Source organism: Caretta caretta, chromosome 8 (genome assembly GCF_965140235.1).
Source record: "Caretta caretta isolate rCarCar2 chromosome 8, rCarCar1.hap1, whole genome shotgun sequence".
In the NCBI taxonomy this organism is placed as follows: domain Eukaryota; kingdom Metazoa; phylum Chordata; order Testudines; family Cheloniidae; genus Caretta; species Caretta caretta.
Window position 1 is genome coordinate 7037857 of NC_134213.1, and position 124113 is coordinate 7161969.

General features: G+C 50.0%; 2 protein-coding genes across 4 annotated transcripts; both read left to right on the forward strand.

Annotated features, from left to right (window-relative positions):
• The first annotated feature begins 23100 nt into the window (after window positions 1–23100).
• On the forward strand, window positions 23101–33055 carry ARSI (arylsulfatase family member I). The gene is made up of 3 exons (XM_075131249.1): window positions 23101–24396; window positions 26719–28157; window positions 29850–33055. The coding sequence occupies exons 1-2, from the start codon at window positions 24077–24079 to the stop codon at window positions 28118–28120; spliced, it is 1722 nt and encodes a 573-aa protein (XP_074987350.1). The 5' UTR covers window positions 23101–24076; the 3' UTR covers window positions 28121–28157; window positions 29850–33055.
• A 10644-nt stretch (window positions 33056–43699) lies between these two features.
• On the forward strand, window positions 43700–118835 carry CAMK2A (calcium/calmodulin dependent protein kinase II alpha). Of its 3 annotated transcripts, XM_048860358.2 has the most exons (19): window positions 43700–43934; window positions 58713–58807; window positions 75237–75296; window positions 83176–83230; window positions 84142–84207; window positions 85900–85972; window positions 87922–88024; window positions 89731–89814; window positions 90857–90951; window positions 91770–91892; window positions 93975–94058; window positions 95917–95959; window positions 99902–99942; window positions 105487–105519; window positions 106601–106649; window positions 108669–108744; window positions 110269–110363; window positions 110819–111047; window positions 112342–118835. In XM_048860358.2, exons 1-19 carry the CDS (start codon window positions 43873–43875, stop codon window positions 112343–112345), a joined length of 1470 nt encoding a protein of 489 aa, XP_048716315.1. In that variant the 5' UTR covers window positions 43700–43872; the 3' UTR covers window positions 112346–118835. The 3 variants fall into 3 exon arrangements, with proteins under 3 accessions (XP_048716315.1, XP_048716317.1, XP_048716316.1); XM_048860359.2 differs by lacking the exon at window positions 105487–105519 and having other exon boundaries at window positions 43703–43934; XM_048860360.2 differs by lacking the exons at window positions 105487–105519; window positions 112342–118835 and having other exon boundaries at window positions 43702–43934; window positions 110819–111051.
• Window positions 118836–124113: the final 5278 nt, after the last annotated feature.

The window sequence follows — 124113 nt, forward strand, 5'->3', positions numbered from 1 at the left end:
AGGTGCTGGTGGATACCAACACAGGGGCAGATTCTGCAGCATTTCTTTAGAGAAAAGGACAGCTGACAGGCAAAACCAACTGGAAAAGAGCAATCAGGATGCACAGTGCCCATCAGCTCAGCAGGGAGCTGGGCGCAGGCTGCCATGGCTTTTAGGAGAACGACAATGGCTACACTGCAGCTTAAGTTGACATACATGTTATCACTCAGGAGTGTGAATTAGCCACCCTTCTGAGCGACATAACTTAGGCCGACTTAAGCGCCGGTGTGGACTGTGCTATGTCAGTGGGAGAGCGTCTGCCACTGATGTAACTACTGTCGCTTGTTGAGGGTGGATTCATTAAATCTGCAGGAGAGCTCTCTCCCACCGGCTTCGAGTGGCTCACTAGAGAGCTTACAGAGGCACAGCGGCATTGCTGTAAGCTCTCTAGCGTAGCCCTGGCCTGAGATCTGGAGGGTTAGCATGAAGCAATGCAGGTAGAATTTGGGATTTCTGTGCTTAGCCCTTGATGGAGGAGATAGTCCTGCCCTGTGTGTTGCGATTTCTCACTCCCCTGGTCTGTTCTTAATTCCTGCTGGCATGGAAGCAGGATCGGCTTGCTCCCTTGCTGCAGCGTTTGGCTCAGGTTGGGAGCTTTGATACCTGTCACCATCCAGACTGGGCTTTGTTTTATGATTTTGCTGAAGTTTTTTTTTTTAAACAGAAAAAGCTAATTTATTGCAGCTGTCAGTTTTCTCAAAACCTGATGCAACTGGTTTTGCGTCGCAAGCTGGGCTCTAGAAGAAAGAGGTATCTGGGGGATTATGGATCCCTGTAAATGCGCCTAACAGGAGAGAAGAAGAGAGAGGAAGGGTGGAAAAGAACCAGAAAGCAAGGGAGGAGAAGTCAAAGGGAAGCCAGGCAGCTGAGGGGTGGAATGAAGGTGTGGCCATTTATTCTTTTACGTAGAGACTGTCCGGTTTGGCCAATGTACATGGCAGAGAGGCATTGCTGGCACATGATGGCATATATCACATTGGTAGATGTGCAGGTGAACGAGCCTCTGATAGTGTGGCTGATGTGATTAGGTCCTATGATGGTCCCCCTTGGGAGGACACCAGCATAGGACCTAATCACATCAGCCACACTATCAGAGGCTCGTTCACCTGCAGATCTACCAATGTGATATATGCCATCATGTGCTAGCAATGCCCCTCTGCCATGTACATTGGCCAAACCAGACAGTCTCTACATAAAAGAATAAATGGACACAAATAAGACGTCAAAAATTATAACATTCAAAAACCAGTTGGAGAAAACTTCAATCTCCCTGGTCACTCGATTACAGACCTAAAAGTCGCAATATTACAACAAAAAAACTTCAAAAATAGACTCCAACGAGAGACTGCTGAATTGGAATTAATTTGCAAACTGGACACCATTAAATTAGCTTGAATAAAGACTGGGAGTGGATGTGTCATTACACAAAGTAAAACTATTTCCCCATGTTTATTCCCCCCCCCCCCCCACTGTTCATCACATGTTTTTGTCAACTGCTGGAAATGGCCCATCTTGATTATCACTACAAAAGGGTTTTTTTTTGTTTTATTTTTTTGTTTTTTGTTGTTGTTTTCCCCCCATCTCCTGCTGGTAATAGCTCACCTTAACTGATCACTCTTGTTATAGTGTGTATGATAACATCCATTGTTTCATGTTCTCTGTGTATATATATATCTTCTTACTGTATTTTCTACAGCATGCATCCGATGAAGTGGGTTTTAGCTCACGAAAGCTTATGCTCAAATAAATTTGTTAGTCTCGAAGGTGCCACAAGTCCTCCTGTTCTTTTTGCGGATACAGACTAACACGGCTGCTACTCTGAAACCAGCCAGACCTAGTGGTCAGAGCCAGGGTCCACAGTCATGGGACAGAGTCAAGAGTCAGCCGGGTCAGGATACCGGGAGACTAGAAGTGGGGGACAAACATGAGAGCACAACCACGAATTGGTAACCAGAGTCAGGCCAGGCTGGGATACCAGGGGGTCAGACACAGGCGTCAAAGAGAAGATCAGAACCTCAAGTCGAACAGCAGGAAGTCAAGTCACGGGAGCTACCAGGCACACAGCCCAATGCAGGGTGAATCCCAGCTGCACAGACAACTTCTTGTACCTGTTCTGGGTTTATATAGTAGCTGTGGACCAATCAGGACCCCCAGCAGCCTGCCAATCGGGTCCCAGAACTGGAGTCCTCTGTTAGGGTTCAGCTTCTGGATGGCAGGTTGGAGCGTACTAGCTTCCAAGAGTCCTGTGGCCCAGCATTCAGGACCTGAAGTCCCTGATATCCCCGCTTCCCAAGAGGTCCCCTCAGGGCGATGCAGGACTAGGCTTTTTGGGTGGATTCTTATGGAATGCCTGCACAAGTGTGGGAGTGTGTACATTTTCCGCAGGCTCCCAGGTGGGTTCCTCCCAGTCGACAAGACACCAGAGCCTGCCCCATTTATGTTTGGAGTCCAGGAGCTCGTGAACTGCATATTCCTCACTGCTGTCAAATCCAGCCTGGGTCTTTCTTTGGGGAACACAAAGATCTGTGGTGTGTCTGTCTCTTGCTGCTTTTCCATTGTGCTTCCCAGGCTGGAGTATCACCACACACACTGCGGACACTCGCGGGGAATGAAAGACTGTTGCCAACTGATGTTTTTTATTTTGTTTCATAGGGGACAACACAGCGATTCTAAACAACAGCCAGAGGCGCCATCCGAAGATTAAAGAGCTTGGGAAGTTTCCAGGACTAAGTTTCACTCCTCCTCCTCCTTTCCCAGGGGCCAGGCCGGTGGGTGTGGGCTCTGACGGGATCTCCTGCAACAGCTCCAGCCAGCTCTGTTATAACTTCATGTGTCACTTGGATGAAAACAGAAGTAATGCCCCCAATGTCAAAGCCATCATCTTAGCATCTGACCAAAAGCTGTAGGGTTGGGTCTGGCTTTGTTGTTTGGATGGGAATGGCACAGTGTGTGAATCAGGGTGGATACTGAGACTTTACTGTGAAACCTTGGAGTGTCCTGTTTTAATGATCGCTCCTGTGTGTGCGAGTGAGTGTGAGTGTGTCTGATGTATAGTGATATGGGTATTCAGGAATGTAGATTTGCAGATTTCCATCCACCTGCCCCTTTCCCATACCGTTGGCTGATTAAAGGATGAACACTTGAGAAAATGTAGCAGCATAACATTACTTGTAGGGGAGGGTTCGTACCATCATTTGGGTTGTACCATCACATCCGCCCCCAGGTAGAACACTGCTTGGTAAGTATGTCGTAACATCGCTCGGTATGTGCGTCCACTATCATGTGCGTGAGGGGTTGTGTGCAGTGGCTGTGTTTATTGCTGGGCGCGTGTGTAGTGTACTGAGGGCATACCTGGTGTGTGTGCACATGTAGAACGGTGCACGTATTGTTTGGTGAGCGTGGTGAGGTATGTTTGCTGTTGTAGCGGTATCCGCGAGTGTCGTACTGTGTGAATTTAGAGGGTGTATGTGGAATGTGTATTGGCTAGTGTGTGTGTGTGCGTTGTGTTGGTAGGTGTGCTGGTATTCAGTGTGATCTGTATGTGTGTGCAGAGAGGCGGGTGTGGGGTGAGTGCCTGTGGAATACTATGTGAGGCGTTTGCCAGCGAGGGGAACCTTTTCCTCAGGGGAGGCTCAAGAGGTCACTTACTCTTTAAATATAAGCAGCGATTAGATGCTGCACTTGGCGTTTTCTAAGACAACGGCTGCTGTTTAATTTAACTTTAAAATGGTCCAAAGTGAAATGTCTCCAGATCTGTTACAAGCACTCCACTCCAAGCCTGTCATGGTGCCCTATGGGGAGGGAGGGTGGGGACAGTTTTAAGCCGCTCACTCCTGGGAAGATTCAGACTCCCCGCTCATGCCCTGGGCTGGGGCTGCTGCAGAGATTTCCCTTGGGATGGAGAGAGCACTTCAAGGGATTCAGCCCTCAGCCATGAACCCTGTGGTACAGTCTCCTCAGCCCAATGGCCTGTCAAGGCACAGGGCCTTGAGGAAGCAGAGATGGTCATCCTCCTCTGGGCAGGACGAGGAGGCTGGGTAAGGCTTATGGATCAATGGGGAATGGCTTCATTTGTATTTACAACACACTACAAAATCAATGTGTGAATGAAAATACACGCCAAATTCCTGAGCCAAACCCTGGGAAGTCTGAAAGCTTAGCGATTGAGCAGTGAACCCCTGAATTTTACAATGGTTAGTGAAAACAGTGCCAGTAAAACTTGCTTTGGGTTCAGCAGTAAGTTGTCCTAATGCTGCAAAAACATCTCAGCAAATTTCTTGTTGACTCTGGCAGTTGAAACGCTTCACTCTGCTACACCCCACAGAGTTAATGGCCAGGAGATTTTCAAGTCCTTCGCCATGGAGTGGCTGGTTTGGATGAGCATCTGGCAGGGAAAGCGTGGCGGGAACAGATTCCATTTGGTGTAGTCAGCAGATTTTATCGGCGTAAGCAGTACGTCGGCAGATGAAACACTGAACATCGGAGATGAGGGATATTTCCTGCCTGGGTAAGAAGATTCTGGTGGGGGGAAGCGATGGGAGGAAATAATGCTGGAAGTTTGGAAAGCCCAGGCAGAACAGCCTGGGCCAGACTCATGTGTCTGAAGCTTGAAAGAGGCCAGTGAGTAGGGCTTGATTTTATGAAAGACACTCTGCCTCCCTTGTGTTATTGTTGGGATTGCCAAAGAAGAAGCAAATGTACCAGAAAGGGCGGAAGCCTTCCATTTCAAATGGGTGGAAAGTGAAATCTTGTCTCTCTTCGAGTGTGGGCTTGGCACCGGGTCAGATCCGAGGCAGATGACTTTACAAGGGATGTTTACAGGAGTTGCCTCTGAATTCGCTTCCTGGTTCCTTCATCTCGCTCAGGGCTGGGCCTGAGGACTTTGTGTTACTGTTAAACCCTGCTCATGCTAGGAGCAGTGCCCTGCTAGCTGCAACCATGTTTAATCCCGAGTGTTGTTCACACAGATCATGGATGTTTTCCCTGAGCACTGTGTCGGAGTGCTGTGTCAGAGCCATGCTCTAAGACCATACTCTAGCCTCCCATGCTCTTACCTGGAGCAGTCTCACTGGTACCTAGCATGGGCCTCACAAACCCCCCTGTCTGCAGTGGTCAGGGAAACACAGTGGCAGCCAGCACAGTTCCTCTCAAAGGGAGGGATTGTGCCCCAAGATCCATGCATAGGGGAAACACTCCACACCTGGATCTCTTCCCATATGCTCAGAAAGGGCATGGGGCCAGCTATCTCCAGGGCACCTTTCCCCTTTTTTTCAGACCTAGGTATTCTCTCCACTTGTCTGAGACCAGTGCATAGGAAGGGCTTGAGGACTGGATTGGCTGGGGAGAGAGGAGGTGGGCGAGATGTGTGCAGGGGAGTGCAGACTGTCCCCTCATCCAGTGGAAATTACACAGTACATACAGTCTGGGGCTTATTAAACAGAACAGAATGCTGGAGGGCATGCAGTGACCAGAGGCTGTTCAGATACCAGGGTGATGGGTGTGCCATGAACGGATATAGGGATAGAAACAAACCGTATCTAACTCCTTTAAATCTCTCTCTGTCTCTCTGTTTCTCTCTCTCTCTCACACACACAGACACAGACACACAGTCTTTATACTCAACACCTGAACAAAATAGTTCAGTTAGACCATTAGTCTATTGAGAAAAGTACCCCATGTTCTTGGCAATGAATCAGTGTCACACTTTGCTAGAGAGGGCTCAGTTTTACCAATATCCTGAATATGGTTGGATCCATGGTGAATATTAGCAACCACGTCTTATTGCATGAGATGATTAAACAAACTGTACCTAATAGGGCAAATAATCACAAACCCAACACCCCAGAGAGTGAATCCAGGATTTGACTGTTCTGCAATTATCAGTCTTTGGGCATTCATGGGTAACCGGAATAGCTTAACTACCAGGTATGGAGACAAGTACCACAAAACCCATGTCCAAATGCACATCCCCACTCCTGGATCCCTTTATCCCCCCACAGTACAGGAGATAAGTGTGTTATATGGGAAGTTAGTGTTCTTGCAGCCATGTCGGTCCCAGGATATTAGAGAGACAAGGTGGGTGAGGAAATATCTTTTATTGGACCAGCCTCTGTTGGTGAGAGAGACAGAGCTCTATTCTGTGTAAGCTCCAAAGCTTGTCTCTCTCACCAACAGAAGTTGGTCCAATAAAAGATATTACCTTATCCACCTTGTCTCTCTAATTTGGGAATTTATACATCCATTTTTGCTTTCTGGAAGAGAGAAATCAATTTAACACTTAACCAAAGGTTCCCCCCCCCACCCCTGCACTCCCTTCACTATTTTCTAACTAACGATATGGTTTCCATTTTTCCACGGGTCCCTGTGTGGGATAAACCAGAACTCATGCCTTCATTTATATAACAGTATTTATGAGATATGAACATGGGTTATATCCTTCCATTTATAATTGTCAGAAGCGTGATTGGATTTTGTTCCGCTAATTTTTTATCTCGAATAAAATGTCGGATTTGAGGACCTATTATTAGCAAATTTATATCACCCCTGTAAAGCTGCAGATGATAATGAATCACCTTCTGCACTATTGATACAGGGACTTTAAACCTGCTAACAACCAAACTTTAAACTGTGCTTTGGACTTAGGTGGAGAAAACCTCAGATGGAATTAAAATGGGTTTATAGTGCGCCTACAGTTTGCCCTTTTGTAAAATGGGAAAAATTAAACTGACCTTTGCAAAGCACTTTGAGATATCTGGATGAAAGAATCATAGAATCATTGAATATCAGGGTTGGAAGGGACCTCAGGAGGTCATCTAGTCCAACTCCCTGGTTGGTGCTATATAAGTGCTAGGAATTGTTATTATTATATACCTGGAAAACAGATCCCACATCTGGAAAGTATGTTTCACTGCTGTGCTTAGCTCAAGCCTGTTCCAGAGACACATATTGACAGCAGATAAATGGGAAATCCCAAACAGGAGTCCCCAGTGCATACACACTGACTCAACTTCAGATCTTCTCAGCAATACACTTGATAGTGCTTGAATCCATGTCTTAATGAGCAAGACAAATCTGAGTCCTGTAACTCACCCCAGTGCATCTGGAGGAGTACTTATTGACCATTCTAAAAGCTCTCTCCAGCATTGTTGCAGGCAGGTGTTGAAAAAGGTAAGAAGTCTTGTGTTATTTCCATCTATAAGAAGTCAGTTCTTCTCCCTCCATCCAAGAAACTGGCAGCTTGAGACCACGAAGTGACATCATTCCCAACACCTTCCAAAACCTCAAGGTAATTATTCTTCTATAAATCAAACAGTAGGAGTAACCTTTAATCCTAAATAAAAGCTCTTTTGTAGTGACTTAAAAAGGCAAACCTGGATGGAGAACAAAACTAAGTGCCCCCCACAGCTCTCTCATATACGTCCTGATATTTCCACATGAGCTTCAAGACATGTGAAAGAAAGGGAACTGAAATTTCCAGGGACACTAAATATAGCACATTGTCTTCTTGGTAGAGAGAGCTCTCTTGTTGACAGGCAACCACTGCATGGCTTTGAATCAAATTAGACTGGCTTGTAGCTTAGCCAAGGAGTTCATCTATGCAGCGGATATTGAACACACCTGCAGTGAAATGTAGAGGGAGTTTTGCCATTTACCTCAATGGAGCCAGGATTTCACCCCAGGAAAACAGAGGAGACACAATTTGCCACTAGCCTTAGCTTTCCGGTTTGCATGTAAAGCCCTAATCCAAGGCAGATATATTTCTCCAAAGCCAACCTCTAAAGCACCATAAGCCAATACGCCCACTCAGTGCAGACAGAGACTTTTCTAGGTGTTTTAAGTTTCAAGTTCAAAACCAGAGGCCATTTTTGAAAATTTTGGCCCAGGTGTCTGATTTGCCGCAATCTCCCCAGAGTAATCCAGTCTGATCAGTCATAATTGTTCTGCCGTTTGTACCGACGGGTGAAGAATCTTTTAACAGCAATGGACGTTTCAGTTCTGGTGGAAGGAGGACTAGTATTCTGAACATCACTATAAGCATGTCTCAAGTGGAGACATTTATGCTCTGTGAAAGCATTCTGTAGAACACCCAAGGGGGCCAGAGGCTTTTCCCCACCTACAGGCTTCGTGCTGCCTGCACCACTTAGTGAAGGAGGATGTAGAGCTAGCCTCCGAAATTGATGGGAGCTTTGCAACTGACTTCAAGTTCAGTTCGTAAGTCCTTTAAGAATGCATCCATTTTATTCCCTATACCCATTACCTGCAAGTTGAAAAAAAACCCCAACAGCTAATACTTGGCTTAAGTACAGTGGTCACATGGTCTATGAGTATGATTCCAATTTAAAGCACAAGGAGTCCTGGTTTCAGGGCTTGGACAAACACTCCAAGAGAGTGAAATCTCATTACCTTTAGAGTTTGGTACCCAGGTAAATGGCAGCAAGGACTTTAGAAAGGTATCTAAAAAGATTTTTTCTAAGGGACCATTTTGATTTTTAATTTCCAAAATTTCTCTCTTATTTGGTTTTGCTCTGGTGGGTACTTTTCTCACTTTGGCTCCTCTAACTCCACACTTTTCTTGTGGAGAGCCATATTTCTTTTCTAGACCAGCAGTTTCTATCTTTGCCAGACAGCCTCTGGCTGCCTGCAGTTTACTAAATAAAGTTTACCCTGATTTGCCTGTCCAGTTATGATGCTGTTCCAGACTCTTAGTTGCTCCGCATAAAACATTTCCCTGGTTATCTCTCATACTGGAGGGTTTAGCTGCAAATGAAATATATTGCCCCTGAAGAATTATTATTAGAGTTTTCCATTTAAGCAAAGTATTCTAACGTGTTCTGCTAAATTCATCTGATGGAAACTGATTTTTTGGGAGGGAGGTGTTGGTCCATTTCCCACTCAGGAGTGAAGAATCCAATCTCCATACATTAATCCAGATTTAGTTGCTGGAAGGGTTCACTGCACAGATACCAAGTGATGCTCCAACAGTATGGGGGGGGAGGTGTCATTATGAATTGGCAGTAGTAGTGGAATTATACTCCATGACTCCACACCCATGGCTCTGGCCTCCACTAAGGATCTGGTGTGAGAGAGGCAGGGGCTGGCCCTTCGATTTGTTCCATAATGGGGCTGGATCCTCCTCCCACCCCTCCCAACTGGGGAGAATTCCCCCAATTGGGAACCTCATAGAGGCTTCCACCTCTTTAGGCCCCACGTGTGGTTTCTGCTGTGGGACGGAGAGTTGGGCCGTACGTGAGGACCTCAGGATTTGACCCACAGTGAGGATGTAACTGAAGCAGCAAGGCCAGTTCCTTATAAAATCAGGACAGCAGGGAGTACAAGCATAACCAGTGAAAACTCCATCTCTCTCTCTCCTTCTCTCCCTCCAGTACAATGGCCCTGGGCATTCTGGGGCTCAGAAGAGACTTCAAAGAATCCTGTGTGCTGCTGTCACCACTCCTCTCCTTTTAGAAATGTAGAAGGATGAATAATACACCAGACCCGCCCACTCACCCTTTAATCTGTCATGCTCCACGGAAATTAAGCTGTTCTCTTACAAGAAGGCAATTTGTGCTCCTGGTATTCTCAGTGGGGAAAGAGCTCATCGCTGTAGTTGGGTTATTAATACCTTGCACATTAAGCAATACAACTTTTGAATTGGCTATTTGTGTATTCTAAAATACTTCCCTACCAGTGATCCGTGGACCAGTGACCCTTCAAGAAGATGTCAGTGGCTTAGCCCCTTTCTCGTTTCCTCAGATGCACTCCACTCCATCCAAGTCGAGGACCCTGAGATTGAAACTCTTATTGAAAAGAATGAAAACCCTACAGCACAGCTAGCCTACACGTTGTAGATACAATCCCGCTAATTAAAGTGCAGGACCTGATGGTGGGCGGGGGGGTGTCACATGGACTAGTTACTAGTCAAACCTTCAACTCATTCTGATCAGCATGAAGTAGCTTTTGACGGGCAGAACGCCGAGGGAAGGGAGGGGCGGGGATGTTAACCTGCCGGGAGTCATCACACACAAGCCTTTTTCTTCCTCAAGTCCAAGCCCTCTGCTCTCCTGCCTCAGAATACTGGTGTTATTGGGATTTCCTTGTAACTGCCGTGGGGAAATAGAGCCTGGGGCCTTTCAGTTGGACCAGCTGGTTTTGGCCCATCTTCAGGTCGTTTTTCATGTCTAATCACAATCAGACTTGGAAGTTAGAAGATGCATGAATGGGTCTCATTCCTCCCAGTCTGACCCTCCTCCATAACCTCCCCCACTCTGTCTATCTATCTATCTGTCTATCTATCTATCTGTCTATCTATCTATCCCCATACACCCCTCTCATCTATCTGTCTATCTATCTGTCTGTCTGTCTATCACCAGAGTATCTTAGCACCCACCACAAAGTCTCTAGCAGACTTCATGGAGTCTGTGGCACTTTTCCCTTTTCTGGGCCAGAACTCTGCTTGGGGGTAGGGTTTTGTTTGACTTTTTTGGGGGGACTAGAAAGGGGTGTTTGTATTGTGAACATTACTAATGGTGGAAAGGCTTTCTCCAAGAGGAGGATTTTGCATCATTTACTATGTCCTCTCATTGCAGCTGGATAAAGAAGTGGTGCAGATGGTCCAGTGTTTCCACCACTAGTCAGGGGGTTCAGAATGGGGTGTCTCCATGCCAGCAGGGAGTCTGTACCCCATCCTCCAATCTCTCTGTCCTAGATACCGACTTTCTAAGATCAAGTTAAAAAGGGCATGCTGGGGCCTTCCCATCCTGCTCCACCAAAGGGAAACAATGCCCACTCCTATCTCTGGAAATGACCTCCCACCCCCAGCAAAAGCTACCAGGGACACAAGGGAAACATGTTGTGGAGAAACAGGCTCCTGTTAATACATTACAGGTGCTAGCATGGGCCCAATGCAGACAGGTGTGTTTTCCTTTCTGGGAACTGGACTTGGCTTATAAATAAACAGAGAGATCAGGTGATTCTGTTGCCTCTGCCATACTCAGTCGAGTGGTCCCCAAGCGAGAAAGCCCTCCTTGTTTCAGGCAGGGGTGCGAGCCAAGCTGAGGGGGGTTGTTTTTTTAACGCTTTGTGCCTTGACTGCGCCTACAGGGAGCTGCAGACCTCACTGCAAGGCAGAGCTCCTGGGATCCACACGTGCGCTGGGCTCTTCAGGTCTCCTGTCAGGCAAAACCCAAAGACTGCTTTTGGAGTAGTCCCATCTGAAAGGGGAGATGGAAACTGGCAAAGGAGAGAGCTCTAAGGAGCCTGCAGGCTGCTGAGCCAGAAGAAATGGGTGGGCTGGCCCCCTTGCTTCACCAGGCGTAGGAAGAGAATTTGGTGCCCAGCCTGGATGTAAATAGCATAAGATTGATGGTAGCCAGAGTGAACTATAGAGTGTTTGTGCTCAGTCCTGAAACAGCACTAAACATAAAGTGAGCCCTTTCTTTTTCCAGCCTGGAGAGAGAAAAATCTAATACACTGGGCAAGTTAAGTGCCAAAGTACTCAAGGTGGCATGCGTCCCTTATGCATCAATAATGTGTACATACTATTTAAGCCCTGGCTCTGTGGCTGGGCTGCCTGCTAGCATCAGTGTTACTTAAGAATAAAATTGCAGGAGAAGGGAAAAACGACTTAGCATCAAGTCTTTATCCCAGAGCACAGCTATTGAGGGTGCCTGAGCAATAGAGGGTCCGGATGGTGCAACGGGTGAATCGGCAGAGCATGTCTTGTCTGGTAATATGGGCCAGAAGTCCACAAAGAGGGTGTGAGCAGGCAACTGAGAGAAGAACGTTAGCACATATTGGGGCTTATCCAAAGCCCATCTGAAGTCAATGACAGGCGGCTCTTAGCCCCTCTACCTGTAGCAGGGGGAAATTTGCCAGGCTGGTGCTGGGAAGAATTGTTCTTTTGTGCTCAGCCAAGACGAGGCTGGAGGTCACACCAACATCTTACATACTCTGAGCAGTGAGATGTTACTGTTTGTCCCATGAATAATCATGTCAGGAATGGAGTTAGAATAGTCCAAAATCAATAAGCCCTTGCAGCCAAGTGTCAGGGTCATCATGGGCTATGGAAAGCACTGCCAGGAACCAACCAGGCTAAAGGCTTAAATTCCTTCCTTCTGCCAGCTTTGGACCTACTCCTCCAGTTCAAAGAGGGGCCTGCAGGCAACAGTAGCCACTTACTCTTTACTGAAAGGGTCAGCCCCTTTGTCTATAGAGCCTGACCAGTGAGGGACACATGCACAAAAACAGCTTTGACGGTTAGAAAACCCCGTGAGACAACGTGAAAAACTTCTCTAAGGTGAACGAATTTAAGCGTCAGTCTAATATATTCAAAAGTTACCCTGCGTAGGAAAGGTTAAGATTCCTCCCTGAACCGCCTAACAGTCCATAGCATTTCAGCCTGGCCAGAATTCAGGTCTTCCTCACCTAATCCTCTCCACAGGATTCTTCTGGGCACTGTTGTCTAACCACTTCCACCAAATTGCATATGGCTAGAAACCTTAGGAAGAATACAAGCCGTCCTGCTGCCCTCCAGTCTCTCCATGGGAGCAGCAGTCCCCAGCATGCTGCCTCAAGCATGGATGCATTTCAGGTCCAATGCTGGAAACTTGGGTCCAAGTTAGAGTGAGAATGGAGTGTGCCGAAGCCATGTGGAAAGCATCAGACGTGAAGAAAGGAGCAGAGCCAAACCCACAGGCTCTTCTCCAGCTTGTCAGCTCTTCAAAGAAAATACACTGGTCATTAAGGAGAGAAGCTGAGCTGTAGTTTACCAGGGGATCGGGTGGACCGAAATATTAAATAGAGGAACTGTAGATGATGGAATGAAATCAGTCAAAGTGAAAGGAGGAAGAAAGAAAACAAACCAGTGAAGGAATATTTATAAGTCATATAATGAAAGCAATTTGCAGAGTAATTGAGATGTATCATCAGTGACCAAACATGGAAGAAAAATTCCTCAGCGTAGGAAAGGAAATATCTTTGATTTAGGTATTTTATTTTTTATTTTTCTAATGGTGGGGAAAGGAGAACTGCGGTGCTTTGATTCCGAGCGTGTCCAAGCCAAGTCCAACATGTGTTAGCAGGCGCTGTGGTTTACGTTAGAAAAGTGCTATAATATTGCTCTACAACTTGTAAGTGCATATTGATTATGATGATGATTATTTTCAACTGCACAAATGAGATGCATGTGGCACAGGGCTTCAGAAAGGTCCAGTGAGTTCCAGAAAGTCATCCAATGGCTGGAATGCTCAACAGAGTTGATCTCTCATATAGGGCAGATAGAAACCATGCAGTGGGGACACAGCCTGTGCTGTGACTCCACTCTGCGTAGAAAATGCATCACCTCTTATTGCTTCAGGGTCTGACATCATAGGGTGTGGCAATGATCATGATTGCGAAAGAGGAAGATCATGCGAACTTGCTCATTATTCTTCCCCTGGCCACAGCTCAGTGAGAATGAGTCACTGTGGCCTGGAAACCTCTGACTCTTCCACAGACATACAAATTGGTCCTGAGCTGTATAATTTTGTCAGGCTTTAGATCAACCGTTTTATGGTGGTTGCCATCAAAAAGTAAGCGTTTACCCACAGCTACCATCCCCAGGCACCTGAGAAACAACCACACTTCCCTCCCATGCTTTTACTTGGAGTATAAAACCACATGGTCTAGGGCACTGCTGGTTATTAACGTGAGGTCAATGGTGATTTTTTTTATGTCATCTAGCAGTTGTCCAGTGAGGGAACAGAGAAAATACCATGTGACTTAGGTGACCAACTGCAAGATAAATAAGGAATAATCAACGTGAACAGGTCACAAACAACCCATAAGCTAAGACCAAGGGCTCATCTACAAGGTGAGCTACTGCGTGTTAAACCAGGGTGTGAATCTACAGAGCACAATAAGCACAGTAACTTGTGTGGACAAGCCCTGATTCATTAAAGGTCTGCTCCAAAGCTCACTGAAGTCAAAGGAACTTGAACTCCTGCTGGGTTCAGTGGGTAATGGATCCTGACCCAACTCTGTTAAATGAGGACTCCATTTGGAAAAACTGGAGTTGGTTCACAAAGGATGGACTAAGCAGGAAAGGGGCTACATTTGGAATGATGATTACTTAAAACGAACACCTGGTTCATTTCTAGGACAACTTGAGATTTGGCCCATTATTTACATCATTTTTAAAAGTCAAAGCTTTTTTTTTTTTATCGCAAAATTGCTAACAAGAAATTTCTCTCATTGAGTAAGAGCTTGTTGCCAAGTTTCCACCTGGAGGGAGTTTTTACAGCCAAGTTCTAAATCCTGTAAACCAGGGCTGATATCATGGAAATGCTGAGATGCCTTTATCTACAGCAGCAAGCACACGCCATCACAGGGAAAGTTCCGCACAATCATCACAGTGACAAACTGAAGCCAACGTCATTGCCATGTAGCTCTGAGATTCTCTGCTTGGGTTTTGCTCCCGTCGACAAGCTCCCACCAACCTCTGTACTGTTTTTTTCTTTTCCAGACTAGGCTCTTTCATCAAAAGCCCAATAAAGAAAAATAAAAATCAAACAGTGGCTAGGGAGAACGGAAGCCCTTAAACATCTAAGGCAAGGAGAGCAACACGTTCTACATTTCAGGCCTGGTCTAGACCCCGATGCCCTTTTAGGTCAAAAGTCTTGCTATGAAGAAGGAGAAATGGGACTTATTAAACTCCTTTCATATTTTCATTTGGGGGATGGAAGATTAGGTGTGTGTGTGGGGAGGGCACAGGGGTGGAGGAGGAAAGGGAACCAGAAGCCCATGCAAACAGATTGTGCAATATTTTGCCCTTCACAGAGCTCCCATTGAAAAGCCAGGGAGTTCTGCTTTCAATAATCCTGCTGTTAATAATGCCCCATTGAGTGCTGAGAGAAAGGCAGCATTGAAAGGCTGAGGGGCTAGGTCCCCAAGAAGGGTTTGAAAAAAAAAGGGGGGGGGGCGGGTTGATGCTTGGTTTTAAATTTCACTCTGTGGCCCTTACGGTAAAGCATGGCTGCAAAAAATATGCAAAGCCTGTGTGTGTAACCCATCAAAACACTAGTGTGCAGAGATTGGGACTAGGGGGTAGTGGCAGCCAGTGCAGGAAGAACCTTGATTATTTTCATTCTTGCTCTAGGCCACGTAACAATTCTTTTTTTAAAAAAAAAGAAAGCTAATTTTCAAATTAGAGAAACAGCTGAGCGAATGGGAGGCAGTGTGCCAAGTGCGGCCCTGCGGAGAGAACTCACCTAGAGCTAGGCCAAGGTTCATCTCTGCACAATTAGTACAGCAGCAGGAGGGCACCAAGCACGTGGCTTCTGTCTAGCTCACTAAGCTAAAAAATGTCACTTGGCTTTGTCTGAAATGTTGCTCCTCACCCGCCAGCCGGCTTCTCCCAGTGTAAGATTTGCCTGCCCCCGCAATTAAAGTACTTGACCCTGACTTGAAGGAGAGTCCAGCTGAGCTCTTCAGGTTCCCAGTCTCAGCTGGGGATTTTAATAACATTACACCTGTACAACTGGCATAATGCAGGGGCCAATCAGCTGCACTGGGCACAAGTGATGGCAGTTATAAATGTCAAGGAGACAGAGGACTGCTGTGGATAGTGATGGGAGGTATAACCAGAAGCAATAGGAACACATGTTGGAGAAAGTCAAGGAAAAAGCCAACACAGTTTTGCCTAAGGACTGCAGGATTTGACCAGCAGTTCTTTTAGCCTCTCCTCATTCCTGCCAGCCTCTAAGGACCTTTCATGACCTCTGAATTCCCTCCAGTTTGCCTCAGTCTTTCTGGTATTGAAGTCTCCAATACTGGACACATTATTCCACCCACAGTCTCACTAGTGCCCCAGAGTCAGGGTCTATCATCGCTCTGCCCTGTGAGTAACTTCAGTGGGAGCTTGGAATGAGTAAGGATTGCAGGAGCTCATCCTAAATATGGACAGCTGAATTGGCTAAGCAGTCTCTAAAGCCTTAATCCAAAGCTCACTGAAGTCCCATAATCCCCTGATCTGAATAGACTCTTTCTAGTCTATTCAGATCAGGCCCTAAGGGAGGCCATAAGAAAAAGTGCCCACAAGTGAGGCACTGGGGAGATGAGAAGGTGGTTTTGGGGTGGTATTGGAGGGCACAACTAGAAGGGATGGGAAGAAATTAAAGAAAGGATCACTAAAGATGATTATCGGGGGGAACTTCCTAAGAATGCAGTGCCTGGTCTCTCCAGGGAAGCTGTGAAACTCCCCTCTCTTGAGACATTTAAAATCAAATTGGACAAAGCACTACAAAACATACTGACACGCAACGTTCTCGCATTAGCAGGCAGGATGCACTAGAAAGCCAAAAACAGAGTGTTTTTTTGTTTTCTTTTTAACCTCTAAACTCTATGAGGCATAAATCATCCACTGAGTGGCACTCACAGTTGGCAGAAACTCTCCTGATCCCGAAACGCCAACGTATCATTTGTGACTTCACCAGCTCCAGGGACGAGTGTTGCAATTACCCAAGGCCTGCATCTCCTGTGTGGCTGCATCGCCACCTGACACTGCCCCAGTGAGCCGGATCCTGGCTTTAGCAGCAGCTATGTACAGAACTCGCAACAGCTGCATATAACAACTGCTTCCAGGGCTGCTGCGTAGCTCCAATCCCTCCCTCACACCAAGGACTGGGTCTGTGACTCTGTCCTGCTCTACTGCCGCTTGGGACAGCTGTACACGAGCGTAATGCGAGGGATGGCAATGCCTGCCCAGTGCCCTGGAGATAGGGCCAGCTTCCTCTCCAGCTGAATGAGAATCAGGGAGAGTGAATGGGCCACAGAGTCCAAGACAGTGACCCTGGCTGTTTCTGAGAGATAAGGCAGACAGAAGAAATGAGATAACTGAGCTAAAATGCCCCACCCAAAGAGATTGTGGGGAGAGCAGAGGGATCCCCCAGTGAGCCACTCTGTTCTCATGGCAACCTGGAACCCAGCTCCCCCACTCACCTCCCACACCTCCCACTGGAGCTGTGCAGCAGGATTGAGGGAGATAAAAGTAAGGCCTGGAGCCATTTTATCCCCTTCCCCCGGGGACGCCAAGCATGAGCTGGCACGGCTCAGCGTCAAGCCCCTTCTTATAATAACTGTCATTAATTATGTCTCCTTTCCCCCCACATTTTGCTGCTTCAACCCGCTTCCCCCACCAGCTCCTACTTCCTCTTCAACCTGCACGTGCCTCCCTCCTGTACTCTTTCAAATAGGCCGTTTAGGGGCCCGCTTTTTACACTGGTTTCTCCACTGGTTACTAAGTTCAGCTTATCGATTCTTCCTCTTACCTCCCATTTCCCCGCCTTCTTACTCTTGCTCAGGGGAGAACCCATTTCACGCCCTTCCCTCTCCAGGTGGACGTCTACCCTGCGCGCCAGCTGCCGTCTAGAACCTTCAAAACCGACTCACTCCTGGTGTATTAATATTTATCTGTGATGAAACACACACTAGAAATTAGATCTGGCCTGTGCTGTTCCACCCGGGCAGAGGGCTGGATTCCATTACATCAGTCATAACAAGTGTCACATCATCACAACACAGCCTCGCTGGCTGAGCGTAGAGGGAAGGCAGGTCGCTTGTTACCTAGCAACAACTGCCAGAGACGCAACATGAGGTCGGAGCCGATCCGACCCACAAACCAGCTCAAGGAGGTCAGGCCATTTTACTGACTGGCAGAAAGATAATGAATTATGACCTGCATGGACAGGACCCTCGGTGTTCCCCACATTGCTCCATTGCTTCCCGTTGAAGTGATCGCGGTCCAGTGTGTCTGGACCTCAAACCTCAAACCTTGACCTTTACAGTGATTATGTCTCAGCCTAAAACTGGTGAGTGTCTGGAGGAGTCCACGTGCATTACTGAGAAAGCGCCTCTAATTGTACACACGGCCGCTCTGGACGAGTAGGGGCCCTGGGAATCTGTCCCAGAGGTCAGCTCAGGCAATGATGACTCATGGGCCTAGCACAGCTGTTATGGCCCAAGGCCATGGCAATAGTCTTTGCTCCCCTCAGAGAAGGGGCTTGAAAGCTCTGCAGCTACAACTTCGAGTGGTGACTGTCTGGGGGCCCAGCTGCCTCACGGCTTGGCTTACTATGTGTGCTGCTCTGCTGCTGTTTGCTGTCTCTGGTGCTCGAACTGTGCACACGGCATTGTGGGGTTTCTCCGAGCATGCCCTATTATGCATAATATGGTAGCATGCTAAATTAAAGCACAAGGGGCAACAGAGGGCAGTCAGAGCCAGCCCATACCCCCGCCCACATACCCTCCTGGTTTTTCTGGACCCAATCTTTTCTAGTGGTGGGGGCCCCCTCCCAAATAGATCAGTAGATTGAAGTTCTCTTGGCTCCTTGATCTCCGGGCAGCCAGGACTTGGATGTACAGCTCCATGCTTTCTGTGCTAAACCTGTCACTGCATGGAGGAGTCTTGGCTCTTGGAAAACCTACATGTCCCTGGATCTCTCTAAGTCCCATCTGAGGCCCGTCCAAACCTGCCACTGACACAGGTATAACTAAGAGCAGAACTTTGCCTTATGTTTACAATCTGTGCCAACGTCTCTGCCATGTTAGGCCAGCTGCTTAGATTGAACACTTTGGAACAGATTCTGCATTCACTGACATAGGTGTAAATCCAGAATAACTCCATTGGCTTCAGTTTACACCAGGGTAACTGAGAGCAAGATCTGGGCCTCAGTGTTCTGTACTTTGACATGGCACAGTTAGGAGTTCCTCGCTGCTCTGCAGTGAGTCACCGTTTGCTGACGGTGGCGCATCAACCTCCTACATTTGGTCCCTGTGCCTGAGCTCCTGGAACACAACCCATCCCAAAGATGTTTCCGTTCTTCCTGCCTCCGGCTATGATTTCTTCCTCCTTTCTCTTTAGGGCCTGCAGCAGACATGGATGCTCTGTCCAGCGGTGGCTTTCCTTCCCCAAGACCATGACGCCCTCTCTCATCTCTCTGCCTCTAGCTCTGGAGTCTCTGGCCCTCTCGCTCCAGTTGTTGCCTCCCCACCCTGTATTCCCAATCACACTCACTATCTTATACCACTGCGTTTCCTTCCCAGCATGTTCCGCTCTTCAGCCCCCGCAGCCCTTCACTGCCTTCCCTCTCTGGTACCATGTGTACTGAGCTCACTCAGCACCCAGGGGCAGAGGTAGCTCATTATTTTGCCTGTGCTGGGGTTAAAAGCATGTTCCATGCTGCTTACAGTTGTGCAACTCTTCTTGTTTACACCCTCAGTATCCAGCAGGATGTTATGCACAGACTTGCATCACTCCCTTCTAGTCCATTCCTGGCCCCCCCGCAGCTCTGCCAACCCACCTCAGTCCTGAGCTTGCTATTCCAGTACTTCCCTTCCCCACCCCCAAAGCCTTGTCAATGTGCCTCAGTCCTGACATCCTCCAGACTGCTCCAGCCTAATCTCTCTGCTCCTCCTCCCGGGCCCTCTCCTCTTTCCCTTCCAACTTGGTCTGGCACTGCTGCTCAGACAGCACAGAGAAATCAAACTTTGCCAAGTCTGCTGCCTGCTGATATTTTTGCTCTCCTGTTGAGGATGATAATCTGGTTTAGGGGGTTGCTGGTAAGTAGTTTAGTCCCAAAATGTGCTGCATCTTAAAATTGTTCCAATCATTGTTTACAACCCATGTCTAACGGATTCTGAATATGACAGCCTTCTAAAACCCAAACTGCCCCTCTGCTACAAAGAAAATAAGCAAGAAGAAAAAATATACACAATGTATATAGGACCTATAAAATTATGTGGTGTCTGTGCAGCAGCAGGTAACTTAAACAATACTATTCCCAGAGCAATTTTGATGTGATCGGTGGTACCAGGGCACAGACAAAGAAGAACATTAAGAAAAATCTCCTGTTAACGTCAAGTTCTGTTATAAACAAAGGGAATAAAATAGCATTGTTTTTACATGTAAAAAACAAAATCAGAAAGGGAAAGGCCATTATGTTCGTGTTTCTAGGAGACATTTACCAAAACCAACTGCTATTTATTATTTAGAAAGTGCCAGGATTAGACTTGGAAATAACTCACTGCCTCTGGCCTGAGGATCTCAAGAATGTTTTACTAACATTAACATGCTTCCTGGAAGGTCCGGCAGGAATCCCTGTTTTTATGGACGGATCAAATGAGGCACAGATAGGTTAAGTGACATGCCTGTTATTAAGCAACAAGTTGTGACAGAATAAGAAACAGAGCCCAAGAGTCCTGGCTTCAACCCCCTTTTCCACCCACTACATCACACCACTGTACTTCCCTACGCGTGCATGAATGTTTGCCAATGTGAAAAAACACAAGGCTGCTGTCCAGAAGATAGATCTAGCTTTCTAATCTGTGTATCTATTTTTGGTTTTTCTATAGCACCCCATCACCTTAGTCTCTACTAAATTACTAAACAGATGATAACAGCTAATGTGCACCAACATATGTAGATATAACCATATAGTGTCTTGGGTAATGTGCAGCGCTGCTGGGGCAGGGACTGAGTTAATTTCCACCCCTTCCTTTAAACGTTTTGTACTTGGGAAGACAGGTGGAAAACTCCCTGGGGTACCGGTGACTCTCTAATTCTTTCTGCCATCACAATCCCAGTGAGTTTCCAGGGACACAACCTCTTCCTCTTCCACTCTCAGTCTGTCGGTGCCGTCTCCCATCCAGAAACTGCTGTGTGAAAAGCACCCAGACCAGACAGAACCGTTGCATTTTCTTCCAAGACTCCAACCTCCTTTAAGTGAGAAGCATTCCGTAGCCTGCTGAATCTTTCTTCTGGGGCTGCGCCTGGGGTCTTCATGGGGAAGAGTTACAAGCTGTGGCTTGGGGACTGTAGGGGAAATGGACAAAGCTTTAACTTGTCTTGGGAGCCACAGTTCCAGTCATGGCTTCCCACAACTGGAGGAGGGAGTGAGACAGCAAGAGAGAAGAGTAGTGCTGAATAAACTCACCCAGCTGCTTGACTGAGTCAACAGAACTACAAGAGCCTCACAGGGGGACTTGTCCAAGAAGCTGAACTGAAGCACCTGCCTCTGCGGTCCTAAAGACCGACGGCTCCCTCGAAAGTGCAGCTGCCCCATTTTGCTTGTAAACCTAGCCCAGTGGCACTTAGCCTTTCCAGGTGACAGTCCCCCTTTCAGGAGTTTGATTTGTCTTGCATAGCCCCAAGGTTCACCTCGCTTAAAAACTACTTGCTTATGAAAATCCGCCATAAAAATACAAAAGTATCGCAGCACACGATTACTGGAAAATGGCTGCCTTTCTCATCATTTCTCATCATTACCATATCATTATAAAATAAATCAATTGGAACATAAAGATTGTACTTACATTTCAGTGTATAGTATAAAGAGCAGTATAAACAAGTAAGTGTTTGTCTGTATGAAATTTTAGTTTGTACTGCTTTCACTAGTGCTTTTAGTGTAGCCTGTTGTAAAACCAGGCAAATATCTAGAGGAGTTGATGTAGCCCCCAGAAGACCTCTGCACACCTCCAGGGCATGCGTAGTTGAGAACCACAGGCCTAGGGGATGAAACTGGTGAATGGGATCTCGGAGGCAGGAGATGAGCCCCATTGCCCAGCCCATGTTGTCACATGTATTTTTTAGTTCTAGTGAGGGGAGAAGAGGGTTAGAGTACCCTCCCGAATCCCCCTTTAAAGATCGGGACAGCAGAGAGGGAAATGTCTGGGGCCTGATTCTGATCTACCTTGCCCCAGGTGAAATCAGGAGTCGTTCCACTCAAGTCGCTGGTGTAAACCGGAGAAAGTGAAATCAGAATACCTCATCATTATGCATGTACATACATATAGATAATTGATGCTGTCGTGTCAGAGAATTTGAGACAATTACCACCTCCTTAGAGCCTGAGAAATCTGCAGTGCAACCTCCTCTCTGCTGAGTGAATAACAACCCAGGTGCCTTGAACAAACGTTTGACTTTCCCAGGGCCCCTGGGCTCTCACTAGGCTGTAGCAAACGTGCAACCGTTTGTTATTAGAACAACAAAGTTTTCTGAATTTGAGGTTTTCCCATTACAAGCCAAATCCTGCTCATTAAAGTCAAGAGGAGAAGACTCTTGTGAGTAAGGTGAGCACGACTGGGCATCCGCCTGGACTTGGTGATAGGATGTAGCAAGAAAATGGCCCTTTTCATTGACATACACCAGCACCACTGCCACTTAAGTAGCTATTGAAACAATGACAGGTATTCCTAAAACTGCTTTGAACTATTCTATATTCAGATCTATAGGGGAGCCACATCTATATACCTACACCTACATGGGAGTAACACCTATATATCTACATTGACATCTACCTGAAGGGTTGTATAGGTCACTAAACTAATTCTTGGGGACTGCTATAATGCAGACCATTTAAGTACCTATGCTGGAAGAGACATTGATTCTATTGCTCCTCACTTGCCATGCGACCTTGGACAAGACATTTAACCGCTCCCTGCCTCAGTTTCCCCATCTGTAAAATGAGAATAATAATGCTAACTCAACTTTGGAAAGTGCTTTGAGATCTACAGTTGAAGAGTCCTGAGCACCATTAGATAGTCCTGTGTTATTAATTTTCCAAGATCTATAACTAATCATTGCCATTTCCCCTGAACAGGGAATCTTTCAACTGTTATTTATTTATTTATATTACTGTAGCACTGAGGGTGGGCTCCACTGTTTATCCACCACCATTCCAGGCCTACCTCTGGCACCAGCTCTTTATATCATCTGGACACATCTCTGCAAGGGCGAGAAAGGGATAGCGGTGGGGGAAGGTTTTTCTGCAGTCTCAGGAATTTGCCCTGCAGTGACTCCAAAAGAACATATTTGTCTGGCTGGGGGTCATGGTGAGGAATGCCAGACAGGCCTACCAGGAGCCTTGATGCATCTGGAGGGTGAAGCATCCTGTTTAAAACCTTCAGGTTCAGAAAAATGAAAATGCCTCCAGGAATGTGGGCAAGAAACCTCTGTGTGCTGCTCCTGGAATTAGTTCCCTGCACACATCAGAGAAGGAGACATCCACGCTGCAGCTATAAAGCGGGGGAACAGAACCAGTGTTAGGACCCTGCAGGGCTCTGGGCTTCCCAGCTTTTTTCCTTGAAGTCAGTGAAAGAACTGGGAGGGGCTGAAGCTCAGACTCCCCTTAAACCTGGCTGCTTCGCCTGTCTCCTGGGCAGATGTTACAACTTTCTGCCTTCCTCGCTAGTCTTTTCAGGAGGGAACTTTCAGGAGGGAACACCCTCTGGCTCTGCTCTCATCACTCGGGTTGCAGTCTGAGCAAAGCTAAGCAGGGAGCTTCCAGAGCTCTTTGTCCAGTTTTGAAAAACTTCAGGGATTCTTGAGGGAGCTCATTTGGAAGAAGGGGAAGGGGGAAAGGAAAAACAAAACAAAACAAGGGAAGGAAGAAAGGAGAATAATGGTGATCTGGTCTTGCCAAGAAATCTTTTCGGTGCAAACTGTGAAGAAGGGAGAGCCTGGTTCATCACCGTGGCGTGAGGAAGAGGACTCAGCTGCTGTGGGCTTGAACTTTGGCTCCATCTTGCACTGGGGTTTACATAAAAAGAATATATTCTGCTGAGACAGGGCTCAACGAGCCATTTGGCTAGCCCGGCGTTCCAACAGCTGAACGGGACAAGAATCCAGCGTGGTCTCTAGCTGGGTTTTGGATAGTTGTATTAAAAACGAGACATTGCAGCACTTTTGGAAACTAAATAACATCCCAGAGGAAATTAACTTTATGGTGCATGTGTCTTTGACTGTATCAGCTTGAAGATTATTTTCTTTTTACTGGAAACAGCTCTACAGCACTGGTGGATTTAATTACTTCTTCTTCTTCTTCTTTTTAAAGAGAGAGAGAGTTGTTTCTATAAAACTTGCCAAAGGAATTTGAAAGAACAGACCCTAGGGTGGGAGGGTAGATTGTGATTTTTTTTGGAGGAGGAAGAGGTCTCCTATTCCTCTTTCTCAGTGGAAGATGCTTGGACAATAACCACCCTTAGAAGTCTGAATGCTTGGTCCAGCATGGCTGTTTATGCTCTCACAGGTTTCTCACTAGTCAGCCTGCTTAGTTTTGGCTACTTGTCCTGGGACTGGATGAAACCCAGTTTGGTAAGGGACTTTTCCATGGACCCAATGGAGAAATCGCTCCCTCCTGCCTTCTCCAGACCGCCTCACATCATCTTCATTCTGACTGATGACCAGGGGTACCATGATATTGGGTACCATGACTCAGACATACAGACACCAATGCTAGACCGGCTAGCAGCCGAAGGAGTTAAACTGGAGAATTATTACATCCAGCCCATCTGTACCCCATCCAGGAGCCAACTTATAACGGGCAGGTAAGACAACAACTTCACCTGTCACTGTCCTGGGAAACTTAACAGTTTCTTCCCTTCTCTTCTGACCAGTTAATCCCAGCTTACTGTGGGCAGGTGTTTATGAGATAGCCCTATGGAAAATACCCAAGTAGTAAAACCATGAGGCTCTCTTAGGAAGAATCCCTTGGAAAAGAATTGTTTTGTGTATTGTGTAATAAATTGCTTGAAACTTTACACTGTAGACTCCATGGGGAAGGGATCTTGAACCAAACTGAGCTCTGTGTAAGCAGGCACAACTCCCATTGAAGTCAAATTATATTATGCCAGGGCTAAATGTGGTCCGTTAGCCCTGGTGGTTCAGTGGTTAGGGTGCTAGCCTAGAACTTGGGAGAGAGGGATCCATGCCCTTGCTCCACCATGGACTTGTGTGACCTCAGGCACTTGTGTGACCATTTAATCTCTCTGTGTCTCCATTTCCCACCTGTACAATGGGGATAAAAGCCCTGCCCTGCCCCACGTGGATGCGTGAGGATAAATAATAAAGATTGTGAGTGTTCAGACACTGTGGGAATGCGGGTCCAGATAAGTACTTAAAGAGATATAGCATGATCTAGGTCAGGGGTTCTCGACTTTTTTGTTTCTGAGTCCTGTTTCCCCCCAACATGCTACAAAAACTCCACGGCCCACCTGTGCCACAACAACTGGTTTTCTGCATATAAAAGCCTGGGTTGGCGTTAGGGGGTAGCAAGCAGGGCAATTGCCCGGGGCCCCATGCCACAGGGGCCCCCGCAAAGCTAAGTTGCTCAGGCTTCGGCTTCAGCCCCGGGTGGCAGGGCTCAGGGATCCAGGCTTCAGTCCCATGAGGTCGGGCTTCAGCTTTCTGCCCTGAGCCTCAACGAGTCTACCACTGGCCCTGCTTGGCAGACCCCCTGAAACCTGCTTGTGGCCCCCCAGGGGGCCCTGGACCCCTAGTTGAAAACCACTGATCTAGGCGACCAGGCATCAGGTTGGGAGTCCGGAAACATGAGGATCTATTCCTGACTTGCTGTGTGAGTGCTGGGCAAGTCACTTAGGCCAAAAGTTTTAAAGGTGCCTTCAGGTAGGCCACCAAAATCACTGGCTGTATTTGAGAGTCGTAGCCTGTACCTGTACCTCAGGCTTCCCATCTGTAAAGCAGCTCAAATGGTGCGTGCCCATGTCTGCAGAGCCTTTGGAAACTGATGGCTATAACACAAATTAATAACCACCTGAAAAGGGAGAACCTCCGGCTCCTCCATTGACCCCCAAAATGGAGGGAGATGGCTGCAACCTTTGCGAACAACTGGGAAAGAAAGAGCTGGTATCTGCATGGCCATGGTGTTAATGTGATAGTCTCTGTGGCTGTGCATTATATGATCCTTTCTTCCCTTTACACTGACTCATGGGGTCATAGAGTGGCATCGTCCATGTGGTGTTTGCTTGGACCATGAGGCCATAGGAGGCTTTCCTCTCATAGTAGTAATAACAATACTTGACATGTTTTTAGTGCTTTTCCTACTTGCTTGGCCGTTATTCACAATGGCACTGTGAGGGAGGTATGTGCAACCACCTCTAAGTCCATAGTCTTCTCCTGTAGAGGGTGCAGGCTGACTCTCTATTGAGCCATATAGTGCTTTCACTGTAGATGCATCTTGTGGTGGCAGCCCATGGCTGCATGTCTCTAGGGTATGCTGCATGTCTACAGGAAAACTATGACAGCACTTGGAGATCAGTGTTCATTGTATGAAGCCTGTCTCATCTCAGTCTCTTGGTGCTAAGGGTCTGGATAGAACAGATGCCACCTGAGTGCTACTAGAAGAGAGAAACTACCTGAATTTGGGAATGGGAGGAAGGAAGCTAATATTCCCAGGACAGACTTAGTCGCCCTATGGACACACAGCAAACTGCTAGATTGTGCAAGCCTTACTCATCTTGTTGAGCCCTTGCTCACACAAGTAGCCCCACTGACCTCAACAGGATGACTCATGCAACACAAGTAATCTAGCTTTTTACAGGAGAGCAGCCCAATGACTATCCTGCACTGCTGGCTGGAGGGGCATTTACTGAACTGATTTTGCACAGTTTGTTCCTGTAGGATACATAACCGGCTTTCCAAATGATAGTGGATGCAATGGATTTAGATAGAGCAACTTGGACAGGAGTGTGGGTTGGGACAGCTGTTAAATAGGGGTCTGCCATGTCAAAACTAGTGCAATGTGTTTCCTCTCCCAGGCACACAGGCAGGCTCCACTAAGGAATGGAGGCTCAGAGCTTTTCTGGATCAGAACTAATTTCTCTTTTTGTTTTTCTTCATTCCCCTTGCAGGTACCAGATCCACACGGGCCTTCAGCACTCCATCATCCGGCCCCGGCAGCCCAACTGTCTGCCCCTGGATCAGGTCACGCTGCCCCAAAAGCTGCAGGAAGCCGGCTACTCGACGCACATGGTGGGCAAGTGGCACCTTGGCTTCTACAAAAAGGAATGCCTGCCCACCCGGCGAGGCTTCGACACCTTTCTGGGCTCCCTGACAGGCAACGTGGATTACTACACCTACGACAACTGCGACGGACCCGGCGTCTGTGGCTATGACCTGCACGAAGGGGAGAACGTAGCGTGGGACCAGAGTGGGAAGTACTCAACCTTCCTCTATGCCCAGCGAGTGAACAAGATCCTGGCCACCCATAACCCCAAGGAGCCCATCTTTATCTATGTGGCGTTCCAAGCCGTGCACACGCCCCTGCAGTCCCCCAAAGAGTACATCTACCGCTACCGCTCCATGGGCAACGTGGCTCGGCGCAAATACGCCGCGATGGTGACGTGCATGGATGAGGCCGTGAGGAACATCACCTGGGCACTCAAGAAGTACGGTTACTATGACAACAGTGTGATTGTGTTCTCCACGGACAACGGCGGGCAGACGTTTTCCGGGGGAAGCAACTGGCCTCTGCGAGGCCGCAAAGGGACCTACTGGGAAGGCGGGGTCCGCGGCATCGGCTTTGTCCACAGCCCCCTGATCAAACGCAAGCGTAGGACCAGCTGGGCGCTGGTCCACATCACAGACTGGTACCCTACGCTGGTGACCCTGGCTGGGGGCAACGTGTCTGAAGCCAAGGGCCTGGATGGGTACAATGTATGGCCGGCCATCAGCGAGGGCAAGGAGTCCCCGCGCACTGAAATCCTACACAACATCGACCCCCTCTACAACCACGCCAAGCACGGCTCACTGGAGGGTGGCTTTGGCATATGGAACACAGCTGTGCAGGCCTCCATACGGGTGAGGGAATGGAAGCTTCTGACTGGTGACCCTGGCTACAGCGACTGGATCCCTCCGCAGATGCTGACCAACTTCCCAGGGAGTTGGTGGAACCTGGAGCGGCTGACGGATAGTGTGCGCAAATCCGTCTGGCTCTTCAACATCTCGGCTGACCCCTACGAGCGCGACGACCTGTCGGACCAGCGCCCAGACGTGGTCAGGGCTCTCTTGAAGAGGCTCGTCCACTACAACCGGACTGCGATCCCGGTTAGGTACCCGGCCGAGAACCCCCGGGCCCACCCGGACTTCAACGGCGGTGCCTGGGGGCCGTGGGCCAGCGAGGAGGAAGCGGAGGATTGGGAGGGAGGTGGTGGGCCGCTGAGAAATAAAAACAAGAAGAAGACGTGCAAGATCTGCAAACTGCGCTCCTTTTTCCGGAAGCTGAACACCAGGCTGATGTCAAACCGCATCTGATGGGGCTTCCGCAGAGCTCCAGACGCAGCCGCTCAAGGTGGGTGTTCCAAATGGCCAGGACAATGGGAGGGAGAGAGGCAGATGGCCACAGAGACAGCAGCGCACTCTCACTTTCCCTTGCACCAGTGGACCCGCGCACAAGGCCAGCCAGTCACAAAAGCCCCCCGATGTCTTTCCCTCCGGACTCCCCCAAATTGAGCAACCTGTAGGGATAGCCATCCGGTCTGCAAGGAGCAGGTGTCCAGGTTAGGGTGGGCGAGGGAGAGTGACGGGGGTCCTGCAATCTGTTCAGTGCACGTTACATCGGTTGCTGGTTGTCGAGCTGTCTAGCCCGTTCCAGTGCAAAAGAATGAAACTTGCCATAAGCGATCAACCCAGGGACCAGTTCAAACGCACCATCCTGGGAGCAAAGCTTTAGACGCAGATCAAACCCACGGTACTTGAAGCTGCATGAGGATGTTCTCAAGTGGTTCATACGAGGGAGGCTGGCCTGCTGAAGGCTGCTCTCAGGGCAGGTTTCCCTGATTGTCTGGCTCTATAAAATGTGCTGTCACCTTATGGAACCCTAGTGAGTATGTCGCCCCATGTGCCCCTGCTCCGGGAACTCTGCCTGTCCTTTCTCACTCAGCCCCGACGACAGCTTTTCCCTCCTGAAGGCTTTACGGCAGATGGCAGCACAGTGAAGGCGAGGCACACTTAGTTTTATGTTGATGGTCCCTGGCTCAGAGACCAGGCAGAGCCTGGGGGCGGCAAGAGAATACTATCCCTAATGGACACAAAGGCAAACAGACTGTATATGGGCCTGGATCAGCGTGGCCCTGTGGTGTATTGGAGACACGTTTGCACTGAGAACTTATGGGGCGTCAGCTGTTTCAGTATAGAACAACCCCAGTTTACATTCATCTATTGTACAGACTCATGCATGTACACCCACGTGGACAGATATGTGTGGATTCACTTACCCCCCCTCCACCATCACCACCACCACCACAATGGGTTTGAAAGAAGGCAGCTCCCTGATTCTCAACTCCCAGGGGTGTCCTCTGCCAGACAGCCCCCCCACACACACACACCTTTGCAGTGACAGCAGAGCAGCTTGCCTCATGGCCTTGCTGCCATGTTGATGCCGGCTCTGGAACAGAGGACTAGGTCTCTCGGACACTTTCTCTGTTCGGTCTATTTTCCAGGGTGTGCGTGGATTCCCAGAGGATCCACAAGGAGCTGGTGGCAAATGTAGTGGAGCTTGACGATGGGGATGTAGGGAGGAATGCAGGTGTGGGATCAGTGTGTAGTAACACCTTGCTGGGCTGCAAACTGCAGGCATCTCTTTTGTTTGTTCCCAGAGCTGTTCCTTACTCAAAACACTCTGATGATGTGTTTGCACCAAACAGGCACCCACTGCTTCCCTGGCTGCCGAGTGAATCTCCATGCTTGCTCAGTCCTGCCAGCAAAGGGGGGATACCATACCGCCCTCCTTCCTTGGGAATTTAACTGAGGAGATCATCTGAGGCCAGTCCTCTCTTAGCGCGACAGAATGCAAATTGCTGGTCCTCCACTTCTGCGTCCTTTTACTGTTGACCTTTCTGTGGCATGCGTGAGAGAGAGTGTGCACCCGCGTGTGCCACGGAAGGGGGCTGGCCAGGAAGAAAGGGAGTAAACGGCTTTAAAAGCATTTTTAACGTGTGGTGCATTTACATTTACACAACGCGTTTTACATTTCTCCCCACAGGTTTCTCTTGGTGCAGCGTGTGTAGGCGACAGCCCTGCTGTGAATTTTGAAAATAGTTATTTTTGTCTCTGGAAAATGAGGCCTGTTAGGGCTTGTCAGCTTTTGGATGAGCAGGGCAGGCCTTTTTTTTTGCAAAATAACATTCATTTTACATCTGTCCCTGAAGGACGTGACAACTGACAGCATTTTCACTGGGTACCTTGCGGAGTGCTTTCCCGTTGGCTCCGGATGTGTGTGCGAGGAAAGAGACAGAGACAAGGCTGGGGACGGGAGAGGAATACAATGACATCTGTGTTTTTCTATTATTATTTAGATTATTTGGAGGATTGTGATTTTATATAGAAAGAGGGGAAAAAAAACCCCAACAACAAGAGGAAGAGAAATGGGAGGCCGTGTTACCCTAGAGATGGGCAAAAATAGGAGCTTTCGCATTACCCACCAGCAGGACATGGATCGGTCTACCTGTCTATACAGTACCCATCACTGCACTATGGCCCTGATCCTGCAAGTTGTTCCGTGTGGACACCCTCCCCCCCGACCCCGGAGTTCAGTGGGGCTCAGCGTGGGCTCCAGGGCCTGGCCAGTTGGAACAGTTTGCAGGATTAGAATACATCTGAGCACTGTGCAGAGTCTCCTATCAAACTCACAGATAGGGATGGTTGTTTCTCTCTCCTCATCCCCTGGTTGAAATCTGGGTCCTGTTGAGCTGCACTCTGCTCCATTTGGGAGGGAAGTATTCTGACCCTGGGAATGGTTCCGGTTTTGGGTCATCTCTGTGTCAAATGGTGGTGGGCAAAACTGGCATCAGAATTGGTTTTCCAACACCAAAGGCCGCAGGGGCAGTGGTGGCTGAGATTGAAGTTCAGTTTATTCGGCTCTGCCATCACCCCACCCAGTGGAGGGCCAGGGGCAGATCAATTGTTCTAGCTTGGACCCATCTCCCTGGTACATTGGCAGGGTTATGACCAGTTACAAAGCAGCCACAGAGAGGCACTTACCATAACAGACCTAAAATCGCCTACCAGCTCAGATGACCCAGGGGAGAGACTATGTGTTCTAACAAGTCACTTATAACTAGCATCACAGCAATAGAGTGGAGCATTCCATCCCCTTATGCATTATGCTTCGTTTAATGAATAAGTGAGATTTCACTTATGGGCCCCATTTAGCAGAGCACTTCAGCAGGTACTTAACTTTAAGCATGTGCTTAAGTGTGTCCGTATCCAGCCAAACACATAATCACACATGTAAATGCGTTGCTGAATAAGGACAGATTTAAGTACATGCTTAAAGTTCAATATATTTTAAACCCTTTGCTGAATCAGGGCCTTTGGGAAGAATCCATACAGAGCAAGAGAAAAGGTGAAAAAGAGCTAAAATAAAGATCAGACTTGGAATCAAAGCAAAGGGGGATGCTATGCAAAAACAAATCATTATTGATCATTTGAGAAAACAGCTTTAATGGGAAGTTGGACGTGGGCAATTGTTATAACCAAATTCATGATTGGGGGTGTGTGGTGTGACAAGAGTTGGTCATAAAATCTCTGAAAATTTTTAACCAAATTTCGCCATTTTTTCAAAAATGGAAATTTCCATGAAAACATTTTTGATTTTTTTCAATTTTTTCCATGTTTTGATGATTTTCTTTGTTTTGTTTCTTTGTTTTAAATTTTTTCCCTTTCTTTTCTGTTGCCATTTGGAGCGATCAGTCTAATGCAAAGCTTTTGGAAATGATTCTGAAACAGAAAACTCATTTTAGACAATTTTCAATTTTTGAAAGGAAAAAAAAAGGTCGAACCAAAAAGTCTCTGGAAAAATTTGAAAAACAAAAAATGAGTTTGTTTCACAACCCAATGAAATGAATGAAACTTTACTGGAAAATTTTTAAAGCATTGTAACGTTTTTTGTAATGTTGGTTAACTCTAGTGGTGACTTCACAATGATAGCATGTGCCATCTTTGAGCATGCTTAATTCCATGAGACCAAATCTGAGTGGCATGAGAGAAAGGGACAACTGATTCTGGGAATGGGTACATTGGTTCCTGGTGACAGCAGCTGGTGCAAGCTACATCTTATTTTCTAAGTGTTTCTCAATTTTGAGCCAGTAACCACTTTGTCCTGCCTTCTCAGCTAATCCTCTGTCACTCCCAGAGATGCACTGTTGTCCCATCCCTGTACTGAGACACGCTGGCTCAGTTTCCTTGCTCCATGCTCTGCTTCCAGGTGTGATGAGAAAGGCCAGTGCAAACTGCTGGAGGACAGCTCAGCGGAAACAAAACAACCTGCAAAAAACACTGGAAGAAAGGAGGGGTCTCAACCTGCAAAGATAGGCCCCAAGGAGTGCTTGTCACACTCCATCTCCTCCTCTGTCTGGCTCTAGCTCTAAGAAAGTCCGTGGGTGAGATTTAGCTAAGCCCACGGCCATTCTACTTCTGCCTTGGCAATAGTGGCCATGAGGAGCTGCCCACACACCGAGGAGATCTATTTGCACAGATATGCTAAGATCACTCTCTTGTAAAGTTGCAGAAGCCAAAGTATATTTAAAACATCAAGCCCTAGGAGCCGAGTGACAGCCAGGTTCCCATGGAGGAAGCCGGTCAGTGAGCAGCGTCTCGGCAGGCACAAGCTTTGGCACAGGAGGACTGGAGTGCTGGGAAGGGAGAGCCCAGCATTACGGCATCTGCCTCTCCTTGGCCAAGTCTCCCTCTCTCTCTCGCTGACGTTCCTGCTGAGACCCAGGCCAGCAGCCCTCCTTTTTGGCCTGCCTGTTCTCTCCGTCGCTGAAGCGGGGATCTGGAAGCCTGCAAAGATGAGACTCGGGAGACAGCTGTCTCTAAGCGCTGCTCCTTTCTCCCCCTCTTCTGCCACCGTGCTGTTACTCCATAAAGGCTGCTTGGTTGGGAAATTGCTAGGAGGTTAGAGAGGAGTTTGCAAAATACAGGGTTTCAAAGCAAAATGGGCCTGTTTGTTCCACATGACAATTACCCCCAGCATTGCCCAGGATGCACTGCAGCAGCCAAGTCACCTATTTGTCCTTAGCATTAGTGTTGGTGATGCTGTCGCCGTTGTTTGCCACGTCTGGAATTGCCAGTGTTGCTAGCACCCTTTGTCTCCAGCTGGGCCCAGCCCCCTACTCGGCCTGTCTCTTACTCGTTCTCCATTTTGTTCTATGATGCCATCAGTTGATTAATAAACTATTAATTTTATGCACTTTGTGGTTATGTTCTGGGATGGCGAGGATGAGGCGGACTGTGTGAGAAACCTTGCACACTCAGACACACTCGTCACTCCTTCATTAATTCCCCTCTCTTGGTTTCCTCTCCAATGGGAGCGGTGCAAGGGGACAGACGAATGGCCCTGGGGTGGCCTCTCTTCATCCACGGGGCCCGGGGAGCAGCAGTGTGAGTGACAGCACCTTGCTGCACGTGTCTGCTCCGCTCAGCCCTACCTTGGAGGGGCTGACCTCCAGTGGGGAGAGGACAAGCCAACCTCCATTTCAGATCGGCGCTCAGCCTGTGCAGAGACTACCGACACAGGGGCCAGGGCAAGCGGGAATGGGGCCCATTGTGCCTTCCCATACAGATGAAATATCATGAGAGTTATAAGCATCTACAGGGCAGCATCCCAGGCACTGTCAGAGCACGGGCTTTGCATTTCATCATACACACGTAACAGCCACACACATATTTATCAATGCTCTTTTCCGCCTGTTTTGTTTAGTGAGGGTTGAAGTGCCCCCTAGTGGCTCCTGGTATAAAATATACCTTTCAGCATGTCACCGACATGCGGTGGTTTCACATTTGACTTTTTGTCCAGAGGCCTAGGAGGCATTTATAGAGGGATGCATCCTTGGCCTGGGCTTACAGACAAATAGCAGCTGGTGGCCTTGTCCTGTCAGCAAAACACCAGACAAACCAGTTTAACTTGCACCAGATTGTACTGAATGACTGTGTAGGGCAGGGGTGTGTGAGGACAGTTCGCTGGAGAAGGTTGGAATAGGTCGAGGTGGGGAGGAATTCCCTGCTATGTGACCTCTGCTTAACTGAGGCAGAAGGCAGTACTCTGGTATTGTCTAGCCAAAGGGATCCTGGCCCAATCCACCTAGAATGAATGGATACATGAGGATTTTCTGCTCTGTGAGGAATTGGCATGGATAGATAGAGAGAGGTGACATATACTGGAATGGCCACAACTCTTCATGCAGACACATTCTCTCTGTTTTGCCATTTGACTTGGTTATAAGGTTTTTTTTTCACCTTCTTCCCTAAATTGTTGCTGGGTGCACTACAAACGGCTGCTGTATCCCACCCCAGAGGCAGCTGCATTTCAGTAGCAGGAGAGCTGGCCTCTCTCTCATACTTGCCAACTGCCCCACGTGGGACAGGAAAGTCATGAGTTTTCCTGCCTTGCTGCCCCAAGCGGCTAGGTCTAAGCGGCAAATAGCTTTGGGTGCAGTTTTCAGCTGTGAAGGCTAGAGGCTGCTGGTCTCACTGCTGCTGAGCAGTCAGAGGCACTGGGTAAAAGCAGGGTGTGCAGGGAAGGGGAAGAGGCAACTGTATCCCCTAACCCCTACCAGACCTCAGCAATGGGAGCACATTCTCTCCCCGTCCCGCACCCCCAGAGGGGTACCAGGGTGGGATGGGAGGGGGGAGAGATCTTCCCCCAGAGGAGAGGCAAGCAAAGAAAGACATCTCTGCCAAGGTGCCTCACCAGGGCGGGAGGGAAGCAAGGAACCAGCAGACACCCTGGGAGGAGGGCCAGGCATGTAGTGAGCGAAGGCCAGCAGGGCCGCAGCTCCTGCAGCTTTGGGACTGGCCAGAGACTGATGATTTGATGGAGAGATGAGGCCTTCCTCCTCAGCTGGTCAGATCACTGCCGGGGGTAGCGCTAGAGGCGGGAGGCATGCAGGGAAGCCGGAGGTGGTGGCGCTCTGGTCCTGAGGGGAGCTCCTGGAGCCTGGCCTCTTGCCTAGGGGAGGGGGGTGGCCCAGGGTGTGTTTGCCCCAGAGGCATCTGGGGGCTGTGGGGTTTCAGGTGAGGCTCCTGCGATCTCACTCTGCACTGCAGCCTGTACTGACTGTGCTCAGGCTAGTCCAGCCAGGAGAGCCCGCTGAGCGGTAGGCACCCCCCGGCTCTGACAGGTGGGGCTTCAGCAGCACCTGCATCCAGGGGCAGTGGGGCGGTTGCCATGGGTGCTGACACTCACTCACTTCCGTGCACCACTGTGTGCGTGGCTCCGGCCTGGCTGGGACGAGCAGGGCGTAGCTACCTGAAGTGGGGGCGCCCCAGGGGGAGAAGAACAGGGCCATCAGCAGGAGGCAGTGGAAGGCGGTGTGAAGAGGACGTGCCTTACATGAGAGAAGAGCACCTTGTCCCAGGTGGCTGGCCCATTTAAAGGCATCAGGGCCCATCTTGGCTCACCAGTAAGTAATTAACTCCCTAGGTGGCTGGTTAGCAGCTAATTGACTAACGAGCCCTGGGCCTGATAAAGGCTACCAGAGCACAGTTGGAGGACAGTGCTTCTAGAGAGAGACGGCACCTAGAGAAGCCACCAGGAGGTGGCTGTTTGCCTGTGACTCTCCCCAGGGATGAAGTGGTTGAGTGGGAAAAGGAGGGCTGGGGGCTCCTGGGTGAGGGAGAAGAAGCCCATCTGAACCCTCACACAGACCTTGGATGGGCTTGGACTCGAGGGGCTAAAGAAGAGGCGAGTGCCCTCTGTAAAAGAGCTAACAAATCAACCCCCACCCCTCCACACCCACACACACACAAAAGGGGGTGTCGGTTTGAAGTATTTGGGTCTGAGCAGGGCTGTCCCTAGGGGGGTGTGGGGCCTGGGAGGAATCAGCCTGTAGGGGCCCCCCCATAACCGTTTTTTATACAGGTGAAATCTGGTGTGGGGAGGGGACACCAGTGCTGTGGGATGATGGAGAGTCAAAGGGTGGCAGCCCTGTGCTAAGGGCGAGGGGGCCAGATGGGCTGGCGGGTCCCGGAAAAGGGAGTGGTCCGGGGCAGAAGGGCAACGGATGGGGTCAGCCTGGCGCTGGCGTGTTCTGGTGGCTCTAGGATGCTGGCGGCTGGTGTGGCAGCGGGCAAACAAGAAAAAGAAATACAACGTACGCTTCCTGCCGGTGAGTGCAGGCCCAACCCCCGGAGCCAGGCCCCCCTCTAACTCCCTGGGCTGGCCTGGCCCCCCAGGCACCCCTAACCCCACACCCCCCTGAGCTGGCCTGGCGCCCCCCGCACAACAAATGCACACTGAAGCGTGGGGCCCCCCAAAGTGCAGGGCCCGGAGTGGTTGCCCTGATTCACCATACCCAAGGGATGGCTCTGGTAAACGATTGACAGAATTCAGAGGGAGCTAAGGGCAATGCACTCACAAGGGGGAGTGCTTGAGGGTGGTGCCCCTAATACACACCAAGGAGCTTGTAGGCTAGCTGGTTTCTCTCAGGAAGATCGCTCCAAAGTAGAGGAGATCCAGAGCCTATTGGGCAGAGAGGTGCTTGTGTGGTGGAGGGCCACAGGCCCTGGCAGGGGCTTCCACATGTTACGATAAGCATCCTGCCTTTGAGAGACGTCCCTGAACCAGGCCTGGATTGTGACCCTGGGTTTTTATATGCCCCCATGCAATGTGGACAGTGGAGTTTGAGGAACTCCTTGTACATCTCTTCAGGGTTGTATTGTGACAAAGGGTCCTCATGACTGACTGCAGAGTCACTGTGTGCTAGGTGATGTAGAGAAGGTGGTGTGTGAGTGGAGTTGGCATCTGGAGGGAGAGAACTTTAAGAACATCGTGAGGTCAGTTTTATGATCATGATCATTCTGATCATCCGATGAAAATAATCTACAAATCATAACGGACATGCAGGCCTCTGTGGGACAGGGACTGAGCATCTCATAGGCCCCAGCTTATTGTGGAAACTTCCCCTATAATTATTTTCTATGGGTTGGCAACGCATGGAATCTATAACTTGCATTTAAGCTATGCGTCTTATAGATAGCTCTTATTCTATGGGGTCTGTATCTGTTGCTGACATCTGTGGGAGTGTGATGGACCTGCCCTGGAGGAATCGTGTTTTCTTCTGGCCAAGTAAATGATGCTATTCCTAGGCTCACTGTGTCCCTCTGAACCTAGCTAAAGGTGAAGCTGAAGCTGAAGCTGTTAGGTTTGGAACCTGTTCTTGAGGATCATGATGCTGCTACCCCTGCTTGCTGTCCCACCCTGGCGGTGTGGTGTTTTTGTGATCCAGACCTGGCATTACTACGGTCAACTTCCCTTGCCTTGGTCTCTCACCATCTGCCTTGACCCTACTGCTCCTAAGGCCTTGGGCCACGTATCTCCAGGTTCTTATCACTCAGGCCATCTGCCCTGGCCTTGTAGTTACTATGTGCTAATTATATACACTGCAAAGCTCGCTGGGTTTAACTAGGTAAGAAACACCAATGCGCTCTGCAGTCTCACCTCCCTCTAATGCTAGCCACTAGATGGCAGCGTGTCCCTATCATCTGCATCAGTAACTGTGACCATCAGGCTGGGAGGACACTGGGCTGGACAGAAATCCCCCTCTGACCCTGCTGGTGCCTTCCAGGCAGAGGGGAGATGAGGCTTGTCCTCAGTGCTGAGACCCTTCCATGAATCCTCCTGCTGCTGCTGCTTTCACACATATCTCTAATGCTTCTGCCGCCAGAATAGGAAGCTCTGGATTCAAGGAGTGAGACCAGACAGCATTGGTTGAGTTTAGGGAAGATGGGCCATATACAAACTATATTATCCAGGCCATGATTGTCACATGTGCCCATGTCCCCACTCCATATCCGGCTCTGCTCCCCAGCGACACCCACTACCTCGTCCTCCCAAGCATCACACCCACTTTGGGATCATTCCTTGAGACAAACTGAGATGAGATAAAACTCAGGGGGAGCTGGTGTCTGCCTCTCTCCCAAATTCCAAGGGGCAGAGATACCAGCAAAGGGGGCACGGGTGCAGGATGGGGAGCCATGATACTGTAGCACTGGTGGTATTTACAGGGCTGTTGTGTGTGGACTCAACTGAACAAAGGAGCTGGGCCATCTGTGCACGAAACACTATAGCCTTTATGCAGAAAACTAGGGAGGCCTGCAAGAGAGCAGCCGGGAAAAGGCAAAATGGCTTTTGGGAGATACAACCATGGTGCTGAAGAGCGCTACAGGCTGAAAGCCTCCGTCAGGGGGCCAGATGACGGCACAGCAGCAAAACAGGAGAAGTGACTGGATTTGCCTTGCAACTGCTCTTCTAAAGCTCCAGCAGAAACATTTCACGGTGAGCAAGGAGCGTGAGCTGAACTCTCATCTGGCCTCCATTTTGAGAAAAGCTCTTGGAAAGCATGCCAGTGCCTGGGGACTCGTCCCAGTGTCTCGGGACGTGCTGGGAGCTTGACTTTTTCTGCCATTCTACTAGGCTCTGAGAAGGCCCTTTGAGAACCGGGGACCTGCTGGGCAGTGGAGCTGCAGCAGTGTGGTATGGTGCGGACCTGGGGGAAAACTGCCCCTCACTTTGTTTTGGACCGCTGTACAGCAAGCTCTGGCTCTTACACCAGGATTACCCCCATTGGGTCAGTTCCCAGCGGGTCAGCTGTCTTGTGCAGAGAAGGGCTAGTGAGGATTAAGGGACACTGCTGTGAGGAATCTGAGTGGAAGTGCTGGGTTTATCATGCCAGCAAGTCTATCCTGACTGCAGCCATAGATTACTGCAGAACAGAGCGAGCTGGAAACTTTCCATTAAAGTCTCTTTGACAGAAAATGGCTGAGTTTTGTTGAAGAAATTCCTGCAGGAAACATTCGGGTGGGTTTTTTTTTTTTTACTTTCATTGAAAATCCAAAATTTTTTCAGTTGCTGAAAACCAAAGCCATTCCGGGGGGAAATGTTAACAATGAGCATTCTTTTTGGGGGAGGGGGTGGGGGGGTCAATATTTTTCATGGGGAAGGGCAGCACCTCCTTTTCCCACCAGCTTCATTGCTGACCCCTCGTAGGAAATCAGAAGAAACCTGTGAGTAATTGGCATAGGCTCAGCTGTGTAATCCTGTATGGAGGGGGTGGGGGTGTCAGGTAGGACTCTGCCCTGCCTGAGACAGCTGGCTGATCGATTACCCCTATTTTAGCTTGTAGAGCCATGTACAAACGTGTCGCTATGGCTCCTAGCTTTATCCAGCTCCTGCTTGGAGCCAGGTGTTGTCCAGTGACTCACGGCCTTCCTGAGGTCAGTGACCGCTAAAGCTCAGCTGTGGTAGATGCTTCGCTCTCCCCTTGCCGTTACCTGCTTGCTGTGGGATGAGTTGTGCTCTTCCTCCCTGACAGCAGCGTCCTGCTAGCACAGTGCTCTGACACATCACACAGCAGCAAGGGAGATCCAGATGGTGCAGGGACTATGTAGGCAAACACAGAAGCCATTATGTGCTCAGCAGTAACTCACATGCAGCCTTGGCCATTAAACCCCGTCTTATGGAAAGAGGGAACGCTGGCTGGCTGGGACACCGGGCTCATCTCTGACTCTGTCTGAAAACGGTCACCGGGGCTCTAATGTCCAGCCTGGCAGCTCTCCGAGACGGGCATGAAGGGGCTTCAGTTTGACAGCTAGAAGCTGGCCTTTCTGGCAGGCCAACTCCAGTTCTGAGGGTCAGCCCAGCTTCTAGGAGTGAGCCCAAATCTCTGTGCGGGGCTTCTGGGCCAGCTGCAAAGACAGCAAGCAGCTGCGGGGGGGCGGGGGAGGCCGTGTGGGTTACTCCCTTGCTAGGGGCCAGTGCAATAACAGGAGAAACACTGCTCTCGGACATCCACTTGCTGGAAACTGTTTCTGATCTTGCTCCCGTTTCCCTCTGTCCACCTCAGAGCCTTTTGTGTGGTTCATCAAATCCCGCTCTCTAGGGCACCATTCTTTCTCCGTTAGCCACACTTTCAGTGCAGGCTGGGGGAATGCTTCTCCTCAGTCTTAACATAGCAGGGCAGTACTCCAGCGCCTGAGTACTCATCGAGTCACTCCAGAGGCCAGCTAGGCTGCCTGTAACCTGCTTTGCTGTTTCGGTGCCAAGCCAGCTGCTCTGGAACCTCCAGGCTTCAACGCTCCAGCCATCTCCCTTTTCAAAGGGGCTGCCCCCAGAGTGGGGTTTGTGTCCTTTAACATTACTTGGGTGTCAACCCAGCTGTACTCTGGAAATACAACTGCTGCAGGAGATGTATATGGCAACTCTTCCCACTTACAGCTCGGTGTGGGAGACTGTACACGTTGATGCTGGCATGTTTGTTCAAGCATGTCCACGGGTGTCCTCATGCATGAGGATCGAATTCCACAAGAGCCTGGCTCCTGCATTGCAGGATCCTGCTATCGTATCACCATGGCAGGTGCTCAAACGTCAGTGTCTTGCGGCAGGCACTGATAAAGCCCTTTAGTTTAGAGTGACTGCTGATGGCAAGCAGACAATGTCTCTGTGGGGGGGCTCCAGTTCCATGGAGAAGTCTATAAGTAGTAAAGTACACGCTACAACAAACTGCTCCAAGGTGAAGAAAATTGCTTCTCTCAAACCCTTGGTCCCCCAGGGGCATACGCAAAGAAGGGGCTGCTGTCACGCCCTCATCAGCACATTTTGTTCTACACCAGCACTCTCCGTTAGAGTTCGGGAGTGGAGGCTGAGTGGGCGCCCAGCGTAGCTCTGGAAGGGCTCTCAGCCTGGATTATTTAGGAGCAGAGATAAAGCGGAGGAGGGGAATGAGCTTGGGCAGAAACCATTGCGTGGCATTCTCTGGCCTTGTGTGCAGGAGGTCAGGCTAGCTGTTGTCATGGTCCCTTCTGGCTTTCCAGTCTATTGAACAGAGCTCTGCATCTGCCTAGGGTGGAGCTCGTACAGGTGATCAGGAATTTGGGAGAGGGAGCAGCTTTGCACCACAGTGACCCAGGATACAAGGCAAATAAAGCCCTGGGGTCCCCTCTGGCGGGCCAGCAACATGGCTTTTGTTGTGTTGGACATCTGGCACTCCCTTCCCGCCCTGCATAGGTTCCTCCCTCCTTGAGACATCCTAGGGCCAGAGAGCAGGAGCCAGGCAGCAGTGTGGGCAGACAAACTGCTCTCTGCATTATCTGCACTGCCATTTAAACAAACCTCACTTGTTAGTCAGCTCGGAGCTAAAAGCCTGCCAAGGACACACATGGTGGGATGTTCCTGGTGCTGAGCTGCCCTTGCCCACCCTTTCTCCCACCTCTGGGTGCCTCTTCTGCCTCCCCAGGCACTTGCGTTCTAGACTCCCTGCATGAGAAACGCTCCCCTCCCTGGGAGGAGAGCAGGAGCTCGCAGCTTGGCAGGGCTGTAATTTATGCCGCTCTGATTTGAATCCAATTGGGGACGCGGGAGTGGGGAGCTGAAGTACAGCGTGCGAGGGAATCAAGTGGAGTGGCTTTTATGAAGGTGGTAATAGCACAATTAATTGAAAAGCCATTAGAGCTCTCCTTCTCCTCCCCCTCCCCTTCCTCGCTCACTCGCTCGCTGTCCTCCTCCACTTCCACCTCCTTTCCTTCTCCCTCTCTCTGCTCCTCCTTCTCCCTCGTTTGCTTCTGAAGAAGCAGCTGTGTCTTAAGATTGCTTGGTATTTTTGCATGGTTAAATCATCTTCCTTTCCCTTTTAACCCTTCCGTGTCAACCACAAGGGGAAATTATTCCCATTTGCCTAAACTGACCCTTCCTCAGCAGGCTTTGCAAGACTCTCTGAGCCCCAGTTCAGTCCCTGATTTCCTCCTTTCTTGGCGTCCATGCAACTCATTGTGGCTGCTTTTTAAGTGCTCTAGATTGGGGGCTCTCAAACTTTTTTGTGCTAGGCCCTCCTTTGAAAATATTTCAGGCTGTGACAACCCCCCCCACCGCCCCCCCTTTATCTAGATGATAAAGCTGCTGAAATTCAAAGACTGGCACAGGGGGAAGGAGGCCAAAGCACAGCCCTGGCAGAGGGGAGACCCGGGTTCTCTTTCTGTGACCTGGAACAAGTTGCGGAACCTCTTACCATTTGTACCGTGAGGATATAGGGACAGAGAACCTCCTGCAAAGTGCTGCAGGCAGTGGGGGTTGAGAGTGCTCAGCATCATGTGAGAGCAGGGCCACACTATTTAATTCATGGGGTGAAGAGCAGAACTGGATCAAAAGTGGAATCATCAAGCCAAGACCTCAAAGGTTCCCGTTCCAGCCCCCCCCGCAAAAAAAAGTGTTTTTATTTTTCTTCCTGCTTGTTTTGTTAGAGCGGTCATGACTTGCTTTTTGTGGAAGAAGCATTGGAGGACTTTAGAACAGATGGATTTGTAACATCATAGAATATCAGGGTTGGACGGGACCTCAGGAGGTCATCTAGTCCAACCCCCTGCTCAAAGCAGGACCCAATCCCCAATTTTTGGCCCAGATCCCTAAATGGCCCCCTCAAGGATTGAACTCACAACCCTGGGTTTAGTAGGCCAATGCTTAAACCACTGAGCTATCCCTCCCCCCAAATTTTATTACCACTTCAACAGTAGTCCCTAAGGGCAAGCTGTAGAAAGATTTACAGATCTGAGCAGGGAAAAGGTTTCTTGCCAGCCAGATTAAAAATCTGTATTTTAAAAAATACCTGTTTAACTCAAACATTTTAGAAACTCTTGGGAGAAATATGCTCTTGGTGAAAGGATCAGCACTCTGCCTTTTCAGCTAAGGGCTGAGAAAGCTCCCACTCCAGTTCTCAGCTCCTCCAAAGAGTCCTCCAGCACATCAGTGAAGATAACACTTTACTTCTGATATTCGTAAGATAAACCACACATCCCTTGAAACCTCCCCCCTTTTAAGCCTTCTTTATAAATCATAGTGGGGAGGCACAAACTTTTCCCTTGGTTGCTGACCTTTAAGGGAAAGACAGTCCCCCACCAGAGAAATGACAGCCTCAAACTCCCAGCCACCCGAGAGGCAGGATTCAGAGTCAGCAGCATGATCCAAGGCTTGCGCTGATGCTATGGATAAATTGCCTCTTCTAGCACTGCCATTCAGTGCTATAAAGCGACTGCTGCCCCTATGTCCTGTCCTTTCTCCTCAACGGTACATACGCATACTGGCTCCATCGCATGGCTGTCGAGATGCAGTCCCTATCTCTCGTGAGATTTAAACAAACACAAATTCCAAGGGCAAACACACCGCTCCCCACTGCAGTGGAATCTGGGCCAGATGGTCTTCTGGGAATAAAGCTCAATGGCTTCTTTCTACCAGGGTGGTTTTGGGAAGCTCTCCCAGGAGGAATCATCGAGGAACTGAACCCATTTAGTTTGCATTATTTGACCTATTTATTCATTTTGAAAGGAGGTTTGGTCCTCCAAGTGCACCCGCTTTGCTTGTCTTCTATCCACAAATGATGCTCAGCAGCCTAATAAAGCAGGCACCTAAAAAAATTAGGTCTGGCTGAATGAGGCATCCTCTCTCTAAACCTTGGAACTATGCTGTTGCCAGGGCAACTCTGCAATACCTGTCTTTCTGGAGAATGAGATGCAGTTGCCATGGCAACATCATCCTGTCTTTCCAGGGACTGTCCTGCAACATGGAAACTGCAGTTTCCAGGGTAACCCTTTTTTGCCCCAGTTAATTCTAACCATGTTGTCTGGCTTAATTTGCTTTTAATATTTATATTTTAGACTTTGGGGACCCTCTTAGCAAGTGGCGTGCTGTTTTCCACTGGGCTGCAATTTCTAGAGCCGCAGAGTCAGGGCGTTAGAGAGTTGCAAGTAGCAGCAGAGGAAGGTGTTTGGGAAGCAGTTGCCTGGGCAACAGAAACAGGGCGTTCCAGAGGTGGTTGCTATGGGGATTTGGATGCTGACGAAGGCTTGTGAGGCTGAGAAGACAAATTGCCCTCATCATTATCTTCGGGCTTGTCAATCAAACACGTTCCCTTATTTACCTCAGAGAGGAGAGAGCACTAGGAGCAAAAAGAGACTGAGGGAACGAGAGGAGAGGCGCTTGTCCAAAACTCCACGCTGGTGAGGGAGCATCACCATCCAGGATGGCAACCATCACCTGCACCCGGTTCAGCGAGGAATATCAGCTCTTTGAAGAACTGGGCAAGTAAGTTGGAGACAGCAGGGCTCGGAATGTAGTGGTGCCGCATCGGCAGCGAGAGAGGCTTTGGCAGCGGGGGTGGGGGGAAATTAACTGACATGGGAACAGCTGGGATTCTGGAGGAAAGAAAAGGCAATGGAGTGAACCATAAAAATCAAACTCGCAAGGGAGCGGGGTCACGCAAACTGTCAAGAGTGAAAGGGGTCGCACTAGGGTAGGATCGCAGAGCCAGAGACCAGGGAAACAGCCCCTGACCTTCCCTGCTTTGTTCCCCTAGAATGAACGCAGTGGCACATAAAACCAGGTTCCCTTGCCCTCCGCTTTTGTAAGGAAAGGGGATCAGCCTGGGAAAGGCTAAGAGCGGCTCAAGCATCCAGGGCTGGGTGTGTGAATGGCTTGCATTGTGCGCGCTTCGGGGGCTGCTGCCTCTGCAAAAGGGGGCAACTGCGAAATGACCCTCGCTTAAGAAAGCAAACCCCCAAAGCGATGCTGCTAATTCTGCCTGGGAACTTGTCCGGCTGCGTCAAGGGAGATGAAGGATCTGATCTGGGCAGCTATCTGAGTTCTTGTTCCGTTGTATGTTGCACTAAGTTTTTTTTACTGGGAGATGCTCTGTGCTGGATTTCACAGGGCTTTGCTTGCCAGCAGGAAACAACTTGCCTGGTGATGACTGTCTCCCAGGAGAACTGGGGTTTAGAAATTCATGGAAGAATCCAGGACAGCAGCCACCCCCTCATCCATCTTCTGTGCTGCCCTGATTAGCTCGGAGTAGTTAGACACCTCTTATGGGTAGCGCTGCTCCTGATTCCTTGGACAGGAACCTGTGTGCCCAGGAGCTCAAGAGAGCAAGGCTGACAGTTGGGTTTCATGAGACTGTCATGTATAGGGTGGGCTGTGTCTGGTTTTGCATGTCTGGGTATTTCTTTGCGTGCATATGTGTAGATGTCTGTCTTGACTTGTCATGCATGCACACGTAGGTCTGTATTAGTGTGCATCTGTCTAAATGTGTGTGCATTGTAGGATTGATCCTCCAGGGTGCTGAGCATTCCAGTGAGGTACAGAATGTCTTCTGCTCCCATTGAAATCTCTGGGAATTCAGAGTGCTTAGCACCTGGCAGGATGGAGCCTTATGTGTCTATGCTGGGGTATGACTGCCTGTTGGTGTGTATTTTGCGTGTGAGTGCCTTCGTGCATGCATCCATCTGTGTGTGTGTGTGTGTGTGTGTGTGTATGTATAAGGGGGTGCATCTTTCTGAGTGAATTTTTCACATTTGTGTACATCCATTTGAATTTTGTGCACACAGTTACAGGCATCTTTGGATGTATACGTGGGCATATGGTTTTGTTTGGCTGTTTGAGTCTGCATGCGCATCTTGTGTACGATTGTGTGCATCTGTTTTGAATGTGAAGTTGTGCCTATTTGTAGGAGTGCCTATTTGTTCCAGTACATACGTCATGGCCTGCATGCACATATGTATTTTGTATAGCATTAAATGTGTGTGCGCACAGGTGTTGGGTTTGTCTATGACTATGTGCAGGCAGGTGGGGATACAAAACTGGGGGCGAGGATGGAGAAATGGAGTGAAAGCGGAGGGTGCTTTCTTCTGGACTGAAAGTGACTAGTATTTCCTGTGCAAAAGAGAGGGGAGGACAGAATGGGCCAGATTTGCTGCTCGCTGAAGCAGGTGCAACTCCAAGGAAGCCTGTGTCCAGCTGGCTCTGGGATATGCGTGTGCACCTAGATGGCTTGTGAAGCGCACAGCACACTGTATTTATTTTTCACCAATGTTTGATGACTGCGTCACTCCTGGGACACTGTGATTCAGACTGAAGTGAAGTATTGAGTCGGTGACCAGGTCTATGCGATAAATGGAGATAAAGCTGGTGGGTTAGCCCGAGAGGGGCAAGCTATTCTTTCCCCTCAGACACCTGCTTTGAACCTGTTTCTTCCAGAGGCTTCTCATCTCTTCGCTCACGCTGCTGCATGGTTGCTGCGCGGAGTGGGGCGGGAGGGACTGCAACCATGTGAAGTGTTCTCAGGTGCTGCGGGCATGGCTGGAGGGGACAAGGAATAAAACTGGGTACGTGGCACAGCCAGGATGGTTCTAAATGGCAGGGGGGGTGCACAGAAAAGGTAGGGATGGGGTGCGACATAGGAAATGTGAGGATAATAGAGTGAGGCACAGGCAGGATGGGATACAACTCTGCATGGGCACATGCCTTATGCACAAGCCCAAGAGTGTGTTTCCTCCACAGTCTCTCGAGTAACCAAGGCACATTTTCTAGTGTTACCCGGAGAATGTTTTGTTTTATTATTTAATGGTATTAACATTTTTTGTTTGTGTATCACCCTCCATCCTGATGGATCCCAAAGCTCTTCACAGATTCACACAACACTGCTGCAAAGCAGCTGCCTCTGGGGAAGGGTAGGCAGCAGCCAAACATTGCACAGGCAGAAACCCAGCATAGCCATGTGTACAGGAGAGAGTGTAGCCTAGGACACTATGGCAAGCCCCTCCCTTGATGGAAAGGACTAGTGGATCATTAATATCTTTTAGGCTTGATCTTCAGATGTGAACATCTGTTGGGATCCAAGCCTGAGTTAGCTGGTTTTGTGCTCTGCTGCAATGCTAGACCAGAGGCATTTTCAATGGATGCGTTTTCCCAAATCCAAAAATAAACCAATAACATTCACATGCGGCAGATAGGACCTTGGCTTTTCACGGCACCTCCAAGTCTCTTTGCGTTGGATAGATGACAGGCTGAGCCAGCCCTGCTAGGATCTGAACCCATGGTTCTAAGAAGGCCATGTTCCTGCCTGCGGCCCAGACTGTCCTTTCACTGAGTAGATGGGAAGGTTACCCCTTGGTATTGCTCATGTTGAGAATTGAGCCGACTGAAGGGAGGTAGTTCAGAGGCAGGCTGGACCCTATTCTTCACTCGCCCACAGTGTTCTTTGTTTGCCTGTGTTGAAGAGATCTAGTTTACTCCAGAAGGATTATAACTTGTGTGTGAGCTCGAAGGGGGTGGAGGTTGGAGCAGAGCTGCATCTCTGGGGTATGCTCCTAAGTGCATTGAAGGCCTTGCTGTCTTGTCAACCCAGTAAGTCACAACATGCAGACTAGAGCTATGGGGACTTTTCCATTGGAATGGTTTTCCAGTGGAAATTGGAGTTCCTGCAAAAATCAAATTTTTCTGTTGGGAAAATTACAATTTTGCCAGTTACATTTGTCTGTTGGGAAAATCGAAATGAAGTCAGGTCAGTTCAGCCCAAATCAGAATGTTTAGTTTTGTTGAACTGACCTGACATGTTTCATTTTGATTCAGTTCAACAGAACATTAAACTGCATTTCCCTATCAGTGCATTGTCTTCTGGGACTTGTAATTCATGCCCCCATTCTCTCCTATGGCTGGGCTCCCTGGATATTACATCTCCCATAATGCAGCATGAACTCCTCTTGGTTCCTGCTGCGTGGTGCATCATGGGAAATGGAGTCTGGCCAGGGAGCCTGGCAGATAGGGGAGCATTGGAGCATCCAGGTCCAGAACTACCACTTCTACAATGGAGCAAACCAGTTTAATGTTGAACTGACCCATAATGCTTCATTTTGAGACAGTTCAACAAACCAAAATGAATATTTCAATTTCAGGAACATCAAAGAGAAACGTTTCAAAGTTTCTGAATCACAATTAATTTTTGTCCCGATTTGAGACGAAAACAAATGTTCAAATATGGGACTTTCATGCGGGATGGAAATTCTGAGTTTTGCTCAGCTTCAGTGCTGACTCTGGGAGAGCTGCAGTCATCTCTTATCCTGGCTGGGAGCTCTGGAGATGTGAGCGCTGCCTCTAGAGGAAGGAGAAGGAATCTCTTCACATGGTCTTCCATCCCACGGTCATGACAGACTCTGGCGGGAGCTACATCCGGAGCAACGGTCCTTAATGTGCAGCTCCCTTCTTGTGGGGATGGGGGGCAGAATCCAGGAAGGACTCAAAGGCCCTCAAGGTGCTAAAAAGCTTGGATTTCCTGGGTCACATCTTCAGTTTCATGTCATTGCCCTGAAGCTGCTGAATGATGATGCAGAGACGACAGTGCACTGTGAGAGCGACAGGTTATGCTGCTGTCTGGGGCTTGGTCTCCCACTCCCCAAGTGCAGGGAGCTGGGCCTGAGCCAGGCCTGAACCAGGCTGTGGGGAGATGAGTCAGAGGTTGGGGGTGGCGTTCCTTTGGACTGACCAGTGAAGAGGACCGATAACAGAACACTGATGCCCTTCCCTAGCAGCCCAAGGGTAATGGTGTTGAAGGGAGCCCTCTATGCAGGGGGCCAGATCATGGTAGGTGGTTAATTTGATGGCCAAGAACAACAGTTGTCATTACTCCTGCTAAGGGAGTGGTAATCAAATCTAGGGTGTAAGAGGATCACCGTTGGAGTTGAGAAGGAATTCCCCTTCTCCATGGAAAATATTACACAGTTGCCTAAGTGCATTATGGGGGTTTCCCCATCTCCCTGAGAAGTATCAGGCATTGATCATTGAGATAACAGAGGTGAAGGACCCTGGCTCTTATTTGGATGTCTCATCTTAAACAGTGCACTAGTGTGTCTTTGCACTTTCATCTCTCCACTCAGCCTTAGCTGTAGAGTTCATGTCCTGAGCATGTCTCCTGCCAGCCAGGTGAGCCATTGTCTGTACAGGAGAGCGCCACCTAAGGGAAAGCTGAAGCACGGTTCATGTGAGGCTCAGAGAGACTTTGGGGTCTAAGGGATGGGGATGGCCAGGAGCAGAGAGGGGCAGGAGGTGGAAATTGGCTTGACAAAGACATCCTTGTCTCTGGGGCATTTTCTGGTGCTGCTGGATCAGTCCATTTGCACCATCCCAAGATCTCCCAGAGGGAGGAGGAAGCATTTCCAGAGTCTGCCTTCCTCCCAGCATGGCTGAGCTCCCAGCCTCCCTCCCAGGAGTGAAAGACAAAACCCGGCTCCTTCTGGAAGAACTATACTCCAGGGCGGCCTTGCTACCTTGACTGGAGAAACAAGAACCTTGCATTCTCCATCTGCGGGTCACCATAGGGATCGCTAACTCTATCTTCCCCGAGGAGGCTGGGGAACAAAACAAGCGGCTGAAGAACAAGGGGAGCACGCAGTTGCAGGGTGGGGGGGAGGCAGTCGGCAAGGGAGGGAACTGAAGTGAGACAAATAGAAAGAATGTCTCCTTCTGGCTCCAGGCTCCTCTCAACTCTTTGAGTCCGCCCCCACGGCAGGTGACGGGAGGGGCTGGAGGAAATGATCATGCAGCACTGTATAATCAGCCCCTTCACTCCCAGAGCAGCAGGAGAAGATGACTTTATTAAAAAAAAAAAAAAAAAAAAAAAAAAGCACCCCCCCCACCACCACCACCCACCCTCTTCTTTCTAGAAAGGAGAGAAATCCTTTAACGGACTGGGAGGAGGAGGAGGTGCAGAAGGGAGGCAGCATAGCAGGCTGGTGCTGGCAGGGAAGGTGTGAAACACGGAGACGCAGAGTGTCCTTGTGTCAGAGTGACTGCTCATGAAGCCAGGTCCTGCAAGCTGCCAGGGCGGAGGAGGCCACGAGTTGCCTGCCGTCTGCTGCCGTAGGGATGGTCTAATGGCAACTGGCGCCCAGGGTGGGCCTGAGTGTTGCCGAGCTTGTGTGGGGTGCAGGGCCGTGTGTGGCCTCCTGCTTTGCTTACACTTAAAGCTGACCCTACACGTTGTCTGCGAGGCTGGGATAGCAGATACAGGGCAGAACAGAGGGGCTGTGTGTTGGTGACCTCTCAGTGGAGGGGCTCCTACAGAAAGACCCAACTCTGGCTGAAGCGAGGGGAAACGGGAGTGCATTTGTGTCCGTGACCCCCTCAGGTGATGGGTTCCAGCTGCCGCCTCAAATCCCGGGGCCAAGGACATGCCACCCATCAAATATAGACAGGCGGCAAGGGGGAGATGGTGACACTTTCCCCTCCTCCACCAGAGGGACTGAACCCATGAACGTGCATGAGTTGCTACACAAGGGAGAGCTGGCCAGCTGCTGCTTGGACTGAGAGGAGAGAAGATGGTAGGTTACCAGCTACCTGGAGAGAGATTCTGGATTAAGAACCATTTTTGTTGAAGCAGGATCCTTTGTACCAATTTCAGCCTGAATCTCATACCTCCGTGAAGATGAATTCATGAAACTGGAGCAGTTCTTGCCTCCTGACTCTAACTTGGAACAGTTTCTCCACCCTCCCTCAAACAGGGCCCAGATCCAAACCTCACCCTGTGTTTATTTATCAGAACCAAAACCTGCCCTAACAGATTTGGCAAAGATAACTGCACCGTCCTCCCCTTCTACCGTCACCTTGCTTACTCCCATGTCTATTCAAGACCTGAAGGGTTGGTGCCAGCATCACCAAACGTACCAAGATGGGGGCATCACAGATCAAGGGGGGGCGCATGGTGACCTGGGGGCGAGGGTGTTGGGCCGTGCTTGCAGTGGTCTGAGGTGTTGAGCTGTCTGCTGGGAGATGCTAAGTGAATCCGGCTGACTCACTGCTGCAGGTGACTTGTTAACTCCACCCTTGATATAAGGGAGGTGGAAGCGGTTTGTTGGGAATGGAGGGGCTGGGCTGAACAGTCCTTAGGGAGGAGCCCTAGCAGCAGTAGCTGCCCAGCTGTGCGAGGAAGCTTAGGCTGGGACTCGTTTTGAGTTACTTTGTTAATAAAACCTAATGTCAGGAAGGGAGGGAGCACTGACCTTTGTCAGCAGGTGTGGACTGTGCTTTGGAGCAAGGTGGGAGAACTGGCTGCTCACAGGTGGAGATTTCCCTCCCTATGCTGCAATCTGTCCCCCTTCCTGGCTAGCCGTGGCTCTAGGAAGGGGTTTTTTGCTAGGAGCATGTGTGCAGGACTGTGTTCCTGGTACTGTTGAGCTGCTCACGCACCCTCCACCCCCCAAATCCTCCCCCCCAGCTGCTTGAGTCTGTGTGAGGGAAACAGCAGGGGCGAGGCATCCCCTGTGTGTGGGCAGCTGTGGCGAGGGGAGCAGCTGAGAGTGATGTGTGCTGTGAGTGGGGAACAGATGGGTGTGACCCCTGTCTGTGGTGGACTAGGGGGGACTGAGAGTGAATGTCCCCCAGTTGTGGGAGCTGGGCAGGGAGGGGCATTCTGTATTTGTGGGGAGCAGGGAGTGCTGGCCTCTGGCTGTGGGAACTGGAGTGTGTCCAGGCAGTACAGCACACTATAAGTTGGCAGGGGGACACCCCAGGTCCGTGGGAGCTGGGGAAGGCAGTTCAGATGGAATCGCATTGTGAGAGTGGGTGCCCTGAGGGGTCAGGCCAAGGGACCTGAGCATTGCTTCCCTGGGAGCTATTTGCTGCAACCAGCCTGTCTCTCAAGCAGCCAACAAGTGGCAGGAGAGAGGCTCTCCCAGCTCAGCACCACGTTCTGCCACGGCTGGAGTTGTGCCCCTGTCCTGCGGCAACAGGTGGTTGTTCTGCTTCAGGGCTCAGCCTGATGCCTAAACTCTGCCGAGTTTGCTGCCCAGCGAGCAGCCAGCATTGGCCCTGGCTTGGTTCACTGTCCTGTGTTTAAAGGTTGTGAGTGATCAGCAGGAGCCCAGAAGGCAGTGGGCTGTGAGCAGGGCTGGGCTCGTAAATACAAGGAAGGGAAGCACTGAAAAGTAAATACATGCTTCCTCTTTAGCTGTGCACATGTTTCAATGCATGTACGGATCCATGCACCCACTCACCCACCCACACACAGACTGAAATATTGCCACTCTCAATCCCCCTGCAGCACACAGACGGCGAATGCTCCCTGCAGCATGCACACAGAGGTCCTCTGTCTATTTCCTCCAGCACTTGCACATTGCAAACCTCCCCTGCAGCCTTTGCACAAAGGACCCTCTGAATACCGGACAAGGCATGCTGTCCTTAAGAATGCTCCATGCCGCATGTGCGCACACAGGCCCTCTGAACGCCTCACAATGCGCAGTCCTGAAACCTAGCGAATCTCCCCATCGTTAATGGGCATCAGCACCCTGTGCAGCTGAGCTGCTGCTGCCCATGGTTCTTGGGTTCAGCAGCTGGGTGCTGTCTATGCTTACAGTTCAATGTAAATCTCCAGTACCAGCAATGGGTCACCTTCCTGCTGCAGCCAAGACCTGTGAAAACACCATGCAACATGCACTCTGATTCCCTCTGAGCAACTGCATGCTGACCGCATGAGTGCCTTGTGCAGCGTGCATGCAGAGCCAACCTGGATATTGCCCATAATACGTCATTTTGACTCTCACACGTGTGCAAACACATGCACGCACCCTGTAAAGCACCCATCCAACTGAAACACACACGCACACCTGCTCCCTGTGCCAGACACACAGGCACTGTTAGTCTAGACAAATGTTGACCTACACATAGCCACACCTTTATGCAAGGCTGTCCCACACGGCTCCATCCACAGCTGTGGCACTTGCTGCTTTTCGAACAGTCTCCGCAAAGCTTTGTTAATGCACCTCGGTGCTGACCCGCAACAGCCCCAGCTGATACAGGCTCCTCACCCAGCTCTCCTAGTGCACCTAAAGTGTGACCTGCACCACGCCCTGCTCGTCCAGTCTATTCCAAGGTTCTGAATTGACCATATCAACACAAGAAAGGGACCTGGGCATCACTGCAGACAGCTCAGTGGGGACAATTTCTCGGTATGCAGCTATGGTCAAAAAGCAAACAAGACATTAGGCTGCATAAGGGATGGGATGGAGAGTAATATGAAGCATATTCTAATGCCCTTATAGAAAACAATGGTATGGCCTCTTTCGGGATGCAGTCCTGGTCACACCATCTCAAAAAGGATATTGCATAACTAAGGGATTTCAGAGAAGGGAGACAAGAATGATCAAGGCAGAGAAAACTCTCTGAGAAAGAGAGATTGAAAAGATTGGGATTGTTTACCTTACAAAGGAGATGAAGAAAAGGGGATGTGATAAAAGTATATCTAATAATGAATGGTCCGGCGATGGTAGAGCAGAAACTTCTGTTCTCCCTGACAAGAATAAGGGGCCATTCAATGAAATTAAAAGATGAGAAATTAAAAACTAATCAAAGGTAATATTTTCACAAAATGTATAAGTAGACTGTGGAACTCATTGCCAGGGTTCTTAAGTTGTCTCCTGAGGCATCTCTACCTCAAGTCTGATCCACTATAGCAATTCCTCCCTTCCTACCCTCAGTTCCAGATTCTCCTAACCAGAGAGATAGTCTGTAATGTGGCAGTTCTGTGACATTGATAAAGATTCACTAAGGACTCAGCTGAGCCCTGCAGACTCATTTCACTTATTACTTAAGCCAAATTGAAACTCGCTGTTCTTGTGATGAAAGGCCAGTGCCTTGGTCCTCCTGCTGCACTCTCTGGACTCTTCTTAATTCATCACATGTGATCTGTTACAAAGACAAAGAAGAGCTGAACAATCAAGTGTGTTGGCGGAATGTTCCTGCCCCAGTGAACCAGACGGATACGTTTCCAGCTTCCTGATTGTGGTCTTCTGAGGTTTCCTGACACTTCCTCTTTCTGGATTGTTTATTTGAATTGAAATGAATTAATTCCTTTATTTATTTAGACAGTGGAAAGTTACAGGATTTATAGCAATCCAGTCCACGATGTATTGGCAGAACCCTGGGGGATCTCTGGCTGCTCCCAGGGTATAGAAGAGGGCCAGGTATCAGTGTGAGAACTCTGTCTCCCATAGATTTCAGAGCATGGGCTTTCTGTCCATACTTAGATATCAGGGCATGATCTCAATCCCCTTAGCAAGAACTGAAAGCAGTGGGAGTTGGGGGCACTCTCACTAGCGCCAACCCCAATTAGTTGGGCCAAAAATCATTGGACCTGAACAAGCAGGAGATTGAAAAAACCCCAAGCAATCTTGGGCATTTGCCTTCTGGGTGTATGAGCCTTTACGTTGCACTCAGGCCACCTTTTCAGGCTATTCTCCACACCCACGAGGGCTAGACACTTCCTTATTGTTTTCAAAGGAAAGCTGAGATTTCCAGGAATGAGCCCAAATCCAGAATCGGGGCTTTCAGAAACCCCCCAAATATAAGATTCCCAATAAAATCACGAGCGTCAGCAGCAGTGGATGGCACCCTTAGCCCTATTTGCATGGCACTAGTCCGTGGGGTTGGGTGTTGGGCAAACACCTAGAAAGAGACAACCCCCGCCCCAAAGTGTTCACCGTCTAAATTAAGGTAAGACATGTTTCGCAGGTGTAACTACCAAAGAGCAGCAGAGGAGGAGGGAGGATGTGGGTGACAGTGACAGATGGACAGTTTTGTAGACGAGCTCTGTGTGCAAGCTAGGGAGGTTTTCCCAGGCATGGGAGCACTGATTTCTTTCCATCCAGGTACCAGAGCGTGGGGTTCTGATGTGGAAATAGGCGCAGCAAACGGTGCCCAAATCCCCCACTTCCAGGAAGGCAGGCGTGATGAAGACAAATGCACACAGGGAGCCTCAAGGACCCAGAATGGATGGGCGGCCCCTCAGTGGAGAAATGCAGCATGAAATGCAGCATTTACTCCTCTCTCTCTCCTCTGCCCCCCACATTCCAGTTAAACCCCTTGCCCTCCAGGCTCCGGGGATAAGAATAGTTCAGATCTTACAAAAAGAAAAGGAGTACTTGTGGCACCTTAGAGACTAACCAATTTATTTGAGCATAAGCTTCCATGAGCTACAGCTCACTTCATCGGATGCACACTGTGGAAAATACAGAAGATGTTCTTATACATACAAACCATGAAAAAATGGGTGTTTACCACTACAGAAGGTTTTCTCTCCCCCCACCCCACTCTCCTGCTGGTAATAGCCCATCCAAAGTGATCACTCTCCTTACAATGTGTATGATAATCAAGTTGGGCCGTTTCCAGCACAAATCCAGGTTTTCTCCCCCCCCCCCCCCCCACCCACAAACCCACTCTCCTGTTGGTAATAGCTTATCTAAAGTGATCACTCTCCTTACAATGTGTATGATGATCAAGGTGGGCCATTTCCAGCACAAATCCAGGTTTTCTCCCTCCCTTCCCCCCCCGGATTTATGCTGGAAATGGCCCAACTTGATTATCATACACATTGTAAGGAGAGTGATCACTTATGATGGGCTATTACCAGCAGGAGAGTGGGGTGGGGGGAGAGAAAACCTTTTGTAGTGGTAAACACCCATTTTTTCATGGTTTGTATGTATAAGAACATCTTCTGTATTTTCCACAGTACACATCCGATGAAGTGAGCTGTAGCTCACGAAAGCTTATGCGCAAATAAATTGGTTAGTCTCTAAGGTGCCACAAGTACTCCTTTTCTTTTTGCGAATACAGACTAACACGGCTGCTACTCTGAAATCAGATCTTACAGAGGCCAAGAATAAATCTCAGGCTCCCACAAGACAGAGAGGCAGGAAAAGTTCCCGTTTGGCTTTCTCGTCTTTCAAACCCCTCCAGAAGAGTCTCCTGTGGCTAGCCCTGCTGGCCGCAGCCACGTGACCCTGAGCAGTACTTTCCAGCTGTGGCTCCGGGTGCATAGGTTGGCTTCTCCATTGGGATTTCAATAAGTTCTTTACTGCAGCTTCTCGCACCCCGTTGCTTCCCCATTTCACTAAAGATTCATATTCAAACCCAAATTGCCTACCTCCTCCTCCTCCCACCGGGAAAATCAATTGGTCATCATTGCTCAGCAGAGAGCCTGTTTCCTGATTTTATTCCTTTCCCGTTTATGCGGGGAGATGGAAGGAAGGAAGGGGGGCAGGAGGGGGGATTGCTTTTGATTGTTGACTGATTTGAATGGATCTGGCAGAAAGATCACTAAATGCAGAGTCCTAGCTCCTATTTAGCAGGCCTGGTGTGGGTAGGGTTGTGCCTTGCCTTGCCTTGCAGCTTGGAAAGACGGTGCTCAAATCCAAACTGTGTTCCTAAAGTGCAATGAGTTTGTTGGTCTAGCTGGGTCAGTGTTCCAAAATCACACTGCAGAATCTGGTGCAGAGACTCAAGATTGAGCTGTTAGGGAGGTTGCTGGTCGTTGCATCCCACACGGAGGGGAGGCTGCTCAGGTGATGGTTCAGGGAGATGCTGTTTCAGTTTTCTGATGGACTTCGGTTTCCAATATTGCTTTGCTCATTGCTTCAAGGGACAGTGAGGTCAGTGTCTTGGAAAAGCTCTTTGAGTGCTGAGCTCTGTGGTCCTTTTGGGTGGAGGCAGGAAGAGGAGAATGCCATGTGGATCTGTCCCCTTCTCAGCAAAGGAGAGGGAACTCTGCTCACCTATCACCTCCTTGGGCATAGAGCACTGTCCAAGCTGTTAGTGAACTGTGGCAGCCAGGGTAAGAGAGTCATTTGTCAAACTCTTCAGCACTTCTCCACGCTGGTGGCTTCCATTCACTATGTTCCAAATATACGTGGGTCCCCCTGTTTACAGATGGAGGAGGCGGGGCTCAGTGATGCTGGGAACGAGTGGATTAACCTTTTGTAACCCACTGGTGAGTGTGTGTGGCAGGTGCCCTCTGTGCCGATTCACAGAGCGTACAAGTTGTTGCAGCTCCCAGCTAAGATCTGGGTTCAGAATCCGTTTGGACCACAAGTGCAATGAAATTGGCAGGTTTCATTCTGTTGCCAAGTGGACGTAGATACACATCATAAAAGTACCACGCAGTCTGGCACTGCTCAACATGCTACACGGCTTCCGCTCTGGAGAGACCAAGGGCGGGAACGGTAGAGGATGCTGCAGGGCAGACCAAGTGTGATGGACGGCACCTAAGGTTGAAATACCTGATATATGCTCAGTCACCCACTCGTATCATCCCCCACAATACACGTGCACGATCGTGAGATGCATGTACTCACTAGTCACCTGCATGCGCCCAGGAAACACACATGTTCATTCACTCAATTGTGATCTGAAGATCTATGACCCACAATTCACCTCAGACATGCATTCACCAAGCTGAAGTACCCACGTGTGCCCAAGTGAGACGCACACACACCAACCTGCCCATGTGTTCCCAAGATGCCATACGTAGATTCCTCTACCTGGCCCTGAAATGCACATGTGATTCCAAGACACACTCACTCATGAAGTGATCCCAAGACACATTTACTCATTCATCCATCATCTTAAAATACCCTGTGAGCTGCTGCTTGTAATAGATACTTCTCCGTGAGTGGATTCTGAGTGTTTGCTAGTGGAAGGGGCTTCTTGTGCCATAAATTCCCTGTTGCTGATCTGGGTTTTTGATACCATGTTTGCATCTGCCTATGTGTATTATTACAGTAATTTTACGGTAGAAAGCACAATCAAAAGACTAAAAAGCAGCCACAATTAGTTTGTGAATAAAAGCCACTTTCATTTCTGTTATCCCTTCCTAAGTCAATATTTTTGACAAAGGTTGCAACCTGTAGTGCAAGATGTTTGATAAGACAGAAAGTGGTTTCCACCAATCAAAGACTGGCCTTTTTGGGAGAGAAGAAAATGTGAAAAAAGTCCAGTAAATGTACTTGATTTTGAGCTTTCCAGCAAACCAGGTAAAAGAGGGGAGATAAACTGGTCTTTTTTCTAATACTGAATTGCTTGTCTCAGAGCCTGTGATACATGAAGGGGATGGGGGGAGTAGCTCCCTTTGATGGATACACCCAGCCAGTTAGCTGTAAAATCCCTCTTGGTGTCTGTTCTCTGCTTGCTATACCTGTAAATGGTTAACAAACCCACAGGTAAAAGAAAAGGGGTGGGCACCCGACCAAAAGAGCCAATGGGAAGGCTAGAACTTTTAAAATTGGGAAAGAAACTTTCCGTTTGTCTGTTGTTCTCTGGGCTGCAGGGATGGAGCAGCAATGCTATGTAAGGCTTGAACCAGGTATGAAAATTCATCTTCCATACCTAGAAGGAATTATTTGGATAGGAAATGTTTAGTAAGGCACAATCAGGTTGATTTTTTTATTTTGGCTTGTGGATCACTTCTGTGCTAACCCCAAATGCTTTTGTTTTCTTATAACCTTTTAAGCTGAACCCCCAAGAAAGCTATTTTGAGTGCTTGATTTTTGGAATTGCTCTTTTAAAATCTAGCAAAAGCCTAAGTTCCAGATGTATTTTCTTTCTTTTTGTTTTTAATAAAATTTACCTTTTTTAAGAACAGGATTGGATTTTTGGTGTCCTAAGTGGTTTGTGCATATGCTGTTTGATTAGCTGGTAGCACAGCTAATTTCCTTTGTTTTCCTTCTCAGCTCTTCCCCGGAGGTGGGTGAAAGGGCTTGAGGGTACCTCACAGGGAGGAATTCCCAAGTGTTCCTGCCTGGGTCCAAGGTTGTCTTTTTTTCATTTGGGTGGTGGCAGCATTTACCAAGCCAAGGTCAGAGAAAAGCTGTAACCTCGGAAGTGTAATAGAAGCCTGGAGTGGCAAGTACTAATTTTTAGAATCCCTGTGGGCCCCCACCTTCTGCACTCGGAGTGACAGAGTGGGGATTCAGCCTTGACAGAGCCCTGGTCCCTGCCCTCCCAGAATCAGCTCTCAGGATGGGAGCGTTTTCCTAACAGTCTTGCCCATGCCATCTAGCTCAGTTTGGACAGGATAATCCCTATCTTTCCAATCATGCTAATTACCACTATTGAGTCTGTCCCTCCAGAACTCTCCTCCTTGTCCAGAGTTCATACATGTGTTTCTGTTTTCAAGTCTCCAATGCTGGCAGGTGCCGTGTGGCGCTCCTGCTTTTCCTTTTGAGTCCAACCCCTTTCACTTTCTTTCTGGGCTCTTGTCTCCCCCAGAGGTGCCTTCTCAATCGTCCGGAGATGCGTGAAGGTGCTGGCGGGACAGGAGTACGCAGCCAAGATCATAAACACCAAGAAGCTCACTGCCAGAGGTAAGTGCGCTGAAGTCTTGTGGCATACCTCCTGGGAGCAGGTGCCTTTCCACTGATTCCACTGCCCTTGCCCACCTCACGCCTCCTCTGCTTGGACCAAGGTGAGCCTTAACCTTTAATACCTCCTGCTGATTCTGCTCTGTGGGTGGGAACTGCAGGAAGGAAGGAAGAGATATGGGCATGTTTTCCTGAACAGTTGAATCCCCTTTATCAGCATGGAACTGGGGCCATGATGCGAGGGGGGATCCAGCCTGTATTTGGATAATGGGGAGTTGCAGAGAAGAGAGGCAGAGCACAGAAAAGCCAGTTAGCCAAGCTAAGCTTTTACCTGCATGAAAAACATACCCTGAGGTAGCCCCCCGGCCTACTAACACTCCAGCTCTGTGGGTTTAGGCCTGCCAGGGGCTGAGCGCCCACAGCTCCCATTGACTTCAGTGGGAATGGGGAGCATTCAGCGCCAGCCAGGTTTGGACCTTCTACGTGGAGCTAATTCTGGAGCCTCATGTTGAGTGGTGGTGATGGCTTTTGTCCCGTGTGGGAATTCTCCCCACCTCTGCAATCGTCTTCTCACTTCGTTTCTCTGAAGTGTGGTTCCGAGCCTGTGGAGCTGTTTCCTTCCCGGTGGCGAAGCAGCCATCAGGCCTTGAGCAGTGATGCTTCCTGTTCGCTGCAGCTTGGGCCAGGAGTCTGTTGGCATTTCTAGATGTTTTTTTTAGCCAGCTGAACTCAGAAACTAAGCCCCTCTCTGCACCCAGCGTGGCTGCTCCATGTCAGTCTTTGCCAGGTAACTTCATTCACACACACAGCCAGCGCTGGGGGAGTAGCAAACACAGAAGAGTACCAAAGAGCAAAAGGGCCTGGACAGGTGAGAGCAGGGAGTGTGGCTGAGGGAGATTCAGTAGTAATGAGAGAAGGAGACACAGAGCACAGATACAAACAGGAGAGCTATAACCGAACAGATGTAGACTTTAACCTTCATTCCTCAGTGCTGTCCCAAGATGCCTTTTCCATGTCACTGGGGGCCGTGGTGGCCGTAGACAGGGAGGTGCTCATTAGTGAACCTCCATATTAAGGAGTAATCACAACTATGAAGGGGGTGAAGAAAGTGACTAGGGTATTATTTACCCCTTGCCATAACGCAGGAAGCAGGGCTCCCCCATGAAATTACTAGCCAGCAGGTTTAAAACAAACATAAGGAAGTACTTCTTTCACACAGCACACAATCAGCCTGTGGAACTCATTGCCAGGGGGTGTTGTGAAGGCCAAAATATAACTGGGTTCAAAAAAGAACTAGATAAGTTCATGGAGGCTAGGTCCATCAATGGCTTTTAGCCAAGATGGCCAGAGATGCAACTCCATGCTCTGGGTATCCCTGAACCTCTGACTGCCAGAAGCTGGGACTGGACAACTGGGGATGGATCACTTGATAATTGCTCTGTTCTCTTCATTCTGTCTGAAGCATCTGGCACCAGCCACTGTTGGAAGATGGGTTTCAGAGTAGCAGCTGTGTTAGTCTATATCCGCAAAAATGAACAGGAGTACTTGTGGCACCTTAGAGACTAACAAATAAATAAAAAAAATTTTAGTCTCTAAGGTGCCACAAGTACTCCTGTTCTTTTTTGTTGGAAGACAGGCTCCTGGGCTAGCTGGACCATTGGTCTGACCCAGTATGGCCATTCTTATTTTCTAGCCAGCACCCTAAGGGTACCCTCTCTTTTCAAAGGGCTCCAATCATGCTTTGCTCTTCCACTTGGGGACTCTGCTACAACCCCCAACCAGCCTGTGTCTGGCTGCCCCAAGTGAATCAGACCCAGGGGAGCAGTGACCATGCACTGACCTCAGACAGGTGCCACAGGTTGTTGCCGATGATAAATAGAGTGAAAATATTAGCAGGAGAGATCAAACCCTTCAATAATTCCCCCACCCCCGAGCCCCTCTGTTCTCTCTATCCAGAAAGCCCTAAGAAACATGGCCCGCCAGCAATGGGAAAAGAACTTATTTTATTTTCCACCCATGTCCTCTTTCCCAGTTCTCTTCAGAGGTGCCTGTCACAGCCGCCTTGCTGCTTAGCCCCTGTAGCCTGCCATGGGCAACGGCTGTGCTTTGCAGAGTGGAAAACCTCTTCCACAGAAGAGCGTGGCTCATTGCATTTGGTCCCAGCTGCTGTTCCATGCAGTCCCCTCCGCCTTTCCTCCTCCCCCCGCCCCCCCCCTTGTCCCCAGCCACACACACGGGTGCAAATTGCCTGCAAAAAGTTGCATAATTGATTGTTGCTGTTCTTGGTGGAACTGGCTGCGCAAGGGATCGTCAGGGTCTCCGAGACCCAAAACTGTCAAGAACAATGTAGGAACCATTTTTCTTCACAGCCATAACAACTTGTGAGTCCCTGACAATCTCCTGCTGCTCTGCATGGCTCTCTGGCCCTGAAAGCAGACTGAGAGCAGACCTTCCACCTGGGTGAGCCTGGCAGCTTCGCTGCCCTGGAATGTTTTGCCCTGCTACTGACCAGCTGTATTAAAAAGTTTTCATCCGTCTTCATCTTTTGCTTTTGCCTGCCCCAAGCTGAATGGGGCCATGCCATAGAGCCAGCTCTTCCATGGCATGTAGTGGCCCGCTGTCACTTTGAAAGGTGTGGGACGGAAAGCATTCGCGACTGACATCGTGTATGTATCCGTATGGAGACTGTGACCGTGGGCATGGCGGCACTGGGGCTGGGAAGTGTAACTTGCAGCTGGAGCAGACATACCCGCGCTAGCCCCGACTGAGCTAGCATGGTCCAAAGAGAACTGTAGCCGCAGCAGCTAGCCATCCCGAGGACGATCCTGTAGGTACGTCCTCCGGGCAGCTAGCCCCTGCTGCGGCTTGTGTCACAGCCGTGCTTCTACGTTCAGCCCACTAGCTCGATGAGATCTAGCGCATGTATGTCTATGAGAGCTGGAAGTGACAACGTCAGCTCCAGGGTCAACATAACCTGTGACTCAGCTTTGACCTGGAGGGGCCGGGCTCGCTACAGGCCAAGGATGTATCTGCTCTGCAATGGGTGGGTGAAGCTCGCACAGACACACCCTGAGCTGGCTTTAATCTGGGGCTGGAATGGTGAAGCCAGGGCAGCACGAGCTTCCATGCATGCTAGCCCCCGAGCAGGTACCCAGCGTTCTGATGGTGCTCCTGCAGCCTGCGCCGCGGCTACCGGTGCCCGAGCTAGCCAGGTGAAAGCTAGCTGGGATATGGCTATTGGAGCTGCACTGCAGACATCCCCAAATGTTTTAGGCAGGGTGCTATGACTCTCCGTGGAGACACTCGCTCTTTTGAAAGTACCCCTCAGTCCTCTTCCGTGGCTGGCAAGCTGTTCACAGAAGAGCGAGCGCCTTCTCTGAAGCCCCGCTGCTTTGCAGGGTTGAGCGTCCTTCCTGGGAGTCATGAGGCCAGGTTCAGCAGTAATGAATGGAAGGGATTCGTTAGTGAAACTGCTGGACGCAGACAGCCCCCGTGGTTCTCTCTGGCTTCCAGGCTGCCTAAAGCCAATCTGCACTGCCTAGTGTCACTACACAGAGGGGCTGAGATTTTCTAAAGGGGCTAATAATTTTGGGTGCCTCTATTTTTAGGTGCTCAAATTGAGATGCCTTAACAGGACTTGTTCACCAGGGGCCAGGCACGCAGCAATTATGAAAATCAGGCCCCTTTCAGGGTGAGTAGCCAAACACTAGGACAGCTCAAATCACTGGCCTCTTGTGAAAATCTTGGCCCTGATCACCCAAAGTCCTAGCCTGGACTAAGCAGTGATGGATGGGAGAGCTGGTCACACTGCATAGTGGAAGATGCACTGTACAGTCTGGGGGTGCAGGCATTGGAAGGGGTGCTGTGGCCTGGATCTCACACCTGGTAATGGAAGCCGTGTTCCTGTCACCTTAGCAGCTGTGAATGATCCATGGAGATGGAATGAAGGGAAATCTGCTCAGCTTTGATTCATTGGTTTCCATTTTTCTGATGGTCCAGCTGCCCTGATGGCAGAACAGCCTCTGGGACCAAACACCCCTAAAAGGGAGAGAGGTTAGCTCTCCGTGCCCCTTCCGACCCTGCTCCCTGTTGTCGCTATGCCAACCAGGGCCATCCCTAGCTATTTTGGTGCTCTAGGCAGCCCCCCCGCTGTGGGGGGGCTGTGTGGGGCACCAGGCCTCCACGGGCGGGAGCAGGCTGGTCCCAGGCCGCCGCGGTGGATGGGGGCTGGTCACTTCCTGCGGGAAGTGGAGTGACCCGGCCCCAGCCTGCTCTGCTCTCCTGGCTCCCAGGCTTGGGGGGAGGGGGAAACTGCCCCCCATCATTCGCCGGCGGCGCGGCTGGGAGCCAAAGGAGCAGAGCAGGCTGGGACTGGGTCACTCCATTTATCACGTGGTGAGTGCAGGGTTGGGGCTGGCTGCAGTCTTCAGAGGAGTGGGGACAGGGCTGGGGCGGAGCAGGGGTGGGGAAGGGGCAGGGCAGGAACAGGCAGGGCGGAGCACGGGCAGGGGCATGGGTAAGAGCCAGAGCAAGGGCTGGAGCAGCACGCAACTGCGCAGGGCACCAGGAAATGTGGTGCCCCAAATTTCCTGGTGCCCTACGCAGCTGCCTACTTTGCCTATGGGGTAAGGACGGCCCTGATGCCAACCAAGTCCCAAAGGGGGTGATGGTTTCTGTGAGGGGGACTAGACTGAGATTTCCAAACTATTTCCGAGGGGCCACCAGGCCGGTCTGGTTTTAAGCTAATGACCTCTGGTTGCCCTCCAAACCTCACTTTGTTCCCTGCCGACCTACGAAGACTCCGTTGCAAAAGTCCCCTTCTTCTCCCAATGCAGTGCCATGGCTTTTCCCCCTCCTCCAGTCTTGCTGTAATTCCTGTATCAGATTCATACTCCTTTGTGCTCACCTTCAAAGCTCTCCTGCATCTCCTCTCCCATTTCTTACTGCTCCCCCCCATGGGCCTTCCCCCGCTAACTCTTCCATGTTCCCATCATCTCCTCCCACGCAGACTTCATCGCCTTCTTCAACACTGCCACCCCACCCACCCTGGAACAGCCTAGTAACTTCACTCCCCTTCAGGCACTCCTCTGCTGTGCTTCTTGGCCTGACCTTTCTCCAGTACCCTCCTCTCTGGAGTTCCCCTCTCACAAGCCTCCTGTAGTAGGGTTACTAGAAGTGACATGATGACTCAAATGACTGCAACCCGCCCCCCTGAAGCTTTTAAACGACAAGAAAGTTTTCTCGAGAGCTTTTATTCCCCCTTTCCCTTGTGTTGCCACCTACCAGTCCCCTCTCCCCGACACCCCCTCTCAAGAGCTGATGATTTCTTTAGTCGAGTTAGCTGCATAAATAAAACTGTAAGCTCCTTGGGGCATGAATTTGGTTTATATTATATCTGCAGAGTGGCATGCATCCCTATGGTTCTCTATACATAATGCAGAACAACAGAGCATGAGCTGGCTATATTTTCATTCCCACTAGGGTCGATGCATGATTCCCATCTGTGGGTTCTTAAAAGCTGAAGGTTTAATCTGCTACCATAGCCTCTGAGAGCTACACCGGTGATGTTCCTTTCACAGACCTCTCTACCAGGGGCCTAGTTTGATGTTCGGTTGTGTATGTACTGAGCTGTGTGTTATAAAGGAAAAGTCTATAATGCGTTGTTGATGGAGCTGGGAGGCAGAGGACAAAAGGCGTATAGCAAGGGAAGATTTATTGCCAAGCACTTGATCCAAGTGGGAACGCTGTATTATATTTTATAACTGGATGGCATTCACATACTGTAAAGAAAATAGAATTGGTTTTATGTAATGTAATTTGTACTCAAAGTGCTAAACCACTTTATAAAGCAGTGTGTAGGTGCAGTGCATGTGTAGGCAAACACAGCAGCCATTGTGCACTCAGCTATAGCTCGCGCTCAGCCTTGGACACGAGGACTTGTTTGGCTGTGAGAGGGAGTGTTTGCCAGGACACCTAGGTTACCCCCTACTCTTTCCAGTAAGTGCCAAGGGATCATTAACTCCCCCCCTGGACAGCCAGAGGTGGGAAACCTTGGTTCAGTATCCCTTCCAAAGGAGGGCACTGATCTGGTACTACACTGAGATGCCAGCCCGGGGGATGCAGCGCTCAGGTCCTGGGCTGGTTAGCAAAGCTCCCTCTCTCTGACTGAGACAACCTCACCAAATCTGAAACCAGGGGCTGGGGGAGTTGCCTTGGTTTGGCCAGGTGCCACCTCAGCCTGGGCAAGGCAATCGAGTTCTGCAGCTGGCAGCAGTGTTCTCCCTCTCCTCAGATGTTTCCCTCTCTCTGAGCTGCCGAAAAAGGGAATTTGTGTTTTCATTTTGGCTGCTGTGTGCGCTCAGGCAGCCATTCCTCGCATCAGCTCTGGGCGCAGCATGCACTGTGTTGAACAAAGGGAGATGATGGGATGGGAATGCACAGTACTGATCAAGTTGCCTTTGAATTCTTCTTGACTGGCATTTCGGAGGGCATTGTCACCTGTAGCAGAGCCCTCAATCTGTGTGATTTTGAATTAGTCTGAATGAGAGCCCTGAAAATGGGCAAAACTCTCATGTTGTTTCTACCTGGCACCATTATTCATCTCTCTCAAGGTAAAAAGAACCCAACCCCAATCATCTCCTTTCAAATCTTAAAATAGACCAGCATTTCGCAGGCTTCCCACACATAGCTCTGCCAATATACCACAATCGCGACCTGAAGCATCACAGCTATTCCAGGCTTGATCTCCCACAAAGTTCTGCCAATGCACCTCTTTCCTAATCTGCAGCACCTCCTAATATTTCCGTCCCAGACCCCCCAGCCCCAGCTCTACCAAGTCTCCTCAGTCTCGACCTACAGCACCCCTGCGACTCCGGACCTGGACTCTCATACAAATCTAGTGGCGTACCTTAATTTGCAGCGCACCATTATAGACCAGGACTGGAGCGTTGCACAGCTCTGCCAGTGCCCCTTGTTCCTGACTTGTCAACTTCCACTGCTGCTCCAGTCCTAGGTGGCTTTCCCTGAATTGAGGCCACCAACCAGGTGGAGCTGCTGGTTGAGTTTATGAAATGGACAACCACCCAGTAGGGTCTAAGGGAAACTCACCCATCTTGTTGCCTCATACAAGCCTCATTTAAAGGAGGTGGAAGGCTAGTGCATTAATTACCCCACCCCCCAACAGAATTTTTATCCTTTGGACAATAAATAAGCAAGCCACTGTCCATCAAGAGCAGATGGTCGGATTCTTCTGGAGGGCTGAATGCTTGGCTTTTCCATGCAGATCGAAGTTGGCAGCAGAGAAGCCACCAGCCAGGAAGCATTGCAGATTTCAGGGCTTCCTGAAAGACCAGATTGAATTACTTTCTTTCTCTTCCCTCCTCCCCACCCACTTTTGTGTCTTCATTGGTTCCCTCTTTGTCCTCTTCTCAGGCTTCTGTTGGTCTACCCCTCCAGCAGTAGCCCAGCATCTTCATCCTTAAATACGCAGAGGAGCCTGCAGCCTTACTCTGCCGGCTGACCTGGATCAAGTCACCAGCATCTTTTGTCAGCCATCCACCCAGCAGAGTCTTGATACTGCTACTATTTCACCAGTGTCAGGAAGCTAGTTTTGATCCTTCCACCAAGACCTCTACCAGGAGCAAAGCGTACCTGGGATAGGTGGAGGAGCAGCATAGCTGCTAACTGTTAGAGCCCCGGGGTCAAGATCAAATGCAATGGGCTGTCTGCCTTCCATGAGGATGAATCATATGATGGATGCGAATCACCCTGGAATACAGGGGGAGGGGAAGGAAAAGGGGATGAGAATTGATGAATGCTCCTCTTCAAAGCCCCCCACATTGCTGCTGAGGTACAGAAGGGCGGGGGCAATACCAGAGGCCCAGTATCCCTAGACACTGAGAGTGAGTTGTGTGGCTGTGTGTCTTCAGCCATTGCTTCTTGAGTCAGGAGACGTTTTAGCCCCAAATCTGGCCTCTCTCTCTCTCCACGTCCAAGGGGTGTCCTGATCGGCGGTTTCTGGGCACACAATTCAGGTGAAACCCCCAAGAGCCAATGGCCTTTGAAAGCAATGACTTTGATTTAAATCCAGATCCCCTCCAGCCATACACAGAAATCACTTGCAAAGGTTCCCTGCTCCTTGCCATGTTTCAGTGCCACCGGCTTTTGTTGGGAGTAGGAGGAGGAATTCCCCCTTCCTGGCCTCTGCAAAGCACGGCACCCATGCTGTGCTTAACTGCACTGAAACTCCCTTTGCTTTTCATCTCTCCCGTGCTTCCTTCTCACGCCCCGGCTCAATTCCAGAGCCCTCTCAGCTCCCTGTGTGTCTCTGAACCCAGAGTTCCTACCCAGGGCCAAGCTAGCTGTGTTGGTTAATGCATCACTGTCAGGTGTCGAATGCCACGGTGCTGGATGCACTATAAGAACCTGAACAAACCAGAACAGGAAATCTGCCAATTCTCTGCTACATTCCTGGAGGGTTGTGGCCTGTGAGGGAGGAAGGAAGCAAAGACTGAGCTGTGTGTCTGTTGCATAGGTGTGGGTGCCAGTGGGTGCAAGCAGCAGCCTGGCCAGGAGTGGGTATCTATGTACACGTAGGCTGGGTCTGCGGGGATGCATGTAGGTGAGTGTGGAGACATGCATTCCTCAGTGTACAGGTGTCTCCACAGCTGTGAGGAGGAGACTTTATGCAGGCTTGCAGGGGTGTGCATGACAAGTGATTTTGTGAGAGTGCACACCTGCAAGCAGGTGTGTGCATGGGTGTGTAAGGGCACCTGCAGGGCTGTGAGTGCATGCAGGTAGTTGTGTGAGACAGGCAAGTGTCTGGGTGTGTCTCTCTGCTGCTGGTTAGGTGTATGTGGCGGTGTTTCTGTGCAGGTATCTGGAAAGGTGAGTGGGTGCCGTATATTGCGTGTGTGTTACAGACTGCTTGCTTAGCCTTCCTGAGCTAAACACAGTCTTCCCCACTTGATCTGAACTCTCTGTCCTTCTGCAGCACCTCTGCCCTGAGCATCTCAAAGCCCTTTTAAACCACTAACAAAACAAGCCTCTGGGCACCCTTGGGAGGCAGGTCAGTGGTGGATAGCTGCAGAGTGCGAGGCCCAAGGAGGGGAAGTGGCTTGTTCTTCTTGCCTTTTCATTCATCCAAAGGCCACGCGTGTTTTCATTCTGATGCTCCTGCAGGTGCGGAGAATGGGGCTAGGTTTGGCTCAGGGAGTATCCAGAGTCGGAAAGCTGCCAGCGCTGGGAGGAGAAGCTTTGAGATGTAGCGTGAGAGGAGCAGCAAAGAGTGAAACCTGGAGAGATGGTGGAACAGAACTCCAAATTCAGATGACGCCGCTGGGGGACCCTGGAGAAGTTTGACTACCTTTCACAGCCCGCTAGATTTCCTTTTCATGCATCTCGCCCTCCTAGGGTGGGATTTTAACAAGACCTGCGTGACTTAGCAGCTCAAGTCGCAATGAAAGTCAATAGGATTTGTGCTCCTACCTCACTTAGGTCCATTTGAAAATCCCAGCCCTAGGTTTCAGCTGGGACAGGGACCATGTCTGTCAAAATCTCCCACCCTTATTCAGGTTGTTCTCAACAGCAGGCAGAAAATATCTATCCTCCTGAGATTTCCAACCTGCGTTTGTGGTTCCAAAAGCCCCGTAAGGAGCAGATAAGCATCCAGCACTTGCGGGGTTTATCCAAACTGAACTGTCATTGCGGCTGGCTGTGAGGACCACTTCTTCTCCCTGAGGGGCTGGATGGAGTGAATCACCACTGCTCCCTTTCATGCAGGGGCCAGGCTCCTTGCTAAAACTCCATATATCACTAATCTTCCCACAGTCTGTCTACCCCATGAATCCCAGGAGCCACTGGAATGTAGCTGGCAAGAATTTGCGGAAACCATTCCCTTCTTATTCTCCTGCCAGGGATTACAACTATGTTAATCGCAAATCCAGATCTGTTCTGTTTCCCTGCAATCAACATCCCAGTGCCGGACTCAAGGACTGAGAGTTAATCTCCCTAATATGCACTTCCTGAAATATTCTCCAGTGTCAGATGGTCTGGGATTCAGTGCTTGCCATCAACCTGGATGTATTGTCCCAGTGCTAGGCTGCCTTGTGATTTGGGGACTGATCTCCGTAGAATCCACCCTCTGTCTCCTGACCTCACTGTCCAGCACATGGCGATTTGAATAGCAAAGAATGGGCAACGCATACTAGAAGTTGCATCTTTGTCTCCCTCTAGTGAGGGAGGATAAGAGTCATAGAATCATAGAATCATAGAATATCAGGGTTGGAAGGGACCTCTAGTGAGGGAGGATAAGAGTCCATTACAGCCGACTGCTAATGGAGTTACTCTTTTAGCTACCCTATTATTCAGGTAATTAAGATTCTACTTTTAATGCTGAAGATCATCAGTTAAAATCCTGCTACAGGCCCAAGTAAGGTTATTCTAAAACCACCACATTTTAGTCTGTATCTCTTTGGTAAATATCAGAGGAGCCAGTAGCCAAATTCTGAAGTCTTTGCTCCACTCTTAATCAGTTCTCCTTACTCAGTGACTTCACTGGAAGCTTTGCCTGAGTAAGGACAGCAGGATATAGCTTGCCAACATCAGAAGCTCAGAAGGCAAATGATAAATTCACTCCCCCAGGCACCTGATGGCTGGTGGTGTCTCATTTCAACAGACACAGCCATTTCTCAGTTATGCACCTCTCGTTTTGATGCTGCATATTTTGTGGTGTGTATAAAAAGATTTTCTGTTATAACTTCGGAGCGCTTTTCTGCGAGTGCCCATCCCAACACATGCACGACTGCAGGATTGGTAGGAAAGGCTGTACTTACTTTCCCCCCGTGCGGGGTCAGTCAAACAGACTGGGGTAAACAGTTCAAGCATCTCAAGGTTTCCACACAATTCCATTAGTGGTGAATAGTTGGACTGAAGGGTTCCTACTGGACTAACAAACCTTTAACCTTTAGGCTACTGGATCAAATGTACCCAGGTTAGTAATAGCTGGACCCTTCGGTGGCTACTATATGTGGACTCAATTGTTGTTTTAGTCCTGTTCCTGGTGGCAAAACAACAGGAGTGCTTGATGCCTTTGGTTACAATGTTAGAGGGAGGCCACGGACTGAATGGGACATGAAGATTTAACTCCCCTTCCCTCCCCCACAGTTGGTCTTTCTGTGCCAAAATTGGGGTGGCCCGGGGGAAATCAGACTGCTGATGTAACTCTTCTGTCCAGTGCCAGCCAGGCTCCAGGGCTGCTGCTTTATCTCCTCTCGCCATCTCGGATCCATTGCACTTGTTTCTCACTATTTATTCTTGGTACCTTTTGTGCTTTAGTTAGCGCCAACCCCCTCCTGGCCGCCTCTGCTGTCAAACGCCTGAGTTGTGACCTTGCAGTCACTTCAATGGTGACAGACTGTGATGGTACAAATGCAGGACCAGGCAGAAGGAAAAGCTGGGGGTGAGGGGAGAGACATTTATTCTGAATCTCAGAATGACTGGGATGGGCAGGAGCAGGGCTGGGGGTTTTGCTTTGCAAAATCTCATTAGTCAAGTGATCCAAACCTGGTTTGTTTGGGTCTACATCCCATTTATTAATGGCCTCAGAGCTCAGATAAATGGTTCCCATTTTGTCTCACTTCTAATAATGCTTTGCACAGCTGTCTCTCTCAGGATCTCAAAGCACTCTGCAAGCATTAATGAAGTTAGCCCTATGGGGGATAGGGAAGTATTAGCATCTTCATTTCACAGATGGGGAAACTGAGGCACAACAGGTCAAAAAACACAGGAAGACTGGAGGCAGAGCCAGAAAGGTAGCCCAGGTGTCCTGCCTCCCACTCCTGTGCTATCCTCCCTTAGGACCCTAGCTAAGGGAAACATAGAAAATGACCAGTCAAGTCAACTGCTGTTTGCATTAATCATTTCTCCTTTCAAGGGCACTCCATGCCTCCCAAAAGAATTCTTCTCAATAAGCAAGGGCCTTTACCAAAATAATAATGGTACCTAGCTCTTCTATGGTGTTTTTCATCAGTAAATCTGAAAGCACTTTACAAAGGAGGTCAGTATCATATTATCCCCATTTTACAGATGGGGAAACTGAGGCACAGAGCAGTGACATGACTTGGCCAAGGCCACCCAGCAGAAACAGGAACAGAACCCAGCTCTCCTGTGCCCAGTCCCGTGCTCTATCCAATCCCTTTTCCTTTATTCCTGCCTCACTCCCCGCTACCTCCCCATCCCAAAGTACAAACACAGGATCAAAAAACTGAGTGAGAAAGCGCCTGAGCTGTCCCAGCACATTCATCTTCTGCTGGGAGTGTGCGGGAATCCAAGAGGTGAAATCTGTCTCGCTAGTACAGTGTGCACGATGAGATGCCGCCTGGACCCGAGGAAGCATTTGTGTTGTAGCTGGAGGATGTGCTGGGGAAGAGATGGAATTGAGTGTGACCCGTGCGCTACTCGCATCAGTGCTGTTGACCTGCTGTTCGGGCATTACAAGGCAGTGAGAGCACAGACTTTGAGAAGTGAAGCTCATGTCACCTGCCAGCTGGAGGAGAGCAACCCAGCCCCCCCTCTGTGCAGCCCTGTGATTGGAGGTGACTCTTGCTCTTCGCAGCCTTTGACTTATGCTGTGACGGGTGGAACTGTACCCTCCTGTGAGTTAGCCCGGGGCCTCCATCCTGCTAGGAGAATGCCCCCAGGGCTTCTCCGCCCATGCATGCAGCTTTCTCAGTACTCCTCGGGCACGTGCAGCAGTCCTGGAGCTGAGCAGCTCACGGCAGGGAAAGCAGCTGTGCTTGGTGAATTGCCTTTGGCTGGGAGGAGCCCTCCGGTATGCTAGGGCTTGTTGTGTTCTGCAGGGCTTTGCCACTCCTTTCTTCCTTAAACAAATAAAGGGAGGTGGGAATATTACTGGGGCCCACTGTAGGCCACGTGTCAGAGCAAACTGTGTCCTGTCTGCTTCTTATACCATGCCCGTGATCATGTTATCTGAGCAAAGTGGCATCCCTGCCCAGTCCTTGGCTTTTGCAACATTCTCCATGTAGCCCATCGCAGGCCCTCTCTTGCCACATGTGCCAGGGGAAGTGCTGGCTACTTCCTCCGTGACATGGTGTGGCAGACACCCTCAATGAGTGATGCCTGATAACGGAGAGCCCAGGTGGACAGAGGGAAGAGGAACTAGCTCAGACTGACCCAAACAATGACAGTGTGAACTTCTCTTGCCTGTGTTGTACAGGAGATCAGACAAGGATGACTGTAATGTTTCCCTTTGGCCTTAAAAATCTATGAATCTATGAAAAGCCAGTGGGAATGTGCTTCTCAGGGCAATTCACTGGCTGTGCTGAAAAAGACCATGAAAAAGTTTACTGTGGCTCTGGACTGTACATACAAAAGTATCCCAGGGAGTGGGGTGGATTGTCTCTGTACAGGCCTTCTGTGACTGCACCTGGAATGCTCTGTTCTGCTCTATTCTGTGTAGATTTTTATATTGTGCATATCACCAGAGTATATGAGCCCATTCCTGCAGTGCGTTAAGTGATGTGACTATGCATTACTGTCTGGCCACCACATAATTGGAAAGAAGTTGATGAAATGGAGAGATTTTAGGAGTTCGGTAACTCAGCCAGAGGTTACGGGTCTATTACAGGAGTGGGTGGGCAAGGTTCTGTGGCCTGCAACATGCAGGAGGTCAAACTAAATGATCGTGATGGACCCTTCTGGCCTTGAAGTCTTTGAGTCTATGAGTTGAGAGATAAGCAAGAAGTACAAGGGGCCAATGGGGGAGGAATTCTGAGCGAAGACTCCGAGAACTAAACTTGTATAGTTTAGTAAAGCAATGGCTAAAGGGGAGACATATAATAGTCTACAAATATTGGAAGGGTATAAACACCAGGAGCGGAGAGGAATTGGTGAGGATCTTGCATGGGAATCTGACAGGCAGGATTCACTGAAACTCAAAAGTTAAACTCCAGGGGGTGAACCAGGATGGCAATAGTCATGGCTGAGGTTTGCCCAGCTCTAATAATAACCCTGTTTCTTCTTGCTGCTGCTTAGTGCCTGATACCATGAAATACATTCACAAATGGTTGCTGTGGGAACGTGTCTCTTCCCAGGAAGTCCATTTCATGGACTGAGAAGGCAGTAAAATGCAGAGGAAAAAACACAAAATCACTTCAGAACATCCCAGAACGGAACGCAGGAGCCATTTGGATCTGGTTCCCTGTACTGGATTTCAAAGAACTGCAAAGTTCAGGGATAACTGTGAGGCCAGGAATTCCTGAACCAGGTATATTTGAAGTGGTGTTGAGAAGGGAAGAGAAGTTGGGAAAGGGAAGCCGTATGCAGCAGCCTGGGTGGAATGAGGTGCTCGCTGAACACAGGGTAACCTTACGGGGTGAGATGTTCTCGCGGTGGTTCATGTGTGTCTATGTTAGCGCCTGAGTCATGCTCCTCAACAGTGTTACTGCAGAGCACTATCAGGGCCGAAGGACGCTAGAGGAGAATTAGATTGCAGTTTGTGTCAACATGCACGTGTTGGAGAGAGACTGAAAGAGATGTTGGAAAGATAGGGAGAGGCTGGTCCTGTGCTCACAAGCACACAGCAGTAAGTGGTCTGCTGGAGCTTAAGAGTCTGATGTTAATGGCACCTCTGGTGCAGTGTGAGATTGTTGTCCCTGATCTTCTCGTCACATCAAAACACACTCTGTCCGCTAGGGATGGGAGAATGCAGGCTGCCTAATTCTGTACATCTTGCATTCCAAAATTCCACCATATGAGGTTTGTGTTTTTCCTGAGTGAGAGAGAGAGAGAGACACACGCACGCACCAGGGGTTATAGGAGAGAAGAAGAAACAAATCCAGTGAAAAGAGGGTCAGAGAATGGGCAGGACAAAAAAACAAAACAAAAAAGAGAGGCTGAAAAAAGAGAGAGGCAGATTGTCTGTCATTTCCCATTATAAGAGCCCATTTTCTGTTGCTTTGTAACTTTGCCAAATTCTAACCATTAGCGCTGACATTTTTGATGGTGTGTGTCTGCCTTAGGCTGATTTTTGGGGGTGGGGGGCTTCGTGGAAATGGTTCAGCCATTTTCAAGAACTAGTTTAGGGGAAAATACATCGTGTTGCCCAGCTTAAAAAGTTCTTACAGCCGTTTAGGTGAAAAGCACTAGCGTCTCCATGCTGTGGAGAGAGGGCTTGAGATTGGGCAGAGAGGTCACCCTGATGTCAAGAATGTGCCTTTTGCTGTTATCAAGGGGGAAACTGGCCAAATCGGAACAAGTTATAAACTGTTGCAAAATCTCAGTTTGCACATGCTCAGTAGAGACTTGTTAGAACTTGGAAGCTAAATTCTCTGAAGATTCTATCTGCCCTGACCACGCTCCATCCCCACCCAGCTCCTACCTGCTGACCGGACTGCCAGCCCCACAGAGCTACCAAGGATGCACCAGCCTGGGGCTGCAGGACCAAAGCAGGACTTTCCCTGCAATTGCTCCTCTGGGCTGCTGCAGGCTGCTGTGGTGCTGGGCTCCAGAACTGAGAGCAGAGAGTCTCACCTATGCTGGCACCCAGGCAGTGAGGAGGGGAAGGAGGAGGGAGCCTGATTCAAATGCAGGGGGGACAAGAGCTGGATGGGGAGGGAGGCAGGGTCTGGGAGTTGGGTGGGGGCTGGGATGGTCTCAGCAAGGAGACTGGGACTGGAAGCCAGGGTGGGAAATGGCCGGGGGGGGACGGGACTCGGAGCCAGTCTTGGGGGTGGGGTGGGACTTAGATCAGATGAGAAGCTGGGACTGAGACTGGTGAGGATACCGGAACTGGGAATGGAGTGAATGCAAAACTGAGATCTGATGGGGAGCCTGGAATGGGGAAGACTGGGGCTGGCTGGGGAAGGAGAGAGGGACGAGGAACCTGAGGACCTGGGCGGAGATGGGTAACCGTGATGGGTGGACAAGGAGCTCAGTGTGTGAGACTGGGATTAGCTAGGAAAGGAAACTGGGATGAGAAGCCATGGGGAGAGACTGGGGCAAGGAGCCTGGGGCAGAGATAGGCTGGTGGGGACAGAGGCAGAAGGCTATCCATGAGGAGGCATGGTAGGCCCTGTATCTCATTTGAAAGTGATACAGGGTCTTGTGAGGTTAGCCTGGGGGTGTGCTCCTCAAGGATATCCTGGCTGAAATATACATATGTTAGATCCTCTTGGTGTTGAAGAATATCCTCAACCCTGTTCCTAAAGGGTAAAAGTGACTGGTTCCCCCCAACAGCCTCCTAGAATGCCGCTGGGGACCCCTGCATGGGCAGCATCAAGTCCCACCAGGAGCCTTTATATTTTCTAGAGCCTGAGAGGAAGTGGAGGCGGGTTTGGCCATAGCCATGTCTCCTGATGAAGGGAACCTGCATGACCTTTCCCTCAACCTTGACTTGTGACTTGTTTCTTTCCAGATCACCAGAAGCTGGAGCGAGAAGCTCGGATCTGCCGTCTTCTGAAGCATCCAAACATAGGTAGGGTCTTTCTCCATGCTGGGGACGTGTGTGTGTGGGGAGCGGGAACCCCTCTGCATTCCTTTCCTTCCAGTCATACCCTGCACCCACCTCCACTTCCCACTGAGAGAGGCTGGACAAGCTGAGGCCTCTGTCGGTATTGAAAGGTGTACCTGAGGGGCAAAAGCCTGTTCTCCTCCCACTCATGCTGTGCCAGTCAGGAATGGCTCCCCTGAGGTCAGTGCAACTGGAGTAGGAGACCTTTGTAAGTGACAAGAGAACAAGGTGCCAAGGGCCTTAATTCCCAGAGGCCAGCAGTTGCTCCCTATGGGACATGAACACTCAATGGCTGGCTCGGTGGGGTGACTTCCTCCAATGAGGTCTAAGGGTGTGATCCAAAGTCCACTGAAATCAACGGACAGCTTCCCATTGACTTTGGATCGGGCCCTGTGCATAGCACTTGGCCACATAAGGAGAAGCAGGAGCATGCCATTAAGTGGGCAGTGCTTCCATTTTTACCCCCTCCCCACCTCCCACTGCCCAGGTGCTCCTTTCCTCAGGGCTCTCCAAAGGGAGAGCAGATCCCATCAGGGACCAGCGAAGGGGTGGGGGCTGCGGAGGCGGGTGACATGAAACGGGGGGTGGGGGCTTTCCCATCAAACGTCCATCTGATGGTAGCCTCCTTCAGAAAAGCTGTTCCAGGAAAACTCCTGAGCCTCTGGGAAAGACAGAAATAGGCCAGGAGAAGAGAGAGAGAGAGAGGGGAAAAAAACCCAGCCCCAAGCCCTGCCAGTGATGCTGATTCAATCTGTCGCTTTCACCATTCTCCCAGAGCCCAAGCTGATGCTGGCTGTGCCAGAGGAAGATCCCCACTCAGCGGGGAACGTGGTGAGCAAGGCCCGTGGCTCTCAGGGCGGGAGCTAGGGAAAGCCTTCTCTCCCACGGGGACTCTGCCCCCAGGCAGGAGCGTCGGTGGGTTTTTGCACCATGTTGAAAAGGAAATGGCTTGCGACGCCGGGAGCAGGTGCTCCGCAATGGTATCCCCCCCAGAGCGGCCCACCGTGCTGAGATGGAGCCAGCTTCCTTCCAAACTGGGGCTTCCCCCGGCGTGTCTAGCTGCTGCCTGGCTTTCCCTGTCTGGGCCGAGGTGAAGTCGGCCGCTGTCTGGGCGGGGAGGGCCGCTGGAACAAGCCACGCACTGAAGCGTCGGCCACAGAATGCGGAGCGCTGCAAGCCGTGGCCGGTCTGGGTTCGCGCGCTCACCTGTCCGCCCCCTCCCCAGTGCCTCCCAAGGCACCTGTCTGGCAAATCACATCGTCATGCCGTGCTCACCACAGTTCTGTGGCACACCACGGTGAGGGGGAGACAGTAAGTGGCAGCAGAAAGTCAGTCCCGTGGGTGAGCCCACGCTGACCAGACTCCATCTGCCCTGCGCTGTCTGCTCTGCCTGGAACTGCCCCCCCCCCCGCACATGCATACACACACGGTGCCTGCTTCATAAATATTTCAGCTCATAAAGAGCCTGTCAGCTTCAATCTGTCTCAGGCAAATAGCCAGTGCAGCAGCGTCAGGTCTTCTCTGCATCAGCTCGAGTCACAGACCACGCTGGACCAAGCTGTTGCCGTGACAACAGAGGCATTTGCTTCCCCTCGTTCCAGCTGGAACAACGCTCCTGGGCAAAGGGAAGGCAAACGGGAGAGGGATGAGAAGGGGCGTCAGCCAAGCAGTGCGAGAATCTGGGGGGCAGAGCAGAGAGAGGGAGGGAGGGAAAGGTGATGGCCATCGCAGCAATGCTGCCAATTTCCCTGGCATTTCGCTCCTTAACAACTAATCTTTGCCACCCTGGCATCTCCCAAGCGACACAGCCTCCAAATCTCTCCCAGGCTCTCTGGGGCTGGAAATGGGAGAGAGCGCAGTCCCCAGAGGTGGAGGGTGCTGTGCTTTTCCCTGCTCAAAGAAAGGAGTATCGTATGGGAAACCACACAAGAAAGAACAAAAGTAAAGTCTGCCGGCAAGAGTGCGGTGAACTGTCTGCTCCCTGAATGGAGCTTGCAGGACACACAGGCTGCTCTCTCCACTTCCAGGAAAGATGAAAGGTGCAGGACAGAGAAGACAAAGCCATCACAGTTATTACATAGCTGGACTCAGCACATAATGGAACAGATCAGGGCTCCTGCGTGTAAGTAGTTAGAACAGGTGATTGCCACTAGATTCACTTCCCAGCTTTAGTCACAGAGCAAGTGACCTCTGCTTCTTCATGCCTCCTCACTCCTGACCTGTACAATGGGGATGACAATATCTGCCTCCCTCCCAGGGATGCTGGGAGACTGGATTCATTAGAGTACTTTGAGGTCCTCCAGTGGCAAGCGCCCGAGGCGTGCAAAGTGTCATTCACACAATTAATCTGGGGGCAGGGACAAAGTAGGGTTGCCAACTTTGGTTGGATGAATCCCTGAAGATTTCATCACACGACATAATCTTTAATTAAAAATTAATCTTTAATTCCTGGAGACCCCAGGAAAATCCTGGAGGGCTGGCAACACTAGGACAAAGAGAGCGTTTTCCTGGCCCCTTTGCACAGGACAGACCACAGAGGAAGGGAAGTCTCCCCTTGCCAAAGGTTTGCTACTCTGTCCTGGGCACAGCTAGCCGGCATTCTGCGCTGAGCACCTACCTTCTGGAAACTAAAATGACCCCATGGGCATTTGTAAGAAGATGGCCAGGGAATGAGCCTGTCACTGCCAGGCAGGTACAAGTTCATACAGGAAACACAGCATTTCTCCTGCTAATAGATGCAGATTCCCTTATCTCCACAAGCCACTGCCCGGCAGGGGGCAGGCCCGTGAGTCCTCATCTCTGGCCAGTCATCATCTTCATCCTCTCCTCCTCCTCCTCTTCTCTAGTTCAGATCCACGCCCCATTAGCGGGGGGGGGGGGGGGGGGGGAGGGGAAGGTCTGTCAAAAGCTGCCCTGAGACCAGGCATCCCTAGCAGCCCACCCCGACACCTGCAGGCTGCCCACTGCTCAGCGGGGGAGGGGGAGCACCTGCAGGCATGTCGTTTGCTGATGTCAGGGCACGGGAACCTTCCTGTAACAGGCTCCATGTGCAGAGATCAGCCCAGTCACGGGAGTAAGAAACAGTCCAAGTCAGAGCACATGGTGCACTCCCCGGTGGACAGCAACGGAACTCCGGGGAGCTTCCTCCGATGGGAAACACAAGTGTCCGTCATGGCAGCAGGTGACTGCTGCAAAGTGGCAAGGATGGCAAGCAAGTGAACGGGGGAAGGGTGCAAGAGGGAGCTGGTCTGATGCAGCCCTCTCCTCCCCCTCTCGCCAGCACCCCGTAGCACAGATAATCAGTAACTGGATGGGCCAATCCGTTGAATCAGCCTCTCAACAGCATAAGCTCGAGCGGCGAAGAGCTGCTGTGCCGTATGCTCTCTGGGCCAGGCCCCACTCCCACTGACGTGAATGGGAGTTTTAGCATCGGCTTCGCAGGTCTTCCAGGCCCCCTGCATTTTGAGGGCAGTGTATGCTGCAGATTGGTCTTCACAAGTCTTGCCTCCTTTTTATTCACCACTCATCCTTGGCGTGCACGCCTGACGTGCACCGCTGGCCTTGGTGCAGGGAGCGCTGGGCTGGAAAGGGTTAACAGAGCAAGATGCTAATGAAACCAATCTGGTTGCTATTTATACCCACAAGGCACTTCTCTCCCCGCCCCTCGCACCCCCACTGTTCACTGCTGCCTGGAAACTTGGGAGCACAGCTTCCCCTGACTGCAGCACAAACAGGCCTAATTACCCACTGATGATCTGGCATGAACTAGAAGGCTGCAGACTGGAATTAAAGAGGAGAAAGAAGAATCAATGCCATCAGGAATGCAAGGAAAGCCAGTCTGCAGTGGAGCCCAGATTCCTGGCAGAAGCCAGAGCCATGGGCTGCGGGACACTACTACCTCTCCAGGGGGGATGCACCGCAGGAGGGACTGGGGCGTTTCCACTGGGTTGGACCATCCCCTGCTGTTTTAATTAGAGATGGATCCAAAGGTCCAACGTTTGAAGCTGTTTAGGTCTAGCATGTTGCTTTGGCCCATTCTAGAGATGGGAACCAGCTGCATGACATGGATCCAGATCTCAGCTTCCCTACTGCTCAGGGGAGTCCAGATTTGAGGGTTTTATCTGACCCATCTCTAATTCTGGTAGATGTTGGAGCTCCTTCGTAAATAACAGGTCAGATCCTCCCCTACCCCTGAATAATTCTAACAGTGTTAGTCCTCAGGGGCCACACCCATAACGTGCAATTCTTTTGGATCCCACAGGAAAAGAGAGAGGTGGAAAATCCTTCTTGATGAGATGTGGGCCCCTTAGCAGGGTTCTCATTCATTCCCTGTGGCAACTTCTCACTGACATCATCCCCCATGGACACGGCAGACTCTGCAGTTACTGGTGGTGGTCAATATCCAGGCACATAAAGCATTCCCAGGTGGCAAGCTATACAAGTTCGAACCATTGCACACATTGTGGCTAGGGGTGGCCGAGATTAGGATGGAGGCTTGAAGGAGGCTGTGGTATGTAGGTGGGCATGGGAGGCTTTAAGCCTTCATGACCCCCAGCATGGCTGCTGAACATCCCTGAGGGCAAAGCTTTGTGCAGTACTTCCGTAACCAAACCGACAGATTTGGAGCAGTTCGGAGTGGCTTGGGCCTAGGTTTGAGTGACACTGGGTGAATTTCTGGTTTGGGATGGAATCCTGGAGGAACCTGGGGGTTTCACATGGCAGTGACCCCCACGCTGAGCAAACCAGGGCAGTGTCAGTTGAATTTCACTTTCAGGTTTTGAATTCATTCAGTTCTGAGGCCCTGTGTGAAACTCCAGGCCTCTGTTGCCGTCCAGCCCTCCGGCTGTACAGATCCTTGGCATGGCTCCTGTCACTGACTGTTTCCCCAAGACATGCGTCGAGGATCCTCACAGGAATCGGATACCTTCTTCATGGAACAGGAGGGGATCATAGAATCATAGGACTGGCAGGGATCTTGAGAGGTCATCTAGTCCAGTCCCCTGCACTCATGGCAGAACTAAGTATTATCTAAACCATCCCTGACAGGTGTTTGTCTAAACTGCTCTTAAAAATCTCCAATGATGGAGATTCCACAACCTCCCTAAGCAATTTATTCCAGTGCTTAACCAACCTGACAGTTAGGAAGTCTTTCCTAATGTCAAACCTAAACTGCCCTTGCTGCAATTTAAGCCCATTGCTTCTTGTCCTATCCTCAGAGGCTAAGGGGAACATTTTTTCACTCTCCTCCTTGTAACAACCTTTTATGTACTTGATGTTTCTCTCTTGACCCACGTGGCCGTCACAGGAAGACAGAAAAGTCGTAACTAAGCGTGAGAATAACTGGATGACTGCAGGTCTCTGAGCATCGGAGGATGAATACATAAACCAGCAATGTGAAAGGGGGAAATACTAATAAATTAGACTAACAGCCATGGTTCAGATCAGCTCCACAAAAGGGACTGTGAGCAAAGACCCACTCAGGCATGACAAGCCTTTTCCTTTCTCTCCGTAATTATTAATGAAAATACAACAACAAACCTCCTGGAGGACTCTGCCTCGCAGCGAGACATCAGCATTGGTGGGTCATTGTCTTCCTGGGCAGTGATGATAGTGGTGACTCAAGTCGTCCCTTTGAGAGGAGACTGAAGGTGAAAGGATGTCGAAGCAGGTGACAGCCTTCTTCTGGAGAGAACACAGGCAAAAAACAACAAAGAGAACAAGTAGGTAGTGGCTTCTGAATTGCAGCTCTGTGCAATGAGCATCTAAAGAGCTGGACTAATAAATACATGACTGCAGGCAAAGTGAACCCAATCGCTGTTCCAAGAACCCCCTGACTGTTCTCCATCAGAGGTCTTGGAAGTGGCTCTCTACATGCCCTGGGGCACAGGATGGTGTGAGCACTAGTGATGTGACTGTTCATTGGGGATGTCACCTGACTGCCCAAATTGGAGGGTGTCCATTGGGGAGCATGGTCTTCGTGGGTTTGATGACTATGACTGTATACATCTGCACTGGGGCACAAGGTCATTGGAGGAGCTGAGTTGTCTGAGCACTGGTCATGGGAGCATATGCTTTCTTAACTCTAGCAATTCCTTCCTAGCCTTTCTTTATATTGTTTCCATTACAAAATGGTGCTTAAATCCCCTTTTGCTCCAAATTCTACACCCTCCAATGCATGCTCCCCATTCCCAGCAGGATCCTGGTTCACAAGCTGCAATCACCATCAGTTGTTGGATCTGCCTGCTGAGCTTTTCTTCACGTTGGTGTGTTGGGGGTGATATTAACAACTGAACATTTTACTGAATCTGGAAAATAACACTAGGAATGCAAAGAATCTGCATTCAAAATCAGAGCTGGATATAGCCTTAGGGCATATTATTTCCCACTATCCCATTAGCCCGAGGACAGTAAACATAAAGTATGAAGAAAATTTCCATATGAGCCGAGGCCAAATTAGCTGTGATCAAAGTGCGAGTAGCTAAAACTCCACTCAATTTTAACAAGAAATGGGATTTAAAAAAACCCACATTTTTGTATATTTTTTTCTTTTTACCCCTAGTTTCTAAAGATCATTTTCAAAAGTATTGAGACTTACCTGATTGTACTGAGACCAGGTGACAGACACACAGGCAGAAAGGGTTAAATGTATTGTATGTACAGTCTAAATGTCACTAGAATAAGGTCCTGGGACATAGGGGACTGTGAATCAAAACAACCAGGGCCAAATTACGCTCGTATTTTCACTGGTGTAACTGTATTGGGGTTGCTTCTAATTCTATCTATCTATCTAATCGTCTTATTTCTGTGCCATCTCCATCAACATAGTATTGGAATGCCAAACTTTGTAACTGAGAGCAGAATTGACCCTCAAGACTGAATTAAGGAAGAGGTGAGCCGTTTCTTGACTGCATTCAGTCTGACTAGAGTTCTGCACAGAACAATATTACAAAACAGAGCTTAATTTATAATGCAAGAGGTGCCGGGGCTCAGCCCTGACAAGCCCTGGCACAAATTAAGCACTGCTACAAAAGCATTGTGTCCCTACACATCCTGAATCGTGTGTAGCACTTGGAATGGATTCCTCAGGAACAGCCACTAGCCCAGAGCCCAAGCTCCTGGAAGCAGACAGGAGAGGCTATTCTTTGGACATTACAACAGGGTGCTGCTCTTTCCATTTCAGGTCTCTGGTCAAAGAACAGTACTGGTGAGGAGAGGGGGGATGTTTAATAAGAAAGGGGTCCCATGGCTGCTCCTAGACAACCCCACCATATGGTCCACCTGGGCCCCCCAGGAGAAAGGGAAGTCACAGAGGAAAAACATTATATTCCCAGCAGCAGAGAAACCCTGTCTGCAAGAATGCTGCCTTGGCAGGGCTCCCTTTGCAGTCCAGCATTCCTCTTGATTAAACTACCCTAATCCTGGGAATTAGAGAAGCGTGTGTGAGTGCGTGTGTGGCTGAAATACTGCTCGATGCCCGAGATAACCAAGCAGCTGCCCAGGGCCTTAGCCAAGGACGAGCACTATGTGCAAACCACAGACAGCTCCTTGCTTTGCAAATGACCTTGAACCCGTGCTCCTCCTGGGGCTGGGAGAATCACTGTTGTGTGAGGGACACTGGTAAGGCCGTGAGAGCACCGCTTAGCTGTTGCAATAGTGAGCAGCACGAGGCAGTGGAAGGCTGTCGGAGGAAAACGCTCCGGGTTATGGGGCTCCCCTGCTGTTCCTCTGCCATCCCCTGTGGAACTCTTGCTGCTAAAGGGAAACGGGAGCATACGGGAACGAGAGAAGTCTGTGAGTATGAAGGACGTTGTGGTTGATAACTGTCCTTTTGTCTCCACGGCAGTGAGGCTGCATGACAGCATCTCCGAGGAGGGCCACCACTACCTGATATTTGACCTGTAAGTAATGGTGATCTTTGCGTTTCATCCTCCGCCCCAAGGGCCAGGTTATTCCGCCACCATGCAAAGCCATCGCACCCCTGACTCCTGCCCAGGAGGGACCTCTCTGCGGGGCCTGAAGCCACTGCCACGGAGAGGGGAAGGCACAGAGTAACGGGGCAGGCTGGAGAGGCCCTTTTGTGCCTGCTTCCAGCCGTAGTCGAATTAGCTCTGTGTCTTTGGGAACCCATTAGCCCTTCAAGGATGGAATGTGCTGCCAGGTTTAAGTGGTGTTATGCTGAAATCGCTGGAACTTCAGGACATCCTGCTATGTACAGGAGCACAGCAGATGCATGTGGGTTAGATGAGTCTAGTACTTTTGGTGGCATGGAACTGGTTCAATTTCCCAGCACGCTCTCCTCCAGTCACAGGATCCATTTCTTGGATGCTGCTCCCCCCATAGGTGGGAAGGAAGCACTGATCAGCTGGGAGAAATGAATTAGCGGCAGCCATTCCTCCATCTTTCTCTCCCCAGTCCCTCCAAGCTCAAACATATCAGCACAGGTTTCAGAGCAGCAGCCGTGTTAGTCTGTATTTGCAAAAAGAAAAGGAGGACTTGTGGCACCTTAGAGACTAGCACACCGGCTCCTGAACCCAGGATCCACCCTTGGGACAGGGATTAAAATGGGAAATCAGTTCTCTTCTTGCCTGGAAAAAAAATTACCAGGTGCCTAAGGCCTGTCACCTACCAGTTCCACGCACCCGTTCACCCCCAGCCACACTTGCCCCGGCTCACTCTCTGCTGAGCTGCTTGTCCAGTTGTGTTTCGATTCTTTCCATGGGCCAGATTGCCAGCTGGTATACATCCGCACAGCTCGGTGGCATGTAGAGCTTCCCGAGCTGACATTCTCCTTTGTCTGTTTCATTCACAGTGTCACGGGTGGGGAGCTGTTCGAGGACATTGTGGCCAGAGAATACTACAGTGAAGCAGATGCCAGGTGAGGATGGAAACATACCAAATATGATCTTGCAAGGCTTGGCTGCTGTACACAGACAGGCAAGGGAAGGGCAGAGATGCCCAGCCCTCACCAAGAGCTTGAAGTCTGCCTCAGCCAAGGACTCCTGTATTTATTTTATTTACAGTATCAGAACATCGGTTTCCTCCACACTGTATACTGATTTTATAGCAGTGCTCCGAGATCTGCTGCTCTTGCTTTTCGACGCGATGTGACACTGCAAGTGGCTTATTCTAGCCAACTCATTTTCCACGCCAAGGGTTCTGTGCGTAACCACACTGCCGATTCTCCAAAGTCAAACCCAGGCCGCTGTAAGTGAATACAGACAGGCATTCCCCTTGCCCCAGATTATAATGTAGTTAGTGTCCGACCTACTTGCCTGACTGGTAGCCGCTGGACTGCCCCGCTCCTCAGTCACCAATGTGTGGGATAAGAGAGGCCAGTAGCATACTGGCATCCCAGTCAAGCAGGTCTGGGTGCCAGTACCTTGTGAAGTCCTAGGAAAATATGGCAGAGATAATTAAATTCTTGACATTTACCAGTTGCAATAGTTATTTTTATGTATTTAAAGGTGTATTGATGGCATTCATCACTGGTGTATCGGAGCACCTTGCAAATATTAATGAATTAAACCTCAGAGCAGCCCTGAAAGGAAGGGAAACATTAACTTCATTTTACTCAGGCGTGGAAAGATGAGGTGACTTGCTCAAGGCCCCACAGGAACTCTGTGGTAGATCTTTGAATAGAACCCATGTCTCCCGTGCCCTTAACCACCAAACAATCCTTCCTCTCTTTACCGGTGTCTAACCCATCCCAAACACTGGGAATAATACCGAGCTTCAGGTAAACATAGCCATGCAGTAAACTTCCGATTCAAGGCTTCTGCATGAAAACATTCTCTTTATTTCCTTGTTTGGAGCGAGCTTTTTATTAAGTGTTCTGCGTGCACTGAATACGCTTATAACCAATCCACCTATTAATACCCTGCAAAAAATGCAAATCAAGACCTTTCGTTTTGCAGACAAATGCTTTGTGATCAAAGTTATAATCCCCTCTTGGCACCTGGAATTTCTTTTTCTTTCTTTCTCATGCATACAACAGAGTGTGCGTGATTTAATGAGCTGTATATAACAAATGGATCTGATGAGACCCACAAGCATAAGTCAGGACTAGGGAAATGGGGCTGGAGTTACCATAAGCTTTATGTCTTATGAGTTCTTCTGCTCTGCTTGATATTATCGCACAAACTCAGGCTGGCATCCTGATTTCACCAACTGCCATTATCAAGTTCTCCATGCAGCTGCTCACATTGTTTCTATGGGAATTGTTTGGATTGTTTTAGCTCATTACCTCTGACAACCATGAGAGTTCCTAAGGTAACCTGTGTGCTCCTTTTGTATTGTTCACTAAGTCTGGCTGAATGATTCAATGACCCACAACTGAGAGTTTTATTGGCAATCAGGTTTTGATTGTTCTACCTTTCTCCTTGCAGCACTTACGTGGGACTCTGTAGAGCGAGATTCTGAGTCATGCTGTATGGCTGCTAGTGGGAAAAGGGATGGGGAGTGTGGGAAGTGATGAAAAGAGATAAAAGTGAAGGGAAACTCCTAAGGAAGCCCTATCTCTGCCGCTCTCCCAGAGCACAGATGTGACTTGTATGATTTCTCTCTCCAGCCACTGCATTCAGCAGATCCTGGAAGCTGTTCTGCATTGCCACCAGATGGGCGTGGTGCACCGGGACCTAAAGGTAAGAGCTGTGGTGAGACTCCCTACACGTATACATGTAATGGCCAGTGCTTCCAGGATATACATCATAAAGAGAGAGATGGCCCTAGAACCCTTGTGCTGTAACCTTCTCTGCGGAGGTCTGGTGCCCCTGTAACATTGTGAGAAGAATGACTTGTGGGAGCTACCAAAAGCCAAGGATACAAAGCAAAGTCAGGCCTTCAGGAGGCATCACTGACTTCATGACTTTCAAAGGTGAAGGGAACAATGAGGAGGTCCCTTGTCAGGCCAACTTTTCCTTCCAGAAGGATGCAGCTGGTCTGCTTAAAAAAGCCTTTCTCCTGCTCTGGAGGGAGCAAGATCAGCCCCAGAGGAAGACATGGGTAGGTTTGGAGGGAGTGCTTCATGATGGCCATTGGTGGGGGCTCCGTGGAGACCTATTCAGTCCCCTGTGGCTGGAAGATGGGTAAGTGACTGTGAAGCTTCAGGTCCCCACCTGGGCCTCCTCAAACCTGTCCTCCAGTTCAGGGGAGAAAAATGACCCATGGTCTCATGTCATCTGAAACAGGAAGTTCTTTAGGGCTTGATTATCCCGGTATAGTCTTGGAGCCCAAAAACCCCAGCTGTCCCATACAGGGAATTCAATTCAGTAACACTGAGCTCCTGCAGCAGAGACCCTCCCTTCCTGCAGGCCAGGAGGGATTTTAAGGCTCTGGCTTAATACATGCTGGTCTATAATGTTCTCTCACTGGAGAGAGCTCTTCTCAGATCGGCCCAGCAGCCTCTCCTGTAAGGGGAAGCTCATCCCACCTCTTCCTCTCAAAATGCCTCCCTAATTCAGGCCCAAATGCTGGAGGAGTGTGACTCCCAAGTCTGAACCAGTGTCGTCTCTCCCTACAAAGACAGCAATAACTCTGGTAGTACCTGGGAATCAATCAGTGCTGTCATCAGTTTGTTCACCCGCACTTTGTCTGGGGATTATTGAGCCAGCTGCCCTGATTCCAGGCTGGCTAATGCAGTCGAAGGAGCAGAACTAGACTATCACTCTCCCTAATAGATGTAATAACATTGCCACTGAAAGGGAGCCGGAGTCGGGCGCCTCAGCGGAGGTGGAAACCGGATTCATATGTCTTCATCAGCCCTAACATAGGGAGTGATGGAGCCCAAACAGCAGCCACCAACCCTATTAATAAGGACATAAGCACTGAGGGCTTTACTGGCCAAGACACCTCTTGTTTCTATGAGAGAAAAAGAGATCAGGGCGAGCTGTCCGTGAGGGAACCTCTGATCTGTAACACATATGATTGTTTCCCCTTCCCTGAAGAAGCAAGGGGCCAAATTCAGCAAGTAGTCCGAGGGAGCCTAAGCTGGTCTAGGTTACTCCTCCTTTCAGCCATGCAGACTTGAATGTTCCACTCCCTCAGACTCTCTTAGACTCACATCCACTTACCACTGGTAACGTAACCTCCCCATCTACACATGACCCCTGAATTTGGCCCACTGAATCTGTGTAAGGCAATGTAAGCTAGTGTACCTGTAACTCACAGGCCCAGGGCCTGGAAGAGAGGAATGCAGCAGGAAAAGCAACTAACAGGAGGCTGTCAGAAGGTAATGGTGGCAGGCTACCCACTTATTCTAACTTACATCTTCTTCCAGCTCCTCCAGGTCTGCTCCCTTCTATGTCACACAGTGGGGCGGAATAGTTTTAAGGGAATCTCACTGTGTCTAGGACTGTCTAAGTATAACACAGCAACTCCCTGGGCTTCTCAGTTAAGTGTCTCCCAGCTGGCGTCTGATGGGGGACAGTCCCATACCCTGAATCCGGACTGGGAATTCTGCTGGCCATAGCCATTCCCATGGCCAGTCAGAGAGAGCCCTAGGAAAAGGGTCCTGCTTGTGCCCCCGTTGTTTGAATACAGTGTCAGGAGGTTGTTTTTTCTTTTGCTCTCTATCCCTTGCTTCCTCCTGTAGCCAGAGAACCTGCTGCTGGCATCCAAACTGAAGGGAGCTGCGGTCAAGCTGGCAGACTTCGGCCTAGCCATTGAGGTGGAAGCGGATCAGCAGGCTTGGTTTGGTGAGTGGAAATGGTCAGGTGGGGGATTGAGGAGGGATCATTCTGCATTTCCTGTTTCTATGTGTGTGGCTAAACAGCTCCCCTCCCCCCCACTGTCCAGGAATGTTTTATTAATGTCATGAGCAATGCGGGTACCTTGAATATTTATCCCTGAATCTAACCAAAGGGTTAAAAAATTTCCACTGAGCTCCCAAGGCAAAGCCGGGCCAGCAGGGATGGGGGAGGGTGTGGAACCTTGACAACAGCTACATGGCAACTAGTCTCTTGCAAAGCAGCTGTTTTGGCAGCCTTCATGGCTCCAAGGTGAAACCACCCTACTGTGTACTTGGGATAACCCATTTTATTCCATTGGGAAAATACACCCTTGGGTCCCAGAGGTGCACAGGCAAGATATAAGCCAAGTAACTGAATGGGGATTCAATGAATGGATGTGAAGAGCTGGAACTTGAGTCATGGAGCTACTTTAAGGGTATGATGACTCCATGATGGGTACACAGCCAGTGTCCCCTCCGCTGTGCTCCCAGTCCACCGGTGGCTTACACCATGTTGAAGTCGCTGAGTGCCTCTTCGCTGCACTGCTGCAATCCCCATATACTTCCGTCTTCCAGGTCAATTGGGAAAGGATGTGTAAAACTGGTCTTCTGGACAACACTTGAAACCCAATGAGGCCTCAGTAATGGGGTGGGCTACATGCTCACCAGAAGAGGGTGTCACATACATCTTCATAAGCAAACCTGCCAACGTAGAGATGAATACAAAGGGAGAAGGCAGGTGTAGGATGCCAACCCAAGACTTCTTTCCTAATGCTGTGCCAGCATCCGGCTCAGCAGGCTGGCTCCGTGCCTTGCATGACTCATTTTCCTATCCTTCCTTAACCCATCTGATTAGCTGCTAATAGGCCAGGACTTCCTAACCACAGGACAGATTGGTTTTTCAGTTACACCAGTGTCAATCTGGAGTAATTGCGCCCACGTCAATGCAGTTGACTCATTGGATTGACACCCATATAACTTAAAGCAGAATCTGACCCAGTGCACTCACAGCCCCGCATGAACAGGCACTGAACTCTGAGGACCTGTAATCAGATCATGGGAGCGTGGGCCCTCTGGATGGCCAATTATCTTTGTTACGGCCGTTCTCAATGGACTAACTGCGGCAGAAGACCCAAGTCACGCGTTTGTCTCGCAGTCGGCTCTTGGGTGCTCCGTACTTCCTGGCAAGTGCTGACATCACTGAGTGTGGTCTGGGTTTGGTTCCATAGGCGCTGACTCCATGGGTGCTCCGGGGCTGGGGCGCCGACTCCAGGGGTGCTCCGGGGCTGGAGCACCCACGGGGGAAAAAAAAGGATGCTCAGCACCCACCAGCAGCCCCGCAGATCCGTGCCTGCCCCTCCCCCCCCCCAGCACTGCCCGCCCGCTGCCGATCAGCTGTTCAGCGGCGTGCAGGAGGCGCTGGGGGGAAGCGGGAGGAGTGGGGGACAGTGTGTGGAACAGGGTGGGAAGTGGTGGGGCAGGGCGGGGGCGGGAAGAGGCAGGGTGGAGGCTTGGGGGAAGGGATGGAGTAGGGATGGGGCTGGGATGGAGTGAGGGTGGGACGGGGGTGGGGGCTTGGGGGAAGGGATGGAGTGGGGGCAGGGCCGGGGGGGAGCAGGGGGTCGAGCACCCCCTGGGGACTGAGGAAGTCGGCGCCTTTGTTTGGTTTGTTAGGTTTTGCAGGCACACCAGGGTACCTTTCTCCAGAAGTGCTCCGGAAGGATCCCTATGGCAAAGCTGTGGACCTGTGGGCGTGTGGTAAGTCAGACTGAGGTGAGCAAACAGGACAGATACATCTGGGAGAAGGAAGAAGCAGCCAAGTATCTCATTTCCCACATTCTGTGCCACACTCACCAGCGTATCAGAGACGTGTATATTTCAGCATGCTCATTCTGAAGCTGCGGGGGCCAGGGCGGCCTCTATCAGAATGTACCCCTGCCATGCTGTAAGCCACATCTTCCCTGCCCATGTGCCACTCGCTCCTAGCACCCGACGGCACCGCGGTACGGTTAATTTAAGTCTTGAACAGCTACATTCTTCTGAACATTAAGCCACCAGTGAAGCTAGAGCGGCCCTGTGTTAGCAACGTGTGATGCTGGCTTTCCAGGCCACCCATGTCACGAGAGAGACCACTGCTCAGGAATAGGCTGCTCTCCAGCAGTGACTCCTTTCCTTGCAGACCAACTCTGAAAATGCTGCTGGGTGGCAGTTTTCTCCATAATGCCAGCACTTCGTGAAAAGCCAGCGCTCTCCCTGGGACGTGCCAGTGGCCTGTGAGGCCAAACCCAGTGGGCCTCATGTATCTGGAGCACAATGCACCAGTGACCCAGTTAATTAAAAGTTTCACCTTCAAATTGATTTCACGGTGCAGGCACGTGGAGAGGCACTCCTCTCCGTCTGGGCTTCCAGAATGTCACATGGTGTAGATTGAAACAGATTTCTCTTCTTTTCAAGGAGGCCTGTGCACAGTGTGGGCCTACATTTTTGTGCACAGTTGCTGTGGCTGCGTGCACAGATTGGAGAGCTGCACGCATGCATGGCGTCTAACCAGTCATTTGCATGCACAGGCATCATGACTCTGTGTGTGTGTGTGTGTGTGTGTGAATGTCAGCCTGAAATTGGGTAGGCGACTGAGCCCTACTTAATAAAAATCTACCCTCACCTCTAACTTCTTTTCCCTAATTTAGACCAACACAGAACTTGGGCCCATACAGATCTCCTAAGTCAGTGATCTAAACTCTCTCCCACTTCCGCCTGATGGAGGTTGATAATAATATGCTCCTATCCCTCTCTTGTACAGGAGTCATTCTCTATATTCTGTTGGTTGGGTATCCTCCCTTTTGGGATGAGGATCAACACCGACTCTACCAGCAGATCAAAGCCGGGGCCTATGATGTGAGTAGCTTTGTTTTTCTCTCCTCTCCACTCGTGTCTCTCACACTCTTCTCCTCCTCTCTCCGGCACCCATCTGGCCTTCAAGTCATCACTTTGACTCTTTATACAAATAGGACCAGTAGCTGAGACCAGTTGCTGGCTTGAAGGAAACCAGCAGCGCCGTTCCTTCTGTGCTTGTGAGTGGCCATGGGGAAGACCATATCCACCAATCACCAACACACCTATTTCAAGGCCGTGCGGAGGAAGGTGTGCGGTTTGGTTTCCCCTGAGGAAACAGCACAACACCAAAAGGCTAGGGCAGCTGTGGGGCAGCTTGGACAGATCTTCCTCCGGAGTCCTTCTTGGAGCCGTTGCTGCTCCTGAAGTGTCTGTTGGGGACAGTTACGGACAATCTAACTGACGCTGGGGTCATCAGCTCAAAGATCATAGTCTTTTCTGCCTCAGCCCTCCCCACCTGAGCCAAAGGAGAATTCCCATGCGACAAAGCAGCGTTAGAGTTGATATTCTCTTTGTAAGCTGCTACTCCAGGCTACAGTGGGGAAAACGACAGAGGGTCTGATCCTCTCCAGTAGAGGATAGACTTTCTCCTAGTGTCCACTGTTCCACGCGTCGCGCTCCCTGAGCTGGCAGAACTAACCGTTCACTCTCCCTTTGGCCAAAACCCACCAGAGCCTCCCAGCATGAGAAGAGGCTCATCCTTTTGTAAGAGTAGTGTGCGGGAATGAGCCAAACTTTATCTGGGGGGCTGGGCAGCAGCAGAAATGCCCCTGATGCCATTGCTGATAGCACGCTCACATCCGGCCCCTTTGCCTTTGCAGTTCCCTTCACCCGAGTGGGATACTGTCACTCCTGAAGCAAAAGACCTCATCAACAAGATGTTAACGATCAACCCATCCAAGCGTATCACGGCAGCAGAGGCTCTGAAGCATCCCTGGATATCGGTAAGCATGGCGTACAGGGTGGGCTACTCAGGGCGCTAGCCAGACAGTAGAAGGACAGGCAGCTTAGCATGCAGCTGGGAGATGTGGCCTGTTCTGTGATGCAGGAACATTTCTGTTAAGGATGAAGGTCCAGAAATCGGGAAGTTTTATGCAAATGATGAGGCACCTCACTTTGCATATTGGTGAATAGGCATCGCCTTGAGTGTGGCCTGTCTATCTGATGTGTAATGAAATCCTCCTCCCAGGTCTCGCTCCTCTGATACAGCGACAGGCATTTATCTAAATCAGCATGAGACATTTAGGTGTCGTTAAGCCTTAGCGCAAGTGAAGCATTAATACGAACGCACATTAAATGCTTGAGCCCAGACAGCCTGGTGATGGGTGGAAATGTGCCATCTTAGCCAAACCAAGAAAAATGCTGTGAATTCATTAATGTCTCACCCCCCGCCCTCCCGTAGGAGCCTCAGGCAGCTGGAGCCCTGCTGCTCTTGGCTCCTTTGCAGGAGGGTGGTGGGAATTCCTTCTCTCTTTGAGGGAGGCTATGTCAGACTCACCTGCCCAGCTCCCTGAGAGCGTTGACCATAGAGATCATCTCTAAGCTCTGCTCTGCCATTGCTGCTGGCTGTGCCATGCCTTCTTCCTCCTCCTCCCGCTGCTGCTCCTCTTCTTCCCTGCACTGCACCTTCTGGTGTAAATGCAAACCCCAGCTTGCCCTGCACTCTCTTCTGCTGTCTTCTGTTTACAGCTAGGTTTCTGATAGTCATAATATTGTCTTCAGATGGCAAAAATACGCTTTCTCTAGTGTCTTCTGGATCTTTAATGCTTCATCTCAGATCTGCAACATGCTCCCTTACTTCCCGGCTACAGGGCCCTATTGTGTGGGCTGTAACAACAGTTAGGGAATGTCTACAGACGAACGTAAGTTGACCTATGTTAGGTCAACTTACAGCCAGTGGTGGCTGACGTCCACACTACCCTCTTGTCAGTGGTACGTGTCCTCACCAGGAGTGCTTCCACCAACTGAAGATGGGGTAGTGTGGGGGGCTGAGAGCCAGGGTGCTCAGCTCTGTGCAGCTCCTCGCTGGGAGCCCAGCTGCTCCCCCGGTCTCTCAGCTCCCCACACCCAGCTGAGAGTGGGGGGCAGCCACCTGGGCTTCTCACCTCCCAGCCGGGAGCTGGGGGCAGCTGCCCAGGCTTCTCGCCTCCCCTGTCCCCGCCGAGAGTGGGGGCAGCTAGGCTGTAGCTGCCCAGCTTTCTTGTCAATTTCACAGCTCCAGCATGGAACCCTGAAACTGATAAGACAGCCAACAGCCTGTAAGTAGATGTAAGTAACGCAGTGTCTACACAGACACTGCCTCGCCCTAACTACACCGACATAAGTCCTACACCTCTCATGGAGGTGGAGTTATTATGTCAGTGTAGCAGGGCACTTACATCAGCGGGACAAGGCTATACTGCGTACGCTGACCTAATTACATCAGCGTAAGCTGCCTTACGTTGACCTAACTGTGTAGTGTAGACCAGGCCTTAGAAACAGGAAAGTCCCCCGGGCAGGGGCCAGTAACAGAGCTCCTTTCCATGGCAGAGATTGTACCAAAGCCTGAGACTCACTGACACACCTTTCATCCCATAAAAGTCTAATCAACGACCAAAGTGATAAATCGTCCATGAACTTAGCCTCACTGCCATGTATATAGTCCACGCCTGAGACCTCTCATCACATCCCTTCACAGCAAGGGGTTGCAGTGTTAATCATCCAGACAAATCAGTCAGCCCAGGGCGTAGCTAAACTCTCTGCAAGCTAATTTACAGCCCACTGCACAGCAGAACGAGAAACAAATGGACAAAGAGGGTGGCTAACTCACGCTACCCATTAAAGTTTTATCTGCTGCTTCCAGAGAGGCCCACGCAGCTGCATGCAGCAATGGCCGTCTGCCTCAGCCAGGAGAGCCAGACTGCATGCATGTGTGCATGTGAGAGCAACAGAGTGTGTGTGTACATGTGTGCCCTTCCCCAGGTCCTTGGGTCTCCAGGTTTCTCCCTTCCCTCCACTACTGAGCGGGCTCTCCTTCTCTCTTCTAGCACCGCTCCACCGTGGCGTCATGCATGCACAGACAAGAGACAGTGGACTGCCTGAAGAAGTTCAACGCCAGAAGAAAGCTAAAGGTAATTCACAGGGCCCATCCCCGCCGCCCAGGTACCTTTGGGAACCAGTTGGGAAATGCACGATGAGTTTGTTTTCCTGAACAGGAGATGTGTCACTGGGTGGGAATCCGTGTTATTCTGTGAGTTTGGATTTCAGGGGAGCCAGACTGGCCAGGGAAAGAAGAGGCTGAGCTGAGGGGCTGAACATTAAAAACCAGGCACAAAAGGATGTCTGACCAGGGTTGCTAATTATTTTGAGGAAGTCATCTGTTGGGTGTGTTGCAAGCAAGTTGGGAAATCCGTATTCCCACCTGGGGTAGGAACGGTGATAGGCATATATAGAGCACCTTTCAGCCACAGGGATGCCAAAGCTGAACAGTGCTCCAGGGTGTCTACATCTGCCACTAGGGGGCAGCCCTTTTAATGGTGTATGGCAGTGCTACCCACCACAGCGGGGGAATTATAGGTAGGCAAAATACTGAAGTAGAGATGTCACCCAGCGGTTGGGGCTAACGCCTCAATATACTTACAAAAAGTGCTATTGGATCTCGAGGGATCGGAAGGAGTCAGAACTTTGATTTTCCATACTGGAAAGAATACTGAGTCATTAACACCAACTTCCAGCAGCGTATTACTGTTCATAGAATCAGAGAAGATTAGGGTTGGAAGAGACCTCAGGAGGTCATCTAGTCCAACTCCCTGTTCAAAGCAGGACCAACCCCAACTAAATCATCCCAGCCAGGGATTTGTCAAGATGGGCGTCTGTTTCATGGGGGTCTCCAATCTAAGCAGGGATCTACCCTGCCCTTCATTATCCTGGGAGGGCTGATGGCTTTGCAGTATAAAGTAGGTGGCTCCAGACTGGTAACAAGATTGGCAAGAAAAGAAACTGGCAATAATCTATATTTACTATTCATCTCAGCAAGTAATCAGATTAGTTCAGGTCTACACTTTTAAGTAGTAATCCGTTACTGTAACTAATTACTCAAATCTCATTATATGCTACTTGACTAGCTAGTAGAGTCGACTGGAAAACGGAAAACATTTCTGGCGAACATTTTTGCAGTACTTTTTTTCCCTGTTTTTGGTCAAAGTTTAGTTTTGATGGCAATTCCCTCCCCCAGCTGTAATTAGTATAAGAAGTTACTTTAATAGCATTGAACCTGATTCTGACCTCTGTTACACCCATTTCAATCTGGAGTAATTCCACTTGTTACAATTTACACAGACTAATCTGAAATCAGAGTATGGCCCTGCATGTCTGATACTCCTTTTAATCTCACGGGTATAGGCAGTTTAGTGGCCTGCAGTGGAAACCCTGGGACTGTGGTTAGGGAGGCAGGTACAGGAGAATAAGCTGTTATTGAGAAGTAAAAGTATGTGTTACTGGAGTGAGCAGAGTTCTGGCGTTTTGGCCATTTTCACTCTGGCAGAATCTCAGAAAGGCAGATGATGTGGGGGGAATTTCTGAGAGAAATCTCAAGATAAGGAAACTTCCCAGAAACTCCCAATAGAAATCTCTCTGCTGGTCTGGTCTCGATGCCTTTGGAACACAGGGCCGGAGAAATGATGCCATTGCATGGCACATAAAAAGCCCCAGGGGAGAGATCTAGATTGTCTTCGCAAGAAGATTGTAAATCATCCTGTCCCTCCCATTACCATCCAGAGACTCGGATTGTAGGACCCCTACCCAGGACCTGTTTCTACAAACTGGTTTCTGTTTCTGTTAATATCATCTCTGGACTCCATTCATGCAATCTCCCACCAGCTCCACCTGGTTCTGTTTTCCACCGGATACCTTTGAATAGAAGGACAAACAGATGGACCTGACTCTGAGCACAGTGATCTCTCTTTCCTTTCTGCCTTTTGTGTATTTCAGGGAGCTATTCTCACTACGATGCTGGCAACCCGGAATTTCTCTGGTAGGTGTTGTCTTGGCACCTCACGCTCTTTACTCGGTTGCTTTGCATTTATTGTATACACTGGGTTTCGGGTGCTAGGTGGGAGCTGATTTGTACTCACAAAAGCCAGCCAAACCCAGAAGCCTTACTGGTAAAGACTGGCCCCTCTGCATTTACACCATCCATGTCCTTATGGGAGCTGAACACGCATGCTGCGTGTTCGTAATGGATGTCATTCTGGGAAGCACCACAAGGCTGGCAGTGGGGAAGGTGACCTGGAGAAGGGAAGCGGGAGAGATGTATGTCCAAGGGGAGTGGAATTGAGGGCGTGGGAAATCACAGTTCCTGGAGATTTGGTCCTGAAGGGCTTTCTATGCATTTGCTTACTCACAGTTAACGGGCAGCCATGTTCACATCCTGGAGAGGTGCTGGGGCGGAGAAGGTGCAGCCTCTCGTTTCACAGTTCTGTGGCGAGTGGCTGGTGCTCAGATTCAGCCCAGAGGGGAAAGCTCCTGTCACTGTAATAACCCCTCCGGCAGCCATGCCAGGACAGGCCCCAAGGAGAGCAGAAGGAAAGAGAAACAGCCTTTTGGGAAGGGTCCTAGGTTCAGCCTCTATCTAGGTTGTGAATAATGAGAGGCAGATATGGCCCAAGTCATGTGGGCCTCTCTGCAGACATCAATACAAAGACGTGGAACCTAATTATGTAAAGTTCCCCCAGTAAGTTCCCCTTCCATTGAGGGTCCTCTGGGATGGGAACTGCAATCCCAAGAGCCTCAGGTGCGAATGGCTGGCCCTGAAAGAGAGGGCCCTGCTGTGAGGGGGAGAACACCACTCTACCCATCATGGCATGCGAGCTATTAGGTTGTTTTCCCTGAAGGCTGATCTTGGAGTGCAGCCCTACTTGAAAAGATCTCTCTCTGTGTGGGGGAGCCTGTTAGAGAGTCATGGAAAAATTGCCTTGAAGCCCTTTGGAAGCCGTCCAGGTACGGTCAGAACTAGACCGCAGCAGCCCCCGGAGGCTGGAGTCTCTGTCTGTTTCCCTCCTTTCTTTTTCTGCCTTTTCTTCTCTCCCTCTCTAGGGGAGAGTCCTGTGGTCAGAGTTTCAAGAAGGGTTCAAGCTACTGGGAAGTCTGGTCTGTGCCCAAAGGCTCCACCTCCTTCCCTTACTCCCAGGTGTTACAACACAGCTAGCACACACAAGCAGACAAGAAGGGAGTTGGGGAGGGGTTTTTGTAGCCCACTGTCTACTCCTGTGGGATGCACAGACATAACTAGCTAGCATCTTCTCTCAAAGCGCCTGTCTCGTGGGGTATTCAGCAGACTTAAAGCAAACCCTACGGGTGGGAATTCACATGAAGGAATCATGAATTCCCAGATGATTCCTGAGTGTGGGGTACCCAACGAGATCTCTCACAACAAGTCTGAACCTCGACCCTCAAACTGGGATTGAGAGCATCCCCTCTCCAACACAGGCCCCTGCAGCTCCCTGTTGCAACCTGCTCAGAGCCCGAGCAGAAAAGGCGGAGGAGGGCACTGGTACTTAATGTGCAGGGCTGCAGGCCTGGCCTGGCTGTGTCCCCCAGAGTGGGGCGAGTCTCTGACCCCAGGGGCCCAGCCAGCCTAGAAAAGGGGTTGGTGAGATTTGTTGTGCCCACAGGTGTGTTTTGACCTGGACCAGTCTCAGGTTTGTTCCACACTCATTCAATATGAAGAAAAAAAAAAATCTCTGTTAGGAAAACAACGTATTGGTGACGGTAAAGCAGGTGACCACTTCTCCGTGCTAGACTGTAAACTCTTCCAGGCAAGGGACCTCTTCATTCTCCATCTCAGACAGTGTGGAGGTCATTGTAGCTGATTATTAGCAGGATTGTCGTTTGAAAAGACACTTAATTTTGGAAAATTGATAACGGGTGGGTAGGGATCACAAAGAGTTTTCTGATCTATTAGTGTTCTTGTTTGATCGTTTTTTAGCTACATAGCACCCAAAGCATGCTTGGGGCTTTAAAGGCAATTAGGAGACACAGCTCCTACCCTAAGTCTTGACAATCTAAATAGCATTGCAGATTAGCTCTCGCTAATCACTTGTGTTCTGGGAAAACCCTAAAAACATACCTGGAGCTAATCTGTGTTTTTGAAGGCCTGTGAAGGGGCAATTGCATGAACATGATGTGGGCTGTGAAAGCCCCTGGGGCGTAATGCTGAGTCCCAACCTCTGCAGCTGCTGGGAGTGGCCAGGGGGCATTTTAACTTTCTTTTTTAAAGTCCTAACAAAGTGTGCCCCTGCCCCAGCTGTTTGCAACACCTCCTCCTTGCACAGTCGTTTGCACCAGTGCCGATTTACACTCTGCACTGGTGTAAATGCTGACACAAGGTGCAGGGCAAAGGGTGAATCAAGGCCAGGATGGAGGGGGTTAGCTGGATGCCAGTTCCTCTGGGCGGGGAGAGGCAGGGAGGACGGAGGGTGTGCAGATGCCAAAGGGACTGTGCATATCAGAGGAGAGCTGGAGAACCGGGGAAGTTGTGAGGGAGGGGAGGAGGAATCCGGACGCTGGTCTAGGGCGGAGGAACTGTGAGGTGTTCACCTGAGGGATGGGGGGAGCCAGTGTCTATTCTGGGGCAGTTCTCTGGCCTGGGTTGTACCGGAGGTCAGAGTACATGATCACAATGGTCCCTTCTGGCCTGGGAACCTGTGATTCTCTGAACAGGTGGAGTGATGGGGGCGGGGACAGGGCACTGTTAGGGTGGGATTGAAAGAGGATGGAGGAGCGATTAAGCTTGCCTGGGGCGGGGCCTTAAGGGAAGTCTCAGGAGCTGGACAGAGGATGGTTGGCACAGGGAGTTTGTGAAGTAGCTGCAGACAGTCAGAGCAGGGTGCTTGTCGGGTGGGTAAGAGGGAGCAGGAGGTGAGCTGGGAGGAAGGTCAGGTCGAGGACCGCTGGGGCCTGCAAGGGGCATTGGGATTGTCCAGCGGCTGGGGGTCAGGGTCAGCCCCGGGCATTTGTCATGGGGGTAGTTAGGCTTTTGCGGACATGTGGTAGTTGTGGGAATACGTGCTGGAGTTGGAAGAGTTAAACACCCAGGGGGGATATTCTGTCAGGCCCTACTAAGGGTGAAGAGGCTGTCCTTGAGCATCTAAGGCCAGGATGTTCAAAGCTACACCCCATAGCCACTTCCCTTCCCGCATTCTGCCCGGGAATTCCCAGGGGTCTCCTCCCCTCAGCGCACTCATCTGAACCTACCGTGTGGGAGGGCGGCTGCTGGAAGTTCATTATCTGTTTGCCAAGGGCAGCGAGCTGGGAGAGCGCCGGAGTGGCCCTGGGGGATGGGGCCAGGCCTGTGGTGATAGGTGGGCTCAAGGGAGGCCGTCTGCTTTTCATCATAGTCAAAATGTGGGCTGCAGCTGTCAGGTCCAGGGAATCATAGCACATGACCCCGGCAGCATGGGGCTAAAATTAGAGAGAGAGAGAGAGAGAGGCAGGCAGGCAGTGCCACGGCGCACTGCTTAGAGCTTCATACTCAGCTTCCCAAGACAAAGGCAGGAGGGGAAGCCCTGGGGCTGGACTGAGGCTCATGCTCTGCCGTGGAGGACGCTGGATCCTCACTGGCCATACTACTGCATGACCCTTGAGTCCCGGCAGGAAGAAAACTGCCCAGGCCTCTGCTGTTTCCAACACTGCCCCTTGCTAAGGTTCCTCCACGGAGCTGGCGGCCAGGGCCTTTGTCTCTGTGCAGGAGAAGGAAGGGCTGGAGTTGAGGCGTTCACCTTGCAGCTCAAGGGGCTGTGGAGAGAGGCGGCACCTGGGGCTGTTCTGCTCTGGGTCTGGAGCGCGCCAACCCGGAAGGACTCCTGAACCCCACCCCTCTTTTGTCTGACTCCATCGTCCCTCATGCTACTGATCCTCACTCTGCTGGCCTTGGCGCCTTGCCTGGCCCTGCTAACCTCCTACCTTGTCTCCGCAGGAGGGAAAAGCGGAGGCAACAAGAAGAATGACGGCGTGAAGGTAAGCGCTCCCTCCCGGCTGGGACAGCACCCCGGGGGCCACTCCTTGGGGCTGCAGTGGATTCGGCTCTGCTGAGGGCCCCACCGTGGCCTTCCTCTGTTTGAAAGTGCGGTTGGTAGCCATGCATTGCTGGCCCGGCTCCTTGGCCACCATCCCCTTGTCCTTAGGTCAGAGGGCCCTTCCTCCCCTGTCCCCCGCAATCCCCGCTGTCAGTCAGCAGAGCTGCCACAAGAGCAAAAGGGAAAAACTGTAAAATGTGCAAAGCTCTCTAGGGAAAAGCTTGCAGCTTGCAGATCCGTGAGCGAAGAGAATGGATGCACAGGCTCATGCTTGAATAATGCACCCCTCCAACACCCCTGCAGGAAGGTGGCATGAGGAGAACTCTGAAATTCGCCTCCTCCCGAGGATTTTACTGCTGCTCAGCTGCCTGCAGCCCTCTCCACACGCCCCCACCACTCTCTCCCCATGAGGGCAGGAGGGATGGGGAAAGGAGAGGAGTCGAATGGATGGGAAGGGGAGAGAAGGGATCAGGAAAGGAAGAGGGGAAGGGGAAAGACAGTCTTGCAATTTATGCCTGGTGGGGAGAGCCGAGGGTTCAGGCGAGCAGCAGGAATTCAAAGCAGAGGCATTCCAGAATCTCCCCCGCTCATTAGCAGGAGAGCCCATGCAAATTCAGGGTCACCCAAGGGAGGCTGAGCGCAAGAACCTGGAAGGGGCTGCCTGTATTCAAATGAATAAATGAGCAGCATGAGCCGGCTCTCTGCAGAGAGTTTCACAGCCTGCCAATTCCACTCCTCTCACTTCCCCAGCAGGTGGCACTGGTCCCAGGGGATTGGGGGGGGGGGCACACCCCTCCCCCTCCTACCCCAAATTCAAGAGTTAGAAATAATAAGAAAAAAATCCCATTTTACTTAAAAAGAGTATGGACATGTCAGGGTGAGCGACGGGGCCCCATGTGCTTGTGGTACCTACCGAGCTCAATCCCGCGTCCAGATCCAGGCAGTCTCCTGGGGTTAGAGCCCAGTGGAAATCAGCTCTCTCCATTAATCACCTGTTCTAATGGCCTCTGGTGTGTGTGCATGGGGGCGGGGGAGAGGGGCCTTCGTCATCCTTCCTCCCCAGAGGAGGGTGTGTGATCTGTGGGAAGGTCTCTCTGTCTGATGCATTGGGAGTCTTTCCACTGATTTCACCAGGGCTTGGGACCAGACGCCATGGGGACCTCTTCTCTCTGGGGCTTTCTCTGGGGGCAAACTTACGAGCTGTGCAGGGCCCCAGGATTCTGGGAGGGCCAGAGAATCAGGCCGGCCTTCCTCCCACTGTGACCCAGTTGCTGGATGGGCTAAGAAGCTCTGGCAATGGATTGCTTCCTCTCTCCCTGGTACTGTTGGAGGAGGCCAAGCCCACAGTGTTAAGAGCATTTATAACCACAGAAATGCTGTATATGAGCTCAGCTTATTCTACCTCTGCTGCCAGCCTCTCTCCTTAACTCTTGAGATTCACCTGCAGGCCAGAGAATATTGTATCTTGGTCTGCTGCCATCAGGAGGTAATGTTGCTTCATGACGTGAAGACGCCGCACTGTGTCATGAGGTCATGACATATGTAGGGGTGCCCTGGGTCAGAACTCTCTCTGTTAACCTCCTGCACACTAGTCTTGTGGGATGTGACACAGTAAGGCCCCGGACCAGGAGAGTCATGATTGTACCATGGGCACCTCACTGTCAGCCTGTGCCTCTCCTCTGCTACTCTGGCGCTGCCAGAGCTGCCAGCAGCTTATGATGGTCCCCAGGGGAAATAATCCCCCCCCAGGCATTGCTGATGCAGTGCAAGGGGCTGGGGGAGAGTAGGACAAACTGAAAGAAGCTTTCTAAAGCTGTGGAAAGAGAGGGCGATGGACCGGGAAGCCTGTGTAGTGGCGTTCCTCGGTTAGATTGCCCACGGGCAAGGCCTTCATGTTTGGGTTTTAGTTTGTTTAAAATTTGCTGGGAATTTATTGATGTTTATTACAAACATTTGAAAACAGATGAAAATCGGTTCAAAAAATAACGTTAACGTTTTCTGGGTAAATATTTGGGTTAATATTGGGAGATGGGGGAACAGATGTAAAGCAACAAATAGAGAAAAGTAAGAGTATTGAAAGTAAATGCAATTTAATGCTGTGGTTTATTTCATGAACTATATCTTAACAGTGTGTACACATATTAACACACGTGTGTGTATCTTCTACTACATTGCCTTACTCTAACAGACAGCCTCACATTTACCCTTAGACTAACTTTTGATTAACCTAAACACATCTGCATAATGTAATGCACTGGATTTGCTTAATGTTATCAATATTTCCATGTACTTGAGTCGTCCGAAATTTGGGTGAAAAGTGGTAAAATAATTACAAAATAATGGCTTTTGTAAAAGCTGGGAATGTGTTTTGTTAAAATTCATTAAAAACTGAAAACAAACGGCCTTAGCCATCCCTAAGGGGCAGTGTTGAATTAGACCTGTCACTTCACAAAGGTGGCTGTGCTGGTGGGAAACCTCTTTGATAAAGGTTATTCATGTTGGTTTTGTGGTGGCCATAAGGGTGAACGCGGTCCTAGGTATGCAGCAGAGCTCGAGGGTAATTGTGGGTAGATTGTTAGGAAAACAATCATAGAATATCAGGGTTGGAAGAGACCTCAGGAGGTCATCTAGTCCAGTCTCCTGCTCAGAGCAGGACCAACACCAATTAAATCTTCGGAACCATCAAGAGGGAAGGGTTTAGATTTCCAGTACCGCATCAGTCACTTAGGTTTGTATCCTTCAATTCTGAACCTTGTCTCGAGGGCCCTGTGAATGGGCTCGTCTGCCCCACCTTATCACCCAGCTCTTGAGAGAGAGAACTCTGGGGAAGAGTTCTTAATGATTTTGGATTGCCATGACTGCATTTTCTGGGCACCAAGGAGGGACAGCCTGGGTAGGTGGCTGGAAGCCTCTCCTCCCTGGCCCCGTGCCATGATACAACTTGACAGGAAGATGGGAGAAGTACTAACTTCGTGGGAGGGGTAGAGGTGGGAGGCAGGGCAGAGGAAGGGCTCCTGCCGAAACAACACAGGTGTTAGTTCTTTCCCAATGGACCGTTCAGTTGCACCATTCCTCACACCTCGCTGCCCTGGCCAGCCTGGAGGCACGGTTCTCTCTCGGGGGTGTGGCTTCCATCCCAGCAGCCTCCGGGGCACAGAGGAGTGAAATGTTCAGGCTGGCAGCTGGACATGCCCTGGGGCGAAGCTGGCGTGACAGACTGCGAGCAATCTGCAGAAATCAGGGCACATGCTGGATGTGTTCATTTCTTTGGTTTGTGGTTTTAACTTAGCTGCAAAAGTGGGACAGTGTCTTGAAAACTCCAGGGGGTCTTTGGGGACAGGAGTGTGAGTACCCTTTCCCCCTCTAAGTGGGGAGGGGGAGTGCTGTTTATCAGTGAACATCACTGTAACTCAGGCCATGTGGTCTGGTATGGTGCTGGATGGGTTGTGTCCTCATTTGAGGGAACCCATGGGGTTCACCATCCCATGACAACACACTGGTCCCAGGCAGCAGACCCACCATTCCTGAGTTACTGTCCCATCCCTGAGTTAATGCAGCCATCACATTATCTTGCAAATGGTTGAAAGCAGGGTTCCGCCCACTTCTGCTACCCCCCCATCCCACTAGTGGAGACATCCAGCAGTGTGGCCCTCTGGGCTTGGAAACCTGTGACCCCCAGAGGTTCTTTACCCATGAAACAGTTTTCACAGGGCCAGAATTTCCCTACCCACAATGCATGGAGGCCATTTTTGGTCCTCCTTTTCCTGGAGGATACGATACAATCACTGCCCTGTGTGGTGTCACATCCTGTTACATTGTAAATGAATGCAATCACTGCCCCATGTCCCATCCTGTTACGTCCTAAATTAATGAAGTCACTGCCCCATGTTGCATCCTGTTACTGTATGTCCTAAATTAATGCGGTCACTGCTTTGTGTTGCATCATGTTCCGTCTGAAATTTCTACCCTGACTGCCTTGTCTCCCAAACTGAATTAATGAAAGCTCTTGACCCTCCTTGCATCTTCCTATGTCCTGATTCAAGGTAGCTGTCACTACACTTTCTCATCAGGTTTCACCCTAAATACAGCAGTCGCCACCATCTGGCCTTACATCGTATTTGAGGATGTATATTTGTGCCGGGAGACTAATTTAGGTGATGCCAATAGGGTGGTGGTAGCTATGCTAATGTAGGATGGAGCCTCATGAAATGGCTGCAATCATTTAGGATGCAAAGGGAGGAACAAGTGGTAATGAGCATTAGTGGATTTGGATGGCTCTTTATAACACAGCCTATCGTGAGCTCTGATGGGACACTGAGTTTCATCTCACAAGGGGCATGCATAGCTTTTGCCCATTGCCCCGTTGGCCGTGGGAGGTATGTCTATGCCTAATTCAATGTGCTGGCACCAAGCCTGTTACCTTGGCATGGCACCTCCCAAATCTGATGCGTTTTGCATTGGCCTTTACTGTTGTGGGAATTCCCAGTTCCTGCCATCTTCACCACCACCACCTCGCATCATGGAAGTCAAAGTGGAATGTGTTCTTAGGGAATTGATAACCCTGGTGCACATCCTAGAAGTTAGAGATAGAAAAAGGCGGTAGGTCATCTTGCCCATCCCTTTGAAGAAGTCTCCAAACCAAACAGAAGGTGAAAAGAAGCTGAGTGCATAAGCCAAGAATCTGCAGGAGTATTTTGGGGTGATAGGCAGGAATCTGTTCAAGGGGTCTTTTTATCCAAGGAGTCCAGAGCATTCTTGGGTAGGAATCAAAGTATACGCATAAGGTCTTTTTTGAGGAGCTCAGCTGTGTTCTAAGGAGATAGCCTAGGTGCTAGATTTATATCCAGGACACCTTGACGTGGTTTGTTCAAGAAGCACTTTGAAGCAGACTCCTGGATGTAAAAATTACTCCATAGAGGACCTGCAACTGAGCAATTCCAGTGTTTAGAACCACAACTTGCTCACATGCAGGATCAGGGCAGAGGGAAATTTAGTTGGCGAAGAGGATTAGAATAGTAGCATCTCACCTGGTTTCAGATCCTTGTATAGTCACAAGTAGAATGAGTTTAGTGGTCTCATGCTAGTTCCGAGTGGATGTTTGTCCACCCTGTAAAACCACTGCACAATTTGACATGATTGGCTGTCATTGCTCAGAGAGGCTCCGTTTTGGAATAGCAAGGTGAGGACTGAGTTGCATAGGCAGAGGTGTGCATGGATCCAGAACTGGAGGAGCAGATGTTGCGGCAGATCAGGGCTGAGAGGCATCGGTGGAGCTGTGTTGGGGACCTCACATAGCATTGGCTGCACTGTTTCACCTTAGCTAGTGGCATCGGTTTCTCACCTGGAGTGCCAAATTTACCCCCAAATTCCCCCCTGCAAAAGGACTGTGAAGGGTGGCTCAGGAGCTGCTGTCTCCCATGTGCTGCTCTCTGCCTTTCTCACTCTGTGTCTCTCCCTGTCCCATCTCTTCTCCTTGTTTTTCCAGAAAAGAAAGTCCAGTTCCAGCGTTCAGTTAATGGTGAGTGTCCTTCGTCTTCCTCAATGCCGCTAATGCTGGGCCTCTCCACGTGTGCCAGCCTACCCCATTCTTGGAGCTTACCTTTGACACGGGGGTTAGGGAAGAGGGGACACTGGGTTGGAGGGAACATTTTCAAAGCAGTATCACCCCCAGATCCCTTGAACAGGGTTGGTGGTGCCCAAGGCCAAGGGGAAGCCAGCTTTGCTTCCTGCTGGCAGGTTATCACACATTTCTCCCAGTCCTCCTGTCTGCAGCCTGCATCAGTCCAAAGAGCCTTGAAAAAACACCTCACTTGGCTTTCCTGGAACTGTGTGGTCACGGGAGTCATAACAGCAATGGCAGCCCTTGCCAGCCCATTCTAGTGGATTATGGGTAATACATAAATACGCCTTGGCTGGGATGAGTTAGTGGAGCAGTTGCTCTTGCTCACCTGGCAGTCTCATCTTTCCTGGGAAATTTGGAGAGCGGATGGGTTCAGCGGCCCCGGCGCCTCCCCGTGCAAATCTGTGTCTCGGTCGGCGGTTTGTCTCAGCCTTTGGTAGTCCATGTGGGTCTCAGAAGCCCTCTCTGTTTTACTGTCCATTTCTCTCCCTATTATGCAGTCAATGTGGTCTCTCTCACTCCTGCACAGTCCCCTTGCTCTCTCATCGCAGTTACCTCTCTTTGTTAATTTGTACATTTCTTTTCCTATTGTATAGTCAACATGATGTCTTTCACCCCTGCACAGCCTTTCCCCGCCCTTTCTGGCTGCAGTCCTAGGATCCTGTGACACTCCCCCCCTTCCCCCAGATCCGCCCCTTGTATGTCACTGTAGATGGTTGCAGGAAAGGCGTGTCCACTCCTACAGACACCAGCCCCCTTCTCTTTGGCTACCAGGTTGAAAGTCAGGGAGGACACTGCAGTTGCTAAGCTAGAGTGGTGATTGATGGCTGGCTCGGTCAGCTGGTGTTTTACCTGGTTTTGGTCCATTTGCAGAGTTGGGTAGAACCTGTGTGACGGATTTCTGAGTGCACGGGAGCCTTCAAACAAACAGCGTAGAGTGGGTCTTACTTTTCCTCTCTCCTTTCTGTTCTTTGCTCAGGAATCTTCGGAGAGCACTAACACCACCATTGAAGATGAAGACACCAAAGGTACAGTGGATGGCCTTCAGGCGTCAGGGAGAGAGGTGCAGGGATCCTACCCTTGTCACTGGCCCCTCCCAAGTCAGACATAGTTACTGTCTATGCAGTATAAACTCATTTGTGCCTTGTGCCTCAGTTTCCCCATCTGTAAAATGGGGATGATGATACTGAAAGTGCTTGGAGATGAAAAGCACTAGATCAGAGTTAGGTGTTATTATTACTAGGGTACCCAAGTCTCTGTGAACATATTAGGCTTACACTAGGGAGAAATTTGGTCCGTTTTATCTGCACACCTGAGGGATCACTGTAGGAGAGGCAGATGACTGGCCTCAGTTTTGGTCCCTCTCTAATGCACAGTGTTTTACTCCAGAACATCACTGCAGCATGCCATTCTTTATGCGGTGATATACAATTAGCCCTTGCGTTAGTCTGACCCTGCCAGAATCCATCCCAGCACTTCACCAGGGATCTTCCTAGTCTTTGCAAGTGCTTGAGCTCAGCAATCCCTTGCCCCATTCTGCAAGTGCCGCCCTCCCTGCTTAGCTCCTTTTCGTTCCTGTCCCTTCTGATCCTGTCCCTGCCGCTGGAGACAGTCTGAAAAGTTAATCAGCCTTTGGGAAGAGCCTAGGGAGGAAATACCTCCCTCCCACCCTGTCAGGGCTGGCTTGCCAAGAATAGCCTGGGGAATAATTGTTCAGCGCTAATTTGTAAAGTCTCCCCAATGAAGTGAACCCAGCAGCAAGTGATGTGGACTCTGGCCTGACATTAAAATTAATTGAAAATTCGTCCTCACAGGGAACAAATCCCAGGAGACAGGGAATGGAAATTAACATTTCAAAGGGTGGAAACACTTCAGGCCGAGCATGCAAGCAAGGCCCAGAGCTAGATACTCATTTTTATTAATGACCTTCTCTCTCTCTTCCCCCTTTGGCATAATAAAAAATTAACTCTACTTTGTGAGTCACACAGACCCCTGGTCTGCATCTGAACTGGACTTCATTAATAAGCACCTGGGGTAGCTCAGACAGGCTCCTTCGGAAGTGCCAGCGAGTATCACTGGACTTGTCCCAAGTAGGTTTAGGCTTATCCCAGATCCAGCTGGGAACAGGCGTGGAGACGCAAAACATCAGCCTGACCCCCGCTGAGAGTTACATTTGCTGGTTCTCTCCTGGAGTTTTCTGTGAGCGATGGAATGGAGGCAGGTGAGATTCCGAGGTCAGACCTCCCTCTGAGACATGCAAGAACCCCACCTCCTCCTACCGTGGGGCAGAGGCAAGGGGTGTTTTTTTGGCTCGCGTGGGAGAAGTGCCACCCACAGACTAGGATGATCCCAATTTAAGTCTCAGCTGTGATCACAAGCAAGATGGACACCCAGCCACCAGATGAGGGACCTGTTAGCTGGTTCCATCCACCCTAGTGTTTGGCTAGGGGTCTGCAGCACAACATTCTGGCTAGTGAGCAGGATAAAAAGTCTTGGGAGAGTCGAGCAAAGTTCACTTGCTTAGAGATGGTTAAACTGGTGGAGATTTACTGGCCAGATGGTGATGCTGAGGTCACTCAAGACTCCATACCACCATTTTATACCACAGATCGGTCACTAACCCTCTACTTTTGTAACAAGAGATGAACATTAAGAATTCCTGTAAGTGTCCCTGATTCTGAAGGAGTTTCCTCACCTGCTGTTGTTAGAACTTTTCTATCTCATCGTTCCCAGGCCCTTTCCTGCTCCCATCCATCCAGACAGAAATCCCTGCTTTCCATCCTCTGGGCCCCTCTCCCCCGACAAGTTTTCTCAAGCGAATGGGTGAATGGGGATGCCCTTTTTCTCATGGGGACCTCAACATTTGTGCTTTTGGCACAATTTTGGCACTTCGTTGGATGAAGTGGGTTTTAGCCCACAAAAGCTTATGCCCAAATAAATGTGTTAGTCTCTAAGGGGCCACAAGGACTCCTCGGTTTTTTGGCTGATACAGACTCACACAGCGACCCCTCTGAAATTTGTGCTTTTGTTTTTTTTAAAACCAACAGTACGAAAACAAGAAATTATTAAAGTAACAGAGCAACTGATCGAAGCAATAAGCAACGGAGACTTTGAGTCCTACACGTGAGTGTATCTGGGGTGGGTTCTGACTGTACAATGGGGAGAGGGGGAGTTTGGCTCAGCGAGCTAAGTGCGTTCAGTTAGCCGCAACACTGCCAAGTGCTCTCAGCTGTGAGAAAGGAGTCGGTTGGTTTGTGTGGCCATTCGGTGGGAAATGTCAGATTGCTAAGATGGTGAGACCCAGAAAAGGTAAGTAACTATTTCAAGACTCCAGAGGTCTGATCTCCAAAGGAGATCTGATTTCCCAGTCCCATACTCAAACCAAACCACTGTACCATGCCGCTCTCCCCTCACTATAATGGATGGGTGCATCTTATGGATTGCTAAAGGATGAATAATTGTAATTGTGATTTATAATGGAGGGAGGAATGTTATTTCCATACATTATTACTCAGAATTGCCTTGTGGTACTTTGAAACATAGCAAGTTTCTACTCGCTGAGTAAGTACTACTCAAAGACATTCCCTCCTACAAGCTCCTGCGTCCAAAGCCTATTTAAGAGGCACTGCCGAGCTCACACAGATTTCAGTTCCTGCCTCAGAGACCAAGAGCAGGGGTTTACTGGTATGGAGCAGGGTTAGGTTTTTATTTGGGTTTTATTTTGTCTCAGAAAAGAGGTCACAAGCCTATTCTAGCTCTGCAAAAGCTTAGGTAGTGTATCACAAAGATCCAATTCCACATGGTGAGGGAGGTACCGTAATTCTCTCCCTGAATTCTTGGGATTAGCTCAGAGCACACGATTTTTCAGCTAAGTCCTTCTATCCCTCATTAAGGGGGATGTGCAAAAGCCAGCTTGGGTCCAGACGGAGGGGCCAGCTAGCAGCTTCAGTACAAGTGCTTTGGGTGTTGCAAAACCTTGTTGTTCTGCATATTCATAATGCAGATCTGGCGCCCTTTATCTGAACCCTTTGCAGCTCAGGGGGGATTTGGGTAAATGGATCTGACTTGGGCCCATCTGCATGATGGAACTTCCCACTGCTTGGTTTTGGTGCCAGCCACAAGCTATCTCCCAGGTAACATTTTATGTCCATTTCACAGGGATGAATTGTGACTGGCATATTGCCCTGCTGCTTTTCTGTACAGTTGTGCCAGGGACTCTGAAGCTAACACTATGAGAAACAGGCTCATGTCTCCCTAAAGTTCTTGATGCTTTATTCCAGCAGCTCCTGCCATTAACTCTCATCCTGGAAATGTGAGGATAATCCAGAGGAGTATTTGGGGATCTTTAACTATGTCTTTTAAAAGGTTGCTAAGTGGTGCATGCATCTGGGTAGCTCTGGTGCCATGCAGATGAAACAGTGTGGTACATTGTTCCTGCTATCAGAGAACTATCATTCTCAGCAGGAGCAGATCTTAGGTGAAGTGAGAGAGAGCTGGGACAGAGAGACGGGATGCTGTGCTCTATATTCCAGAAGAGACCCACAGAGCTGGGATGAATTTATTGTTATGTAGCAACATTCCCGGAAACCTTCCAGTTTGAAACAATGAGATAATCTCCCCCCTCTCTCTGTGCTTTGGCTTCCTCAGGAAGATGTGTGATCCTGGAATGACTGCTTTTGAGCCCGAGGCCTTGGGGAACCTGGTGGAAGGACTGGAGTTCCATCGATTCTACTTTGAAAACTGTAAGCAGCTCCTTTCCCCCCAATAGGCTGTTGACCTCTCGTGTTGATATGCTTTTATGTCACTTGGAAGAGCAGGGCGGTGGGGCTGGGGCATCTCTGGATCTCCTCGGATGGGATGTTCTCACTGCTGTCTCCTGGCCATCCCAAAAGATCTAGGCGGGAAGCAAATCAAATCTGTTAAATAATTCGAAATGGGGAGCGGCTGGCTCATGGAGTGGTGTTTTGGTTAGTTGTTGGTTCGTAAATTTTTTATAGAGCCACCCCTTCCCAGTCTGAGCTGTGTTGATGCAGAAATGATCCAATGCTCCATGGCACTGGCAGGAAGTCTGCTTGCTAAGTATCTCCCCTTTCTATATGGCTACAGCCTGTGGTGGTTAGTCAAGCAGAGAGGAGATTCCCCACTCACACGGGACCCCTGTCTCTGTGTAATTCCACCTGCCTTCCCCCATGTCCAGTGTGGTCCAGGAACAGCAAGCCGGTGCACACTACCATCCTGAACCCGCACATCCACCTGATGGGAGACGAGTCAGCCTGCATTGCCTATATCCGCATCACACAGTACATTGATGCAGGCGGCATCCCACGCACTGCCCAGTCTGAGGAGACCCGCATCTGGCACCGCCGGGATGGCAAATGGCAAATTGTTCACTTCCACAGATCTGGAGCACCTTCCGTTCTACCACAGTAAGCCAATGAGAAACTATGGCTAGCCCTTTCCACCGGCCCCATTGACTCCTGTTCGCCAGGCATGGAGACTAGAATGGGAGAGGAGAGTAGGGGTGAAGGGATAAAGGGCCCACTAAGGGAGCTGAATGGACCAAGAGTCATTCCGGGTCCTTGTCTCTTAACAGTGGCTGACGCCTGATGCTTTAGAGAAGCTTAATAGGCTTCACAGAATGCAACTATCTGTGCAGAGCTCCACCTTGGGGAGGGAAGTTCACTTTTGTCCTGGCCCCAGCTGGGGCTAGCTCATGCCTTGAAGCTCTAGGACTGACACCAGTGTAATTTTATCCTAGATAGCGTCAGGGCTAATTCAAGCAAATTTGCCCCCCACCTCCGCGCGGAGCCATTCAGTTGGGTTCCCCAGCCAGGTCCAAGGCACAGTGTGTGATCTGCCCCAAACTCTTGTGCGAGGCCAGATGGAGAGGGGTGGGAAGAGGAATAGGTCCAGAACTCCGTGTGTGCCCATGGAGGGAGTTAGGGGAAAACCTAGCAGTCCCCCTCGTTGATCAAGAGAGGTGTGGAGAACCTGCCCTGCCCTGGGCGGAGCCGTGATGGGGGTGGGGAGGAGACTTCCTGACTACCCAGGGGACTCTGGTTCTGAGCACAGAGCTCTGGCAACACCACACAGCTCACACTCCATCCCCCGCCGCACTGCAGAGTGACCCAGGGTCTCCCTGTGACTGCAGGTTTGGAAGTGTTATCTGATCCGGCCCTGCATATTTGTTAAATGCCTCATGCTTTTTTCCCCCTCCAGCCTGCTAAGCTCTTTTTCCACATCCAGCTTGTGGCTTCTGCCTGCTAGATCCATTCTGCATTGGAGCGGGGGCATCTGGGGGGAGGGAGGGAAGGGGCAGGAAAATCCAGCTTGGAAGTGGGATGAAATTCTGTCTGGATTCTGTGCAAGACCCAGTCACGAGCCTTAGGGCCTGATTCTGATGGTGCCTGGCCCCTGCAAACTCCCACTGCAGTCAAGTGTCTCATGTCCTCTCTCTGCTGGGAGATGCAGGTACTGCGTCCCCTCCTGATCGTGTGCATGGGCTAGATTCTCAGTTAGCAAAATCGAAGTCAATGTGGCCCAGTGTACGGCTGCAGGAAAAATCAAACACAGGTTAGGTGACTGATCTGCGGGGGGTTGCTGGTTAGCTCCTGCGGAAGGGGAGGGCACAGGCAGACACAAGAGACGTGCCCAAGAGGCCCTTCAGAAGGACAAACTGAATGAAAAGTCTCCCCCCCCACCCCGACTTGTGTTTTCCAGCTGAAACGTTGGCCGCTCGGGCCAGGTTTGTCACTGCCTCACTGCGAAGGGAATACCCACCCCCATCCTTCACCTATAGAACTTGGCTGCTGGGTCTACTGCTTGGCTCTTGCTGGAATTCCTCCTGCCCACCTGGCTCCTCACCAAAAACAAACAAAGGACAACAAGGCCCGAACGAGCTTCGAATTGACTTCTCTCTCTCTCTCTCCCCCCATACTGTCACCTTTGGGCACAGCAAGCGCTGTCAGGGGCCCGTGCGCAGCTCCCACTGCTTCTGCATGAAACCATCTGCGGTAAGACAATTAAAAACAAGTGACCAACACACAGAACGTGTCTGAGGCGAAGACCTCCACCCGCTGCCTCACCAGAACTCTCAGATCCCCACGCATCCTCCCTCACGGCTCAGTACATTTCTCATAGGACAGGGTAGGACTCCTACTCCACCTCCATCCTCACCTCTGCCTGGGAGTCTCTGGGGACCAAGGCAAAAGGGTGGAGCATGAGAGGAGTGTCAAGCTACTTTGGGCTGACCAAGGTCTGTGGCCACGTCCTCTCAGCACCAATGGGTTTTGCCTTATTGGTGTCTAGGTACCCGATCTGATGCCCTTGACCTTGGCATGTTCCCCACACCACTCCCCCTCAGGGCTCCTGCCCTCCCAGTTCTTTGCAGCAACAGCTGAAGGACATCTGCTTAAACTCTTTCAATATCCTACTCACTTGCTACTCTAGGGTGAGTAGGGTTTTATTGTGATGGGTGAGTAAAATATATCCTTTGTTTCTCTTTCTAGAAACGGCTGGGCGGGCAATTAGCGTGCGAACTCACTGGACTGGGCAGGATCGTATGCATGGCCCAGTGAGTTCTCACGCTAATTTTGACCATGCTGGTGAAATGTGAACATTTTCCTTTCTTTCTCCCTTCTCCCTTTGGAGCGGGGCTTAGAGATGCTGGGAAAAGAGAGTGAGAGATTAAGAAAACAATGTCAAGTGCTTTATCGGCACAATAAGGTATCCAAGTGCAACTAAAGTTGAGAGAGCAGCCCTCTGTGCAGAGGGCAGTCATAGCCAGGGTTAGAGGTTGGGTGTGGTAGCTGGCTCTTCTTCCGCAAGCATTATTTATCCATTCCTGACTCAGTGATAGGAACTGTTTCACTCTTAGGCAATCTGCCATCATCCAACACCTTGCAGGTGGTCTTCTTTACCCTCGGCCAATTTAAGAGATCAGCTCCAAACATCTAGTGTTGAATCTACCCCTTTGCCCCCCACATTCCTCTTTCAATCTGCCCTCCAAGACTCAATTTTCTCTTCATTTTTAAAGGCCACCCAAAACCAGGAACCAAAACCCTTCCCCATTAATCAGCTTCAGGAAATTCACAGAATTGACGACACTGGTGCTTAAGGAAATAGAGCCGGCTGTTCATTTGAGAGAGAAAAATAAACCGACCACAGGATACCTTCCAGCAAAGATGGCGAATGTAAACTTTAGTAATAAAACTTTGAGGAATCTGATTATGCTTCGAAGAAACAAACAAGCCTTTAGCTATCTCTTCTACTTTGAGCGCATGCCTTTTTATAGGAAAAAGAAACCTTCCGTGTATTTCGTAAATTGATTTTGAGTATTTGCTGAAATGGATCTTTATGTAATAACTAGAAATATTGAACGTTTTTGGGGGGGTGGGGAATTTTTTGGGAGTTGTTGGATTTTGGGGAGGTTGTTTTTGTTTTGTTTATGTGTGGGAGTGGCTTGGCAACAAAGCGATGGTCATAGTGAAGGTGGCCCCAAGAAGGCAGGGTGGGGAAAGTTCCATAGCTGGTTTTCCTGTGAACCACGCTAGGCCCCTTAAGATACATGGGACACGTGGTCGTTTCTATTTGCAATGGAAATGTTTGAATGTCAGAAGTGCCCATTTGAATGGAGACAACTGGACAGTGAGGCATCCCTGGACTGAAGTTGCAGGTTCTGCAGGGAGAGTGGTCATCTCCAAGGGACATCGGAGCCAGCTGGCAGGAATACAGCAGGCATGGGTCATTTCTGAGCCTGTGCATTTTCTTGAACGATAAACAACCATCCAGTGGTTCTTCCGGCGCCACCGTTATGTCAGTCTCATGACATCAGGAGGGGCTGGCAAGACGTCTATTTTTGGTAGAGGTATGAGAGGTGTGATCTCGTTATTTTTTGGTAATCCTTCCATTTCCTGTTCTCTTTTTTCAAACTGCAACTTCTTTACTCTTTGATGTGAGGTTACTGCAGTGCACTTACGTTGCCGGGGACTTTCTAACTGCACTTTCTTCATTTGCATGACGTTTAACTTTATAGACGGTGCGTGTATTTAGAAACAAACAAACAAAAATGCTTGTTTTGGACAAAAAAAACCAGTGTATTCTCAATGTAAATTCTAAATGGTGTATTTTGCCTTTTCCGTGGTTTCAAGTGCTTAGCTCACCATCAAAGCAGGACGACTGCCTGCTGAAACACAGCCATGTTTGCAAAGTGTGAAAATATTTTCTCGTTGGACCTGAGGGGAAGAAATCCAAGCAGCCGGGGCATTTAACAAGCTTCAGGAGGCATGTTCTATGAGATTCCACTGACCCCATTGTGAGCTTATTGTGCGGAATGGGCGTTGAATGTGCCTTTTTAGGGACATATCAGCCAGATTCTCTGCTGATGGAAATCAGTGTCTCTCCATGAAACTCAATGGACCTATACTGATTTACAAGGGAGTGACACTGACTTACGCCAGCTGAGAATCTGGCCCAGAATCTTCTCTTAAACAGGCACTCTCATGCTGTGGAGAGGATCAGCCTTTTAGGGTTGCTTTTTCACAACGTTTTTTTCTTCCTGTGTTTGCTTAGTGCCAAAGCTATTTGCGTCTAAATGAGGGCGTTGGCTCTTTCACAGCTTACTATGCTCCTCTAGAACCTACTGTGAAGCCAACTCTGATGAGGTGTCTCATCCACCTATTAATCACCATGCCATCTGGGCATCGGCAGTATTTTGGATGTTGTGAACATTCCCGGGGCGCGACCCAAATTGTGATTTAATTGCAGGAGCAGCCATGAAGGCTGCGGCTGTCCTATCAAGTTCCATCGTCGTAATCTGCCCCCAGTGGAAATCCACCAGCGGGGGCTGTAGTTTGAGTCCAGCCTGCACATATAGCTTCTACCTTTGCGACTGATGGTGGAGCTGCACCCATGGTGAGTTCTGACTGTAAAGGGCGGCTGGACTGGACAGACGGGGAGGTAGGGTGACCAGACTTCCTGATATTAGGGGCTTTGTCTTATATACGCAACTATACCCATCCCCTCTCCTACAAAAAGTGTCCCGATTTTTCATACTTGCTCTCTGGTCATCCTTGGGGGAGGGGGTGCCGGAGGCTGGGCTTAGAACACAAATACCTTTGAGAACGTGGAGAGGAGCTCAGAAGAACGTTGACCTTTGTGCAGAAATGTTCTCCTTTCACTAGATGAGAGCCTCCTTTGAAGGGAGGAAGCTGATTGGGTGCCATGGTAACACTCCCCTCTGCTGCTAGGGCTGAACAGCCACACCCACCTAGGCCCCACCCATTTCTGCACCCAGTTTGGCTTTGCTTCCAGCATGGTTATGGCCTGACTTCTTAGAAGTGCATGGTCCCTACTCAGACTGTTTCCCCATGGACCTCTTTCTCAGGGGAAGGCTCATCCTCAGTCCTGGGCTGGATGGATGCCATACAACACCCACGGGACTTTAGTAATAATAATGAGCCACCTGAGCATTTCCAAGTGAAGCTGTTTCCCTGCAGAGGCTGGGGCTTTGGCTCTTTTTCGTCTCCCTGGAAAGGAGAATCCTGACAAGGAAGGGGCGCTCCAGCCTTTCACATCCTGTCCACCACGTCTGCTTTTAGCACGTGCACTTTAGGGCCCTGCTAGCACAAATGGATTGGTTTTGTGCCCCGGTCTCCATCCCCAGCTCGGCCCGGACACCTAGAATAGGTCTCCGCGCTGGTCTTTGTCTGAGTAAGCATTGGCACAGTACTAAGCTGCTGCCTTCCTTTAGCAGCCATATCAAAATTCCTTTATCCCTGGTCAGGTCGTGGATTCCTGGGTCTTCCCCAAACTCTCCAATTCCTCCAAGACAAAGCACCCTCCGTCACAGCAGACTGGCTCTTCTTTGGCTTCCAGAACAAAGGGCACCATCTCTCCCCCAGTAGCCCAGTCCTCGGAGCCAAGCCACACTCCATTATCCTCCTACTTCCCCTGTCTGTCACAGGAGACCACAAGCAACAGCTGTGGTAACAGCATTTGCTGCTCTGGTTTCTCCTTTTTAGGCTGGAGGAGGTGGTGGCGGCAATTCCCTTCTGAGTCTCGGGAAGCTGCCAGCCTGTCTGTGGTAGCATCTCTTATGTCCTTGCTGTTGCTGTTTCCCTCAGCCTGGAGAGAGACAGGCAACTTTAGCCCCCTCCTAGCCCCATTGCCGCACTGTCTGTGGATAGCTATGCTCTGAGGGGTGGAAAACACCTGTTCCCCTGAGACCTGTCCTGCAGGCTGTAACACGACACCATCCCATCGATTTTGGTTACAAGAGCAATGCAGTGATGGTATCACGTCACAGTCCACCATAAACCGGCCTGTCCATAAGCAGCGCTAATGTTATCACGTCTTCTGATGTCTTTGGAGCTTGCATCTTGCCACATCACTGAAAGAAAATGGCCTGCATTAAACCCCTGTGAGCCTCATGCATGAAGGTTCTGTGGTCTACGGGGACCTACATGGTTAAAAAGTCGCCTCCCTGGTAATTTACCCGTAGGTTGTTGGGAGGACATTTCAGGCTCTCTTTTCTACAGCAGAAGACAATCACTCTGCCCAGTATGATGCGCAAAGAACCAGTTCCTGACCCCAAACCCACCATGGCATCACCTAGTGTAGCTTCACTAGGGCGCTGGACAGGTCAGCAAGCAGCAGGCATAGGGTGGCGGCCCATCCTGGTGTTTCCAGGATGGCTCTGCAGTGGTGCTGTGGAAGTCCAGCTGGTGCAAATTCTCTTTGATCAGGTGTTGAAGATAGAGGTAACGCTATATCTAATGTTTGCAGTGGGGCACCATGACCACAGTGCCTGTGGAGGATGGTGACGTGTCTTTCAGACAATCCTGATGTAGTCATGTGCCCCAGGAGTAGCTTTCCCCTGAGAACAGCAGAGATGCAGAAGATCACGCAATTAGCTCCTGCAGACATTCCAGGAGCATATTTAACCCTTGTTTCTAGCCCAGGGAAATACACCTGTTGGTGTTCATGGCCGTGTTGGGGGCATATTCCCTTGGGCACGCTCAGCTGGGTTTTCAGGAACTTCTTTGTTTGGAGGTATATGCCTACATTCCAGTAGCTTTGGGCCCACCCCCAGATTGCCTGGCTGGGGATCAGTGGGAGGAGATTTGCCAGGATCCCCAGAAGGTAAGCACTCTTGGTGTGAGCCCCAATTAACCCTTCACAGACACAACAGCAGTGGTGAAATGCAAAGAATAAGTGGTTGCATCTTTACAAACTGTTCATAGAGGGTTAACAAATGACCGCAGACAGCACAAGCATCACAGACACGAGCAACAGATGCCATAGAAGGTTGTAGGCACTTCCTCAGAAGAGGTTATAGATGCTTAAAAGCTACCTGTTGGATTCTACAATTGATGAACCATGTATTAAAACATCTTTTAACGCTTTATAGTCTATTGATACAGGGAACCTTAATATAAAGTGTAACAACACCTTCCTGGCCATGGATGGAGCCTGGAAAGAAGGGCCTGCTGTCTGTCCCCATTCCCATTCAGTGCCGTAGGGGACCCAGGTGGTCACAGCCCTTCCCTGTAGACCCACCTGGCTCCCCTCCCTCGGCTGAGCTTCCTTCCTTCTCCTCAATTCCCGCACGGCTGTGAACCATCCACCCTTTTTGTAACCGTGACACCGGTGAGGGAGGGTGGGGTTCCGGGGAAGTGGGGTGTTGTTTATTGACTTGTTTCTTTTGGATTGTTGTTACTTTTTTCTAACTGTTGCACAATTTTAGGGCTTTTGAAACATTTTTGGAACAAGCAGGGAAAATGTTAACAGTGGTTTAAAAACTATAATGAGATATATATATATAGATATATATAGATATATACATACAGGAAATCTCTATGGAAGTATTTATTTCACACGACTGCAAAAAACAAAATAATAAAAAAAGGGGGGGAGCTTTTTAATGTAACAAATGAAAACCCCAGTGAGAGGCTGCGGTGTGTCCTCTCCTGATTGTAACTCAGTGTGGTTGGACTCTAAGACTTGTGGTATCTTTTGTAAGTGAATCCGATCTGTAAAGCGGCGTTTCCGTGTTGGATTCTTTGTTACAGTTTTTTTGAACCTGTGGCTGTGAACAGAATGATCACTGCTCAAATTTTATGCTATATTTTTGGGGGACTTGGGGTGCGGGGGGGGAGGGGGAATTGTCAGTTTTATTCTTGGTGTTTCAAGTGCAATAAATAGCTACAAACTTCTGAGCATGGAAAGTGATGATTTCTCCCGCAGTGACTCAGACGATCTGCCACTTCATCTGTCTGTTTCATGGAGTCCAAAGCATTGAGACTGGGATTGAGGTTAGAGGGGAGAGAGAAGGGATCTTTATTATTTTTTATTTGTATTACCAGACCCGCTAGGCGTCTCACTCATGGACAAAGTCCCCATTACGCTTTTCCCTAAAATATTTAATTAGCTTTAGGAAAACCAAATAAATATGCACATAGACATGTCCAAATCATGGTCATTTATTTATTGCTAGCTAGCAAGTCTGTTGTGAAAAGTGATACTTGTATGTTTGTTAATATCACTTTTCACAACAGACTTACTCAGCCCTGGCAAGCCTGGGAACAAATTAAGGGCTGAATGGAGGGTCGGGGGAGGCAGTGGAGGTCAGGGGAGGAGGCGGTGGGCGGCTGGGGGAGGCAGCAGGGGGCTGGAGCCTGAAGCCCCATGGCCGGAGGACAGGGCCCAGGGACAGGGCCCAAAGCCGTGTGGCTGGAGCCTGGGGCCTGCCGCCACGGAGCCGGAGCCCAGAGCCCCACGGCCAGAGCCTCCTGCCCCACCACCCCAGCGCTGAAGTCCAAAGCCTGAGCCCCAGCACCTCTGGGAAGGTGGGGAACTCACCCACTGCCTGCTCCTATGGTGTTGTGCCCCAGCGGACTCCAGCTGGGGGCAGGGCCTAACCCCTGCTCGTGGCCACAGCAACCCCCACCAAGGTGGTGCATCCAGCAGCAACAGGGAGAAAGAGGGGGCGCTACTTTCCCTGGTGGCTGCATGCAGCCACAGTGGCCGTGTTTGAGAAATGCTGCGCTAGGTGCTGTACAAGCAGAGAACAAAAAGGAAGTTGATGGCCCACAGCCTCAGTGTGACTCGCTCTCCTTTTGTTTATTTCTTCTTTGGGATGGTAACTGAAAGAGAGGGAGATTTATTTATGGGAGATTGACTTTATTCCCCTCCCTTTAAACACCACTGGCTGTGACGATTTCCTCCTAAAATAAAATTGTTTCAAAGAGTTTTTCTTCTCCCTGGTGATACTGACAAAGCTATTGAGTCTTTTTCAGTGGGGCCCCGATTCAGCCAAGCATTTAAGCAAATGCTCACTTTTAAGGTAAAGTTATGTATGTGCTTAAGTGCTTTACTGACTCCGGGCTCTGGTCCGTTTTCCCCCTGTTAAGTGCCTCCATCTCAGGGTTTGTACTTTGCCCATCCCTGTAATGCAGAGAGAAATACTGAACCTGACTATCTGCAAAGTAAACCAGAATAGAGAATCCTTCCCCGTTCTCCCTCCCCCCACACACACTAATTTCTTTCAGCAATAGTCTCCTTAGGTGCTAGTCATACCTAACAGGGACAACGTTTTCAGAGTGAAATGCAACTCTCATGCTGATGGTGTCCCTTTAAGTCAACTCTGTCTTAAGCTACCATCCATTAAGCCAAGAAAAACCAGTTACCTAGCACAGCTGGTCTTCATGGGTGGGGTGCATTGATAAATCTGGGGGCTACTTTAAAATCATCCCTTTAGACCAGGAGTTGCCTAGAGGAGGTGGGATGGCTAAGGCAGGTTTCACTGTATTTTCCAGTTTTGGCCAGGTAACGAGCTCCTGATCTGATAAGCAGGCATCATAAAGTAGGGCTTTAAAGATAAAAACTGGTGGCAAGTTGTGTCCCTCAAAGAGACCCCGTCAAACATCTTCAGCCTTCCAAGAGGTACAAGGACTATCTCTGGGCTGCAGGGCAGATGCGCACAAGCCTCCAGTCGATGTTGGACTCCATCTGATTGATTTCCCTTAGAGTGAGCAGCAAGGGACTTCCCAACTCTATGCCTGCTGGAGCTGCCCTGTCCTTAGTACAGCCCCAGTGCCCACTACTGCTTCCTCTGTGAATGCCTATAGCTGGGGCTGCATCTTTCCTGCTGCCTCCACCCCTCTGGTGGAGCTGCACCTGCCCTTGCAGAAAACGTGGTGGGAGGGCGTGGTAGTTTTTATTGACACTTTCCCTAGGAGGAGTAGGTGGCTCAGGATTCCCAGAATGAGCTAGGGAGCCTCCCATATCTAGATCATTAGAGCCAATCTGCCCTGGATCGGTAGTGACAGAAAGTCATTATGAGCTGGCAGAACTTCAGTCTTTAGCAGCTTAGCCCACATGAGAGCTGGCAGGCTCAGCACAGACGAGGCCAGGGGATTTCTGTCTTCTACTCAAGATTTTAACAAGAATTTGAGCTCTGCTGGCCAGCTGGACCCTAGTGATGCACAGGGTGTTTTAGCTGCTGGGAGATTTGTATAAGTTCCTTGGCCTTTGACTGCCCTGCCAAAGGCAGCTGAACAAAGGCTGACTGGCAGGGTTCAGCCTATCATGTCTGCAATCCAACATGGGGAATGTGGAGTTTGCCCTGGGGGGCTCCTCTGTATACACCACATGCTGCCCTTAGGCCAGGGTGAGAGCCAGGGCATAGGTGCGTAACTCAGAGAGGTCTAGATCTGCATCCATCTGGCAGAGCAGGGAGTAGGGTAGTGCTGCAGTGTGCTATAATATTACATCACAGCCAGGAAAAGCTGCAGGAAGAGCATTTAAAATCCCTGTGCAGGAATGACTGCAGGTCCCCTGATCAGGAGATCTGAACTGGTGAGAGGGGTACAAGACAGGACCAGACAGTGGCATTGGAACAATAGTGGGGGGTGCTGAGAGCCATTGAACCAAACTGTAAACCCTGCATATGATGGAAACCACTTCAAGCCAGGGGAGCTGCTGAACCCCCAGCACCCCTAGGTCCAGCACCCCTGGGACCAGGAGGCCATGTGCAGTCAGGCTGGCAGTGACCCAGTGTCATCTTCCTTATATTATGGCTACTCACAGCCCGCGCTTGCAATACCACAGTCTGTCTGCCAGGGGGCGGTGAAAGACCACTATCTGCACAGCTGCCTAGTTCACACAGGTAAAGTGTGTGAAGATGGAGAACGGAGGGAATGTTTCTCAATAGGGCTTTTGGGATAGGAGCTAATCAGGACAGGGCTGATACCTTTGGAAACCCCATGAATTGGGCTGACTCGCTCAGTAGCTCACTGAGACTTCCCTCCATCAGCTCCTCCGTCGAAAGTGAACTTATCTTCCATTGGACATAGACCTTCATCCGTGTGGCGCTCCACAGCCGGGCAGCTGGAGCCGTCAGAAGCTCTGGTCTCCCACAGATGCATGGTTTGGATTTAAGTTTGCTTGGCCTCTTTATCCAGAGCGTGAGGACGCTTAGCCAAGAGGTTCTCGTTTCCTGTCTCATGGGGGAATGACAGCGTCAGCAGGGCTGGCTTTGCCAAGACACTCCGGACCAGCCTGTTTGCAACGGGGTGTTAAGGGCCCCTGGGGAGAAAAAGAGCTCCCACTCTGTGGTGCTTACAGTGCTGGCCCTGTACAGAGGCAGTCTGGGGAGAAGTGTTACCCCAGAATCCTGCCGTGCAGAGGTTACTGCCCAGGATCAGAAATAATTATTATAATAATTAATAATATCCAAAAGCATTTTATCAACTGCACGTGACATCATTGAAATGCAGCCACCTCTGGAGTATAGCGTGGCAGCTGACCAGCACAAGAATGGGTTGCAAATGGAGAGTGGGGATGAAAATTTGGCCCAGCTCAGGACACAGGGGCAAACCCCCTGTTCTTAAGGAAATTGCCAAGGGATTTTTAGTACCCGGAAGGAGCAGAAGACAGGCCTCACCTGAGAGACCCACACCCGGTTAACTGTCCAATCCCACTGTGCATGCCTTACAGGGACAGAGGCTGTGTCAGCCCTGCCAGGATTTAAGCCTGCGCTCCCACAGAGTCCAAGCCCCCTGTTGTAAATAAGAGCCTCCGACTCAGGGGAGCTGCAATCACCGTCCACTTAGCTTTTCAAATGCCATCAAGTCAAGTGTTTTCTTTTTCTTGCACTTCAATCAGGACAACACACTGGATCAGAACTTGCCAAGTGTCACAGAACTTGACAGGGCTTGTTCTGCACTCTGAAAACTAAATGTGAATAAGCCAGTTCCCTGGGGATTCAGGATTTATGCTGGCTGCTAGAAATAAAGAGCAAAGCCCAGTGCAATGCTCTCCACCTGGTCTGTAATTCTGGCCTGCTGGGTGCTGATTTGCTTTCTGCCCTGCAACAATAACCAACTCAGCTTCTTTCATTATTGGCAAACTTGCAGGGTCATTGAAGTGTCTTATTACCCTGGATTGTTCCCAACCTCTGCTATTCCAGGGTCAGTTTTGCTCCCTCCAGTAATTCTGGCTGCATCTGTGCTCATGCCACGAAACGTGGTTGCAAACAGAAGTAGTCAGATGGCTAAGTAACTCACTGATCTCCAGAGGCAAGCAGAGAGTTCGTTAGCATCACGCTGCTGTTTTCACCTGTGCATCACTGCAACTGAAAAAAGTCACAAGTTTAAAAATTGCACCTGCTGCAGCCCAAGCTCAGACCCAAATGTTCCAAATTCACAGCTGTGCGAAATGCAGAACTGAACTTCAGCAGCTTGTTCTCACCACCAACCAGTTTCCCCAGGTGAAATGGCCCCCAGTGCAAATTCAGCTAGAGGAGCTTCCCCAAAGACATCGTGGGCAAGCTTTTCAAAATGGACTCATGATTTTGGGTGCCCGACTTGAGACACTTTCTGTGTGCTCAGCACTTCCCGAAACTCAGATCCCTTTAAAGTGTACCACGTTTGACATCCACACGTTACTCGTTTTGGGCTCCTATCCTCCACTCTACCCAGCTGTGTGTACCTGCCAGAGGTTCTTCCCCTGCTCTGTCTCACCCATATCCGGTTCCTGATGGCTGCCTCCTTCTGTAACCAGAAGCCAAATAGAGACAAGGGAGTGCCTGTGTGTGAGACTTGGAGCTAGATGGTCCTTGGCGAGTTGCCCCACAGGGAATGGGACCTCCCTGCTGAAAGGTGTGCTGTGAGAGGCCTGTTTGTGGGGGAAGGTGCATGTTAGGCGGGAAGGGTGATCTTGTGCCTAAAGCAGAGGCCTGGGCATCAGGACACAGAGACCTGGGCTCTATTCCTGAGTGAACGAGGGGCAGAATGTTCAAAAGTGCGAGTAATTTTGGGTGCCTCTGGTTCTGGGTGCCCGACTGGCGACATCTGGGGCCTGATTTTCAGAGGTGCTGCAGTCAGGTGGGTTTGGGGGCTGAGATGTTCAAAGCTGTCTATGCGATTTGGACCCCCAGGTCTCGAATTGGGTGTCCAGCTCCCCATGTTAATGGCGTGTGGGTAGCTGTGT

Coding starts and splice junctions, on each gene's coding strand:
- ARSI (XM_075131249.1), top strand. CDS start 24,077: ATGGCTGTTTATGCTCTCACAGGTTTCTCACTAGTCAGCCTGCTTAGT. Junction 24,397..26,718: donor AGCCAACTTATAACGGGCAG/GTAAGACAACAA, acceptor TTCCCCTTGCAG/GTACCAGATCCACACGGGCC.
- CAMK2A (XM_048860358.2), top strand. CDS start 43,873: ATGGCAACCATCACCTGCACCCGGTTCAGCGAGGAATATCAGCTCTTT. Junction 83,231..84,141: donor CACTACCTGATATTTGACCT/GTAAGTAATGGT, acceptor TTTCATTCACAG/TGTCACGGGTGGGGAGCTGT. Junction 106,650..108,668: donor TGAAGATGAAGACACCAAAG/GTACAGTGGATG, acceptor TAAAACCAACAG/TACGAAAACAAGAAATTATT.